The sequence below is a fragment of the Thunnus maccoyii genome, chromosome 2 (genome assembly GCF_910596095.1).
Source record: "Thunnus maccoyii chromosome 2, fThuMac1.1, whole genome shotgun sequence".
Taxonomy (NCBI): Eukaryota; Metazoa; Chordata; class Actinopteri; order Scombriformes; family Scombridae; genus Thunnus; species Thunnus maccoyii.
In genome coordinates this window covers 32,421,656-32,558,817 of record NC_056534.1, presented here as the reverse complement: position 1 = coordinate 32,558,817, position 137,162 = coordinate 32,421,656, and the positions used below count along the sequence as shown (strand labels likewise).

Here is a 137,162-nt window from a genome sequence, read left to right as displayed (position 1 = left end):
GGTGACGCTAACAAATCTTATTTGTGACTCCTAATACATTACATAATATAATTCAGAGTGAAGCTCAATAGAGGACTGTCAGATGATCCAATTCAATTTAAAAGTTAATTTCTCAAAGTTAACTGTGTGTGGTCTGTGTTAGTGCTATCAGTGCTTCTAGCTGCCATTTCTCACTGGAATATGTGTCATAGCTAGTCAGAGATGACAGATGTCTATCAAATGTAGGGTGATGAATGTTGCATACAAATTCACCTCTAAACAGTAGGCTACTTTTAATGGTTGCCAGCAAGTAGCAATATTCCTAAATGCTGAAAATTTCCATATGCAAAACACTGAAGAGGACTGTCATGTCAAAACGTTGGTAATTTTATAAACTATTATTGCATTGTGGCTACAAGTGTGCGACTACCTTCCTTCACGCACATACAGTATCATGACATTGTGGCCGCATATATTTCTGCCCCATTGCTGCGTTTGCATCCTTGATTGTTAGTAAATGAGAAATACTTCTATATTGCGGGTGACAGAGGGACAAGGAGAGGTGGGGTGAAATGGACCATTGGCAGATACCTTTTAAACCTCAGTAGATCTTCAGTAGGCCGGTGGTGGGCTGGGGACCCCCAGGGGTTCTTGAGGGGGTTCCAGGGGGTCCCCAGCAAAAAGGGGAATCATTTATTTTCACTCTAGTTCCATCCATACATAATACAATGAATGTATAACTGTTTTGGTCATGGGTTTCATACACTTTCTGTAATAAAACATCTAAAAGCCAAAATCTTATCAGATGTGGGTCTGTGGTCTAAGTTGTGTCAGTTAAGGGGTCCTTGTGAAAAAGTTTGAGAACCACTGCACTAAGCACATCAATAAATCAGCCAAACAGCTAATTTTTTAAGTTTGTATGTACCTTTATTCTAACACTACACTAACTAGGCAGCAATTGTGCTTTTTAACTTAATCACAGATTTCCTATTGAGGATTGCCAAAGCCATGGACACTTTGTACCAATAAGCAGATCCAAAGTCAGTACTGGCTACTATTTTAGGCACATTTTATAATCTGAGGCAAAGATCTGCCCTCTGGGGCTTAACATTCATAAATCTAATGGAAACTTGGTTTGGGAATCTGTTTATAGAAGCTGCTGAGCGAAGGAACAAAGACGGGGCAAGGGAAAGGTCCTTATGTCCTTTTGGACACTATTACGGAAATGATTCTCAGGGTTGGAAATACCTCTCCTATGACCTGCTTATGTTTTTCTTTTAATCTGCTAATGATAGTTGTCTGTCTTTTACAAGCAAACAGTTTGATTTATAGACAGCACAGTGTCATTAAGGTTACATTTTTCTTCAAAAATTGGCACTGCACATCTTTTATCAGCATGCCAGCTACTAAATCCTAAATCTTCTAACAGATGTACAGAATCTGCTGCAAAACATTGTCACTCATAAGAAAAACACATACTTTTGTGGAGTAACAGCTGCAGATAATCAATTAAATGTAAAACGTTTGTGTGTGTGTGTGTGTGTGTGTGTGTGTGTGGCTATTTCATATCTGAAAATATATTTATAAAAACATTATGTAATCTAAAATGTCAGTAGGTTTCAGTGGACAGTGGACAATGACCCATCTGGCCATCTGGACAACCCCCCACACACACTTCAAACACAACTCACCATGACCAGGCCATCGGCATCTTTCAAGACAGGTGTTAGGTGCATGGAGGGGTGAGAGGGCTGGTTGGAATTTATGTTTTGTGTGTGTTTGAGACTATGTTAAGCGTGTATTTGTCTGTATATGAGCCTTGTCTGCTCACATCAGTAAATCTAGCCATAATTTTTTCATACACAAGAGGATCAGGTCCTTAAAAGTGCAGGAAAGATGAGCAACTGATCAATATAAACAGTCTAAGACTAAGACTGTTAATGTCTGCTCATCTCCCCAAAGTAATTCTAGCCTTTACTCTCATTGATTTCTAAAAGAAAGATAATGATGGGCAGCTGAGCCGTAAAAGAAGAGATAGAAGAGACAAAAGCTGTTGCTCTGTGTTATTTCATGCATGTCATTTAACTTTGCATGTGTGGTGCACCAAAGGTGAGGAATAAAAAATTCACATTGTCAATATTAAGTCTGGAGCATTCTCTGGCTGTAAAATATACCCATGTATCCATATGGGTATATCTTACTATTAAAGTAGAATTACTGCACAGTGGATTTCAGATCCCCTAAAATATATTTGACTAAAAAAGGCAACAAACAACAAATTTGTTACATCATGCTGCCATCATTATGTGTACAATTCATGGTAGGACTCGATACATAATCAAGATCAACTACTTAATCACTACCCAAAGTAATCTCAAAGAACATTCACAGTTCCCTCAGATCACCCATGACCACCATAAATGCTGAACATTGAGATTCCTTATATCCTCTACATCTTATTTCTTTTAGGTAAGTGAAAAAATCTCCCAGTGTAATAAGAGTGTTGCATTAATCAATTTGGTAATAATTTCAATTTGTAAGATAATATCTCTTAATCTGCATTTGTTTTTTTTTACATGACGTAAGAACTTTTTACCAGTTTTATGGATTAAAACCTGACTGAAGTTTAAATATTATTCAGATCGCTTGAGACATTTTTTACAGTGTAATCATTTCAGAGCCTTTGAAAGCGACATTTCTCTGCACTCTGATGAACCACAGAGAGCAAAGTTCAGGCAAATCCGCCAACATTTCTCTTAAACACATCATAATTCACTTCCATGATTCTGCTTTCTCTCAGCTTCTTCATTGTTTACCATTACTCTGGGCGTATCATTGCATTCACTGTCTGTTGTGTCATGTGCTTGAGTTTTTTGACATATCTGTAACACTTTCCAGTGACAGAACAGATGGCATGAATTTTCTCCTTGGTGCTTTAGGATGTCCTCCATCACTGGGGTTTCTGTGGGAGAGCAGACAAGACAAGTCAATTCTACCAAAGTATTTAATCTTTCAGCAAGTTCGAGGAATTTTTTTAAAGAATTTAATTGCAGTGGAATTTTGAAACATTTGGCTTTCCCCTTTATATATAATATTCTGCATTCAAAACAGTATTTGCACAAGAAACTGCATCAGAAACATGTAATGTTTTCATTCTACAGGTGAATCATTTTTGTTCTTGTCCAAAACAGTGACCTCTGTTTACTGCAGCTCAAAGAAACAACCAAACACCTTTAGGATAAATGAAGACATTTATTAATAGCTAAACGTCTTGAGGATACATGATAAAGTAAAAGATAATGTACAGAAAATAATAAATAAAAAGAAAGTTAAATAAATAAATAAATAAATAAGGTCTATGAATGATAAAAATAATGAAAATTATTCAGCAAGAGTGGCTCGAAGTGCGTGACTCGAGGCTTAACGTATCAAATCGGGGAATGCTAAGGGGAAAGCTAATTCAACTTCTCTAAGTAAATCCTTTTAATTTTAGCGTTATTCGACATCAACCCTTGATCACAAAGCCATGTTATGCCTTACTGTTGAGGTGTGTCGTCGTGGTAGAGGCGTCATCTTGGCAGGTCCAGCGTTGTTTGACGCAGCATATCCAGCGGTGTTGCTGTGAAAGAGCCCGGATCAGCTGTGGCCGTTTCAGGCTCTGGGAGAGTCTTTAGGCTTATCAGCTGGTTTGAAATATTACTCTCAGGGAGCAGGTAGAGGTTCCGTTTCAAGCGTTCTTGTTGTTCTTGTAGTTCTTGTTCTTCTTGTTCTTCCTCTTCCTCTTCTTCTGGAGTTTAAGTTGCAGATTCAGGCTTTTGGTTGGCTTGTAGAAACTTAAGTTGAGTGCCGAATAAAGTTTAGTCTGACTACGCTCAAATCTTCAGCGGCATCTACTTCAAAATAAAATACGGTACGTGTTTACTTTAATTAAATTACTATACGTGGAAATAAGAGACTTAATGTTACTAATAAAACAAAAACAAATTAACTTGTTGCAATAAAAGATTAAATACGGATATATTTGATTGAAAAGCAAATAAAAGAGACGTCTTAAGAGCTTTCTCGAGTTCTTGGAGGCCAAAGAGGAATCTCTTTAAGGCTGTTTATTGATGAATTATTGATGAATATTCAATTTCTTTGTTCTAGGGGCTTTAGGTGTAGCTGGTGGTTTGCAGCCTGCGTCTCTTGGAGTAAAGGAATTTTGTGAAAGTCTAATTCTGAGTTTTACACGCAAAAATCACACTTCAGATTCACTGTGGCCTAATATTTCACATTAAAGTTGTAAATACATTCTTTTCATAATGTCCAAGCATTTCATGATATTTTCTGACTGATAACAGTTAAGCAGTTTACATATGTTTCATAATAAGTCCAGTTGACTCTTTAACTATCTATACAGTACTTTCAACAATACATGTTTACAACAAAGTACTTTTTTAGAGAACTCAGGACATAAACAGAACAATTATCGGACAATCGGATATTGAATAGACATGTGGGGAGGGAGTCTGCAGGGTAAGGATGGTCTAGAGGGGATCTCAGGAGGCCACAGGAGGCCACTAGATGTATAGATTAACAGAACAAAGCAATATAAACAGAGAGCCATGGGAGACATGCCATACAAAATATGACAGTGACATGTAAACCATACAGTTCTTGTGCATTGTCAGTTGATGACAGAGCAGGATATGTGTTTATGTCTTTGCATCTGTAGCATCATGCAGATGAAGAAATGAAAGACAAAAATGTGGTAACTCAACATCACAAACAATGATGAGGGGTGACAGTTATAGATAAGGATAGTTGCTGCAGATTTTAGTCAAGTTATATATCGCTATCACACATAATACTTATATATTAGTTAAAGGGAGCAAGGCAACAGTTACTGGCTGGAAAACAATCAGCAGTGTAGCTTATGAAGTAAGCCAACAGGCTACTGCTCCATCTGCATTGCTGATATGGGTTACTGACTTCTGCACTGAATGAAACTATCTCTATAGGCATTTAATACACAATTAAAGTACATTACATGGAGTTTAGCTCCACCTAGTGGTCTAAAGTGATACCAGAAATTGGATAAATTGAGCTCTTAGCAGACCTGTGAATGCAGGTATGGCCAGGAGTCTATGGTACGTTTTCAAATTGAAAATTACTACAGCAGTCAACTCTACTGACAACCACAACTCCAATCAGAGAGCAGGAACTAAGTGAAATAAGATGAATAAGAAAGATGTTGCATAAATAAGGTTAACATTACCAGCCCATATGTCAAAAATGTATAAAAATGCACTCTAAAATAATAATAATAATAATACGAAGAAGAAGAAGAAGAAGAAGAAGAAAGCTCTGAGTGTGTAATTTCCCGCAACACTATTCCAATTATATTTATCATCAAAACATGCTTCGAGTGAGGCCCGCCTCTTTTCTACGATGAGGACTATGATTGGCTTAGAGTCTCTGACTCATCCAATCAGCACGCCTCTTTTCTGTGGAAGGATTCTGATTGGCTTGTTGTCCCCCTGCACATAGTGTCCTTCTCTTTTGTAACGGGCTGTGACAACGTGTACTTTAACAAGGTAAATCAGCGTTTTACTCTCGTTTTCTGAAAATATGAGAATGATAAATAGTCTGTGCTTGTGTTTACACAGACGGACTGTGATTTGTCAAAATCTACGTGGTGTTCAAACAGCTGTATCTTGTAGCTACTTATATAATATTGAAGACGTGCAGTGTCAGTTTTGTAACTGTCCTCCGGTATTTGAACTCCTCTCTTCAACTTGTGTCAGTGCTGTTAAAAACTGATACACTCATTTTATTTAGATAATGTTTTAGAGCAGCAATACAGTAATTGTAACTGCCATCAGCTGTAGCTCACAAATAACTGCAATGTGCACCTGGCTTTGGGAATTTCAATGCATTGTGGCGAGTCTGTATTCACTCTTGTTGAGTCACTATAAAAATCTATATATAACAAATCTATTGAAAAAAAGTTACAAGTCTGTAACGTAACAAAACCAATGCTTGTATAGGAAACATTGGATTTCTAAGTTGTGCATCATATTGACATGTATTATGAAGAAGTGATTTATATTTCTTTAAATACTTTTCTCATCATATCAATATATCTGTATCACAGTTGATTGATATATCTTTATCTCCTGTTTATTTAAGGTGAAAACGTTGTGAAACAGCCAGGAAAATGGAAACCAAGGTGACATCCAACGGTGTGATGAACGGAGGTGCAAGGATTGTTGTGGATGATGATGATGAAGTTCTTAGGTAAGGAGAGACATTTTTGGCAGTGGCACTCTGCTACTGTTTGACTTATTGTAGGAAAAATTTAAACAACAGCCAGATGGCACAAGTGTTCATGCCTGTCCCCTTTTCCTCCTCACTCCTCCTCCTACTCTACTCCATTCCTCTTCCATCAAGTCCAACTGACCTGTCGGAGATGCTAGCTGAGGGGACAAAGGAATCCCACGACAAAGCAGAGAACTGCCAGTTTGTCAAAGATTTCCTCAGAGGCCGCATCAAAAGGGAGCTGTTTAAGGTTGGCTTCCAAGGCATCTTGCATTGTTGTTATACTTAATAATTATAACAATAAGTCCAGCTTCTAATGATGTTGGCAGAGTAGGGAACGCAGTGAAAACAACACCCTCAAAAACATCAAATGCACTTCCACAAACAAACACAGCAGCAACCCTTTATCTCACATCTTAAGCATGAACACATTATAGAAAAATGTAGTAAATGTCACTTTGTTTTTTAATAGAGAACCCACTCTGGGGGCCACAGCCCAAAGGTGTTGGGGTCCATAATTTGGAAGTACAGTATAAACCTTTTGGCTGGTGATATAGTGAAAGTAATAAGTACTTTAAGATATGAGGCTGTCAGAGTGATACAATTTAGATTTATGCATTGCCTTGGTTTCAACACTTGATTGTAAATAATGCTGCCAAAGAAATGTGCAAATTGTCAGTTGTAAAACCACAATTCACTAATCACCAGTATTTGATGTGTAACAATTCCAAAACTTATAATTGCATAAATCAAAAGTCAGAAAAGTTATATCAGTCAATGTAGTCACCATTTAATCTGTGTGTCTGTTCCACTTTTTCTCTCTCTCCACTTCGGCTGCCAGAGAGGTACTGCAGCTCTGTACTTCGTCTACTCGGCCATGGAGGAGGAGATCGAGAAGAACAAAGACCATCCTCAGATTGCTCCAATCTATTTCCCTGTAGAGCTGCACAGGTGCGAGGCCCTGGGCCGGGACCTCGAGTACTTCTATGGAGAGGACTGGCAGAGCCAGGTCAGCTGAAAGCACTCAGAGTCAATCTCATGACATGAGGGATGCAAAGTGGAGCCTCAAAAATGGCTGGCCCTCTCTAGATCATGAATCACTACACCAGTTACATCAGTTAAACTGAAATTCAGACATGAACTAGTGTGACTTTTTCAGTGCAATGTATTCAGTGTTATTTCACCAAGCATGAATATTCATTGTCTTTTAAATTAAAAAGATGCATCACTTAATTGCAACACAGTCTTGTAGATTTACATTTCAGCTTTATTTTAATGTTTGTCTTGTGGTGCCAGATCATTAGAGGAGCATAGTTGGCTTACCTCGACAGTTCCCCTGTCACAGAAACCAGCATTTGATCACAACTCTCCTGCAATAGATTTTTTCTTTTACTGATAGCAATATAAAATAGAATACAATCAAAGCAAACTTCTCCAGCAGACATCCATGATCACATTTAACATGACAGCAAGATTTGTGATGCTACTGCAAAGCCTCCTGACTTTCTTCCCTCTCACAGATCAGCCTCTCCGCAGGCGCCAAGCCTTATGTGGACCGCATCCATGAGGTGGGTGAGAAGGATCCAATGTTGTTGGTGGCCCACTCCTACACCCGCTACATGGGTGACCTCTCAGGCGGACAGATCCTCAAGAAAGTGGCCCAGAGGGCACTGAAGCTCCCCTCGACCGGCGAGGGTCTCAATTTCTACCAGTTTGAGGGCATCCACAGTCACAAGAGTTTCAAGCAGCTTTACAGAAGCAGGATGAACGAGCTGGAAATGGACACTGAGACCAAGGAGAAGATTGTAGAAGAGTCCAACAAGGCTTTTGGCTTTAACATGATGGTGAGGAATCCAACAGATATGCACAAAAATCATGATAATAAAGAAACGTGAAGAGGAAAACATAACTTTACTTTTGATCTGAAAACAGGTATTCTCAGAGCTTGAAGAGATTGGGACGACCATCAAAGAGGAAGTCCAAGATGCAGGTTTGGGACACAGTCATGCTGAAATTATGGAGGGAGGTGATATTAACAAGTGTCCCTACTATGCAGCAAAAATGGGTAAGACATCATTTTAAGAGTTTAAGTCTGAAAGAAGCACACATTCCTAAATAGAAGAAAAAAAACATTGTTTTCTGAACAATAAATAGGCAGCAGTCCCTGGTACAAATAAAACTTTTACCGACTGTATCACCTGCAATATATTTAATGTTTTACAAGATGTTTTTTTTTAAATTGAGATGTTTTTATCTTTTAGCACAAGTACAATGCATGAACTTCAAGGGTTTGGTTCTGAAATTAGAGATTGTCCAATAAAATGTAAATTACTTTTAGAGAGAGCAGATGAACCTTAAACTTTTGTTGTCAAGATAACAACAGTTTTACAGACAGATAGTCTAGTGATGGACAGAAGGTAAGAAGGCTGCTTGAATTACTGTATGGACCTGTGTCTTCCTGCCTTGTTTGTTCTGAACCCTTTATTCTTCCTTTCTTTTCTCTCCATCACTCCCATCCCCCATCTCCTCTCCACAGCCGCCAGTGGAAATCCCACCTTTGCATGCCAGTTAGCCATGACGCTTCTCCAACATCCACCGTGTCAATTAGCTCTGGCCGCCTGGTTTGCCGTCCTCGCTGGGTTCACTGCCTGGTACTTACTGTAAACTTCAACAGACGCTTGTTCTGCCGATCACCCATGAGCGAAGAGTGGAGGACACTGTTACATCCTGCCAGACTTATTCCAAACCTCATATACTATTTACTGTAACAAACAATAAAGCTGAAACTGCACATTTTAAAATAAGTGTGGAGCCAAACATTTGAGGCTTTTATTTATTGACATTTGTGTTTTAAGAGGTAAGAAACATTATTTATATCTTCATGCTTCCATTCTCTTGAACACGCAGTTTTATGCTTCTGAGACTGCTAATAGCAGTGAAACAGCTTTTTGTGATGCTTCAATTGTAGTGTAACCATGAAAAGTCTGCAGAGATTTAATGATGCATATGCTTTGTATGTTATATTCAGTGGTAATATGCATACAGGGATTAGAAACATCTCACCATGTAGACATATTAAATTCATACTTTTCTTCCATGTGATTATAAGATTATTAGTTGAATGTATTTAATATGAAAATGAATTACATGTGTTGAGAATGTGTTGCTGCCTAAAGATGCACTGGTGTACATGTTTGTGTACACTGTCATGCTTGACGTGTTTCTGATTCTCAATAAAATAACAGTCAAGTTTTATCAGTGAATGATGGTTGAATCTCACCACAAAATTACTTTTAAAACATTGCAACTAGTATCATTATAAATAACGGAAAACACTCATCCTCTGCTCATGTGCCTTCAGGAAGCAATAAAGGTTCATATAGAAGTGCTCATTTTGTAATGACAATTACAACCCTCACCAGTCAGGATCATTTTTGTATCACACATATATGTATCATACATTTACAACTTTTGTTAGTTACATTGCATAAAATGAAAATTGAAATGGATTTGCAATACTTCATAACAATAATACAACACTAACAAAAAATAAGTTCCACACTGAAATGAATAAAAACCAAAGGCTCAGAACAACTGTACAGTCTGCATATGAAAACTGTCAGCAAAATGCAAAAAAAAGCAAAATGTACAAGAAATGTAGTTTAGGAGATAAATGTGGTCCTTACCAGTATCCTGCTGAAGGTGGTGGTGTATCTGCGGTTTTTGTGTGCCAGTCACCATATTTATAATCTGTCTATCCTTGAGCCTTATCATCATAGGAAGCAGCCCATGATGATAATGGTGAGCCAATAACTGTATCATCATCAGGGGCTCTCCGTCAGTCTGTGTGCTCTGTTAATACCAAACAGCAGTAATCTGTCACCATCACTGTACTTCTGCAGTTTTGTCACAACACTAACAGATGTCACTCATAGCAGGAACTAAATAAGATAAACCTCCCTCAGTGTCCACAAAGATATATTTCAAAATGAAAATCTGATGTTAGTAAAGTGGTGTCAATAGCCCTAAAACTGTAGTTTACCTTTAACTTTTTTTTATTCTGCTCAACAAGTCATTTTAGCCAACTAATGTCATCACATCAGCGAGAGCCAAAAAAAAGATGAACCTTAATAATTTGACATCTGATCTACCTTCAATTCATGGTGCCAGATAGATACCAAATATTGCAGTTAAACAAGAAGTCCTACATAGATACAAAACAGTTTTTCTCTCTGTTTTTGCAGAATACACTACAGACATCACTCTGTGGCCTTCTTTGGGATTTTCTACAGGCCTGCAGAACAGTTTTGATGAGGATAAGGTGGCATCAGAGGAACAAAGTTTATAGCTGCAGGTTGTTTGTGGTTTCACCTGCTTCATTTGGTACAGTTGTTATGGACAATTTAATAATTTCTCATTGCAATGTCAATGAAATATGGGAGGATTAGGATTTCTTTTTCATTAACTTATTTCTATTTGTCACTTGTCACAAGTTTGAGTATCTTAAATAGCTTTACAAAATTAAAATACATTATTACTGTTAAAGGTGCAATAAACGTTCCGCCCCACTAAATGTCAGCAAACAACTATTTACTATGTAAAGATATAGTGGAGTAATGTTGACCTGAGCAGAGAATGAACTCACACTCCCTCTGTGTGTATTGTGATCTAAGGTTCTCTGTTCTTTGTTTTTGAAGCCGGTCCGGCCAGGTGTGCATGTGAGCGTGCATGTTAGTCCCTCCTCGTCCTCCCCATGTCTGTCTTCAACATGGCTGCTGGGTCACACAAACTTTCTTATATTACAGCTAAACAGTGCACTGCATTTGAGGTGAGAAATAGGCAATGCAGTAACAGAATCTTAATCCATATGTGATCAGCATGGCCTAGTTTGACAGTTTGACCTGAGTTTCGTGAGCTGTGTTTTCAGATGCCACTTTCTTTTTATGACATACACATTTGTTTCGGTCTGAGATGCTGGTGCTCTAGTGCGACATCTAGTGGAGCTGAGTGTCATAAATTGCTCCTTTAATATTACAATTATTGAAAGCTCCTGTATTACACTTTGCAAACATCTGTAAATATTTTTGTTCATAAAGATGCAAAGGATGTGATTTTTGTGAATCTGCTTCAGTGTCTCCAATAATTTTCATTATCAGACCTGTTGTCCCGCTGCTGACTTTGGCATCGTTTCTGTCTGCCATTTAACCCCTCAGACAGTTACCGTACACGATTATTTGAAGGAAGACGGGGTGAAAGTATTTATGTTGTACTGTATGACTGATTCCGATGCTGGCTGCCATGTCTCTCCAGGCGAGCAGGCAGCAGAAGTCAGGAAGCCAGGAGAACATTGAGCTTGATTATTTGGGCCATGGTGCATCCGGAGCTGAAGGTGGCCCATATGAAGAGGCAGGGGCCCGAGGAACAGATCTCTGAGGACCTCATCTTGTATCCAAATGGATCACTCAACTGTTACACAACTATTTTTCAAACCTTCAGTTACAAATATCAATGTTTCCTAATCGTTCTTTTAAAAGTCAAAGCAGGAAAAACAGAATTATCAAAGAACAGAACATTTCTCTGTAATGGATTTTCCCTGAAACTCCAAGCTTCAGTGATCATTCTAAGATGCATAATGCTCAAATTCAGCCAGTCAAAACAATCAGAGTTGTTAGAGCTTCAGAAGACAAAATGGAAACTGTGCTGTACATATCAACTATTTATTTTTTGTAAGAGACTGATGAGTAAATGTAAAAGCATGTATAAAAATATAAAGTACATTTCTTTAAATCCTATGAATTGTATGTTAATGAATCTCCCATTCTAAATGTAATATAGATCAGTCACTGTTCACAGATGAGTCACCAACTTGTTTTCTTTTAAATGTCCTTCTCTTCATTACTTACCTTTTTTTTCTGTGTCCTTTTGCTTACTCGATCATTTCATGCAGCCAACTGTGTTGTCTGTCATTGTTTTAAGATTCAACTCTTTTCACTTGTAAAACATTTGGACAATCTCACTTGTATCAAGAAGACTTATTTTATTTCAGTCACTGGTTACCAGACAAAGGTATTTTGAATTCTCTTTATATATTACTGCCGACACTGGTCATTCAGCATGTTGTTCCAAACTAGACGCCAAAGTCCTGCTGCGGCCATGAATCCTTATTTTTCAATCACGAGCTGAAACAATGTATTCACAGTGGACACATCATATCAACTGATAACAGCTATATTTACTGAAGAAATTATATTAACTACAGTCTGTGGATCACTGTAATATCTTTAACTCTGATTGATACCATCTTTCATGGAGAACAGGCCCATCTCATCATAGCAAGGCTGCATTTGGAACATAATAATTTGCACTTTTAACAATAATTCATCACCTTAAACTTCCAAACACCTTCTCAAAACCCTGTTTATCCACCACACGTCCAAAATGAGTAGAGAAATACAGTGTCTGGGGGCTGCTGTATCTCTTCAGTTTAAATATCGTCTCGTTTGGGGAGTCCCCTGTATCTCCAATGGTCATAACATCTGACACAGGGAGGTAGATATCATGCCGCCTGCCCCAGAAGGTAAGGTGGGACACTTTGAGTGTAGTCTGAGACGGGTCCAGGTACATCATCCCCACCACCCTCCTGAGGAAATGACTAGCAGTGTATAGCATGACGCCAGCGAACAGTGCTATTCCGGTTGTGTAGCCAACAAGAAAGAAAGGGATGTCTCCCTGGAGGTAGAAGACGTACACTGGGGGCAGGATGATCATAGTGATTCCAGTTTGGAGTAGTTTTAGCCTGGACAAGGCACTGAGGAGCTTAATGTGCGGAAGGGTATAAATCACATTGTACTTCTGCCTGGACAAGTCCGAGTACCTGACCAGGGCTGTGATTTTAGGTATAATGGGTTCATAAAGGCTCTGTTGGATGGGTGTGTGCCCCGGTGAGCGAGGCTGCACACCATGAGATATCCGACTTGTTAGTAGACATGATCCTCTGGTGCAGGACAGGATGTGTGAGGTTAGCCTGGGTAGCAACACTGACCTCATCTGTAAAAAAACATAACATCAAACAGATTAAATTAACACTAACCTTAACATAAATACCCACTTAGGTGGTGGACAAAATAACAACACTCAACTAGAGTTGATATAATTCGATTAAAAGAGTGATTGGTCGACAGAAATGTTTAATTTTTTTTTAGCAAAATGTCAATCATCTCAGGTATGGATATTTGCTTGTTTTCTTAAAATCAATGATAGTAAACTGAATATCTTTAGGATTTGGACTGCTGGTCAGACAAAACAAGCAATTTGCTTGGGCTCTGGGAAACTGCAATGCGAAATTTTCTCAATTTTCTGACATTTCTTAGATAAAACTATTAATCAAAAAAATAATCAGCAGATGAATCCATAATTATACTCATCTTAAGTTGCATCCTCAACCTTAATTATGCAAAGTAATGCAGTACAGCACTACTAAAATACTGTAACTCCCACTAGCTAGAAACTGAAAAATCTCAACAAAACTTAGTTGCAGGGCTACTGGACTGGACTGGACTGGACTGCAATGACACTGTACACATGTCCCTGTTTTTTTTGGACAACCTACTAAAATACCCATCATCATGGCTGCAGTATGATATGGTTGTATAACAGTTAGGCTACATTTAAATAAAAATGAGAAATAAAACATAACAGTGCGCGTTTTTTTTTGTTTGTTTTAACAAAATCTAAGTAAACAGATCTGACAATAAATATCTTAGTGTTTTATAATAAGAGACTGACTAAATCCTGACTGAGCTGAAAGCAGCAGTTAGCTTGTGTAGCCAATAATCCTTACAAATTATTTTCACAACACGTGCAAATCTTTGAGAGCAAGATATAGGCTCACCATAGCCGCATGGAGTGTTAAACACAGAGACAAAGGTCCTCTTTTGTCTCCTTATTTTTCTTCTTCTAGAATGACACAGAACACTTTGACCTGGATGAGTTTCACAAGTCTTCTTCTTCTTCTTCTTCTGTTGCTGCTGCTGCTTCTTCCGCATTCTCTTCTTCTTCTTCTCCTTCATGGTTTATTGGCGGTTGGCAAACAGCGAATTGGCGCGTTACCGCCACCAATCGGTATGGTGAGTTCTTTGAGTTATTTTGTATCTATTTGATTAAAGTGTACCTTTATCTTTCCGAGGTTTTGGATCATTCACAAAGTCATTCGTTTGCTTTTCTGTTTTTGTTCTTTTTTTGTTTGTTTGTTTTTTTTGCTCTTGTGCCCCCTTGTGGGAAACTTGGGAGCTATCATCACCTTTAGATACAACTTATTCGACATGTAATTAAACACTGACCTGCGGTAACCTTGCTAAAACCTTGTAAATTGTGCATTGACATTAACATTATACTAGACACTTGACACTTATGTTCCTGCTCGTGTTGGTGTGGAGGGAAATGAGCTGATGAATATTCTGGTCAAACAAACACTTAGAATTAAGCATGTAGACCTACAGGAAAAGTTGAAGCTAAGACATTCACTGGGACATATGCACAATCAGTATAACAGGAGTATTGGGATGATAATAAACTAGAAGACATCAATATTATATACAAAGACATGTGCTCAGAGGATGGTGGGCTGGAAACGAAAGGAAGAAAATGTCACCATCACTTGTCTGAGAATAGGTCACATAGGTCTCAACCATACATGATATAGATTAGGCAAGCACCCAACCAGCAAAAGGCACACAACCAGAATCAGTCGAACAAGTACTACTGCATTGTAGAAAATACAATATCAAGAGAAATCACTTTCCTCTGTCACTAAGGAAGGCGACACACAATGACTTTTCATTGTCAGGTCTCTTGGAGAAAACGGAAAGCAAGATGTACTGTGGCATTATTAAGTTTTTAAAAGAAACTGATTAAACTAAATAATCTAGAGGGGTTTTTTTCTGCATAATCTCTTCTTCCACACTCCATTCCAGTCGGTGGCGGTAATGCGCCTCTAAGCTGGTTTGCCAACCGCCAATAAACACCAAAGAAGAAGAAGAAATGACACTTGGGGCAAAGCAGTCACATCTGCCATAGACTGCAACCAGAAAACAAACATCTGCTGCATTATGCTACTCTCTGAAGCAGAGTAGTTTCATTTTTTTACACAGTCGAAAGTGTCATCGATTATTAGCTTATGTTAGTGAGCTGGGTGGAGCATGACCATATCTCAGATACGGCTTTTGAGGAAAGTAAACTTAGCGATAGCAGGTCGGGCTGGCAGCTAAAGGCGAGAGTGGACAACAATGCTGCAGCTGGGAGATGAAATCTCTCTCTACTCCCTCGTCTTCGTGGTGGTCCTGCTGGGGACCCGGAGCCCGGTGTGGACAACCGTCCTCACCGCCTCCCTCTACCTCTTTCTGGCCATGTTCCGGTTCCCCCAGGTACCAGCCAACCGAGCCCGGCAGGTGCTTCACCCAGCCAAGGGCGCGGCGGGCTCCGGTAAAGTGTCGGTGGTCGCCCACCGGGGCGGCGGGCACGACGCACCGGAGAACACGATAGCAGCCATACGGGAGGTGAGAAGGGGAGGTGGAGATGTTCGGGTCTGGTTCTCCTCTCATAGTGGGTGAGACCTGTGGTTATAAGGGAGCACATCACCACTGGAGGGTGACATATCTTCATCCATGCCGCAGTTCCGTAAACTGGACTTAAATTTGTATATTAACAAAGAAGAATATATTTACCCCTCCACCAGAGCATCAAGTCTTTTATTACCAAACCACAACATTACCATCACACATCCTCACTGTCATTCATTGCACTATTATAGTAATCCTGGCTTGCTAGTGGTGTATATAATGTGTCTGACTGGACAGTAAAAATCTTTGTGACACCACATAGCCTCTGTGGCCCAACCAGTCCTGGATGTTAGGCCAATACTCACTGATATTTGAAAGTTTAAAAAAACTGATAACAATATATAGTCCTTTTTTTTAATGCAAAGACATAACATAAAAAGGGTCCCAAATTTTTTTTTCTGAAGAATTGTGGTCACATTTTGCGTTTGAAAAATAAACTTTTCATTGCTCTTTTATGGACTGACTATATATGGAGACACTGTTTTTAAATTAAAACAATGTGTAATTTCTTGTTACTTGTTGGTTTACATACAACCGGGTTGATATAGGTGCAATATAGCTTATATGAAGTTTATAAGGTGCAGTATAGCCTCTCTTTTTAATCAATATGTCTTCAGAAAAAGATGATCACAACAGTTGTATAACATTAAAACCTTGTTTTTACTTTACTTTATTACTTTTATTACTTATTTGTCCCCAAGAGACAACTGGTTGTGCAGCAGTGTAACACAGGATCAAACACAAAGCACATGAAGATAGCATATAAAAACAGCAAATAAATACAAAAGAAAGCAGAGTATAAATTAAAAAAACAATTTAAAGAAAATGCTTTTAATATAAATATATAAATTATGTAATATTTCAAGGTGTCTCAGATTTGGATGTAGAAGATGGGAGCTGTCACCCTGAATGAATCTGCTTTCTTTAACAACTGTTTTTTAAACAGAACATACTTTTCTGTTCTAGTTTGGGTTGGAGTTCAAGTTTTTTAAGGTGAAAATGATGACAGATTTGACCAGAAATAAACCCTTCTGGAAGACTATTTGTTATTTGTCTGTCCTGCACTAGGCCAGTAAGAACGGGGCGACAGGTGTGGAGTTGGACCTGGAGTTCTCAGCAGATGGTGTCCCAATACTGATGCACGATGAGACCGTAGACCGGACCACCAACGGGTCGGGACCACTCAGCCAATTGAAATTTTCTGACTTGAGTAAATTGGACGCAGCAGCTAAACATCGACTCAGGTAAAAGAGACAGATAGAGTTAGATATGCAAACACAAGCACACATATAGACGTTTTTAGGCATTGATTGTTTATTTTATGTGATGCTTTAGGATGAGAGTTTTCAAAGTGACACTGTGGGCCCCCCCTCAGACAAAACTGAGACCCCGGTAACAACACTATTGAATTGATATGAGGCATCTGTATTTGTTTAGTTTTCACTTTTCAGACATTTCTGTATAATGAAGTGTCAAGTTGTAAACTTGTAATTATGATTACTCTGATTTGACATGAATGTGACATTATGCTGCGGCCTGCAACTCTCCATTCCTTACAACTTGAGCCCTAATACTTTGTTACTGAGAAAAACATAAAAACGTCACGATTTGCAGGCAAGATCTGGAGTTTTAAGGAGTGTCTTTTTTTCTGTGATTTCTAACCGTATTTACGGACGTTTATTTGTAATGGACATCAGAGACAATGATATCCTCAGAAAGTATAAGTCACACTGAATCTAAAAATATGTGTATCATGTCTCTGCGTGTGGATTTGACTGAGTTATGACTCAGAGAAGAAGGGATTAGATTTTTGACACACACAGTAGTATAGCCTGGGGCAAAATATTTTGTTGGTGACGCTGAATTCATCATTTTGCAGCTGCATGTGGAAATGTTTGATAGTGATTATCTGTGTCGATGTATAATGCTGCCTCCAAGACTTCTGTAAGAAAACATTAAAAGGGCTTGATAAAAACTTAATAAATGCAGTGCTAAAATTAGTCCAGAAAGGAAAGAGGCAAGTTGCTCAACTGTAATACAGCTGAGACAAATAAGCCAGGGGGGTTTCTAAACACAGCTCCCCTCAGAACAAACTAAAGAAGAAAGACATATTAGGATCCAGCTGGTTTGGACAGATATGTATGACAAACACAAACACTTATGTAGGAAACTGCCACAAAACAGGAAGATTTAATCTAGAAATACAACAGAAATGTTAATTTTCTTGATCACCAACATTATAAGACATCAAAAACACTCAAATAATAGTCACACTTGTACCCTGGTAATTATTATATTACCATGACAAGATATGTCAAATATACATACAACATATAGCCTTTATATACAGAGACTCAGGCAGATTATCACATGCATTTTATCATAATCCAGGTGCGGAAGAGTTATGTGCATCTCTGATCAAAGTTAAGCGTATTGTTTTCCAGGTAAAAGGAAAAAAAATGTTTAAAAATTTTGATAAATATGTGAGCCTGAGATCACACTGTAACATCTGCTTTCTGCATTACCAGGGAGAAGTTTGCTGGGGAGAAAATTCCAACTCTGGAGGAGGCAGTGGAGGAATGCATCAAACTGCAGCTCACCATTTACTTTGATGTCAAAGGTCATCCAGATGAGGTGCAGCCGACAAAACAAACAATCAAAACAAGGCTCGATAATGTGCAATTGATTTGTACCCAGACAACATAACATAACGAGGAGAAGATGATTTTGGGATATAATGGGCCACAGACAGATTGTACTGAGCACCAGTACAAAATGATCATTACATATCTGCAGGGGTTAAATAGAGTTGTTAAGATCGTCTCATGCTGAAACAACTACATGATTATTTTAATTAATGAAGTTGTAATTGCATGATCATTCCTAAGGGTGGAAAGTAATTCCCTATCTTATTATTTTAGTTTTGCATCACTCTCTAAAGGTCGCACCAATCCTGTCATTCATCTGTTGTTGGTGATTTTATTGCAGATTGCAGCATTTCCTCCACGATGCAACTCAACACTATCACATCTGAAAATCAAAACATAGCGCATTACACTACTGCATTACTGTATTTTTGTTCTGGTAACTTATTAGGAGCATAAATAAAAACTTTGGTAGATTAATTGATTGACATACTGTAAGGTGTACATTACATGTTCCAGTTTCTATTGTACTTTGGGACAAACCAAATCGCCAACAGAAACACACACACACGGTAACATATCGCATCATTACTAGTTATTTCTTGTGGTCAGTACTCTATCTGATGTGAAAATATGACTATGTTGTGTCAGTTACATACAAACTGAGCCAGAGACGGGTCAAAAGAAGCAGTGAGGTCACTTACTCTATGCCATTCAAACTGCAGTGTTTGTACCATTTAATTCTGCATATTAAACAACTAAATTAATGTTTGTATCAGTGTACTATTAGAATTCAAATGTTTTTTTCATTTTTAAATCAAAAGTGCACAAAGCAGCAAAAAAACAGCCTTTCATTACAATTCAAGTAGAGCTAAATAATAGAAAGTTCAAAATAAAGAACAACTAATCAATATAGCATCAGTGTACTTTTAACCACTCGATGAGTAATTGCTTACTCAGCACATTTTTACATCAATAAGGAATGCAGAGCTGCAGTGGTGATTGTTGTTTCAGGCAGTGACATTCTTGAGTTCAGGGCCCACAGCAGTGTCTCTGACACATACTCAGCTGCTAGTTATCACCAAGTGGTTGGACAAGAACACTCACATAAAGACACAAAGCCTCACACACACACTGTAAACAGTTAACTGACTTACAATAACCATGTGGTTGTTCTCCTCTTCCCAGGCAGCCGCAGCCCTTACAGACTTGTATGTGAAACATCCAGTCCTCTACAACAACAGCATCGTCTGTTCTTTCGAGCCCAAAGTCATCTACAGGGTAAGAGGGTGCTTTGAATTGTCTCAGGGTGTTAAGTAAGTAAACTCTACCTGAACAAATTCACATTTACTGTGTTTGACTGTCTAAGTAATGCAAAGTAATGCCTGTACACTAAGAACAACACCAAATGCATCTGTTTGTTTTAGTCACATGCATAAACACTGTATTACAGCAGGCTCCAGCACTTGGACCATAAACTAAAATTTCACATTGTTTATGCGTGAGTGTAAAGCCTGACCACTGTGGGAAAATGAACTTGCACCCCAGTCTGTTTTTTTCCGTTCACCAGCAGTAGAACAGAAAGGTGACGCCATTACAAAAAAAAAGGTTTGCATGTTTTCCGTAAGTCCAGAGATATGATTTTACCTGGCCTTGATATGAAAACCACAATACTCCCAGTGCTCAGCGCTGGAGCTCTGGCTTCTCATTTGCATTCACCACATCGATGATGTTAGCTATACAAGCTTGGATAACCTGACCGGTATTGAATTAACTTGATAACAACAGGTCAGTCTTTCAGGATGAAAGTCACACTTTTGAATTTAAGGTTCTGCACATGCAAAAATGAAAACTCCCCCGCTGTTAACATACTGGTACTGATTAAATAAGCTAAAATATTTGCTTACATTCCTATCATGTACTGTATTGCTGTTATTTCTATTGCATTGCTCACATTCACCATAACTTAATCTTTTTCTCTCCCCGGCCCAGATGAGGCAGAGTAACCCAGACGTGGTCACAGCATTGACCCACCGGCCCTGGAGCCTGAGTCGGTTTGGAGATGGTACCCCACGTTTCTCATCACCGTGGAAACACCACTGGATTACACTAATGGACATGGTGTTGGACTGGGCGCACCATCACGTACTGTGGAAGCTCTGTGGCATCTCAGCCTTCCTGATACAAAAGAATTTTGTCTCACCGTGAGTTTCCACAGCTGAGACCAAACAGTCACATATTCTCAGTGTAACTAGGTTTCTGTATTTAATCCATGAACTCACCACTTTGTCCTGTAATGTTACAAGAGACTAACACTGTTTTTCCTGTGTGCTGTCTGCAGGGACTATGTGCAGTACTGGGCCCAGAGAGGGGTGGAGGTGGTAGCCTGGACAGTCAACACAAACATGGAGAAAGTGTATTACCAGGAGCTGCTGCAAGTCAACTACATCACAGACAGCCTTGTGGAAGACTGTGACCCCCATTACTGACACTCACATGAACCCAGCATACGACATGTTCAAACACATACTCATTAAAAAAGATCAAATCAAAGGAGTTCTCATCACTCATACAGTGGCATCAGGTAAAAGAACATATGCCACTCATTGTTTTCCATACACACTTTGATTACTGTTTTTGTGTGTATGCGAGCTTGTATGTTTCTATGTGGATGTTTGCACAGAAGAAGAATCATCCTGACTAGACTGGGTGTCAAACTCAATAACAAGAGGCAAAGTAAGAGGTTTTATTCTGATTTAATCATTTTAATAATATCATGAATTCACTCAGACATGCTGAGGTACCTGATGTGCATTTATAAACATTTTAATACAATAATACGTGTCTATAATAGACCAGAATCAAATGTACTGTATTCACCAGCTCAGGACTGCTCTGGTTTTTTTTCCCTTCTGGTTATTGTGCATATCATACTGTCTTTCAAAACCTCTAAAGTCATGCACTGTCCTTTCTACCCAGAAAAGGTCTGAATGAAACTACCTAGAATAACACTCATTTAGAAATAATACAAGTAAACATGTAAAATTTTTGAGATATGCACATATGAAACCGAAATGTAGAAATACAGTAGGATTGGCATACAGATAGCAAGTTTTCAGGCTGGTGACAGATTTCAGATTAATGTTCATATATACATCATGCAATATAATTATAATAAATTTCAGCATCAGCGTTTTTGAAAAATAATGTGATCTTGTTTGAGAAACATCATTTGTTGTTCTTGGTAGTAGAGTCTAACCTTTGTACCCCACTGTATCTGTAGAGGGAAACCAGAGACGATCAAATGTCAAATGTGTCTCAAGAATTGTAATTACTCTCAAGTAGAAGACATAGACAAGATATGAAACACAGAAGGGCAGTACAGAGGAACAGTAAAAGACAAGTAATGATAAGAATAAGGAATTCAGGAGTGTGAGGTTATATGAGGCGTTAAAACTGCAGTAGATCTGCAGAAATTTGTCCTCAGAGATGACAGCTGATGTAAAATAACATACACTGTGTGGGAGGTGTAGTGTTGGATATCACCCGGGATAAGTCTGTCTGAGCTGCTTCTTGTCCCGGCTGATCAGACTGTCACCTCACACAGTATGGAGTCACTCAGGTGGTTTTCACCTGAATAAGACAGATTGGTGGTTTCTCTTTAACAAATCTTACATCTTACAAAGATGTTATGAAAGCATTCAGCAAAATAGGCGCTGTAATAGTAGATGATCATGTATTATAGTTTATTCTAAGCTCTTGTGTGACCTTGTGCATACAGTCAGTCTTTATACATGTACACACAAAAAAATGGTGGTTCTTCAGCGGTTCTTTGGGGTGGTTGAGGTGCTATATGGCACTACTGACGTACAAAGAACCTTTTAAGCCCAGTATGGTTCTTCAGCGGTTCTACAGCGGTTCTTTGGGGTGGTTGAGGTGCTATATAGTACTGCTGCTGTACAAAGAACATGTTAAGCCCCTGTATGGTTCTTAAGAGAAAAAAGAAGAATAAAAAAACACATTAAAGTACAGAGTATTTCCTGAGGATAACACATTAAACCAGTGGTTGTCAACCTTTTTGCCCCCCTGTGTCTGAGGAAATATTCCAGGCCCCCTCCCCCCCTTATTATTTTATACTCTGTTTATTTACCAATAACCTAACCCATATAATATCCGTGTTGGTGGGATGCAACAAGACAGTTTGGGTGCTGAGAGCTGTCAGTTGCAGTTTAAATTCTGTGGGAGGAGGAATACAATTGGAGGATTAGATAAAGCTGACTGTAGTCCATGAATGAATGTAAACTGATAAGCTCTTCTCCCCAAAATTATGTCACAAACTTCAATAAAAAGGCTGTCATTATATTCATATATTATCTGTTATGAGTTATTTATACAGTCAAATAATTAGGTTACTTATGTCTTGATGTTTTGTGATTAAAGCATTCCGTAAGTAAAGTTTTCATCTCAAGGCCTCCCTGGTTGGTCCCTGAGTTCCCCTTGTGGGCCTTGACCTTCCTTGTTGAGCGCTGCATTCAAATATTAACTACTTATTTCCAATGTGCACACAGATTGTATCAGTGTAGGCCTATTAATCAAATCCACACTTAAACCACGCTCTTTTCATTTTCCCCCTTGTTCTGCCATTTTTCGGAAAATCCCTGGCCCTTGCTTGTTTTACCCATTTTTAGGCCGACACCCAGTCTTACTAATTGTATCCATTTCTTCATTAACACCCACCTCGTATTCATTTTATCATGTTTTCAGGAAGATCTGACGCTCTTTTAATTTTCCCCCTTGTTTGGCAATTTTTCGGCAATTTTTCGGGTAACCCCCGGCCCTCACTCCATTACCCATTTTTTCGACCAAAACCCAATCTTACTAATTTTACCCATCTCTCGATTAACACCCACTCCATATTGATTTTATCAAGCTTTCGGGAAAATCAGATGCTCTTTTCATTTTACCCATTTTTCGAGTAACAACCCCCCCTTACACACTTTTCCCATTTTTCGACTAACACCCAATCTTACCAACTTTACCCATCTCTTGATTAACACCCACCCTGTACTCATATTGTCAAGTTGTCGGAAAAATCGGATGCTCTTTTCATTTTACCCAGTTTTTGAGTAACAACCCCCCCCCCCACACACACACACACACTTACTCATTTCACCCATTTTTCGGCTAACACCCAATCCTACTAATTTTACCCATTTTTCGATTAACACCCACCCTATATTCATTTTATCAAGTTTTTGCAAAAATCGTACACCATTTTTATTTTACCCATTTCTCAAGTAACATCTCCCCCGCTTACTCACTTAATCCATTTTTCAAGTTACACCCCCCCCCCCCCCCCCCCCCCCCCACTCATTTTACCCATGTGTCAATTAACACCAACCCCATATCAAAGGCCAAAGAGCAAAACTTCCTATCTGAAAAATGCAGTTTTTTGAGAAAACTAAAAACAAACTTGTTGCTTTGTTTCAGAATGGTATTTGTTGAGGATACTCAATACACAATATATTATGTGTTAACAATACCGACTAGGTATTAGTGCCTGACAAAGTGCAGATAGGAGGTTTTTCTCCACTTTTCCTGGATCATTTTGCAGATAGGAGCTTTTGCACAAAACTATGCTCTAAATTAAGTTAATAATTAAAATTAAATTCAAAATAAAATTAAGTTTATTTTCAGGGAAAAAGATGGGCCAGTGTAGTAAATGTAATAGTTACTACATTGTGGTATATTAGGGTCAGAATTGAGCTCGGTCTGGTGCCGATGCAGATAGGAGGTTTTGTGCCTCAACATGTTCCCAGCGAACCTGATCGGAGGTTTTTGGCAGGTGACTTTTCTGTCACAATGAAGGGCAGGATTATCTTGCAGACAGACTGAATATGAGCAGCCTTCCTTGTTCTCATCATCCAAAGTGAAATCCGCCAATCAGAAAATTCTGCAGATAGGAGGTTTTGCGCTTTGGCCATCGATATGGTACCTCTAATGGTTCTTTGTAGCACCATTTGACAAAGGTGCTGTATAGCACCAAAAAAGGTTCCCCTATGATTACAAGACATAGAACCACTTTTGGGTACTATTAAGTACCATTTTTGTTGAAGCAATATAGTGCTATATGACACCGCTAATGATTCTATGTAGCACCATTTGGCAAAAGTGCTATACAGTACCCTTAAAGATAGGAGCTATATAGCACCATAAACGGTTCCCCTATGATTACAAGCCAAAGAACCTGTTCAGCACCATGTTTTTAGTGTGATAAATTGTAAAATGTTAGTCATGCCTTCTTTGTTATCATTTAATAGGTAATTTGTTTATAAGCAAATCTACAAACTCTGCAGAAAAGGTCACTTTTATTTCAATTTTTCTTAATTACTCTAAATAGACTCAATCTGCGCGTGTGGTTTAATAGGTGAAAGGTGAGCCTTCCGCTCCTCCTCCAAAACCCCATTTGAGGGGCGTGCAGTGACGTCACTGAGGGGGGTTGCCCAAAGGTAAACAGAAACATCGAGAGCGGAAATGGAAAGACTTTAACTTCAAAATAAAAGCCACAAAAATGTAAGAGATTGTAGGTAAAATCCTGAAGAAATATTCAGAAATAGCTTAAGTTCAACATGAGAAATTTATTGAGAAATAGACACAAAATTATGGTTTGCTGTTGTGCAGGGTTAAATAATAACCACACCTTATAAATAAGTACATATTTTCTTATTGGCAATGGTTCCACTGCACATTAGCCCAAAACATGTTTACACCCATCAGGTGTATCCTGAGGTAACCACCATGCAGATAGCATTGATAGTATTCACCCAGGTTTTGCGACATCTGTACCTGAGATTTCTGCTGCAAACCTAATACCATGAAAATGAATGGAATTATGTTGATGCTAAAATCATGAAAATTATATTATTACTGTATATCATGAAAGAACTCAACAGCAGTGGGTTTATTCCAGAAACAGTCTCCCAGTTACTGTGAATAACCTCACTGTGTTTTGTTTGTAACTGCGATCTACAGAATAAATCAAAATTAATGGTGAAAACACATTTATTGAAATATTTAGAATGACAACCAAAACTGTTGGAGTGAAAGCAGAAACTTAAAACAATGCAACATATTTATATTGAACAGTAAACATTCCCCATCCCATTTAAAGAAGGTGCTACCCTCCTATTTCATGGGCAATGTGACTGCAATCACAGAATTTCTAACAGTACTTAATGGCATTATATGATTCCTGAGAATTGTATTAAATGATTCACCAGCATTGTGCTAGACAGCTTGTGAGGATGTGATGTCTGTTGCCTTGAAAAGTCCATCTAATCTAAGACAAGGATGATATTGCAGAAGCTTCCCATTTAAAACAATCAAATTATTCTCTCCCATTTATAAAGCTAAAGTCATCAAAATAATTTACAAGAATACAATCAGTTTACATTTACACTGTTCAGTTCATGATGACATGAAATTGCGTTTTCCGGCTTTGGTGATAAGGTAGCATAAATTTGTTGAGCAAATAACTTACATTGGTGCTAAGTGGTCATTTCAGTTAGCATTTCCTCCAAAATAGGGGTATGTTTTAAATCCAAAATAAAGAGCATCACATAGGATTTGTGTCCACATTATTTTGAAAATTCTGACCGGATGCCGCTCAGTTAGTTCCGGCTTGCTTGACGCTGGACCAGCATGACCGCTTTCTGTCCTGATGGAAACACAGTGTGCAGTGTCCTTGTATTCTGTCAGAGAGCAGCGCAGTTGCAGTCAGTACCGGAGCATCAGCGGGAGCATACAGGCCAGAGTGTCCGCCTGGAGTATCACTGTCCTCGGCCTTCAGGAACCACAGTGTCCCCCCCCCTCCTCCCTCCTCTGACTGACTGACTGACTGACCCCCGGCGTAAGGAGCCGCTTTCTCCTTGGATGACCTACACACCACCTCTGGCAAGAGCAGCGGACGGCGCTAAAGTGAACACCTGCTGGTTGAGAGGAGCAGCAGGGTGTGTATTAATACACAGCGGGCAACAAGTCAAAGCGAGGCTCCTGCAGGCTTCAGGCCGACTCTGGAGCAGCTGACTTGAGCAACAAAATAAACCACGTTGCGGTTCCCCCTCCACCCCCCATTGTGGCTGTGTGAGGAGGAGCGGGCAGAGGACGGGAAGTTGCAGAGTTGACAGCCAATGTTTCACCTGATAATAAACAAGACAGGTTTTTAAGCATAGACACTACTTGAATTTCTTCAGGTTACTGGCGCCCACATGATGTACACAATCACCAGAGGTCCCAGCAAACTTGTTACACAACGGAGGACAGGTGAGTGGATGTTATCTAAAGCATGATGCAATGTAACATCAGACTTTGGGATCACGAAGTGGAAAGATTTTGTGTTATTGCATCAATGAAATCGGCTCATTGTTTGCGAGAGGAGCATGTAGAAGGTGCAGCATGAAAACTCTAACTTTTAATTTTGTCTCTAAGGTCCCACACAACAGATCGAGAGCAAATTCAGCGACTTGAAGCTCAAGCCGACATCTTGGCTCACATCTAAGTAAGTAGCTGCACTTTGTCCTCCTCTGTCGTATGGTTTGTAGCGGTATGTGTGCGATTTACTTGAGCAGCGAGGGCCCAAAATACTCCACACGTGCGTCGCGATCATGTAACATGGAGTAGGTGTGACTTTTAGGTCGGTTAACTGCTTCCATTATCGGACAGAACTTTCCCCGCAGCCTCAGTCCGGCTCGTTATACCGTCGATAACTGTGGTTCTCTAACCAGTAGCCCTGTTTACCTTTGACCCCGCGTTTATAGTCTATGAAGCCAATCCGTTATTTGGATCTCACGCACCTGTCCGGTTCTGGCTTTGAAAGCAGCAGGAATCTCGTGCTCCCTTCAGGTGCTGCTCGGAAATACCAAAACCGCTTAACGATACACTCTGTTGCTAGTTTATTAGGCGCACTTCTTTAAAACCATTTCAACAAGAACAACAACTGGCAACTGAATTAAGTTCCAGTGCAATAACGGCTAATTAAAACTACAGCAGTAAAGTTAAAAATTGGGTTTTAGTTTTAGTTTGGATAGACTTTATATCTGCATCAACATTTAATATTTATACAAGGAGAAAATCATAGTAAAACAAGTAGAGATAATCGGTAATTTATACAGCAACAGCAAGCCTCAATTGACCAGAATGCATTGCAATGATAAGCTATGTTGCATTTTAAATAAAGGTTGCAAGCCTTGCTTTTTCTCCCCTGTTACAAACTCCTATGGTCTTACTATTGAAATACATTTATGCTTTTTCCTGGGAGCTGCTGAAAGGCATTCTGGGACACAGAAAGTAACATTCACTTCACTTAAGCACAGACCAAACAAATCACAAACACAGCAATGTCTTGGTGTATAAAAATAAATTTCTGTAAACCCCATCTGCTGATGAAGACTGTAAGCAGACCTTCAGTTATCTCCTGTTTCCAGGGTCAAGTCAACCGTCATGCTGAATTTCTCTAAAAGCTAAAGACCTTTGGCTTCAAGCATTGCTACATGGTGTTGAGTAAATTTACATGCTTGTCAGTCAACCATGAAGTTATCTGGCAACCTCCAACATTCTTGCCATCTAGAGTTTTGACTCATGTTTTGTTGTGATGCTGACTGCCCCAGCCTCCTTCAAGCTGACATTCTGTTATTAACTCTGTGTCTGATCTCTCCAGCTCTCCACCCCCAAAGATTGTGTTCAACCGTCTCAACGGGAAGCGCTACCACAACACTTCCACACAGAAGCCCGACAGCCCAGCAGAGGGATTCACTCCTGCACATGAGGAGAACGTCAGATTTGTGTTTGAAGGTGAGGGTCTGTGGATTAATAGATGGGTAGATGTGGGTTGTAGTGCAAGGTCTGACCTCCAGGGTCAATCCTGACACTGGTACAGATTGGAGAGCTTGCTCAAGGTCACTAGGTCATGAGGATCTTAACTGGGACATTGCAGTTAGAAGATAATATTATGCTTTCTCTCTTTGCTTTCTGCAATGCTTAACAAAAAAAGTGCTAAGCAAAGGATGCCTGAAAATGTGCTTTCCATTTTAAAAATTTCAGCAGTTGTATTTTGGTATATCAGCAATTGTTGTTTATGTACAACAAAACAAAAGTAATGATTTACAATATTTTCTACCAGAAACAATCAGAACTGGTAACACTTAATAATGACACAAAATTCTGTATATTTACCAGTACTCTAGTTAATAGTCTGTTTGCAAGTAACTCCTCCACTATACACTATATTTGTTTGTTGTGTATCATTATTTAGTAGTCAAGTCCTGTTTCTTACTCATTCCTTGGTTTGCACGTGTTTGTGCAGCTTTTTATGAAGTGTTGCAGTGCAGTGCTGTGCTGCAGATTTTAAAGTCCCCTTCCACTCAAAAATATTTTTTTCTTCTTGTTCCTTCAGTTGGATGTTTGAGCTTCACTGTGCAGAATGATGTTTGTGCAGAGTTTGACACTAGAAAACTGTTTTCACATTCATCTGCTGAAGGGAGAAAGTTTCTCTGAGCTCATAGAAAATCAGATTTTAAGGGCGGGGCCTACAAGCAGGATTTGTGACATCACAACTAGTTTGGAGCCAATCCTAGTCCAATACTCACTTTACACAAGTGTGATGTGGAAACTTGAAGCCTCCAGTGCACAAACACTGAGAATGAACTTTACAGTGAAGGAGGAAACATTTTATGTCCAGATGTTAAACTTTTAAATTTAAATATATTTGCATATTCATAGATTCTCTATTTTTAACGAGGGAGAAGGAGTAGATGTAAGTTTAAGGATTTTAAAGTGGTAATTATACTTTTTTTGTGCAGAAACACCATATCAGACACACATGAATGTTCCAAGCGGAGTATTTTTATACATCCTCATACATGTCTGAAGGGGATCTTTAAACAAACTGGTAACACAGGTTTTGTTCGTGTTGAAACTGCAGCCACATATTAACTCAAAGTTACAAACATGGTTCAGGAATTCTGAAAACTGTCCACAGGGAGTTTGTTACTTGTGGTAGAAAACCTAACAATTATTAAAAATCCTAAGTTTACCCAGCATGCCTTACCAATACTTCATGCCCTGATGGAAATGAATGACTTGTAGAGCTGAATCAGCTCGCACTAGTTATCTGTGTTACTGTTGGACCAATGCCAGTTAACACTTGGTCTGTGGTGTCCTTTTGTGACTATAAAGTTCATCTGGGGAAAGCCACAGTCTTCTTCACCGCTTTCACTAAAAGAAAAACCTCCATCACAGTCCGTCGAATTGCTTTCAGATAGAAAACCTGACGAGTATCTTTCCAGGGGAAAATATTCACTACAATAAAAAACAATATCATCTCCGGACATCCTCAAAATGTTTAGATAGTATTTTATTCACCCCCATGCATACTTACAACTATGTTATTTGTTCTTCGTGTGTGCCATCCTCAAGTTAGCTCAAGTCATACAAGCTGTACAAACTGTTAATAAGTAGTGTGTGGCTGAAGGTTAGTGTGCTCAAGAAGAGCTGAGAACTCTTCCACGGAGCCAAAACCTTGAGACTTATCAGGGGTTGAAGTGAGAAACCTTAACCCACAGCTGATAAATGCACCCAATAGGCCAGTCCAGCCCTCTTACAAGGGTGACACACTGCTTTACGTACATGGTAGTGCTTACAATAAATGATATATTCATTTTACCACACAAATGCACTGTGCTATGCAGATCTAGTCATATACCCTCAAAATGGTGGAGGTGGTTTTAAACATGTCTTGGAAATATTTTTAAGATAAAATATCATTCTCAGGTTGTATTTTATACTCCTGCAAAATATAAATCAGGTTCCTGTCGACTAAGTACTCATTTGTTGTCGTTTGTGTTTTGGTTTGCATGTAGCATGGCAGGAGGTGGAGCAGAAGCTGGGGAACGCGGACGTCGGGGAATCATCGACTGGCAGGCAGGGGCCCGTTCAGTACACTGAGAAGACCCCCAGTGCTGCGATGAAGAGTAAGCACCTGCGTCTCCTCTCTCCACTTTGACACAGTCAGCGATGTTTTTGACCAGTTCTCATTTGTTCACCTGCATGTTTTTGTGTGTGTGTATGTGCACATGCATCAGCATCCAGTCTGTTGAGCTAAAATCCTTCATCTAATCTTGCTACACTGTTTTATTACATCTTAAGATAACTCTCTTCCTGCACTGTAAACCCCTGAAATTTGAACCTTGCCTTGTTTTTATAACTAGTTGGCTACTGTTAACGCCAAAGGAAAGCTGAAAGGCCGCTCTCATCTCTCCGCAGGAATTACACACTGAGTGTCTTTTGGCTCATCTTTATCTGCAGCCAGAGGGCAACTGTTGTATAGTCTGCTTTAATTTTTAACTCTTATTTGGTGTGTAGGAAACTGGCTGTTCCAGATAAACCAGACGCGACTGCTGATTGTAGCTTGTACACACCTGTCTGCTCTGGTTCATCTTGTGGCTCGCTGCCCTGAAAAGTCATGAGGCAGCTGCTCAAGTCGGATTCACTCAGGAATCAAATTATTTTTCCAATATATATTTCATTAAAGGATCTGAGGTGCTCAGTTCTTATGAGCAGTAGTTAAAAGCAATATGAGTAGTGGAGCAGCTAAAATCTAGTGTGTTTCAGCCTTGATTTGCTGCTCAGTACTGTTTGTACTTTGGTTTATAACCGAATATCTGCCAAACTTATGACATTCCCATCAGCTTCAGCCATACTTTGTGAATAGTACTAATTAGCAAATATTAACATGTCTAAACTAAGATGGTTTGCTTAACATCAGCATATTAGCGTTGTCATTGTCATGCCTACAGTCTCACAGAGCTGCTGGTGGCTGCAGGCTCTAAATATAAGTTTTATATTATTGTAGTTCTCATTTCAAAGAGCATCTTTGGGCTGTTATAGTGCCAAGTATATTCCTAATCTTTGCCCCCCAACCCACGTTTTGAAATTCCTGCATGTAAAAGGAAAGCGAACATGACATCTGTACTTCTTTGACAAGATTCAACACAAAATTTGTAAAAAGTAAATTATTCAGTGACTACGTATAGAAACGTCTACACATTCTGTAACTCTACACCCTCTGTTCTTGTCCTTGTCTCCACAGACTTTGTGCCCATAGACCTGGAGGAGTGGTGGGCTCAGCGCTTCCTCGCCAACATTGCCAACCTGTCATGACTGTGCGAGGCTTTGAGCCGGGACAGGAAGCCCCGTGTCGATGCTCCACCAGTGAAGGCATCACAGGGGTAGAGAGGAGCTGAGCCAGTCTCCAGGATCTGCGGTGCGAAGGGTCGTACATAATTTGGAATCTGATTTGATGCCCCGTGCTTCACGCTGCTGTAGAGAAAACTGGGTGCACAATGCAAACCCGCCCCGATGCAACAGCAACCTGACTGTGAACTCTTGACAGTGCTGACCTGATGTGCTGCTGCGAAGGACCCGTCAGTCTCTACTTAAACGACGTATCGGATAGAAGTTGTGAGATTTTTCTTGTTTAAGAACCTGCCTCCTTTCTCAAGTGTGCTCAGCTCAGCTGTATGTACTCATTGTCTCATCTTTGGATATAAATCTATTGACGAGCAAAAAAGTAAAATGTTTTTCAAAAAATTTCTTGTGATGGAATTTCTTTGTATTTAGACCATATTTTTTTTGGTATTACTCCGATGCATGATGGTGGCAGCACTTGAGCTGGGTTGTAAATACATGCTAAAGATGATTTTTTTTTTTAAACCATCACACACAGAGGATGACAGATGGTTTGTAGAATCTATTTTATACATTGAAAGTGGCTTCACTGTTATAGCCTTTTAATCAGAGGAACCATTATGCCATAGCAACATTTACCATTTTTTTTATTTTCACAAACACAATACTTAAAATACAAAAACTGTCCTGATGAAACATTTTATGTAACATTCAACATTTCAAACAAAGCGGTAAAATCTGTTTTCACCAGTGAAGTCTACTCTTGAGGAATCAGCTGAGTGCTGGTTGTCATATTCTTTTTAAAATACTTCATAATTTAATTTTTTTCTTCTCTGCCTTAAGTTATTTTCAGATAAATGTCCCAAGTACCTTAATAAAACATGCTACATCTCACAGTTTCTACTTAAACCTTACAGTCACAGTTTTAAAGAGCAGCATTGACACCTCATTTCCTGTTTGCTCCACTTTCACCCCGCTGCCTTTGCCCCCTTGCCTGTCTTCTTGCCTCGCCTGCGGCTGGGTGCAGTGTGACCCGGTTTGGCCGTGGTGAAGGTGATGCACTGGGAGTCCAGGTAGTCCACCAGTTTGGCGGCTCCCAGGCGGATCCCTGCTGCTTTCAGTCGCTGCTGGAGCTGGGACAGGACCAGAGGCTGGTACTGGAGGATCTGGCTGTAAAGTCCTGAGTCAGACAGGATGAAGGAGCGCACCGCTCGGAGGCGATCCTGGAGGCGTGTGGCTGACTGGGACGCTGAGATGCCACCGTCGCTGTCTGAGTCGCCATCAGAGGAAAGACATATCTCTGGGTTTGACCTGCCGAGAGAGAGAGAGAGAGAGAGAGAGAGAGAGAGAGAGAGAGAGAGAGAGAGAGAGAGAGAGAGAGAGAGAGAGAGAGAGAGAGAGAGAGAGAGAGAGAGGGGAGTGGTTAAATAAACATACCAATGAAAGGGAAAGACATTTTTAAGCGGCTTATGAAACCATGAAATGAAATCATTCACCAAATCAAAGCCTGTACAGCTCTTTCCGCCCCAAAAGTTGTTCTTCTGACCATAAACGTGACACAAATTACAAACTCTTTCCTAAACATGACTGAATGCTTCATAGAAAGAAATAAACTCATGAACGTTAGATATTTTTCTCCCCCGTGTCCCTTTTAGTATTGAAGCACCACAGGTCAGATGGTCTGGTAAACCTAAGGACTTTCTATTGAACAAAATTTTAATGCTGCTCCAATCAATAATGTTATATTAACAATGGATGAAATTACAATATATAATGAGAAAGGTGTTACTCAAAGAATTATTACCCAACTCTGCAGTTCCCCTCAGCTCTACAGAGTGTTTTAGCATCTTTCAGCTCATTGTTTTGATTTTGTTGCTCCATTTCTACGAAACGTGTAAATGGGCGACTGTTTGCTAACACTTTTTCCATAAAAACTTTACAGGGTGATAATATGCTGGTGAAGTGTTCAGAGCTTGCTTTGCTGCCCCCAAGAGGTCAAAAATATAAATTATTGAATGATTAAGTTGCCTCATTTTGAGTATGACATCTTGAAAGTAAGTTGATTCACACTTAAACACACACTGTACCTTTCAGATTCTTCGCTGGCAGCAGTCGAGGAGGTGTTGGAGCCCTGTGAGGCGGACAGCGGCTCTGCCTCCTCCTCTCTATTGAGTTTCACAGGAGAAACGGTAGTGGGCTCTTTAAACTTCACCCTCTGGGCACAGGAGACCAGCCTGCTGCCAGCGGCCGCTAAACTGGTTGACGGGGGCTTTATTATCTGAGCAGTGCGCCCTACAGAGGGTGCCTCATCCTCAGAGTCAGAGCTGACCAGCTGGTGGGTGTACTGGTGGATCTCCTTCAGTTTGAGGATCATCTGGCGCTTGGGTAAAGGTCGGACACCAAACCTGTGCAGAGGAGAAAGTCAGTGGCATTTATGATGGAAAGAAGAACAAATAGATGGATGGGAGGAAAACAGCCTAAGACAGAGAGCAGAGCCAGACAGACTAAGCTGACAGTGACACCAGGAGAGGTTATCGGATAGGCTCCTCAGTTAATAGCCTTAATTAGAAAAAAACAAACAAACATGTGGCCCTGCTTTACCCTTTCTTTAATGTGAAGGCGGGGATGAGAGTGAACTGACTGACCTGTTCAGTTTGTTCTTGAGCTCCGGTGTATCCATGTCAGAGTAGTGGGGCATGGGAGTGATGGGCACCACAGAGCGACGCCTTTTATTGTGCAACGATACTACAGAGACACAAACAGGTAGAGATTCTTATGGACTGCCACTGATTTCTGCACCTAAGCTTAATAAATACAAATGTATGCAATGAAATTAAATGACTTAGATACTTATTACAAAACAACACATCTACTCTCTTACACTCAGATACAGTATCATTAACATGATGGTTTACTGAGTAAATATCTTCTTTAATGGAGTATTTGCTTTCCTTCAGCTTGCCTCATCTACTGCAGTTAGTCATTTGCTACTTATCCCAACAAGCTAAGTTTAGAGCACCGCCAGATAAGACACATGAACTAGTTGTTTTGAAAGAAAGGTGGGTATATGGAAAATAATGGAATATGGAAAATAAATAAAACTACTGAGCTAACTAGCATACAGTGCTGCTTGAAAGTGTGTGCACCCTTTAGAGTTTGCTCTATTTCTGCATAAATATGACCTAAAATGAGATCAGATATTTATACAAGTCCTAAAACTAGATAAAGGGAACCCAATTAAACAAATGAGACTAAGAAAAAAACAAAAACATATTAATTTATTTATTGAGGAAAATGATCTAATCTTACATATTTGTGTGAGGCAAAAATATATGAACCCTTGCTTTCAGTAACTGGTGTGACCCCCTTTTTGCAACAATAACTTCAACTAAACGTTTCCGGTAACTGTTTATCAGCCCTGCACATCGGCTTGAAGGAATTTTAGCCCATTCCTCCGAACAGAACAGTCTCAACTCAGGGATGTTGGTGGGCTTCTTTGCATTAACTGCCCGCTTCAGGTCCTTCCACAGCATTTCTATAGGATTAAGGTCAGGACTTTGACTCGGTCGTTCCAAAACATTAACCTTCTTCTGCTCTAACTATTCTTTGGTAGAGTGACTTGTGTGTTTAGGGTGGTTGTCTTACTGCATGACCCACTTTCTGTTGAGCTTCAGTTCTCAGACGGATACCGTGACATTTTCCTGTAGAATTGGCTGGTACAACTCAGAACTCATAGCTCCTTCAATGATTGCAAGCTGTCCTGGTTCAGAGGCAGCAAAGTAGGCCCAAACCATGATACTGCCACCACCATGTTTCACAGATAGGATAAGGTTCTTATGCTGGAATGCAGTGTTTGCTCATCAAAAGTTCGATTTTGGTCTCATCCGTCCACAGAACATTGTTCCAATCACTTTCTGGCTTATTCACATGGTCTTGAGCAAACTATAGACGGCAGCAATGTTCTGTTTGGAGAGAAGTGGCTTTTTTCCTTGCAACTCTGCCATGCACACCATTGATGTTCAATGTTCTCCTGATGGTGGAGTCCTTAACATCGACTGTAGCCACTGCGAGAGAGGCCTTTAGTTTCCTAGACGTTACCCTGGGGTCCCTTGTGGCTTCCCGGAGTATTACATGCCTTGCTCTTGGTGTGATCTTTGTTGTTCAACCACTCCTGGGGAGGGTAACAATGGTGTTGGATGTTTTCAGTTTGTACACAATCTGCCTGACACTCAACTGAGGGGTGTACTACGAAGCCAACATACCCAGGCTTTCTTTGTGTGAGCTGGCTCGACAAACCCTAACTAAGGATACCACTTAGGTATCACGACGGTGGTTATGAACTTTCTTTGTTAACTCAGGCTTTCTGCTTTGGGCTCTGTGCGCGTCCCCATAAAAGGGGCGTTTGGCGCGTCATTTGACTCTTTTTCTGCACAAAATGGACAGATCGCGTGTCGCCTATTTCAGCCAGGAGGAACAGATCATTATAACGGAGAGCATACCTACCTAGCAACATACCTCGCTAACCCACTATTTCTCGCTTTCTGGTACACCCCTCTGGTGGAGTCCAAACTCATTAAAAATGGTTTTGTAAACCTTTCCAGCCTGGTGAGCATCAGGAACTCTTCGTCTAAGGTCCTCAGAAATATCCTTTGTTTTAGCCATGACACACTTCCACAAACCTGTGTTGTGAAGCTCAGACTTTGATAGTGAAGATCCAGATTTCTCTTCTTTAAATATGGCAGGGCCTCCCAGACTTGATTGTCATCCCACTGAAACACCCAACTCTAATTTCCCCTTAAAATGAATTGATAATCCTAGAGGTTCTCATGCTTTTGCCATGCACAAATATGTAACATTGGATAATTTTCCTCAATAAATAAACAAACGAGTGTAGGGTTTTTGTCTCATTTGTTTAAGTGATGTCTATTTATCTAGTTTTAGGACTTGAATGGGAATCTGATCATATTTTAGGTCATATTTATTCAGAAATAAAGCAAATTCTAAAGGGTTTACAAACTTCCAAGCAGCACTGTATGAACGAAAGTGTAAACTGCAGCTACACTGCTTACTCAAAACACCACATCTTGGGGCTGCACTGAATTATGGTTTACTGAGACTGCTGTCAGTGAAAAATCTGTCTTTCGAACAATAGTATTCTCACCACATACTTGTCAAACATTTGTGAAAAATGAGTCTAGAGAGAGATTTAGAAAGCTGAAAGATTTCATAGGATACATTTCAAGGATACATCATGAAATGTGACTCTATTTAAATAGTTACTGTTTAATTCCTTAATGCTTTAAGATGTGGAAATAATTACCAATCTTTCACAAAGCCATGTCTGGATGATTTGGTTTAAAAAAAAGACGACGACTCTTGGTGTTGTATTTAGAGTAAGACTACTTACATGGGGTTTTGAGTGAGGCAGAGGGGTTCACCCTCTGAGAAAGAGGAAGAACCTCCTCCTCCTCCCAGCTGTCCCATATTTTTGAGTCCAGGAGGCTGTTAATGATCTCTGGTGTGGTATGGGTTGTGGGATCAGGTGGTGAGGGGGTGAAGGAGGGGCCTGTATGAGCCTGTTCACTCGTAGGTGGTTGTGAACTGAGGGCTTTGGATGGAGCGGAGGCAGTCACACCTCCCTGGCCGTTCAACGAGACATGATGACTAGACTTGGCTTTTTCTGAGCTGTGCTCCTGTAGGCTAGATGCTTCGCTGTCCTCCAGCCTCAGACTGAAGCAGCCCGGATTTTCCGCCAAGTCAACGCAGGCATTGAAGCCCCATGAGTCGTTGAACGCTATCGGGGGCTCGTCCATGGCCATGAAGCTCTGCTGGAAACTGGACTCTGCAGCTTCTGCCTCTCCACTTTCTCCTTTTGCTTCTTCCTGCTCTCCTTTATCATCTGTGCCTTTACTTTCATGCTCTATCTCTCTTCCTTCCTCTTTATTTCTTATTCCACTCCTCAGCTCAGATCCTGTGCCGTTGTGACTGCTATACTCGACAGAACGTTGACTCTGACTAGAGGATTTACTGCGTCTCTGTGAACTCTGAAGGCCTCTTTGAGAGGAAGAAGAGGGTAGGTCTGAAGGGTCGGACAAGGGGGAGAGATGAAAGCTCCCTAATTCTGTCTTCTCTGGGCTTTCAGAGGGCGCCCTATCCCTTTCTTTACTTGTTGGCCTTTGCTTATCAGGCTCAATGTGGAGCGGAGAAGCGCCAAGAGAGACAGGGGGCTGGTGGAGGTCTGTATGCAGGGGTGTGCTGCTGTAAGGCTGTGGCTGGAGGTGAAGAGAGTTATGCTGCTTTGAGGAAGCTTGAAGGAGACAGGGGAGGGTCGAGCTTGAGAGATGTGAGACCTGAGGTTCTTTAAAAACAGGAGAGTCCACTTCTCTGTCCTCACTCGTAATGCAGCTACTGGTTCTTTTAGGACAAAAGTTGAGATCCAAACTGGAGCTGCTGGGCACCGTCCTGTCCTGCTTGGAGACACTGTCATCTGCTGGGCCAACATGGGCTGAATCTCCGGTTGGATTGTTGGAGGTCGGTGATCTGTTATTAAACGGTAAAGCAGGGGAAGAGAAAACAGAGGACGAGGGTGATGAAGCTTCACCTTTAGGGAACAGCTGTGTCCTGCACATGCTGCTTCTGGTTTGAGTGGAGCTGGTTGTGGTGCTTCTTCGAGGCTGGACTGGTGTGGATGGGACCAGCCAGGAAACTTCTGGAGAACAGTCTACCACACTCTGGTCACAACCGGAGCCTGGTCGACTCGGAACTGTGACTGAAGATGGATCATTGGGACTAAAATGCAAACTACTGGGCTCTTTAGATTTTGGGATCATCTGGGGTTTGATGTGGGTAAAGCTCTGCAGGGTCTGGAGAGCACTGGGATAAGGTGGAGAAGGACTGCGGGAGCTAAGAACAGCAACATCTACTACCTCCATCTCGTCACTTGAGTCAGACAAAACTACCAGCTCTGGTGTCTTCTTTTTCTGGGGGGAATCAGGAGAAAGGGGTACACAAATACTGTGAGGACCTAGGCTTTCCTGTTTCAAAGGCAGAAATTCTTCCAGTTCAACAGCATCTCCACCACCGTCCCAGTCAGCCACTATCCCAGGAGACAGACCTGGGATAGGCAGGTTGGATGTACTGGGTGGAGGGCTGAGGGAAAGATCATTGACTACGCTTGCTGAGGACTGAAGCAAAGTTCTGCCAGAATATTCAGAAAAGGGTTTATGAGGGGATTGGTGTTGCTGTGATTGGAGGGTGTGTGTTTTTGGTGGTGGAGAGGTAGGATGTAAGGAGGAGGGGTCGTCTCCTTCTTTGTAGACCCCCCAAGAGTCTGAGAAGAGGCGGTTGTAGCTGCGATCTAGGCTGGAGTTCGGCTGCGAGCTTTTTTCACTGAATCCTCTTGAGCTTCTTTTGGGTTCTGTCAGTTTTGTGAACACTTCTCCATCTTCTTCCTCGTCTACCTTTTCCTCCACGCTTTCTTCCTCCTCCTCCCTCTTTCTCTGCGTGGCAGCAAACTCATAAATCTCCTCCATCTCCTCCTCGTTCACCTGTTCTTCTTGAAACTCTCCGTCGCCTGATATGACGTCAGCGGCTTGACATTGTTCTAGACCTCTCTCTTCATCTCTTCCTCCATTCGCATCTGTCCGCTCGTCGTCATCATCATCCTCTTCGTTCCACATGGAGTGGAGGAGCTCCATGAAGGCCAGATCTGTTTGGGATTTGTTGAGATGCTCCTCCTGGCTTGTGTAGTCTGCCTCGGCTCGCTGAAGCTCACAAAGCTGCTGCAGCTCCTGCAAATCAAACCTTAAAAACGTGCAAGAGAGGCCAGAGGAGTTGTGACAAAAGTGTTTCCAATCTTTATGATTGTTGAACAATGTAGGATTTTAGGACATGTTCATATATATCACTTGAATATAATTATTTCATCAAAAAAAGCAAGTCACTGGATACAGATGAGTAAAAGAGATTTTTTTTCCAATTTACAATTACAAAACTTGTGAAAAACACAAAAGGCCCTCTCTGGAGCAAGTGTTTGGTTTGTCTGTTCTGGGCTACTGTAGAAACATGGCGGTGCAACATGACGGGCTCCGTGCAAAGGGACCCGTTCCCTATTTAGGTGTAAAGGGTTCATTCTAAGGTAATGAAAACACAACAATTCTTAGTTTCAGGTGATATAACACTTTTTAAAACATACTTATGAATATAATATTGCATTTCTGCCGAGTTCGTTCCACTAGATGCCACTAAATTCTACACACTGCACCTTTAACTGAATACATGACAATAAAAACAGTGAAAACCAAGGAGGATCACCAAAGACATGACTAAAGCTGAAACAAAAAGGTTTGAATTTCACGGCACCCGCAGACAAACTTCTTTGTTTGGTTTAAGTTGCTCATTCATAACTCACTACACTAAAAAGTGTATGAATCACAAGGTGTTTGAACTCCACACTGACCTGGATGCCAGCTCCACTACATGAGGCTGCAGTGATGCTGGGATGGAGTATTGGGCGGTGTAAAGGTACTGCAGCAGAGCCAACACCGCCTGTCCCGGTACGTCACTCATCAACACCCTCTGTGCTGCAGGCATGCCTTCCTCCTTCACCCCAAAACCACTTTCGTGCACCTGAGAGCGGCGCAGAGGAGTGGAGTAAATAAAAAGTTGAAAAGAGAGCAGATATACAGATGACAAGCATGAAAGGGGACTGTGTTGTACAGTTCTGTACATTTCTAATCAAAGATGTTAAAGATGAAGATGATGGACCTGACATCCACTGGGAAGCCTCCAGGAGTAAGAGGAGCTGAAACTTTTGGCCATTACATGTCCAGTGTTGTGACAGTTAAAGATTTTTTCAATATTTCAATTACATTAACACTACATTCACTCACTAACAAAACATTATTAACTCTAACAGTCCTCTATGGTCTATTTAAAAAGGAAACAATGAAAACAGAAAAACATAGAATATAATATCCGTCCTTGCTCTTATATTAGCAAAAGTGCTAACAATGCAGCGATAACTTTTACCATCTCTGCCAGCAGGGGGCAGCGAGCATACACCATGAAGGAATGGGCAAAGTAGACCTCTCCACTGTCCACCTGGAGCTGCACATCACTGAGCTGAGGGTTGTTCACCATGCTGCTCAGCTCTGATGCTAGTCTGGACAGCGCCACCTACAGAGGAAACACCAACAGGAAACACTGTGTTTCAGAGCACTGCAGAACAAAAAGATAACAGCACAGACAAGAAATACTGATGTTCAGCCTGAAAATGTTCAGAGTTCTGATTTTATGTGATTACAAGTGGTCTTACTGATTGGTGCCCGCCCGCGCTCTCAGTCGTCCTTCTTGCTTGGCCGTGGGTTTTCTCTGCGTGTGCGTGCAAAGTTTCTGGTAGGAAACCGCTCACACAGAGGTCAGCATGCTCTTCTTCCTCCTCCAGGACGAAACCACTCAGCTGGAGGTTTGTGGACAGCTTGGCGCTCTTGTCTGTGGGGACATGGACAATCAGAGCCAGAATGCACGACCAGTTAAGTTTCTACTAACGTGTGTGAGTTGGCAAGTTGCTCAAACAGGTTAGAACATTGTAGCAGTATATAAAGCACATATGTAATTCAAAACTGAACTTTAGGGAATGTGTTTCTTTTTGGAGTAGTGTGTGAAGAAGGTGGTATATAAATCTATTTTCATAATTTTGCCCATTTTCCTAAAAGCAAAACACAGATTATTTTAACAGAAGCTGATCATATTAAACTGATTTTCACCTAGATTTTATGTCCCTCATGCATCCAAACATTTTTGTGTTTGACACTTTCCCTTTTGACAAGTTCAGCTTAGACAATGCTTTGATAATAATTAATAATAATTTTCTGATTTTAACCCCTTTTTAAATATTCAAAATAAACACTAAATAACAGCTACAATGAGTCCCAGATGTTCTGTATATACAAATAAATACTGTATGTAAAAAACTTTTTTTTTTTTAGTGGAACACGCACAAAATTATTTGAAACCTGATCTACTGTTCTCCTGGGAGACTACAGACAAAAATTTGGGGGCAAGCAGTTTATGTATAGGAACAACAACAACAAAAGGTCAAAACTTTCGTGAAAAGTAGTAAAATAACCAATCAGAGTATAATATATATTACCCATAAAGTATTCAGGAAATGTATTCACCATTATGATGAACAGACTTTGTTATTAAAAGTGTTCTTTTACTTATATATATATTTTAGAATACAGTCTGTGGCACTGTGTGTTACCTTTGGCAGGGCCTGGAGCAGCGTAGCCGCACTGGGTGAGCGTCATGCCGTCTTCAGCCAGCTCCATCAGGTCTCGGAGGGCCTCGCCGCCCATCGGGAGCTGCCTTGTCCCCGGGGTGGAGGAAGCTGGAGAGGAGGAGGCTGTCTGGGAGGTTGAGGGCATGATGGAAGGTCGGGTTTTTGTGACAGGAGTTCCTTCACTCACAGGTTGGAGAGATGTATGAGGTTTATAGCTAGTGCTGGAGGAGGCTACATCAGTCTAGAAGTGGAGGGTGAGAGAGAAAAGCAGGTGAGTATATATCATGACAGCAAACATTCTTGTTTCATTTTAAGTATAACAGATCTATAAATGAAAACTGTATTAACTCCAGCCTCACTTCTATGCATTGTAATGCATTTATGTTTTTTACTACCCCAGTTTTTGTAGTTACTGACCAAGACAGGTTTGCTTTACAGTAAGCATTTTAATACATTTACTAAATTCACCAGCAGCTGGCAACGTGACAGACATAACATGACACATTATGCAAACATGCCGTTGGTCTCTCTCACCGTTGCCAATTCCCTAGGCGTGATGAACTCCCTGAGCTCTGGGACATAGAAATCAGACAAACCAGTGGAGTCTTGGTTCAGCAGTGCACTCTTCTGCCAGAGGGGGGCAGCACCACTCCATCCGGGCAGGCTGCTGGGGCAGCGGGTTGGGGTGGGGGGAGATGGAGCCCGACTGCGTAGGAGGAGAGCAGAAATGCGTTCCTGCAGCCTCGTCAGGGCCGCCTCAGCATCCTGAACAAGGAGGAGCGGAGGAGGACGGGGGACGGCACCCTTTTTCCTCTTCCCATGCCCCTTACCTGCTCCAAGAAGAGAAGAGGGGTAGGATCGCATACTTTTTGCATCTGAAGGCCCGTAAACCTGCACAGAACTTGAGTATTTGAAGTACATTCTTTAAATCATCTCATCTATAACTTCAAGTACTACACTGAAAATAACACCACTGTTGTCTAAAACCAAGGATTCCCCACAGTTTGTGCCAAATGTTAGTGCTGTTAAATGTCCAAAAGACAGTAATGGAGGCCCTGGAGCACACACTTAAACACATGCAGACACACAACACACAGACTGTACCTTTAAATATTTGTTCCAGGATGACAAAGATAACATGAATCCCTGAAGGCATGAAAACTGCCTCCAGGGTGTTTCCCAAATTAAATACAACATATTTGTTACAGTTTATGTTTTCTCAACGCCCACATCATAAACACCAAATGTAAAACCCAGCCTGTCATAAACACATCAGAAATTGATTCCTTAACGGATCAACATTGCTAAAACTTGTTAAATGGTAGCGATTCAGTATCTTGCACAGGTACACTACAGTTGTACAGATACTTATTGTGACAGAGGTGTGAACCTGGTTGTGCAGCTGAAAAGTAGTGTCCCCTCTCCCTATAAGCCATTCACAAGCCATGTAAACATTCTGGTTACCAGGTGATACGAGAAACAAGTTTCACAGTTTCTACAACATATTTATTACATTTACTAAAGATTTTATATAAAAGCAGTCACATACTTGAGTTATACTCTGTGATACAACACTCCCTGTCATGTTAATGCTTTTATCGTAAAACTTTTCTGTCTTGACAAACACAGACAATGAAGTGATGTTACTGTACCTGTGTCTGGCCTCCACCTCAACATGGGAGTCATGGAGGCATGAGAGGCAGCGGTCTCTATATGTGACTCTCTCTCCTGCTCCAGCAGGGAGGACGACAGAGCCAAGGCCACCCTGGTGTCTTCGTCCAGGGGTTCAGTCTTCTTCCTGGGCTTCTTACTTGCTGGGAGACCCGGCTTGGACGGACCTTTCCTTTTTGTGCCTCCAGTCTGTGCGCTGAACGAGACAAATGCAAACATGAGAACCATAAGTCTATATATCGACATGTAGGTGCACTTCTGGGTGACCAACGTTAACACAGACCCAGCATACAAAGACTGGAAAGACATCTAAATGGTGGCTAGGAGTACATGTTTTTAGATTACAATAACTAAGTGAGGTAATTTAGCTGATGGACAAGCTGTCCCCAAGATCAGCATCCAAAGAAACATGACTGGTTTCAGTCTAACAAGAGCTTTCTGTTAATCAGTTTGACTGACATTATTGATTCTTTAGAGCCAGGTAATTAGAGAAAGTTAATTTTGGTGCTTTCCCATTTCCTCTAGATGTAATTTCTTTTCCTGAGTAACAGCTCTTACTTTTAAATGCAACATTTAAGCAATTATAACCATCTGTTTGAAAGTCTACAGGGTGAGCGGGTGTATTAAACGTTATGGCTGATCAGTGTATTATTCTCCTGCGCTGTGACCTGACTGATAGAGGTGCTGAAGCCGACTCACAGTGTGTTAGCAGCGGCGGTGCTCTGGCTCTCTTCAGTCTGTCTCTGCAGAGCCTGCAGCAGGACAGCCGGAGAGACACCCATGTCTGAGGAGCAGCGCTTCAGGTGGGAGGAGCGACTCCTTTGGGACTTGAATTTCTTGCCGCAGATGGGACAGTCGGGGACACCGGGAGGCGGAGGAGGAGCTGGGACGTGGGATTCACTTGCATCCAAACACCTGCGAAGAGGGATTATTTCTCAACATTTTAAAGGCAGAAAATGATGATTATTCTGCAGTTCAGACAAACCACATGCTGCATAGCACTTGATGTAAACATGGGATGTTGAGGACTGAACTTTTTGGAGCTTCTGTTTGTGGGTAATCTTCTATGACTTTTCAGGACAGCTTTATTATTTTAGATACATTTCATTACACTCTATCCATCATCAATTGCTTGCCTTGCCTCTCCCTGACAAGGCCTGGATAATTTCTCTTATCTTCCTTTAATAGTGGCAACTAAGAGGATTTACCAGCAGTCTGCGTAAACATTGAATCTGTGCCATTCGTTAGGAAGCCTTGCTGTTTTCAGTCAAGATGTGTAGTCTCATTTCCCTGTTGACAGTCACTCTGGATCAGAGATTCAGTCTGATGCCTAAAGTGTAAATATAAATGTTCAGACCTGTTGAGGTGCTGCGTGCGCCCCTCAGGTGTCATATGTGTCAGGTTTTTGTGACAGATCTGACAGAAGAAGAGGCCTCCATCCTCCAGGTCCACTGTCTGGGCCTCCGCTGCCTCCCTGTCCAGCTCCTGCTGCAGCTGCAGGGCCAGAGCCTCGTCACTGTCCAGGGGCTTCGAACAGAGGCCTGAGCTGGAGGATTCTGGTGTATCTGGGCACAGAGGGGAGGAGATGGCAGATACAGATACAGTTAAGACATTTACTGGTGTAAATATTTCATTTTCTCAACATTTTCTAGGTCTATTGTATACTGTGGCCCAGGAACAAAAGACCTATATTCCATAAACTTCTCATAGGTATATACTACCATGACAACTGTGAGTAATAGTTTGTTTCATGTCCTGCATGTAAAATTATGGTGCATTCAAGCCGAAGCTCAAACAAGATTAAAGCCCAGGAATAAACCCAATGAGACACAGAGAAAAACAGTCATATTATTTTAGCTAAACGTAATGAAAATCAGGGAAAGACACCACATTTTTATCCCTGCTGCATCTGCAAATCTTTGTGAAGCACATCATGTCATCTCACCTCGTTTTTCTGTCTGTGGAGGAGCAGGATCACGGTTGTTCTCCCTCTCTGTCGACTGGCTCCTGTCCCTGTGCAGCATCCTCTGAGGACTGGCTCTCCTGAACTGTTGCATTCTGTTGAGCACTACGTCTTTCGCTGCCAGACGTCTCTCAGCTCTCGGAACTGCTGCTGCAGAAGCAACTGAAACAGATGGCCCAGCATCCCCCCCTCCACTGACCACAAGCTGCTCTGCTTCAGTACAAACAGGCTGCGTCCCACCAACAGCTGCAACACACTTGGACCCAGAGCCATCATCTCTTCTGTTATTTCTTCTCCTCTTGCCTCCATCACTTGCCTGACTGGAGGGCGGATGTCCTGCTTTCCTTGGCTGTCTGGGTTTCTTGCAGACTCGTTTCAGTGGCTTTGAGCTGAGGTCTACAAAATCCTCGTCCGAGTCGTCCATGATAATCAGCTGTTTCTCACTTTAAAAGGTCATGCCAGCATGTCCCCTGTTGTAACACCCTGCAAAGGAGCAAACAGGTTGCACCAGTTAGTGTCTGCAGTTTGTTTCAGGGAGCTACAGGAGCTCGCAGGGGAAATATTATCTCAATAACTAACATTAAAACCTTAGAAAGATGACAGACGTAAGTGTTGCACTGCTACTGCAAAATACAAAGCAGACAGCTATATTATCATTTAATACGAGACCGAGTCAGGCAAATGCTCTACAGAAAGAGTCTGACAGCAAAAGTTTGTGGTGGAAATATTATACCTAACGTTAACGTCAGTGGACAGGAAGCAGTTAGCTCATCATGCTAACACTTTATTCTCACCCGGGTTTGATGAATTTGCTCTTCATCTTCAGCATTTCCGCTTCATCATATGTAACTCTGTCTAATGTTTTTTTAATCACATGTATTTATTAATTATACGGTAAATAAAGCGGACAGAAGATCTCTGGGGTTTGTTTTCATTTCAAAATTACTCATTCAACCGCTTCAGTTTTAACTTCCGGTCATGTGACCGTGAAAGGGGCCACGTGACAGTATCGCGCTGACGCGGACCAGCAGCGTTTCTTGTATTTATAGAACAAGACATGTTTTAACATCTTTTACGTTTGTAAAACGTTTTAAAAATATATATTTTCTTTTCCTTCATGATTTCACATATTTTTCGTACTTTCTAAAATCACAAAGACTTTATGTGCGATTATAATTACATTTTTTGAAACATATAGAATAGCCTTTATTTTAATGTATTTTAGTGTATTTTTGTATTATTGTTATTGTTATTGTCCTTCTTTTTTGTATTCTCTGTCAGAAGACTTGATTATAATTTCAATTCACAATGTTTAACATTTGGACTGTGAAATGGAATGGGTTATGATAAATAAAATCTTTAAAAAACACATTATACAGTATTTATAAGCCTTTATGACTCTATATTTGTTACATTACCTGATATAATACCCAAAAAGTGAAAAACAAGACTATAAGTCTGTATCGTAGACACCTGTAATTTTTATATGCAATGCATATCTATCCAAATTGTTCTATATTTTCTCATGTACCTTTAGATTCAGAGTTTGTCTATTATTGGGTCCTCTGTCCAGCTGAAAGAGAATCCAATCTGTTGTTACTCTGAGAAATAAGACTGTCTTACACAGAAACTGCCAAAAAAAAAAAAAAAACTTTAAGCAGTCTGTCAGACCATCACAACATGTACAGAAACTGGGAGGATCTAAAAAAGCATCTTTTTTTTTTTTATCTTGTTTGGACTGTAACATCCAATAAAATCACTTAGACCACTTCAGCCTATTCCTTATATTCTGATTTTACTATGTTGACAATGAGTGCAAAGCACAAAATTCTGTTTACACCTTGTATCTTGTCTGTGCTATTTTCTCTTTATTCTGATTAACTTCTTACTCACACATGAAATACCTGCACACTGCAAAATACTGAAACAAATACATCAGGCACTTACAAGTGCTGAAAAACTTACCATCATTGTAAATTGAGTATTAATTAGTCTGCAAGTACAGTGAATAATTAGAACTCACTGTGCTGGGCCATAAGCGGAATCAGCAAGATTTGCCTTACACCGACGATAACTTGAAAGGTTGTTTTTTTTTGGAAATTGTTTATTATTGATGGAAGTGGATGAACTCCATCAAATAAGGTTGTGGGAACAGATCTGATGTTTACCCTCAACCCCATCCTGCAAAACTATTCAACATGCAAACATTCACTTTGATCTGAAACTCCCAAACACACCTTTGTTTTCAATTTGCAGAATTTCAGGGAGAGAATACTGTTACTTTAAGTGGTAATCTAAAAAGAAATCTAGAAATAAATGATATTTCAGGGAGGATATGTGCAGACACAGAGTTTCAATCCCGATGGACATCTCTCTGAACACCATCGCTAATTTGTCCATCCGCTGACTGGAAGATAAAACACCGCTGAGCTCAAACAAACACAAACCAACAGGAGGAGTGATGCATCATTATTTAGTCAACAGAGTACTAGAATTCTTCTGTTGCACACAGTTTATTTAACAATATGGTATATAAGTAAGAAATGAGTCTTTTACCAGTTTATACAGTGATTTCTTTCTTTCTTCCTTATATTTATAGTATTTTGCTTAATAACTTGATTTACAATAGGAGAAAAAGTAAATCCCCCCTAATTCAAGTTTTTGTGAGAGAGGAATGAGCGTTGATAACATTTAGTTTTCCTCAGGGGGAATCTCCAATGTGCCCTTCATCCCTAGATCGCACACACAGCTTAGTGTAAAATTTAGAGGATGGGGCGTCATCCGAGATGTGGCCCAACCGGTGATCATTCCACCTCAGCTTAGGGGGCTGGTCTTTTTCTCACATTCTCTTTACACTTTACAACATCTGTATGACAAAAAAGTATGACAAATTCTTTTTTTTTTAATGTCAAAGCAACAATTTTCTACACCTGCAAGACAGATTTTTCCAAATTCCAGGCCACTGAGATGTAGGTTGCAGTCCGTGTGTTTCTTTTAGTGACTGTGAGGGTTTGTGTCAGTGTCTTCATGTGCGCCTGCATACATGCCCGTGTATACACAACCTGCTGCAGTCCGTTTCCTATTTTAATACAACTGAGTGCTCTTCATACACACAAAGAGGAAGGGAGCCGTCTCTGTCCCTGAACGCATCGTCTTGGAGTAATGGTACAACGTATGATTACAATTGCCAGGAATGACAGCTTGATAAGAGAACAAAAACCTGGCCCAATTCCCAGACAAATTATTTTACAGTTTAAACACAAAAAAAAAATGCTTTGTTTTTTTTTTTTCAAAGGTACAAAATAAAAAGATATGAATAATATAATGCAATTGTACATTTTCTTTAAAAAAAAGAAACGAGAAAGGCATGAAACCATACCAAAACAAACCAAAAATAAATTGAGTATTGAGCACATTTGGTCTCAACCAAAAAATATATTCTTTTTGATTTAAATTTCATTTAAGAAGCAACTTGCAAATCCCTCAACATCTTAAGGAAGAAACACCCATTACTCGGGTTTAGGAAACAATTACATTCCCTAGAAGTGTTGACTTATTTTTTTTTTTTCCCCCTTGACCAAATTTTTTTTTCTTTTTACAACAGTTGAAACTTTTTACATGTCAGTACAAAAAAACTTTCTCAGCCTTAGAAAGAACAAACAAAGCCCTCTAACGGGATAAAGAGTCTGGGGGGAACTTGGAAGAGGTGTGGGAGGATGGGTCCCTGGGAGAGAGATTGTGTTCTTTAGTTCCCAGCAGAAATGCTACAATCCCTCCACAAACTTCTCCAGAGTGTCTCCTGTAGCATCTCCCACCATCCCCAAGTCACTGTTCAGCCCCCCTCTGTTGGGTGTATTAAGCTGCGGCAGCATGGCGCTCTGTTCTGGTGTCCCCAAGTGGTGGGGGGAACCCGAGTGGGGTGGAGGTGGGTGCTGCGGCGAGGGCTGTGGCTGGTTCTGGACCTGCGGTGAGGGACTGGAATGTGGCGTCTGCTGTGGCTGCTGCGAGGGTGGACAAGGGGACTGAACTGGTGCGGGGGAACGGACCTGGTTGCTGAGGGTGTTGGCTAGTGCAGGCTGGCCAGGGAGGTGGGCTCCACCCTGGGGCTGGCCGGCCAGCAGGTGGGTCTGGGGGCTCATGGGGCTGGGCTGGGCAGGAGAGCCCATTTGCTGCTTGAGGACGGCCTGCTGCTGCTGCTGGGGAAGTTGCTGCTGTTGCTGTTGTAGCATTCGTTGGTGCAGTAAGTTCTGGGTTGAGTCCATCCCCATGCCAGGCTGGGCCATCTGAGCCATGGGTGCCTGCATGGCTATCTGCTGCTGCTGTTGCTGCATGCGGAGCTGGGAGTACGAAGCTGCTGTTCCCTGCGCCTGAGCAGGGAACTGGCCTGGGTGGCCCTGAGGCATCACTCCCTGTTGTTGCTGCTGCTGTTGCTGCTGCTGTTGTTGTCTTAAGAGCTGCCGACGGTAGAGCTCCTGGATCTGTTGGCTGGGGTTGTGTGCTGCGTTCATCAGCTGCCCTTGAGCCCCTAATGCGGCCATGCCCTGAGCAGGAGGCTGCTGGGGCTGTTGAGGGGGCATCCCCGGCCTCTGCACCGCCCCTCCTGGCATGGCCATGGCCTGCATTGTTTGCATACCAGGTGGCTGTTGCTGACCTGCCTGCTGCTGCTGCTGTTGTGGCTGGTTGGCATGGTACTTGGCTGTTCGCTGTTTGATAAAAGCAGCCATTAGCTGAGGGTTTGATTTGAGGATGTTGAGGACTTGCTGCTGCTGCTGGGGCGAGCTGGGAGACTTGAGGGTACGCAGAAGGTCCTGGAGGGCGTTGGGTGCTATAGCACCGGGTCTCTGTGGTGTCTGTGGACGCGCACCAGGCTGCTGTGGTATCAGCATCCTCTGGGCCGGCTGAGGTTGCTGCCCCGGGGGCATCATGGCTCGCTGCATGGTCATGGCCTGCTGTGAGGTCTGGCCTGGGACGAGGCCTGGTTGTTGAGTCTGAGCTGCCTGCATTGGCCCTGCAGCTCCAGGCCACTGTCCTGGGGCCATACCAGGTTGCAAGACCTGTGGTCCCCGTGGCCCTGGCACCATCTGCATGGGTGGCTGCATTGGTCCGGTCATGCGCGGCTGTGGCTGCTGGGGGTTCATGGGCAAGCCATTCATGTTGACCCGGTAGTTCTGCTGGTTCTGCTGGGCCTGTGCCATCATCTCGATGTGCCGTGCCATCTTGACAGCAGCAGGAGGAGGCTGCTGCGGTAGCTGCTGAAGTTGCTGGGGTGGCTGGGGAAGAGGGGACTGCTGCTGGTGTAGAGGGGAGGCCTGGGGCCCAGGTTTGCCCTGGGACACCGCTGCTTGAGGCTGGCCATTGCGAGGGGCATTGGGAAAAGTCGGGGACATAACGCCTGCTGAGTTGGGGGTCTGTGGCTGGTTGGAGAGCGGCTGCTGAGGCGTCTGGGGAGTGTTGGGCTGGGCATGGGAATTGGGAGTGCTGGGGGCAGCTGAAGCCGGTGGGGACGGTAGCGGCATGGTTCTGCCTTGCATGGTAGCCATTCTTCTCCTCATCAGCTGAGCCTGTTGGAGCCTGTGCTGCAGCTGCTGCTGGCGTAGCTTGTGCTTGATGTTCAGGCAGAATGGGACGGGACACTTGTTCTCCTGACAGTGCTTTGCATGGTAACAGCATAAAGCAATAAGTTGCTTGCATACAGGGCAACCACCGTTGGTTTTGCGTTTGCAGCCCTTGGTGTGCTGTACCACTCGCTTCATCTTCTGGCAGGACGGCAGAGAGCAGTTGGCATTGCGACACTGACAAGCGTGGACCAGGGACTGGATGCAGCGTTGGATACTCAAGCGCCGGCTCTCCTGTGGGCTCTTGGAGGCTTCTCCACTCTGGCTGTTGTTGTCGTCGTCCAGGCCGAGGCCCCATTTGACCATCTGGTGCTCGTGGCCCTTCGTGTTGTAACAGTTGATGCAAAGATCAAAGTCCTAATAAAAGGGAGAACGACAGGGACACGATGATTAACATGTTTCGAACCAAGTCTGATAAATAGATTTATCAAAAGTTCATCAATATCATTCCAAACAACAATTTAAACACTGACAGATTTCCACTTACGATTATTTTTTTAGCCCAGTTTCAAAAAAAACAACACAGTACAATAGTAGTAACTCACCTCGCACACTGTGCAGTGCCAGCGTGTCTCCACATGGTGCTTACACTCGTTACAAGTGTAGACGAAGCGATCTTGTCCCTGGTTGTGCAGCTCGACCAGCATGCACATGGTGCTCCACTTGCACCTCCTGAGGGAGCTGAACTCCCAGTGTTTATCCCTGGCCAGAGTCAGGAAGGCGTCGCGTCCATCCATCAGGTCACAGGAGAGCATGGGGTCAGGGTCGATGATGGGTGGCAGGGTGTTGACCATTGGAGCCGAGTGGAGGTGGATCACAAAGAACACCTTCAGCAGACCAAGAAAGAAACACAGGAATAATTAGAGAAACGAGTGTGCAAACTGATTCAATGGTGTACTTTCTAGAACACCACAAGTAGTGCAGGATGTATCATTTACTCAACTAGGGGCTTAAAAATGAAACAATACTGTTCAACTTGATTTTGTGGAATCTTTGTGATCATTTTCTTTTTCAAAATTTGTTGTTTTAGAAGAAATGTTGCTATACTTGAAACTATTGCCCATTATCCTCCATTTAACACACACACACACACACACACATACATTCATTAAATAACTGTTCACAAAAAAACTTTATAAAAACAAAACAAGTCTGACCTCTTTGTGCTTCTCCATGGTGGCATAAAGCTTCTGGGACAGATCATTAGCTACATTCGGCATCCCAGGCTTCTTCTTATTGGCTCGGCTCACGCTGCTCTTGTTTTTATTGGTCTTCTTGTTGTTCTTCTTCTTAGCATTTTTACTGTCACTTGGCGTACCCTGAGGGTGTAATGCAACGGCAGACATTAAAAAAAAAAAACTTGTTTATTTGAGGATTACACAACAATATTAAATAATTAAATTGACTCAAATACCACGTTATCAAACAGGCACAAGAGGTTTTTACCTCAGGAGTTTCAGAGGCAGCCGTGTTCTCCTCTTTCTTCCTTTCCTCCTCCTCTTGCTCCAGCTCCTTGATGCTCTCCTCCAGCACGTTGGGCCAGAAGTCGCCTTCAAAGTAGGGCAGCTCATTGGCGCTGGTCAGGCGGTCCTCTGTTGCCTGTTTAAAGATGTCCTAAGAGGAAGGCAAAAAAACATCTCCCTTTACAAATTAATCAACATTCTGTATGTAATTTTTTCCATTTTTTGTTCTGAATATCAAACCATTCATCCAGAAATGGAGAAAATTTTCCTTTACCTTGTAGTCATGCAGGATCCTCTCTGCAAAGGCCTTGTCTAGCATCTTCCTGTACCACTCCTGCAGCCTCTTTGGCTTGGGGATCTTCTGGTCAGGAGGATGGCAGTGGAAGATGTAGTCGTCCCCTTCGCTGGGCGGACACGCCCAGATGTGGCCCTGGGCATACCTGCCGACACACACATACGCCCAAAGTCACACCAGAGAAATGGTGTAGAGTTGAAAGCCATTACAAAGCTCTGTGCCGAGACTATTCCCTCGTGTTGTAATTGTCGGCTTACCCGAGTTTCTTGACATATTCTAGATAGCCAATGAGGATCTCGTGGTACACTGCTGTTCGTAAAATCCGAGGTTTGAAGAAGTGAATACTGTCAAGGTATGATATGTAGACCCGTCTGCAAAGGTAGAGAGAGGGAATAAGGTCAGTTTCACCCATAAAAAAAAAAAAGCAGCTAAAGTGCTACACGCGATAATTAGTTATTATCATGAAGTTATTAATAGAGGTACAGACCTAGTGTTGGGGAATGGGCACTCGGAGCCGTACTCCTGCACATGCATGCCAAAGAAGCACACATCTACACCGTCAATCTCCTCAAAGGCGAAAAGTGCTTTGGTTCTGTAGGGAAAGGTCTCAGGCATTTCACCCGTGTCCACGAACCTGTCGTCATAAAAGAGAAAACAAATATTAAAAACGTGTCAACAGCATAATGGTGATCTCTAACTCTAATGGGGAAACTACAACATTAATATCATACTCAGACTTAGTGCCACATGTTGGGAGGATCTGCTCTGAATCCCAAAATACTCTTTACTGTTTTGCTTGTAATTACTGGCCTATTAAATCCTGGATATGAAACCTGACCACTGCACACGTTTAACTCTCAACACAGTTGTGGACTGTGCAAAGTTGAAGATTATACGTAATAGTTTCCCTTACTGTATTTGGACAAGGAGTATGCTACCACAAAATTATCTTAAAAATCTAAGAGAAAATGTTCCGTGGGTGTATAATACAGTATATAAAACTAGTTTTAAAAAGCATTTTTACCCTGTTTCATTGACTTCCAGGAAACAAGACCAGCCAGGAGAAGCTGTCTATGTGTCGCTGCCTTTAGCGACAGTCAAAGAGCATAATGGGACTATTCAAGTCAAGTGTCCTCCAGTCAATAAAAAGGAAACAACCTTGAATCGGTCAACCTGAAGATAACAGGTTCTTCTCTAAGGGGCCTCCTCCCTGCAAAGATGGGACGAGGAGCATCGCAGACTTTGATCTTGTGTGATGAACGCGACAAGAACGCTCAACACTCCCCTCTGAGGTACTCAGGGAGGGTGTGCACACCATCTTGTTAAACATGTAGGTCCTACAATCATTCTGAGTGGATATAAAAGCTTCATAGAGGGCGTTCAGCTTCGTAAGGCAGGGACAATAAAAAATAAGCTCAGAACAAGCTGTGCGCGTAGATTTACGAGTCAAAGAGGGCGAGACAGGTATAACACATCTATAACATTATGAACTCCCCGTCTCAGTGGTTGGCTATCTGGTTGCTTGGTTGCTTTGGTCATGAAAAAACATTCGATCAAAAGGTCATTATAAATATTGTCTTTAAGTCCTCCTGTCCTCGGTGACGCTCTCACCTGGCTTTCATGCCTGGTTTGACCTCCACCGTTTTGTCGGAGCTCGCCACCACTCGCACAAACACCTCTCCAGCCTCCGGGTGGTTCTGTCTCTTCAAGTATTTATTCACACGATCCTCTATGTACATTCCCAAACGTGTTGACTGCAGCCCTACAGTGAGCACAAACACACAGGAGACATTTTAGAAAACAGTTAATTCTGTGAACTTTCCAGGATGAAAGAAAAGCAGGGGGGTTACATTAGGTCTCAAACAACCCACAGTAGCCTTCAATCGAAGCAAAAAAAAAAAAGAAAGAAAGAGAAAACCGCTAGATCTGGTGATTTTGACGAAAGCGGAGAGTTTCTCGTGAGACAGAGAGAGCTCGAATCTGTTAGCGCCACATGTCATAAAGGTCACAGGGCAACAAACACCAGAGAAGAATGCCAGTGAAACCACAAGGCAAACAACAAAAAAAAAAAACACACAAGGCCATCACTGCAGGAAAGCCACTGGGAGAGACATATGCAGCCCACATGCAGATGGAGGTGGTTCATATTATTCAATGCTCTTGAGACAAAATTTTGAACACAGTATGAAACACAATCGCGAGAGCTGATTCAAGGACCTGAGATTTAAAAGTGTATGAATAGAGAAGAAGAGTACGAACGTTTTGCAGAAAACTTGTTTTCCTTCCGTGTTTTTCCGCTCTTCTTCAAACAGTTGTCACAGATGAATCTGGAAAGGGAAACAGAAAAGTTACACATTAATATGATATGCATATTCAATTATGCGTATTCACCAATTAAATTATTAGTCAAGCTAGGAAAAGTAGGGGTTAACTTCTTACCCGGATGGCCAAATGACCTCGTAGTGTAAGACGCATATCTGATGCATCTTTCGTCCACAATCTTTACATTCAACGAACCTGAAGGAAAGCAAACATGTACATGAGACTTGAAGACACATTTTAAACATATTAAAAAGTCACAGATCTCTGCAGCGATTTCTGGACACTTTCTTTTGGTTTGCCACTTCTACTGCATCGTCTATCTCCTGTATCCTCTGACCTAGGTGACTTGGCAACATCAAATACTGTCCCTGTTCTCAAAACAGTTGTGCTTGTTTGTATGAATGTTGATATCTTTAACTGCTGAGGCAGCAAACGACACAAACATCTTCATTCCACTTTGTGTTCCTCCGGTCGTTACGCACTTGCAAACCAGCCGATGTAAGTGCGCCTTTGTAGGAGGTTTAAAAAGTAAATCAAGCATTTTTTTTTTTCCACTTCTTTATGACAGTATGAAAGGCATTCACTGTATGTCAAAAGTAGTCAGGGCCTGTGTTCTCTGATGGTTAAAAACTCATTGGACGGAGTTTTAACAGAGTTCCACTCAGCAGGTGGCGCTGCTGAGTTGCCCTGGGGCTTCACTGAAAACCAAGTGATTGATCTGAGAAATCCAGAGAGAAAATATGCGGACTGTGCACCAAAAGCACAAAAACAAAGCCAGATGTGGGTGGCAGAAAAAGAACTTTAAAAGATGTGATCCTGAACACATAAGTAGGAAAAGCAGTAAAATAATTAGAAACAGAAAGGCCATGTATCTCAGTCAGTGTTAGGCTGTCTCGCTTGAACGGGAGCGAGGGTTTGTGTCTACTTACGGTTCAGGGTCGAGTACGTCGTTCTTCTTCCTTTCAAACTGGTCTTTCGATATCATTCTGAAGTGTCCGGGGAAACAAAGGGGAGATGAGAGAAAGGAGTGAGGTAATGAGAAAAATAAAGACACAAAGACAGAGAATGATCCAAATCTAAAAAAAAAAAAAAAAAAAAAAAAAACACACACAGATGCTTTCTTTCTATCTTCAGACCTGGGCTCTGTGTGCTTGTCATTGCTGGTTAAGTCTGTGTGGGAGCCTTGAAGACAATTTACACAATAGATTGCCTTGAAGGTGAATGTGTGAGCATGTGGACTGTTGTTCTGAAGCGCTTCAATAACACATTCATAAAAAGCATTGTGATTCTGACAATTGATTACTCATTCAAGTAATACTTGGTTTGCAACTTTTTTATTTATGTTAATAACTATGTTCTGACGTTTTTGCCATTTTCTGACATTGTATAGGCCAAACAATTAAAGTCCAATACAGCGAAAAGTAGAGAAAACCCTTCCAATGTTCTTCAGCAACACACTAAATGTCTATAAGTGTCTGTTTTGAATCCGACCTAATGGAGATTAAGTGAGAGGGACGTTTGCCTTTGCTGTTCAAAAACTTTATGTACCGGATTTATCAACAGCAGGTTTACTTACGTCTGTGGCTGTGCAGGATCGTCTCCTAGCGTCACGCTCTCCCCCTGGATCTCATTGAAGCACTTCTCACAGAAATGGTACCTACAGGGATACACGATCAACGTTCAGCACATGTAACGCTACACATGCAGCTGATCAAACGACGGTTAAGTGGAGCTCCGTGTGTTCCTTTTCACTGAACTACTACAAACGTGGAATATTGTAATGTTCAGTATTAAGTTACTTGTTTATGTGTGTACGATACAACTTATGGGTTAGTGAAAAAAAAACTGATTCACATAAGAATCATAATTCTGATCATCTAAGAATCTGAATTGATTTAAGAAATATTAAAACATTTTTCTAAATGTTAATTTATAACATGTTGACAGAAAGAAAAAGCTGAAACTCAACTGTGAGGGCAGTGCAGCACCTGGACAGTTTACAGCTCACACATGCTGGAGTTATCTTGTAGCTCATCTCCAAAAAAGTCAAGCAGTTGGGTACATTTGTTTTTAATTAAATTTAATGACTCAATAATAACCTTTGCAAGACGAACGTGAAGTATACTGTGAATACTTTCTATGCCGTCACCCAGAGATTAACATTAGCTAAGTGACAAACTAGACCCACTGCGCGACGCATACAGAGCTTAAACAACGTCAACCAACTCTGGTGAGACCAAGAAAATAACTCAGTTGTGTTTCATCAAAGATTCAGCAGCGTGGACGCTGACGGCTTTCCCCCTGGAGTCAACGGTGCAGCAGAGAGGCTGCTCTCCGCTGCTGGAGACGTGATGTCAATAACAACATGGCAGAGCATCCCCCCCCTCTAATTAATTCATTAATTATTAATGCTGTCAACTATTTAAAATTTAAAAAAAAAGCTGCTGACTGTTAATAACTGCCAGTTATGTTTCATATTACATTGAAGTGAATGCTTTGGCACATATTGTACTGGAGTAAGACTAACAATAGTGCCCCCTTTTCTATTCATTCAATCAAGAATCCCTTTTGGATCGAGAATCAATCCTAAATCGAACTGAACACCAAGAATCAGAACTGAATCTCGAGATTCCCAAAGATTCCCACCCCTGATACGACTGTGCACAAAACAGTGGCTGCCTTTTATGTTTTATAATAGACAGGGAATCCCTGAGCTCCTATTGAGAGTGTAAATGGACTGCACTGCATGAGCCTCACGCTGTCTGTCAGGCTCTGCTGTATCACTACTGCTGCTGCTCTTCCAAGTGCCCAAAGTGTGAGAAAATAGCTGCAGCTACACGGTTCATGCAGGAGGGGGCGCAAGGGAACGTGGTGCAAGCAGTCGTCTGCTGGCTTTCAACAGAGAGGAAAAGGCAATGATGAAAGCTGTTTGTGGCCTTCACCAAAGCGTTATATTTTCATCTGTCGTACAAGAGAGGGGGGGCAGCAACACTGAATTCACTCTGGATAGATGCTGAGTGACAAAAAATAAATAAATCCAACAAACTCATTTGCTGTTTTAAACTGTCTGACGCTCTGTCGGGTTTAACGTCTTTGGAGTGTTTCCCTTTATGTGCCATGCTGGAACCTGGCTGTTAACAAATGTTGTGCCAGGACTGGGAGGCAGAGCTGTTAAATCTTTAGCTGTCAGGATGACACTAGTGCCTGGATCACTGTGGTCCCTGTAGAGCTACAGAGGAACAAATCGCAGGTTGCAGGGAATGGGTAATACACTTCAAATGGCTGCATTTATAGCCCATCAAAAAAGCTTGATAAGCGACTATATGCGTGCAAATGTGTGACTCGTATGAGATGATTCAGTGAGATCAAAATTCCAGCTGGTGCGTTATTTTACACCCGACACACAGTTGAGTTCACGGCAACCCATAATAGATATACACCGACAAACACACACACACACACACACACCTGTTCTGATAACTGTAGTATGTGCCTCCAGTGGGTATGGTGCAGAGCTGCTTGCCATAGCAACAGAGGGTTTGAGGAGAGAACTCGTACTGCAGAAACAAATGAGGTTGGTCAAAACTTTTCAATCATTACAAAAAATTCTTCCTTTCCAGAAAAGAGTGAAACTGTTTTTCTTGAATGTCAGCAGAAGTTAGCGATGTGTCATGGTAACTTTGCAGCCAAAATACACAGTTATTCATCTGAGAGCTAACAGTAATTTATGCTTTTTAATATTCTATAATTCCCAGTTGTCTGCTTGCTCCATCTCACCTTCCTCCCGCAGCAGTAACCCAGGCCCTGCATGACGGGGTCGATCTCTGACTCAAACACCTCGGCCAGCTTGGAGCAGTACTTGTAGACGCGGGAAGTCTTGCGGTTGTACAGCCAGGCGTTGTTGAACATCAGCCAGACGTCGTCGACGTATTGCCAGGGCTCTTGATACTGGCCCGTGTCAAGTTTACGCTTTATTGTGGACAGGTCGATTGGGTTCTTAACGATGTCAAAGTAGTCCTGGAAAGAGATAAGGGTGTTAGTGTCGCAGACTAAATTGCTGATACGGTGCCGCTGAATTATGATAATCAACATTTAACATCTCGCTACTAATACTTGCCAACATATCGATTCAAAGGTTTTGTTTTTAAGAGAAAACATCAGGTGTGCATGTGCATGTGTGCTGCCTACCGGGATGCCCAGAAGCATGGGGTCTACTGGCTGTCTGAAGGGCAGCGACTCAGGATCCTGCCTGTAGAGAGACTCCAGAGTTGGCATCAGAGCCTGGCGCAACTCCTCTGGCTTAAAGACTGGAACGAGGAAAAAGCAAGTTTTAACACATATACAGTAAGAGTAGAGGTAAAATGTTTACTATACATGAAAAAACGGAAGGAAAGACTATTGTGACACATATTCTGCCTCTTCTCTCTATAGTTTTTTCTGTGTTCACCATCAAACGCTACACATTTCTCTTGGAATCTGTCAAATGTATTTATGACAAAATTCAAAACTGGCTTCAAGAAGACTCTGCGTTTTCAGATCTGGATTATGTCACCTGTTTCTAATCATCAAACAGCCAAACAACAAACACAACAACTCGTCAACACCGACACTCATGTTACACGACTGTAATCTCAGTGTCTGACTAATGCTAGCGACATGATGGTGTCTGTTGCGTGCTTGTGCAAGGAGTTTTGATTACTTCTCACTTCAACACACGTTGCTCCTTGTAAATCAGTTTTAACTGACTATCATGATTTGTTGAGGATGTTCTACCAGCCATCGAAGAAGGCTTACGAGAGTCTGGATGTTGTTCAGAGTCGGTGCCAGACTAATAATGTTTTGATAGTAAGTTTTACTGAAACTCAAAATAAGTCATAAGTCACAGTTGGCAAAGCGCGGGTGTATTAACATTACTGGCGATGATGAAAATCGTCTCTGTTTACTGAGCGGATCTTGTTTCTGTCAGTCGCAGATTTCATTCATCCCTTGGCATCAGACTCACTTTTCCTCCGTGACTGAGAGGGAGATGAGGAGGTCGTGCTGTTGGCTCCGCCCTCCTCCTCTTCTTTGGGTTCTGTCTTCATTTCCGGCTTTTTCTCCTCCACTTCCATAGGCTCCGGCTTTTCCTCTGGCTCCTCCTTCTTCACCAAAGTCGAACCAGAGTCGTCTTCAGTCTACAGACAGACAGCAAAAAACTCATTATACCGTGGTCGTGTTTTTTGAACGTAACGCTCAGATGGGTCGGATGACAGTGTGGGGTTTTTTTCCCGTTAAATAAGACTCATAAGGTGAAAAATGTTTTTCCTTCTCATTTAGCTCTGTGTGCTTCTGAGTCATGGTGGGAAGATTGTGTTCTCGTTCTCTTGAACACATCATAAGTTAACAAAATACTAAAATCTGTCTTTAGAAAAGAGCAAGATTTGTTCAGCTGTAACTCTGCCTACTTTACATTCAATCAACAAGAGTCCTGATTGTTTAGAATTACTGAAATGTTTGGTGCTAATGGCAGCTAAGGAACACTGAGCTTACTAGCCAGAAGTAACAATTATACTGTTTACTTTAATTGTTGTTTACATTGTTTAATATAAACAGAATCATGACCGAGGAACACTAATATCAAACATGTTAGTCCAACACTATCAAATACATGGATGGATTATTCAAAATGAAGATGCAAACTTGAGCTACTCAAGCTACACGGGCTTTATTTTATTTAAAAATGTTGGGAGGATGACTCAGCGGAGAGAGAATGCACAAATGAGTTCAAAGCAGCATGAATTAATGAATAAACAGATGAATCAGTTTAAGTGTACTCGAACACATCTCACAGCTTTTCAACCCACCTCCATCTTGGGCTCAGTTTTGCCGCCAGCGGCCTCAAAGTCCTGTTGGTCGTGGTGTGCCTCTGTTTTCACCTCCTGGGCAGGCAGATCGGCGCTGGCGGCTGAGGCCGGTGTGGGCACCCGGTTTTCCAGACTGGCCCCTGGTTGAGCCGACAGCTGAAACACAAGAGGAGGACAGAAGCGGAGAGAGAAAAGATGATACATGAGGTATTTGCAACAGCTTCACTGCCTTTTTTTTTGCATGCAGAGTTGAAAGCTACGACACAGATGAACACCTCCTATATTCATGTCATTCCTCCCTTAAGTTGAAAAGAGATGCAACATTCCCGTTGTGATGGAAACAGTGGTGAAGATGCAGTTATCAGACATAGGGGTGAATGTGGATGGGACGGGTTGGTACATGGCAGTCAGAGGGATGGGAGTTTAACAAGGGGAGGAGTGGTCAGAGTGGAGGACATGCGGAGGGGGCTCAGTCTCACCGGCGTGGTAGGGGGCTGAGGTGGGGGCTGCGTCTGCGCTGCCGCGGGGAGCTCCGCCTGGGTTTGGGGCTGGGTGGGGCAGGGCGGGGTGGCACCCTGGGCCGGGGCGGGGCCAGGGAGGGTAGGGGTGGAGCTGCGACTGGAGGGCTGGGGGTGCGGCAGGTTAGTGACCCCCCCAGCCGTGGAGGCGGAGGAGGCAGCAGGAGGAGGCGTGGAGTGCAAGGGGGTTTGGGAGGAGGCTAGCTGAGGGCCCAGCGAGGGGCCAAGTGCATTCATGGGGAGGTTAGCGCTCTGCTGCTGCTGCTGTTGCTGCTGCTGCTGCTGCTGCTGCTGCTGGAGAGAAGGATACACACAAAGGGAAGGCGAAAACACACACAGACACACACGCACGTGCACACACACAGACACACAGACAGACACACACACACATAAGATAAACAGACAAACATACAGTCATAAGGTCAAACAGACAAACACCACACAGAATTTGGGGTTTACAGAGCACCTTGTGATTGGTATGAGAACAATTTAAGACCAATTAGTGCATCGTATGATTGGTTAAAGTAGAGTTTAGGTCCCCAGCAGCTAGTTGGAATTAGCACAACTTTATTGAACTCTAGGGATAGTATCATCCAAGCTCACTACATCTTCATGTCTCACCTGGGTGACGGCAGCCTGTGCGGGTGGCTGGCCCATGCCGGGCCCCACAGTGACATTCATGGCACCCGTTGCAGCGACGGCAGCAGATCCTGGAGGGAACTGAGTTTGAGCCACAAACTGTCCTTGGCTGGCCGTCTGACCCACCATGTTGCCGCCGCCGTGACCGGCCATCATACCCTGGGCTTGGGGCATCCTGGAGGGTGACATGCCCATCTACAAGGCAAGGAAAAGAAAGTGTTACTGTGAAGCATAGCAACAGTTTCCACTGACGAACCAGAAACATCAGCCACAGCAAAAAGATTTATCACATTAAAGGCAGCAGAATAATAATACAGTGACGGTGTAGGATGAGTTTCTTTCCTCTGAAATAGGCATTTTAAGTCTGTGTGTGTGTGTGATAGTGGGTGGAGAGCTGTGACAAAGTGTTTGTTTTTGTGTGTATGTCAACAATAAGTTCTTGTTTTAGTGGAAAACAAATGGTTCATGGGGATTTCTTTCTTTTCTTTAGGGCCCTGCGTGTTTGGTCTCTTCTAATCTATGTCCTCAAGAAAAAAAGAATGTACATGAATGAAAAAGAAATCAACTTTATTCCTCTGAATCTTGTCCAGTTTTAACTAATGACAGGCCAAGCAGAACAGAATTTCTGAGTGACAGCACAGTTTAGCTTTATTTAATTTGTGATTACAATAATTAACTTTTTTTATTTAATTAATGAATCTGACACATAATCTATTGACTTGTACTGTGAAAATGGCCCATGCCAATGTGAACTATATAGTTTTTATAATCTTTTAATCATTAATCAGACAATTAATCTGAAGATTGATTAACAAAATGTGCCTATATTTCCCAACAAGATCCTAATCAACACACCAGCATGGCTTTTTATTGACCGTTTTTGGCTTATCAAGGGTACGTATGACACAGTTAAAACAATGTAACCATCACAGTCTGTCCACCAGACCACTGATAAGTTACTGGGTTCTTGTAATTCTTAAGTATTTATATCACTTGAAAAATGTAATATCAGTTGCACAAATTAGTGAGGCCGTTATTAACACACATGGAAACAGACCACAATTGGATGTGAGCTCAGTACTTTATATGCCTGAATGTGTGTGTCTCTGTGTGTTTGTGTGGGTTGCCCTCTGCCCTCCTCACCGCTGGGACGGAGCTCATGTTCACTTGCTGTGGGTGGTTCATGGGTGAAGCAGCTCGGGCTCCCATGGGTGTCTGGGATATCTGGGCGTTGGGCAGAGCCATGTGGTTGAACTGGTTGATTCCTGTACAGAAGAGCGGACCACAATGTCCATTAATGGAGACACACACACACGGAGTAGAAGCATGACATCATGCCAAGATAATGATGAGAGTTTACACTTTTTCTCCCCCCCCCCCCAGACCTCCACATAGACTTTCAGTACAAGTAAAAGCTTTACATGTTTCAATTCTCAGTGATGTTGACCTACTGTATAGTTCTGCTTCACCAGATGCACGTAGCAGCAGGTAGCATCTCTCAGCATTGCAAAAACCTTTGTTTCTTCCCTGTACTTGTTTCTTTTATGTCATCTTAGGTGTATGCGTGGGAATAAGTTCTGCTTTTAAAGTTGTTCCTCTTTATTGGTTCATCTTCCACATCTGTATTTCACACAACTTCCGTTATCCTTTTTTCTTATTTCTTTTAGAACTCTTGCTCATCACACTGCTCCTCTTTTGCTTTGTAATGTGAGTTTACCATAAAATGTTTTCTGCATTATGAAATGCAGTTTCATGTTTTGCTCTCTCAGTTGTTTATATTGAATCTCACTACATGATCTGAATCTGGAAATATCATGCGTACCTTGTGAAACCTGCATGCGATTCATGATCTGATTTGGCATGTTGGGCAGAGGAACAGGTCCATCTATACAAAAAAAAGACAGAAAATGAACCAAAAGACATAATTAAGAACCACATAACCAGCTGTAATGAAAAAAACACAAGATTCACTCAAGGCTTCCCCTGCTACTGCTCAGGAGTATTCTCAGCTTCTCACACAACAATACAAAAGATTGAATGAAGCTATTGAATACACAATAAATGCCAGCAGTGGCTGGATATACTGTATGGATAGACAATATAGATAAAATCTTCTTTCATGGCAACTCATTTTATATTATGATGACGACATATAGTGTAATTTAGTAAATTTCCTGGAAATTTAATCGAGAAATCTGTAGATCTTGGTTATAGGCTACAGCTAATCTTTTAAGGGAGACGAATCTTTATCATCTCATATTGGTATAGCATCCAAATCTAACTGGGCAATATGTCAACTCACATAGCTTTACAGCCAAGGATTATTCTTTTCAAAAACCAAGATGTTAATACGTGATACTGCATAAAATATCACTTTATGTGTATCAGAGATATAAAAAATGCTTTTTCCTAGAGTCCAAGATTTTCAAAACTTGTCCTGAATCAAAAACATTCAGAAAAACATTCTTCATTTTTTAAGATTCTTTGACCATTTTTGGGCAGCTGTAAGTGTAGCAGTAGACAGGAAACAAGGGGAGAGAGATGGGTATGACAAGCTGCTGGGCTGGAATTGAACCAGGGACGTTAAGGCATGCGCTACACTCTCGTGAACATTTAGACTCACTCTGTGGCCTGGGGCCTAGGGCACTGGGCTGGGGGAGGCTGGGCTGCTGGGTCCCCTGTGCGGCCATAGGTGCCTGGTTGATGATCTGCTTCTGTAGCCTTGAGCGCCTCTTCTCCTCCAGCTCCTTTTGGATTTTGTAGATTTTTTCAGCCAGGAAGTGATAATACTCATCCTGTACAGAGGGAAGAAGACAGTAAAGTTGATGACAGCAACCAATCTCATCATAAAGGGCATATTTACTGCATGTGGCCCTGATGACATGAGTAATTCAAGTTGGAACACCTACCCGGCTGTTAGCTGACTCGTACATGTCCCCCTCCACTTTTCTGGCGTAGGCCACCAGGTTCTCCATTCGTCTGTCCTTCAAAGCTGCCGGGTCGGGGGTAGGGAATATGGCTTGTACTCTGCCGTGGAAGAAAACGGATTTGCACCCATGAATATCTCACTGGCAACTTCTACTTCTCCAAAACTTCCCTTTAAAAAATCAGGCATTTCAACAAGGCAGGATTATGCGCTTACAGTTTGTGTACGAGGTGATTGCGCAGGTCCTGAGTGACGTGCTCGTGCCAGGATTTCCTGGTGCCTGTGGCAGAGATGGGTGCTGCTGTGGGTAGGTTGCCCATCGAGCCCACAGCTGACCCGTCTGACAGCAGCTGACTGGAGGTGGAAGAGCATGAGGGGGAACAAACAAGGTGAGAGGCTGCATACAGATTTCATATCTCAGTCTTTGACTAGTGTTAAGTTTTATCAGCGACTGCACAAAATCCATAAAAACATAACCATTCAAAATGACTACTTAAGGTCAGTTAATACAAGCCAGAAGTTATCGGTGGAGACTGACTTGTTAGTGTTGAGTGTGTTGGGAAGGGAGTCTGTGTGCAGGTTGGTCTGTTCTGAAGTGGTCACGCCCATTGTCGCACCTCCAAGAGCCATCTGGTTACCTGTAAATACAAAACGCTGTGAGCAAACAGCACCGCCTCGATTTCATAACCAAGCACAGTACATACAACCTGGCTTTGATTGGCTGCCATGGCTACAAGAGCAATCTACACAACAAAAACCATAAAATGGCAGCTTGATAAACTTAACAGAGAAGTTTTCTAAAAGTGCTCAGAAAATACAGGAAGAAAATCAGCCCGTCTGACTTTACCAAGTGCATTGATGGGTCTCATCTGCTGCGGAAGCTGCTGGGCCTGGGCGTTCTGTGCGCCTGCTGTGTTTCCTGGGCCCGGGGCCTGCTGGGTCTGGGCCTGCCCAGTGGCCTGGCTGCTGTAAGGCAGCCCAAGTGCCGCATAAGCTCTCTGCATGGAGCTGGGGTCTATGGGGGCTGAGGTATTGATGGTGGGAGCGCTGGGCTGACCCACACCAACTGAGGACATGGGGTTCTGGAGGCCCGTATTGGGGGAGCTTAGCATGGCTGGGGAGAGAGATGGAGCAGTCGGTCAAAAACACCCAAATACAGTCATACTGAGGATACTGTTAGCAGCTTGTAATGTTGACCATCTTGAAGTACATGCTTACTTTACTGCTGCAGTACATAAACAAAATGCAAACACTGATACTGTGTGCCGAGCCTGATAAATATAAAAAGATCCTGTTTTGGTGAGAACATGGCAAAGACATGGAGTACTTTGACAGGTGATACAAAATACACATGAATTTGCACACTGAGCTCTGGTGAGATGAAGTCATAACATGTCAGCATGACACAGTGGGAACATTAATGTAAGGCTAAACGCTTTAAAAAGTGGGGGCCTGAATACATGCATAAATCCCTTTAGGGGACAAAGCATAAGCTTATTTTTCTGGGTTCAGGCATTGGTCCGGCTAAAAAAAAAAAAAAAAAAAAAAAAACTCTCAGTTTGTGCAAAGACAAAAATCGGAGGAGGCAGAACAAAGAACTACTGGGCTCTGTTTGCGTTGGCAGGAGAGAGCACGAGCCCCGGCGTCATGTTCTTTAACATGAGAGCCAAACAGGGACAGACCAACACTGGAATGCTCTAAGTGATGAAAGCTGCTGAGCAGAGTGGCGAAATAAAGAAAAATATCATAGAAGAAACTAAAAAGGGGAGTTCAAAAGTAACGAAGTAATCCAGAGAAATACCAGAAACTACTGTAAGTAATGGAGAGAAGGATTAAAAAAAAAAAAAAGGTAGGCCATAAAAGAAAACAAACTGTGAACCCATGACAACCATTACATGGAGAGAGAAACAAACAGAACATTAAGAAAAGCAGTTTCAGTATGAGGCAGCGAGAGTGTCAAACTCAGCTCTGTTCTAGTGGGGAGTAGCGGTAAACAGCCCAACAGCCAATAGCTCAGCGGGACATCTCTAGCACACGCTCTGTGTTTCCTCCCTCTCTGCCTCCATCACACTCTTATCCCTCCTGTGTGTCAGATTACAAGCCCAGCAGGACCACACTCTTACTCATCGAGTGCTTTTAGTCATTGTGGAGGAGCAAAATACACACACTTTCTACACACTAACATCTTTGGATGGTTTTTAGAAAAACAACAAGCGGGTGTAATTCTTTCTTAAGACGTCACTATAGACTATTAGTCCATGTGGTATATTACTCAATATACTACAATAAAGACTAAATAACAAGTGAGGTAAAGATCGAGGCTACGGTAAAACGAACCCTAAACCTTGATGTCCTGCTTATTCAATACAGTCAATGGAAGTTTTTCAGCCTTGTGCTGTTATGTGGGGTTAAGCTGAGCAATTTGACAGTGGTTAAGCGACAGCAGGTCAGAGTTTGCTACTTGTACTTACGCTGCTGGGTGCGCTTGTCGCTGGCGTTTTTCAGCGGCAGGCAGACGGGACAGTCGTGTCGTGTGCAATTTTTCCAGTGGGAGATGATCTGTCTGGACGACGCACAGTGAGCCACTGCACAGAGAAGAGACAGAGAGAGCAACAGGGTTTAGTTTCTTCCTGTTGACAGTAGAGCCGTTTTCAGGTACTAAAACTTGCATTTCCACCAGACAAACCAGGGACTTCATTTAGTTACTGTAGGATTATTACACATGTAACAAAGTCCCTGCTCTGCGGTTGTACCTTCGGATGATACAGAAACATTAGTGTAAGTTTGGTTTGGCTGAATGTTGCTGATTGGTCAAACTCACTGACCCAGCTGCGTCTTTTCTACAACATTTCTTGTTGTTTACTGACGTCAAAAACAAAGTTAAGCTTTGTTGTCAGTTTCCAGATTAGGAAAAAAAGAAGAGCCAAAGAGAGAGTGTGTGTGAGATGAGATGAGAGAACAAAGTGAGTGAAGGAGAGAAATAAAGTTTCATTTGTTTTCAGTCTCCTTTTCACTTTCTGCACATCTTTTTATTCATTCTTTACATCCAACTCAAACATCATAGTCACGCACCAGTAAGTATAAAGATCATGACAACTTCTCGCATTGTAATCATGATTTCTCATTATATGAGAACAAGGAAAAAAAAAAAAAACTTAAATGTACATTAGCAAAATGTACAGAGAGTGAGCCAGAAGGACAGTCAGAGAAAGTGAGAGAGACTAGAGAGAAAAAAAAAAAAGAAACTGTCCGCCCAAAACTCAAGATCAGGTTCACCTCGCTGCACTGATTTTCACTCTTGGAAAGCTGTGCATGTGGCTCAGTGGAAAGAGAACCTAGACCCATATTTCCTGCGGTGTGTCTGAACAAACTGAGTCGCTTCATTTCATCTGTGGCCAGGCTAATGTGCTAGCAGCTAATCTGACAAGAAAATCACATGCAGGCTAAAATGAGCTTTGCTAGCTGCCTGGGACTTCCAAGTTCTGCAGCAAACACAGTTACTACATGGCCTCTAGCTTCAAGGGCTATGCACAAATAAACACAATTAAACTTTATTATCTTTGTAACAACGCCAACACTGCTGGCAAAGACTCAAACATAGCAGAGCTATCATTATTGGTGGGTTTTTGTAGATTCAGTATGCAGTGATAAACAAAGATAAGGCCTAAGATTTAGATCCGGAGCCAATCTAAGCAATAGTTTTACCACAGACTCCAGGGTCCCTCAGGTGAAAATAAACGAAGCCAACAGACATCAGTTAAATCTAAAATCTTACGGATGATAACTGTGTGTTGGGGAACAAAATCTCTCTCCTCAGTTATTTTAGTGGCAGTGAGAAGCAGAGGTCCTGAGCGAGAGGAAATGAGCTGGCATGCGGGGAGCAGAGACACAGACTCCTTCACACTTAACACACCTTGGCCTCGGAGCATGTTTGGCTTGAAATTTTGCTTTAAGCATTCAAAGTCCAAAAGCAGTGCAAAAGGACACGGAGCCAAATTTAATTGAGAGTGGCTTGAGGGTCGTTTTTCATAAAAAGCAATGCTGGTGTTGACAGAGGAGAGAAAGGAGCAGGGGGTCTTGGTGTTCAAGAGCAAACAGAAACAGAAAACATCACCGGTCCAGACAAAGAACTGGTGAATGGAGGAGTAGCGGACCGGGCCACAAAGGCGAGTGAGCGAGCGAGCGAGTGAGTGAGCGAGCAGGTAGGAGGTGAATGTTGTGTTTTCTGAACGGATGAATGAATGGAAATCCCCCCCCCGTGCTGTGGATTACACAGGGACACATGGTGTGACCAATGAGGAGTGAAGGGAAACATATGTCCGGCCCTGGTTGTGCTACTGACCTCCCTAGGAGATGAGCGAGGGGATGTACAGAGGAGAGTTTCCTAAGCTGGACACAAGGCTGCACGTTTAATTGGATAAAACTTATATGACGAAACTAAACCTCGCATCCGGCCGTGCTCAGTTCTTTTCTGATGTCATATAGTTGTATTTACGCCCTTTAAAATCATCTATCAATGACAATGCTCTCTATCACACACAACCAATGTGATATTAAATGTGATAAAAAAACACTTCACTGAGATTACATTGCAAGCAAGACGATTTCTCTCTCTATAGTAGATGTTGACTGAACTTTTCATCAGCCGTTTACCCAATTTTTCCAACTTGAAACATTAGAATATTCTGTGTATGTGTGTTACATTCATTAACATCTTCTCTTCCCACTCTCAACACCCACTGCACGCCTGAGTTTCCCATTAGGGGAATCCCTATCTGTGTTGCCATTTTCAAAGTACTTTCTTTGTAATTTCCTAATGAGGTTACAGTGTGTTTTTCATTCCTTGCTTGTCTTAAAAAAAAATGGTCTCACTTCCACATACCGTTTTTCTAAATGTGGCAACTATGAAACCCATCCAAAACTGCGACTAAAAAAAGGTTATATAAACATCAGGGATTCAATGGCAAATTATATTTGTGTTTTCAGTTTGGGTTCATGTTCTAATCATATGTTCCACGTAGTTCTCCAAATCCGTATTTATACTGCACAGCTTTGTTCAGAAAAAACACAACTTTTAAATTTTTAAACACCAAGCACAACATTTGCTTAGACTTTTTTTTTTTTTTAAAGTAGGAAAACTACGTGCCCATTCTTCAGAACAATGTTACTTCTCTTTGAGAAGACATTTACCAGGTGCTTGAACCTCATGTCTCTCTATTACTAAAATGGTCGGTGAAGGAGCTGGGAGCGTGTGTACACTCGACTGAGGTCAATTTATGATTTCTCAGTCAGATTGATAGAATGGTTGCTTTGTTTCTGGCTGTGTGAGATGGAGCATGTGCAACTGCGAACCGTCATATTTTGTCAACACACAGTTTAGAGTCGTACGTGATTGGGAAAGAAAAATATTGGCATAGCACAGCTTGTTGGCCGCTTCATGTTTATTCAATTTTCATGTTTTTTTTTCTTCAGATTTCATCAATTAATTCCTCAATAAATTAAACAATCCAAGACTCAACAGCTTGTGTGCCATGCGAAATAAGCATAACAAGCTTCTGTCCAAAGACAGAACAGTTCTGCCAGTCACAACCACTTCTAGCCTTCATCCAATTACTGTCAATTTTGAAAAATTCAAAGGGGGGTGATTGTGGTAACAGAGTGACATCCGCAATGCTGAAAGGCCGTCACTATTTAAACAAAGCTGGGATTTTCACACCAGATTGACATCCAGAAATCAAGCAGGCCAGGATATATTTGTTTACCCTGTCAAGAGGTTCCAGACAGAATTGTTAAGGCGATGACCTCTGCAGACTTTTAAAACAACTGGACATTATCAATTAGATTTTATTATCTGATTGTTTCAAATGCTACAACTTACCCTGGCAGGACTTGCCGGCCTGGCAGTGGGTCATGTGGTTGAGGACGTTCTTCATGGTGCGGCAGTGGGGCAGGGCGCAGGCCTTCAACTCCCCGTTGGCCTGCTCCCGTCGCTGGCACTTGTGTGCGTGAAGCAGCAGGACCAGCTGCTGCTGGATCAGCTTGCGCTTCTCAGGGTCGGCTGTGGGACCTGCTGAAGGCACTGCCACACCTCCACCGCCGGCCAGGGGCAGCATCGCCTGCTGCTGGGGCTGCTGCTGGAGCTGCTGTATGGGTGATTAAGAAAAAAAGACAGACAAATGTCAGTGTTGTGATGAGTTAAAATAAGGCCTTCAATCTCTTTTTGCTTATGGTGCTGTAACCACAGCAACATATGTAGAGAGGGAAATTCTTGTAAGTGATTTAAAGGACAACTTCACCGATTTTCAAGTTGATTCCTATTGTTTTAATGTGGGAGGTAACTATATATGAACTAGGGCTGTAGTCTGCTGGTCGACTGGTCGATTAGTTGGTCGATATGCTCTCGTCCGACTAAATTCTCATTGGTTGAATAATCTCCGTGTTATTTTCATAAGGAGAAAAGTGCTACATCAATAGCTTTCCAGGATTAATCCATTATTTCCTGCGGCGGGAGGGACAGACTAACAAATTACCTGTCAAAATGGGGGTGTATTCAAAACACCCCCGTTGTTTTCACAACTTTGAACTCGCCCAACCTAATGGAGACTGCTGGGTCTAACTGTACTCAACGTTTACTGAACGTTTACTGAATCTGTGTTTCTCTATAACAATAACAACGAGAACCCCCGCCAGGCCAAAAAAATATTTTTTAATATTTGATATCCGAAATAATATTATATAATATCATCCGAAATAATATTTTAAATCGACAGTGTTTGGGAGTCTTTGTGCAGCGCTGTTCTGGTACGTGAGTCAACCTCTGTCGTTGCCTGGGAAACCACTGGTAGAGTGGCTCTGTTAAGGAGTATGTTTGCGTATCGAGCAGGAAAGAGCGAGGGGCAGAGAAGTGACGGTGGATTCGAGCGGGGCAGAGGAAAAGGGTGGTAATAAGTTGTCAGTCTGGCAGTAAATGTACAGTACAGACTACAGTGTGTCAGTTAATAAATTCTAAAAAGTCACGTCTGTTGTTTCCCCAAATGCTGGAAAAGTAAAGGAGGTTAGCTCCAAAGTTAGCAACAACAGGTTAGCATAACCCGAAGACACAAAACAGAGAAATGTGTGGCTGCCGAGTTTACTGTGCACTCTGTCCCGTCACACCCCCCGCGACTAATCGATTAGTCAAAGATTATGTACGATTTTAGTCCAAGCCAAGATTTTCTTTGGTTGACTGCAGCACTAATATGAACGACATATAACTTTCCTCTATTAAAACATCCCTCTTCATCAAGCTGCATAAAGTCTGCCAGATGATGTGCTGAAGATCAGCCTTGGACTACAAACTACTTTTCATCATTCTTTTGTAGTGGTGCCTTCAAAGACTGTCAAAGTGGGGTCTCCCAAAACACTCTTTCCGCCATGTTGTTTTCTCACTAGCGCTAGGAAAAAGCAGACACTAAAATATCAGCATATTTGGAAGACAACTAGTTCCATGATATGATTTTAGAGACTGCAGACTCAGGTTCTCAGGTTCTTTTTTGTTTTTTTGCCTGTCCATCGGCACCGATGTGCTCTGGCAGCCTTCTGGTTCGTGTGCAGCTGTTGGTAAGTTTGCAATGATCCGCATAACTAACTCCAGTGCACCACTTGTTTTGTGATCCTTGCACACTGGTACGATATAATAAGACTTGATTAGGAAAAACGTTTTCTCAATTAAATTAAGCCTCAGTAAAGAGATACAATGCTGATCACTACTAACTTTGTCTCTGCTAACCAGCCGCTCTCCTGCGTTCTGTAAACACACCATCAGTAGCTTTAGACGGGACTGTGCGCAGTGCATACTGGTTGTTGTAGGATTTACTCCACAGTCTTTTTCTCAGTTTTCTCTAGTCATAGCGCACCAATTTCGAAAATAACTGCATATTTCTACTACATAGCTGTCCTAGTTTCAAGAAATTATCATATTTACAGCGGTGAAATTCCTCTCTAAGATTAGATGATTCTCTACACATATGTAGTAGGCACCAAACGTGCACTAAAACATTATTATATAAATCAACATAAAATACATCAATGACAATCTTGATAAATTAATCTGTTGGATCTGGTCTTTCCTGAAGAGTAAAAAACTAATTAACTGATAAACAGAAGAGAGCATAATTTCTCCGGTCCTAAGAGAATGTCATGTTAAGCTCATATGATCACCAATTAGCCTTATTTGCCATCACACATTTATCATTTATAACTCTATCTGAAGTGGGAAATCAAATGTTCCTGTTCAAATTCTAGGCACTTCCTCAACACCGCATGGTAAAATCAGTTGATTTGTTCAGTGGCCTTTAGTGCTGCCCTTCTATCACTATATGAAGAATCAAACAGAAAAGGTTTTTTTTTTAGTTCTTCTTTGATTGTCCAACCTCTCAACAAAGTTACATCTCATAGAGTAGACTTGTCACCCAATTATAGGGTCTGTCAACGACTGATTATCATGAAGCATTTCACACACCAATCAAGGCAAGATTTAAAACATTCCCCAAGTTCTGATAGACGGCAATTTAAGCTTCTATAGTTATTAATTGTAGAATATGGACAATATTGTAAGACTGATTACAGACATGATTACAGATAGACAGAAACAGATTGGCATACCCGCTGAAGTTGAAGTGTTGGAAACAGATTTGCAAATCAAGACAGTTATTACTAACGTTTGGCCCTGACATTCTGGGCTTCAACTAACACAATGCAGTAGTGGAACTACGGCTGGGCAATATGGCCAAAAAAAATTAAATCTCAATTTTTCACAATTCAGTCCAGGGTCAGTTCACGATTTTAATACATATTTTGAAACATCATATTTCTTAGAACATCATGTTCAGGACAGTTGAGCGAGAATAATAAATGACCAGCACCACCTGCATCCCACCTGTTATCCGACACAGCTATGGACTGTCAGTACCAGATGCTTCAAATGCTCCAAGTAGAACACAGGCATCCAGTGAAATAATCAGCTTCAGCACAGACGGAGCAGAAAGGTCTTTTCACTAATTCATCTGCTCCTGCCGTTTGTGTTTCTTGACAAAACATCAGCCTGATATCTGCAGGACTGCTGGCTAGCTAGCATTAACTACTCAACAGGCAGGGACAGACTGTAGAATCTGCAGTGTTCGGTCAACTTTCAGCCTTTTAACTCTGACATGACGTCTCGTCAACAAACACAGACCGCGTGGATAAAGACCAGTGTGCGGACACCAGTCCCGTGAACTGTGGCAGGTGTGCATCTAGTCTAACTATTCATGTCACATTTTACAGGACTGTTGTGACTCCAGACAGCTCATGTAGCAGCTATCATCTATGTTACTTTCTGACTAAAAGTAAGTCTTTGTACATGTTGTAAAAACCTTTACGATTTAGACATTTTACATATTGTGCAAAAACAAAAATTGTACTTAATCTGATATATTGCCGAGCCCTGTGTGGAACACTGACTTATTTTGTCAATAATAAATTCTGATAACTTTAAAATATGATACTCAAATAGTACAATATACAGTTCAAAGCTCCATGAGTGGTACTGCCATTCATATGACTAAAACATCTAGAGAGAAATGCTGTGTTATTGTGTGTATGGTAATGTCTGAATATGTGTGACAAGCACTAACCATGTTTGGCACACTCGTGACAGCGGCCCCTTTGAGCTCATTGGGGAAGGGTGGCAGACTGTTGGCGAGGGCAGCCTTGTTCTGGAGCTGCTGCTGACCGGGCGCTGTGGCGCCCTGACCGTAGGACTGGGCTGCAAACGGACCCCCATTGCTGCCCAGGCCCATCTGGAAAGACAGACAGATGACATAGAAGTTAATACAATATTTAGCCGCATTAGCTTCACACACTGACAGAATATCATTATACAGCCTTGAAACCTGTACGGCCTGATTCAGAGTTTGGTCAGAGATTTCACAAGTTTAAAATATTTTAAAAAATTTAAAATTTTACCTAGGGGGGATTATAACTTTGTACTACTACTAGCTAGCTGCCAATATCGGTCTGAAAAGGATGTGCCGCTATTAGCTAGATTGTTTCCATAAACAACAGTAAACAGGCACAGCTAACTATTTCTTGAGATGTGTGGATGTTGGGAGTGTAACATTTACACAAAATTCATAGTTCAGTATGTAACTCAGTTTCATGGTCACGGCTCAGTATAATTTCAGTACAGCAGAAAAAAAAAAAGAAAAGGTAGAAAATAAAACAACATAAAATTTTAGTCTTTTATTTTGAAAAATGTCAACATCCAACTATGGCCCATTGGTCAAAACTATCACTGAAACAGTTTAGTTGTGCTGCAGTGGAAAAGAAAAACAACCTTTCTGTTTCCTGCAGGACACCTGCTGACAGCTGTTTTATGCTGATTTATGGTCTAACTGTATATAAAGTAGTTGAAACTAGCTCCACCTCCAGCAGCTACAACAGTAAAACGCTGCTCTAACACTGATGCTTCAGTATTAATAACGTAATGATGTCATATATAATAATATGTCAGTCAGAGGGACCAAACCACTACTTTTACTGCAATACTTTTTAAATACATTTTTCTCTCTCAGAACTGGTTCTTAAGACGTGCTGTCTGACCAAGTGAAAAGTGAAAAGCTGACCATCACAGAGACGGGAGGGGGACAGGGGGGCATGGCATTGTTTCACTACGGAGATAACATAGCATATTTTAATAATAAAGTGTTGCACTCGGTCAACTGTTATGAGTCTCTAGTTTGTCGTTCTGATGGCAGTGACACCACAGGGTAACCAGGCTACCTTGGGTAAGTCAGCTAGCATACACCCGTGAGCGTGCTACACCAAGGGGTGCGCTGCCAAAACTTTCAGGGTGGAACTCTCGCTCTAGAATTATTGTTTTAGTATTGGATTAGTTGAACTGAGCTAGCTCTGCCTTTAAATAACAACAAGACCAGGTCAAAACCTAGTGTATTGCTGGACCGACCTTGTATGGTCAATGTGTGAAATTGTGGCCAATTTGTTACAGGTATAGTCAGTGGTAGTGTCTATAAAAGTGAATTCCTGGATATTAAATGTTCAGCTGCAATTTTCTGTAGTGGTCCCAGTAATATTAGCGGGTAAAGTGTACTGAAGTGGCAATAGTAGCAATACTTTCCACTCATATCTTGTGATGTTTGATTTGAAAGAGAACTTATTTTAATTGGAACTATTCTAATTACCTGTTAACTCCCTATGCTCTTTCATCTGTTCTTATCTGCAGATGTCTGTGAACTTATGGTCTCATCCATATGTTTATTGGCATGCTAAGCTGACAGCCTGTCAGCTGTGTGACTTAATATCTGCGCCGCGACAACAAACCGACCGACAAACACCATAAACACATCTGACACCTGCCAAGCATGGTGCTGTTCAACCCGGAAACCCCGCAGCTCCACCTTATTTTTATACAGTATATGGGCTGCACACAGCACGCCACGGCTATGCTAACAATGCTATCCATACTAACTAGCTGCTAGCCGCCGTGCAGGCTGGTAAAATGGATCCGTCGCGTCTCTTCGTATCAGTGGGTTGGTGCTCCTGTCAGTGTCAGATGCTTCCATAGGTAAATGTGTGTTTTTCTTATTTATTTCGGGACTGTGCTCACTCTCAGTCCTGAGGAGAATGAGGTGCACTTGGGGCTCCACTGTAAATGCCCCCTAAGGATGTAATAGAAACTGTTTGTGCCGATTCATTTTAAAAGAGCAGCGGCCAATGGGGAACCTCCAACACTGGGCCAGTTGACCAACGGTGTAACTTCATCACTCAGTGAGTCAGTGACGGATGGACATTTGAGGTTATAGGGCTGGTCTGTGGCTGGTCCAGCCAAAAATAAAATAAAATAAAATAAAATAAATAAAACAAAAACAGGACATTTAATTAAGGGATCATCTGGTTATCTACACCAAATATCTATAGTTTCTCAGTTGAATTTCTGGAAAATATACAATCGCAATATATATTAAGTTCAAAATATAATTTTGAATATATCTTGACAATAATAACACATTTTATTCATAGAACATTTTTCAAGATACTCAAAGACGTGACAGAAGAGTTTACCCATGTCGTCCACCCTCAACAAGAACCATGACTGCATAAATAAAGATGTGAGGCACCAGGGGGAATAAATCCCTGTTAGTGCCATGCTTTACACACTGATCAACTCGCTGCTGCTCTCTCATCCAAGGAGCTGCTGGGAGACCCGACCAGACTCCGCCATGCCAGGCCAGGCTGTATCCCCCTCAGGCTGTTGACACCGCTCCAACAGACCAGATAAAAAAAGACCCAGCTGAGACGACCAGACACTGGCAGCCTTTCAACACAGCTGAGCAGGCGGTCACACACTGTCGCACACACACGCACACAAATGAACACCCCCTCCGCTTCACTCTTCCCATTCAGTGCCCCACTCTCTGACACACTCCACACATCGGCAGGCAGGACAGTTGCCAGCTATCATCTCACCGCTCTGCTGCCAGTACAGACTATTCAGCTGAGCTGCTCTCACTCCTTCTTCCTCATTGCACCCGCCCTCTGTCGTTCTAACTGATTAAGTGGTTTACAATACCTGTCTTCCTCTACGTGACTGACAGGGCAAGTAGCCATATAATAAGCCAGAGAAAGAGGGGGAGGGTTCTCGCTCAAACAATTAAAAAAAAAGGAGTGCGGGGGCGGGAGTGAGTGACAGCAGCCTCTCACCAACACAAATACCCAGAAAGAGATTTACAACCTGCGATTAAAGCACAATAGCGGAAACCACACACAAAGACTGGGCCTAGTGGTTTTCTCCTCTAGAGCTGTTAGTGCCATGATAATCACAGGAGACCAGCTGAGCTTACACACACACACACACACACACACACACACAAGGCCTTCCCCATGCTGAGAGTCTCTGCGCTGATATTTTTTACATCAGCTTTTAATCTTTCTTGTGGTTAAAGCATGTGTGTGTAAACTATATTTGAGAATCAATCTCACACACATTCACTATCTCTCAAAGTCTCTTCTCAGCGGCTACTAGTAGCATCTGTCTGTGTGTTGTGGTTACTTACAGCTTCGGTGGCTTAGCTCTGACACGCAGCCAGTAAAATAGATGGCTTCCTACCAACTTCCTGTGAAACCACACTGGTGGCAATCTTACCTTAACAGCCAGTAACACCATGCATACACACATTCTCACATACATGTATAAATTAGTGTCCCAGCACTAATCTTGACACTGACTGAGCAGTTGACAGCAGTGTCAACATCAGCTTCTTGCCAAAAGTTGAAGTAGAGCTTCCAAGTGTGGAGTGCATATTTAATTTCTTAACAATCTGAGTGCTGAAAATGATAGGGGAGCAAGAGAAGACTGAGTAAATCTACAAATGGAGTTTATTGATGAATACACCATATAAATAAAAAGGAGTAATTTGGAGAGTGGGTGGCTTCAAACTAGTTCCTTATCGATGATCTCAAAAGCTTTAGTGTGTTGCTGTAGAGAATGCATTAAGCCGTTTGAAACAATGCATGTGTGGTGTGTTATGGTAGTTAGTGCATCTCCATTCTCATTAAAGAGTAAGCAAAATACACATATATACATACATACATATACAGATACACACACACACACACACACACACATAGTATATTATATATATATATATATATATATATATATATATATATATATATATATATATATATATATATATATAAATATATATATAAACCAAAGAGACGAACCAATGAGGGCAACCAATTATGAGGGGGTTGGAGGCAAAGTTAGCTTGTTAGCCTGGATGCTAGCTGCAGGAGGCTCGTGCGAGGCTCTACGGAGCCCCACGAGCAAGAACTCAGTGTGAGACACTGTGCGTGGGGGGTGGGATCCTCCCGAGCCAACAGACCGAGGAGCCACCAAACATTCAATACACACACATTGAAGTGTAAAACAAGAAGGGTCTGGCCTCATGAAAATAAGGAAAACAAACAAAACAAAAAAAAATGTTAACATCAACAGCAGTTGCTTGCCATCCACTGAGGCTGGCTTGTCTATAGCACGGTATTGCAATATTGCAGCCCTAACTGTCTGCACACTACACAGTTTAGTCTGGAGTTTCTGTGTGGGTACCTGTGTTGTAGCTGGGCAAGTGGCTCAGCCATGAGATGCTCTCCCTGTGTGTGTGTGTGTGTGTGTGTGTGCGTCTTTGTAAAAGTGCCAGTACATAGTCGTAGCGCTGCTGTTAATTGTGGTTAAGTTAACAGCCCTGAATATCTTGTTAAGCACTGAATTCAGCACAGTTATTGGCAGGCCCACGTGTTGTGTTTACTCCAGAAGAGGAATACATCTCGCATTCATGTATGATGTCATCTCTCCGTTACAAGCAGCTATGTGTGAGAGCCACAACCTGGGCTACAGTCAGCCAGTGTTTCACTATAAACAGGGAACTAGGGCTGTAGTCTGCTGGTCGACCGGTCGATTAGTTGTTCAATATGCTCTCGTCCAACTAAATTCTCATTGGTTGAATAATCTCGGTGTTATTTTCATAAGAAGAAAAGTGCTACATCGATAGCTTTGCGGCGGGAGGGACAGACTAACAAATTGCCTGTGAAAACAGGGGTGTATTCAAAACCCCCCTGTTGTTTTCACAAATTTGATATCCAAATGAACATCTATTCATTTGGAAATCGATAACGTTTGTGTGTCTCTGTGCAACAATGTTCCGGTACGTGAGTCAACCTCTGTCGTTGCCTGGGAAACCACTGGCAGCGTGGCTCCGTTAAGGAGTATGTTTACGTAGCGAGCGGGAAAGAGCGAGAGGCAGAGAAGTGATGGTGGATGCGAGCGGGACAGAGGAAAAGGTTAGTAGTAAGTTGTCGGTCTGGCAGTAAATGTACAGTACAGACTACAGTGTGTCAGTTAATAAATGCTAAAAAGTCACGTCTGTTGTTTCCCCAAATGCTGGAAAAGTAAAGGGGGTTAGCACCAAAGTTAGCAAAAATGGGCTAGCTAACTTGAAGACACAAAACAAAGAAATACAGAACAGAGAAATGTGTGGCTGCTGAGTTTACTGTGCACTCTGTCGCGCGCGCGATTAATCGATTAGTTGAAGATTATGTACGATTTTAGTCGACTAAGATTTTCTTTCTAAGATAATCAATCAGATCTGCCATATTTAAAGTTATGTACACCTCAATACATTTATGCCTCAAAATGCACATGCATAGAGACTACACTTAAAGAATGTTGGGAAATAGGGGTGACTCACCTTGCTCATGTTGCCTGCTTGCTGGGCTGCACTGAGGGTGGCGTGAGCGCCCATCTGCTGTCCTCCCTGGGTGAGAGTCTCTGCCAACGCACTCCCTGCTCCTCCTGGTCCTGGTGCTGCTCCCTGCATTGTCGGTCCCTGGTACTGCATGCCTGCCACCCCTGCTCCCCGTCCTCTCCCAGCTCCAGGTCCAAGACCACCATTCATCACTTGCCCAGGTTGGGGCTGCCCTCCCTGGGCCAAGAGCCCAGCATGGCCTTGGCTATTATTCATCATGGCCTGATTGAAGCCTGTTGTGTTCAAGCCCATTGTTGCAGTATTATTGTTGTTGTTCTGCCCTGCTACCCCAGTTGGTGTTCCTGCTTTTTGGGCCTGGGGGGACGGGTGGTTGTTGGGGGAGCCCTGGCCAAGGGGGCTCTTACCCAGTGATGTGCCCAGCTGAGACCCCATACTGCCTGGCTGAGGGCTTGCTGAGTTCAGCCCTGCACCTGCAATACTAGAGGTGCTACCGGCTCGAAGGAGCTCTGAGAGCTGCTTGTGCTTGGCGGCTGCATCTGGGACGACGGTGGCCCCACCACCGCCGCCAAGGCCTGCCGGTGTGCCACCTGGCCCACCAGCTCCAGGTGCTGTTCCACCATTTGAAGGCATCCCGCCCATCAGATTCAGATCTCCTCCATTAGGGATCAACTCATCTGGAAGGTCATTCTCCAAATCATCCCAGGACAGTGAGCCCAGATCTAGAATAGAGGCAAAAGGAGAGAAAAATATGAATTTGAGTTGAATTTTAGAGAAGTTAACAGTGTCAGTGGTGATGCACTGGATTATCTTGACATTGTCTCAAAGTGTTTCAACAAAGCGCAGCAGTCAGTAAGAAACATTCACTCTCCTAGGCCTCATTGCCTTCGTGGTCCTGCACATAAGACTGCAGAAGAACCAATGCCAAATATTGATATTTTCTCCATTTGTCACTGGTATCAAAAACCCTCAATTCCACACAAGACAGAAGGTGTCAAAAAACAAAAAAAAAGATATACTCTTTCTCCTCAGCTAATTCTTTGTCTCAGTAACATTCCCAGTAAGGATACACAGTACATTAGTGGCCAATAAATGAGAAAATTTAATTCATGTTATTCTTCCAATAATAATTTCAGTCACTAATCCGATAATGCAGAAGCTTTTTTACATTGGCTGCAGACTAAGGATGCTGTTCGAAACCCAGATCTGAATGAGATCAGATCAGGTCGTTTCACGGTACTGAAAGAACTCAGAGGAGAGTAGCTGAGCAGGAAACATGATTTTAGTTAAGTTTATGGTAGTCCGTTCAGTCTTGCCTCTGCCTTTTTCTCCTCTTGTCTGTGTCAGTGCCTGCTTTTGCACAAGAGTAGGGCTGGGCTCCACACACACACACACACACACACACACACACACACACACACACACACACACACACACACACAACAGCAGTTAAACTTCAGGCCACGGTGGAGAGAGTCAAACAGACTTGAGGTTATATTTTAACTCAAGTGTACAGCAACAATGCTCGTTGCCGTATAATGGATGAATGATAGCACAGAGACCAGTTTATTGTAAGACCTGCACCCTTTTGAATGTCAACACAATTAGTGATCCATTAATAAGTAAATGCAGTCTTTACTTGATGGTGGATGGTGGAGGCTCTCATTGGTTTTACATTAGAAAAAAAACTTGCCAGTCTCAGTTATCACCACACCAAACAGATCATTATTGGTTATCGTTATTGGCTCTGAAATTCCACATCTGTGCATTTTCAATTCCCAGTTATGGGATAGTAATGAGCCAGCATGCTAACTGGTGATGCACTGCGGCCATGTCCCTGCAGCACAGGACAGAAACAAGACGCAGTGTGATAATAAGAGCGTTGCTACTGGCTGACAAACACAGTGTGACAGGATAGAGAATCCAGCAGCACTTGGAGCTCCTGCTGGGCGGTGGAGGAATATTTGTGTCACACCATCCAGAGGTGTGAGCATAATGCAGAGAGCCTAGGGAGTCATGATTTGTTTGAGATGGAGTGATTAAGACAGCAAGAAGAGATGGGAGGTGTGTGCGCATTAGGTCTGTTGAAATAAAAGATCCAAATTTTTACCAGCACGGACACTACGTCATTGAAATTTACTTTTTATTGTACTGGGGGAACATTTTGCATGGGAAAGACACACAGGCGGGGAATAAAAACACTTTTTGCTTCCAACAAATAAGTCAGCCAACAGTGTCCTTGTGTTTCTGAACTGCCAGCCTTACATAATGTTAGGAGGCTAAAATTATTGTCTTAAAGGCCTTAAACACCAATGGTCCAACCACAGGTGTTTTTGCTTATTTTGCATGAACAGACCCCTTCTCAAGATTGTGTGGATGTATACAAACTGGACAGATTGACATCTCCCCTCTCTCTCCTGTTGTCCTTGTAAAAATTGGACAGACTACACCTTTATCACTCCAGTTGGTGCATTGAGTTTGGTGACCCTCAACTAATTCCCAGTTTAGCTCTGCCTACCTTCAACCTGAGCAGAGGTCTAATCAGTCAGAATAACTGAAAATACCTGTGTAGCTGTGCAAGGCCTTTAATTATCTAACATCCAACTCAGTTCTTCACAAGTGGTGAATGGATTTGATAACCTTGGATGAAATTATTTTACCACAGCAACACAGTTGCACTGGCGTGAGTAGCTGGCTGGCGACACCACGGCTATGAGTGGTAGTGAGAGCTGAGGAATGTCACTTCATCTAAACCATACCCTTATAAAATTAAGCTTATCAGTTATCCACATACGATCATCAGGGCCCTAGTCTTACACTACATGATGGGAGAGGACGGACCAGAGCAGACAGAGTGAAGCAGTCCTCCTCCCATCTGCTGCTGCTGGATGTCTTCATTGAGATTCAGTCAGGATCCAGCCTTTAATGAGAGCACTTGGCCTACGCACTTCCCTGAGTAAACACAGCCTTCCAGATCTGCTGTGCTAGCCCGCTGTTGGTCCCTGGCATCAGGCAAGCAGGTGCTCCATGTGGAGAAAGCTTGTTTAAGGCTGACGGGACCATCCGTCTTTGCCTCACTCGCAGCCCCTCCTCTCAAACCAGCAGCCACATGGATGCTCTCAGAGCAGCATTCAATTCCACCGCATGTGCTCAGGCCTGGCCCTGCATTAATTTCTGAACGGGGACACACACACACTGTGCGACCTTGCCCCCAGGCTCCTTGGCTGGGGACCAAAAATGCAAAGCAATGTTTTGGTTAGGTAGCACCACATGCAGTCAGGGGAGCCCCTACCATGGATGGAGGGGGAGGGGACGCAGAAATGGAGTACTTCTCATCTCTTGCTGGGGCCTTCTTTCTATACTTTCCCTGCTTCCATTTATTTCCTAATTATCCTTCCCTCCTATGCTCTTTTACCCGTTTTCTCTCCTTCCTTAAACTTCCTACTTGCCACACAGCTCTCTGCTTTTCCTGTTATATCCCCTGTGGCTCCCGTCTGGGAATTGGTGGCTATAAATACCCACAAAAGCAGCCCCAGCAGTGGTCCAGTCTGGGGTTGTCTGTCATCTTCCCCAAGGGCCGAGTGTCTGGCCTTAGAGGGACAGGTGCAGTATGGTGCTGCCTGGCATTTCACTTGCTGTTCAGTATCACAGCAGGGAGAGCAAGAAAGCCATTTGGTGCTGCCAACGGAAATTTAAATAAATTTAACAAATTATGGAGGCTTACACAGAATTAGTGGTATAATGGTACGTGTATTTGTCCCGAACTGTCATGGTACTGACGTTACTGTTCGGTGCATACAGTCATATGAAGAAGACGCTCTGTGACCCAAACAACTGCTGTCAAAATAGTTTCATAATCCACATAGTCTGATGTGCAGAACATTGATTCTAGAGCGCGAGTTCCATCCAAATGTTCTGGCAGTGCACCACCTAGCTATTAGCAAGCTCATGGGTGTATGCCAGGCGGCATATTCCGGGGCGGAAAAATTAAGCCAAACACTGCAGTTCCTCGAATGGCCACTTGAGGCTGACACCAAAAGTGAGTCAATCCCAAGCGAGTAGCGCCAGGTCTGAAAAGTGTTGTCAATGCAGAAGTGCCTTAAATCTGCATTCTGGATTTTCTCACTTGATTTTTACCTCGGTGAGTTTATGGACTCAATCGCTAGTTTCAATTATTCAATACAGCATGACATTCATTTTGTAAATTATGGCCCCATTTAAAGTAAAATACATGAACATGTTTGCAGCTTGGTACAAAAAAAACTGTTAACTGTAGCATTTTGGTCACCTAAAAGAGTCTTGTTCAGTGTTTGGTTGTACGAAAAAGCCTCTAAGGAGTGGAATGTAATTTTTTTTCCCGGTGAGTACATTTTGTTTTAATGGGTTTAAGTCTGTTTTCTGCTAGTTAAAATTAGCATTAGCATTATCACAGTTAATCACAGACTGTAAATGCACCATGCTAACCAACCTAGCAGCTAGCGTTAGGGTCAGCTCCACCCTCTCGTCCAAATATGGTCACTTCTGGCTCCAAAAATCCAAGATGGAGACAGTCAAAATGCAGATTTGAGGCTTCAAAACAGGAGTCCACAAACCAATGGGTGACGTCACGACGGCTAAGTCCATTATTTATTATTGTTTACAGTCTATGGTGTGTGCTAGCTGGCTTAGCCAAGGTAGCCTGGTTACCCTGTAACGTTGCTGTCGTCAGAATGAAAAACTAGAGGCCCATAACACTAACCGAGTGCAACACTATTATTAAAATATGCTCCATTATCTTCCTTGTGAAACAATACCGCGTCTCCCCGTCCCACAGGGCTTTGAGTGAAGCCATTCAGAACAACTATAAAAACATTTGATTTCTGACGTGGTCAGACAGCACGTCTTAAAAACCAGTTCTGAGAGAGAAAAATGTATTTAAAAAGTATTGCAGTAAAAGTAGTGGTTTGGTCCCTCTGACTGATATATTATTATATATGACATCATTAGATTATTAATATTGAAGCATCAGTGCGTAAGCAGCATTTTACTGTTGTAGCTGCTGGAAGTGGAGTTAGTTTCAACTACTTTATATATAGTTGAACAATAAATCAGCATAAAACAGCTGTCAGCAGGTGTCCTAACTCCTTGTAAAAAACAAAAAGGTTGTTTTCTTTTCCACTGCAGCACAACTGAAATGTTTCAGTAATAGTTTTGACAAATATTGGCAAAATTATTAGACGGGCTACTTTGGAAAACATTTGTGGCAGCAACTTGACGATCGCACAGGAAGTATTAAAAAGTCCACTGACAGTGCTGCATTTTCCATATAGGCCACGTTTATGGACTCAATGAATGAATGATCTTTATTTACATTACATTTTTTATGGCAGAGCCATCTTTAAGATGCATTTCAAACACATACTAAAACAGGCAATGTTGTCAAAGTAACAGGTCAGTATGGTATGTCATGAGAAAAATGTTGGCTATGCCTCAACCTCATACTGTAATTTTATGGTTTAAAATGTCCTAGAACGCTTTTATATTTTTTGCCATTGACCAATTATGCAAACTAATGTCAGATGCCCCAAATCATGTTTTAAAAATAAAATATGATATAATGGAATTTCCTGCAGTAATATATGGTCAAATACATATGTTCTCAATGCGTTTAGTCACACTCGATGGAAAAACGTACTTGGGCATGAGGTACTGAATTAGCTCTTTCAATCCCTTGCCGTCTACCACACATATTGGCAGCATATCGGTCTCAATCATTCGGCACACCAACTGGGTTATGGCCTAATAACAAAGTAACACTTACGTTGTTATTACAGATAGACTATAAGATTAGAATGCTAGGCTAACAGTCCGTCAGCTGTTTGACTTTATATCCACACCTTGAAGTCTTTCTGAGAACACAAACACCATAAACACACCAGTCTCCTGCCGAGGACAGTGCTATAAAACCGGAGACACCTCAGCTACACTTTAGTTTTATAGTCTATGGGCTACACACAGTACAGCACAGCTATGCTAACAATACCAGCCATGCTAACTAGCTGCTAGCCGCCGTGAGGGTTGGTGAAATGGATCCGTCACATCTCTTTGTATCTGCGGGCTGGTGCTCCATGTGACGCTTCAGTTAGTAAACGTGTGTTTTAAAACTTGTTTCGGGGCTGCACTCACTCTCTGTCCCACAAGATACCAAAATTTGGCACTGGCGATTTAACGTAAAGAACATGAAGTAACGAGTTCAGTACCAAACCTTGGTACGCAAATTAATAAATAGGCCGACATGCGTAACTGGTCAAAAATATTCTCAGTGGTTAACAGTTAACATCCCTAGTGTATAACAAAGTCAATGTTCATTCTTAAACCATACCTGCTTACTGCTCATAGGTGTGGAGTATATCAACAGAGAAGACAAGGGGGAGGAAAGATGCCACCCATAAGGAAGCTAGAGTGTAGAAGACATCAACAGACTGATGGGCTTCTTAAAGAAGAAAACTGTTGGTCACAGATCATCAGTATATTAGAATGAATACACTATTGTGTTGCAAGCACCAAGGAGCAGCTCAGCAGGGCACTTTGTGAGCTGAGCATGGACTCGTGAAGTGAAGATGAAAACAGAAAAGATGAAGACGACTACAAGTTGAGTTGATTCAGTAGATTCACGTGATTTGAGTCAAGTCATTCACATGTTTTGTTATTTTAGAGTTACTTTTGACATAGGTTTACTTTATAAATAATTTAATTTAAAACCAATACATAGGCTAGGTAAAACATATGATTAAAAACATGTTCTCCCTTAAAATAACCTTGTTTATTTTCGTTGAATAAGTGCATTTATGTTTATGTTTCTAGTAAAACAATACATTTACCATCATTGTGGCATGTCTTAATGAACTTCACAGTGACGGTGTCAATAATAAAAAAAATAATAACGTCTAAGGATTCTTAATTACAAGAGTTCTGTTCAGTCAGAATAGGTGTCGTTTTAAATATTAATAGCCATTTATAGACTGTGTGGGCTAAAACACACAAGAAGCCTAATTCTCCTTTACAACAATTCACTACATTTTTAAAGTCAGGTAGGCAAACTCATTCAAATATGCAATAAATAATATCAGTGTGCATGATGAAACAGTGGCATAAGCATGGACCTGAATAGCTGACTACTCCACCCACTGGCTGGCCACTCTACCAGGCTGGTAAGCCCTGTGAACACAGACTTACAAAGAACAAGGCCCTCGACTCAAATGTCAATATTACAGACCAGATGAAACACGATTTGAGAGCATCTAAATTCCGTATCTTGAAATATTCCCAAGTGAATCAGGATAGACACATGGGACATACCACTGGGAGGACTTTGATTTGAACGTTGCAAAGTGGGCGTGGCATAATGAATCTTAGCTCTGTGCTGCTAAAAGTTAAAGATTGATTCATGGGTGGATATTATGATGTTATTGGTTGACATTGGTTGGTTCAAACACATAAGCACACATCATATTTTGTTTTATGATTTTGATGTAAGAATACAAAGAAACTGATTGTTTTGTATTTCTATGACATTTATTGTTACAATAGATATGACCGGAGATGTGATCTTAAAGGGTTAGAAAAGGCATTTTTCATTTCATCCCTACTTTCACTGCCTAATCATTTTCAACCTTCTGGTTTAAGCATCTTACATTAATCAGCCTTCATCAGGTCATGCAAGACTAAACAGATAAATGCGTCAGCCACTCAGCATGCAAACCGCAACAGCTTTATTTGCATTGCAGTTAACAAACCAAGTCTTGCCATGTCAGTTCAAATAATCATATAAAATTACTCATCATCAGCTGATTAATACCTTAATGACAATTATGAATTAAATGATATTCTGTAAGGTCTGCTAACAAATCAGTGACTTGACCTGAAAGGACACTTAAAATTAGGGCTACCCCCTGACAGTCGACCAAACCGTTCATTGATGACAAGAGTCTTAGTCAACCAAGTTTTTATTAGTCTGTTAGTCGCGGGGGGAAAAACTCTCCAACTTTATTCAGGAGCTGCGACTTGTCGTAAACTAAACTAGGTCAAAACCTAATATATGACTGGACCATGTATAAAATGCTAGAGGGCTTTTAATTTGAAACAACGGATACAGGAAGTGGTGACGCCCAGCCAAGACGAGTGATGATGTAACATCACTTAGCCGATCAATGGCGTAACTTCATCACTCAGTCAGTGACTCTCTCGGTCAGTCAGTCAGTCAGTCAGGGATAGACATTCGTGTTTATAGAGCTGCTCCCTGTAGTCCAGCCAAAAAGTTATTAAACTATGTCGGGCAGGAAATCATCCAAAGTGTGGGATCATTTCTAGTGTGTAAAGAACGACCCCTGGAGCCCTCAATCACTGCTACTTCCTGTAGAGGATTAAATCAATGAAGCGTAATGTCTTCAGCTCCCGAGTTTTGCCATTTTTATCGGTTTCATTTTTTCCCCTCAAATTCCTATTTTCCCGTCACTCTCTTGCACTTCTGCCACAATCTTCTGTTTTCAACTTTTTTGTCTTGACAACTGATCAACAAATTTACCTCGTGAACTTCTTGAGACTCTAATTTTATGTCCATTCTTGCTTCTCATCCTCTCCAGACTATACACCTCACATAACCACTAACCGCTCAGCAACTACTAAGTCAACATTTGTTATAAATGAAAGGCCATTTCTCGCAGTACAAACATGAGGATGTCCAATCAGATGCAGATGCCGGAGATTTAATTGATTATACATTGCTTGATTTTAAGTGGGCCTAAAGCAGTGCTGTGTTTTCTTGCCAAGTGCTTTAGGACAAATCTGAATTACTAAATGATGTATGGTAGTTTTCGTATATTAACAAAATTTGTGGTGAAAAATATTTGGAAAAGGTACCTTTTATCATGTTTGCAAAAACAAGAAAGCTGAACTGAACTTTGTCTACAAACACTAAAATGCACTGTTCTCAGCAATCTTCTTTGCCTCTTTCCTCTTATCCACTATGTTACACACAGATGCAAGCAGCGTGGAATCAGCAAAAATGGCTGTACTGGCTAATGGAAACAGAGTGTATTATAACAAGGGGAAACAAGCTTAAATACAAGCTCAGATACTTGCGACGAACAGCATTACAAAAAAAGAAGAAAAAAAAAGAAAAAAAAAAACATCAATCAGTCCACGCTGCAAACTAAGTCAGCTAAAAAAAAAAAAAAAAGAACAGGATGACGTTGTTACAAACACTTTACATGGGAGGGGTAGGCGGTAGTGACACACCAACACCCTCCATCCCCCCTCGTCTGCTCTGCTGCTCACTCTTCATTTTTCTCAGGGTTTTTCTGGTTGCTTGCAGGCACAAGCATAAATGGCTCCATTAGCGGCTGCGTCATGAGCCTACTGTCTGCCTGCTAGACATTAAAGGGTGCCACTTACACCGTAGTAAGTAAATATTTGGGTGTTTGGGGTGAAGGAGTTCACTGACTTGGCCATGACTGAGCTGAACTACTAGATCTCAGTAAGATATGTATCAAAATTCACCGATTACGTTTTAGCGTTCGTGACTTTGATGAACACTGAGAGAAACATAAGAGTATGCTGAGACTCTTCCCACACATACACACCCTTCCTTTGCCAGAGAAAAGTGGTATATTAGCTTAAGACCATCAGCAGCTATTTACAGACTATGATTAAAATGCAATCAATCAAAGTACAGCAACTCTGGACGTGCAGTAGCAGCCGCTATCCCAAGTTGAAATATGTCACTACGATGGCATAACATCTTAATAAAACCTATGCACACAGCCAATGGGTTTTTTTTTATGAACAGAGGGGAAAGGGGAGTCGAGGGACCCTGCAGGGTGACAGATGGCTTGAATAGAGAGACAGGGGGCACGTGTTTGCTCTCTGCCACGACAATAAAAAGGAACCTCCCCAAACGCACACAAAACTTGACTGCATAAAAACATCACAAGTGCACAGACACCGCATGTATAGGTTTTCTCACACACATAATTAGGTAAACATTCCCCATAAACATGTGCTACCCTACACCCCATGTGCAATTCAAGCCTCAAGGCTCTACTGCAAAAGACAAAGGCCAAATGTCAGGACAGAGGGGCGCTGCTCACAAAGCGAGTCAACCCTTCATCCGCTGTAATTTACAGCTGATGATAGTGTTGCCCAGTACAGTCCCACAGGGTCCGTTAGGTCCCAATTGTAACTGGCGAAAACTATAAAGAGAAGGCGGGGAAGGTTTAATGATTGATCACTGCAGACATGTTGTGCCTCTGCCATGTGTGATGGGCGTTGTAATTCATTGGTGTTGTGACTGCTGTTTTTGTTGAGGGCTGTCCAACAATTCTTTTTCTTGCAGAAAAAAAAATCACTCAATGAAGAGCACGTGCCAGATGATAGACAGGATTAATACTCTTGAGAGAGTAACTTACTTAGCTACAAGAACAAACATTAAACCAGCAGATCAAAAACGCTCTTGGGTTCCAGAGTTAACCAGTTGCACTGATCCAACTTTTTCTCTCCCGATATTGACTCAGATACCTCAACTCACCGGGTACCAATTAGATACCAGTGTTCAGTGAATTTAAAAATCTGTATACTTAACTGCGTGGAAGTAATCAGAATCATTTATATGAAAAGCAGCATGAGGCCAGGGATTGCTGTCACACTAAAAAAGTGAATGAATGTAACCTATAACAGAAACACTGATGCATTGTATTCACTGTGGATTGATCACACCCTAGCTGATATCAGTCAATGTGCTCAATAAGGTCAGTATCTGCAGCGATACTGATCCGCTGCATTAACTGATTTATGGCCACTCAGTGGCAGAACCTTTTCAAACCAAGTTGACAGATACACATCCATTACATAATACTGGCTTATAAAGTTGTTATGGCTCATGGTAACTTTGTCAGTATGACGTTTGGTGCTGGGTAAAAACTGAGACCAGTTCACACTCAACCATACAGTATATGTGCAGGCAGTAAAACTGAAACAATTAGCTAAAAGCGGCTGAAAATCCCAGCAGAGCTGCAGAGTTGAGTGTTAACTCTCTGTCATTGCATTCAAATTCAATATCAATAACATTGATGCAGGTTTGATAAAGTGTTGTATTATGGATTGCTCAGACCTTAATTATGCAAGGCTTTGTCTGCTGGAGTAAATCAGTCTAGTAAGCGCAGATCAGCTCATAGGGGTTGTCTGCTGGCTAATGTTACATGTTTATTTACCACTGAAGAAATAAATTCCTAATGACTTCTGTTCCTCAGAAATGCATCAGAGAATCATCTGACCAAGACCAAAAAATGCAGTATCACAGAGTATCATGTCAAAAAATGACAGCCTAAAAGATAAGCTAGAGAAGGGATAAGAGAGAGGGTTGAGGGATGGGGATTCCCAAACAACTCTGACAGGAAAGACTGTGCAGTTTGTGGTGTTTACTTTCAACACCAGAAACTAACTCAAACAGCATTATCGTTGGCTTATATATTGGACATTTCGTTTGTACAGATTTACCCTTTTCTTATACAAATGCGCAATACAAGTAACAAGTGTTACATACCTTGTTGTATTCCTAATCTTTGTCTTATAATTTGGCTCATCCTTTATTGGGGCTGAGGCAGTAAGTCATAATTCCTATATTTCCTTTCAAACACGCACATGTGCAAGTTGAGATACCACAGAGGCATTCACAAACCCCAATTAATGTTAGAGAGCATGCATGATGACTTCTGCCATGTACTGCTACATATTTCATGTCAAGAGCGTCCATGGAGGGAAACGTCAAAGAAAAACCTTGGCATAAAATATAACGTAATCAGCAAATAGAATATTTACTGTGTAATCAATGGCAGTCCAGTCCCATCCAGCTTGGTCATGGGTTCATATGCTTTCTTAGGGGTGCTGTGGCCAAGCAAAGATGTTTTTTTTTTCTCTGTTAATTCCTGTTTTTTAGAAATTGGTAACTGAATGGGGCATCAGTATCAACACTGCTTATTAGTAACCGTTTTATTCCCTGGCCAGCAACTACCGCCTGACCCCACTCACTACCTGAACACATATTGCAATAAATTGGATGTAATCGCTCTTCAAATGAATGAAAATGCTTTACTACGACCAGCCTGGCAATTTGATTGGATGTGTTACATTTCTGATGCATATGATGAGTTGAAGGGACATCTGATTTTAGAATAGGTGCATTTTTTTGGAGCAGACTCTGCATCATTTGATTATGGAAGATCAGTTTCATTGTGTTTCTCATTATACCATCTTTACCTGCTGTTACTCCTGAGCCTGTCCAACGTTGTGAACAATTATCTTAAACAACACAGCCTCCTACACAGTACTGCTCTGCTTTCAGAGTCAGGTGTGTATAACAAATGCTATTTGCTAACACAAACATTCAAACATTCAGTTGCCAATGTTTTAGTTACACCTAGTTAAAACTAATGAAACAGCCCTGCATCAAGTGACAGGAAGATTATACTGTACAGGTTTTGTTGAAGCTGTTTGATGGTGTTGATTCAACCTCATGACCATTTATGAGGTAGTACTGTTGAACCGTATTGTGTTATGTTTCATGGGATATATTGCATATTCTTGTATTAGACTGCATTAACACTAGGTGTGTGTGTCTAACAGACTAGCTGCTGTGCATATACACAGTACACAGGGTGGACCCTGCAATGACATGCTCACCAAAGACCCAACCATAACACTGCAGTAAAACCAGAGCAGCAACTACTACAGATGCACAGCTCCGCACACCTTGCCGACCTGATAACTTTTAACCATGCTGCATGTCGCACATGAGTGTTGTTAAGTGTACATCTTAATGATCTCGGTGTTTCATGTGCAGACAGTACGGAGGCCTTTACCTGGTCCATCAGTCGCTGACAGGGCAGGTGAATTCAGCTTCGGCCGCTTAGAGTTGGGAGGTCCGACGTCCAGCAGGTTTTCAGCCATAGTTGTTAACTTCTCCGGCTGGTTGCTCAAGTGGATAATAATCGTTAACCTTAACGACAGGGAAGTTGTTTTATCAACCCGAACCTTCCCGGTTAGCACATTAGCAAGCTGGCAGCCTGCTAACGTGAGCTAACTGGCTAATAGCTAGCTAATTGCCTGCTACCAGCTAAGTTAACTGTTAGCTACTACTTGATGTGAGTCGGTGTCTTTCAAAAGAGATGCAATAGCGCCCCGCTTCGCCACCGCCATTCACCCCATGATAATCCAACACCCAACACCCACATTATTATCGTTAAATAACCCAGAATAAAATATTCCCCATGTAAAAATCGAGCTTCAAACTGTCAATCCAATAAAATTAGGTGGATTGCTGCATTCCGGGGAAAACGTCGTAATTTCTAGATGTTCAAAGTACCCATTTTGCGTGACGTCAAATTTCTTCATGCAAAAATCGCGCGAAGCTCCACAAAAATGCACAATTGCATAAAAATGCCGAGTTTCTGCAAATCACTTCGAAAGTCACGATCTGGTCTCCGCCTGCCCACGGTAAACAATACTGCTACCGGACGGCGACAGGGCTGAATCGCCGCACTCCGAAGGGGAAATCAGATATACGGAGCTTTTCTGTCCGACGACCACCGAGTCAAATCCCGTTTTTTCGCACAAAATGTCTCCGAGGCGGTGTTAAGATTTCGTTTTCGGGGGGAAGGACGCTGTCATATCGCGGTAAGGATGCTCGATTTCTACGTAAAAACCAGTGTTGGACCGAAATCCTAATTCCGAGCCACGACAAGATGGCGGCTGTTGATTCCTTCGATACAAAAAAGTTTTTTTTTCTTTTCCAGATCGGCTGTGGAGGGGGAGGGGCCGCAATATCACGCCCTACGTGAAAACACTGCTCCTATTGACCGCGGGGGGCGCTGCAGCACCACCAGAGATACACACAAGCAATTTACATGCCAGTTAATACATGCATAAATCAGTTTAATAATTTCATATACGTTTTAGTTAAATTACACTTAAAACTGGTAGTCAGTTATAAAATATCATTATTTATAATAAATATAAAAAAATATTTTCGAAATAAATGTGAATTATAGCTCAATGCTGCACTGTACTTTTTGTAATAAAACTGTCAACATAATTATAACATTCAATTAGATATTGAATTCAATACACTTTTTATTTTACAATCGGGGGGTAAAGGTTTATCTGGACTCACATCATTTTATCTTTAAGTCAGAGATCAACATTAACACAAGTGATTTTTTTTAAAATAATGATTTTTCTGCATCACAAGAGTAAAGAAGTTTTTGTGCATGTTAGCCCTTACTGCAGACAAGTACAGCTACAGAAAAAAATACACAAAAGTTGTCAACAGTTAGCTTATCGATCTCTTCTGTATTGTTTGTTCCCCACTTCATGGCCGGTTTTTACATTTTTATTCTTATTTCCCTTTTTATTTGGTGCTAAAAGTGAGTAATTACAGACATCAAAAGCAAATCATTAACTTATCTAGTTTCTGGCAGTGAATATTTGGCAAAATATACAGGTATACAGGATACACACTATGGCCACATATTAGTCAGATCATAAAGATCTCCACCCTGCTGACAGTGTTGGAACAACGTGGACATTGGTAAGCCTTTCTAAAAACCCACCTGCAATGTGCGTATAGTGTATGGTTTGACAAGAACCCATCTTACTTTATACTTCACAGTGCACTCAACTATTTTTCTGCTTTGAGATTTATTTCAATCATACTGGAAAAAAAAGGGTAATAAAATCATAACACTCACACTTACTCAAATAGACACACAATGAATCAATTTGATAGTACATGTCTCTTTTTCATTGTTTTCTGGCAAAATCTGACACATGCACATGTATAAAAAAAAATCATATGTGACATAAAATAACTGCATATGTACAAACACTGAGTGCTTTGTGCAAATGTGTACAGATTACGATCATGTGTTGATAAATGATACATGGGTAATGTGCACAAAACATACATAATACATTTCATTCATGAACATAAAACAAATACACAAAGATTTTTAAATCAAACAATTCTGTCTAATTTTTTGTCCCAGTGTAATTAAAAACACATATGGGTTGAATTTATTTTCAAATTTATAATGAAAAGATGGAGTTAACACCATTTAAATGACTGATTAGGCAGTGCTATTCCACACTGCAATGACTTTAACAAGTGCTAATAAAACACTTTATTCCTTTATGCTTGTCCCTCATTCTTCTGTCACAAAGCAGAATCACATTTCTACAAGGATGTAGAACAGGGATGATTTAATCCCTTCAACGTCTGCTCAATGCACTTAGCTGTTTTTTTTTGGGGGGGGGGGGGGGGTTTGACTGTATTTTCTTAACTGGAGCGCTGGACTTGTAGGGCCACTTCTTTTCCCTCTGCAAAAACAAAATCTTGTAATACACACATCATCTATCAATACACTGTCAGAAAAGGACAAAATCCTTAAATGAGCAAAGCCTAGTGATTTGAAGAATCCCACGTGTTGCATTACTTGCAGAGTCATGTAATACATGCTTAATGCTCAACATAATTGTAGAAAGTATGATATTGAAATGACATTTAAGAGTGATAGTACGGTGCAGAATCAAACTAAAAATGTAGTGTGTCTAACAAAGAAGAAAACCTCTCATTCGTTCAAAAAAAAAACACCACACATACTTCTCCCCCGTCTTCATCACAGATCACAGAGTCGGCAGTGTTCACTTTAATATTTAGTTTTATTTATACGTGTGTACAGATGTGCGCTATTGGAGAGATGGTGTGCCCATCAACCTGTGTAATCTCACACCTCACATTTACTATGGATTTTTTTTTTTTTATCCTGCTGCTGCTCGCTATAGCCAGGACGACATGGCCTGAAAATCACAGATGATCTAACTATGTAAGGCAGAGGAGTGATCTGGAAAATGTGGGGGGAAAAAAACAGGAACTCCCCTTAAAAATTGATACCTGGTATTGTCATCTGTTTTTTTTGTGTGTGTGTGTGTTTGTGTGTGTGTGTGTGTGTGCTACAGCTTACTAGGTTTGGAAAACGTGAGCGTGTTGAGAGTACAACAGTAAGATTAAAGCCTGATAGAAAGTATTTTAAAACCAATGAAGAAGACTTTAACCAACAAAGCAGATCTTGTGTAGCTTTTTTTTTTGTGTGTCAATCTAGAGCGACAGCTTCTGGAGAAACCTCTTTGGATTTTGATTGTATGTATACTACAAGTGCTATAGCGATTATTTGATACAAATAACCACACACTGATTAAAAATGTTCCTAATTCAGAAGGCACTGGTTGTGTATGTTTGGAGTGCACAATGGCAGAGGTAAAACAGAGAGATTTTTTAATGCTACAGATGGAGACGGCTACATAAATAGAGATGGTTCCTCCATTTTCTTGTCATTTCTGTTTCTGTGTGCGGCCATAGCAAGGTAAGACGTCTCTAAAATATGTAGTGATGATATGTTTTTTGCAGGATAACTGTACAGATTCCAACCTCTTCGTCTTTTTTTCTTCCCATTTCAAAGAATGTAGCTTTGTGTATGTAATTCCTCTCTACAGGTGAAGGCAGCTATAGCTAAACTAACTGCTATCAGTGGCCATGTAGTTGATTGATTTCTTTTTGCATCACATTACGGTGATCTTATCTGTGTTATTGACTTTCTCACACTCATACACACATACGCACACAAAGTGTAAGGAGGAAACAAGTGCTTTCAGGAGTCAAGACAAAGCATGTAGTGAGTAAAGAGCAAAGAGAACTACATAGGTGACCATTATTCAATAGGTACACCACCACACTATTCGAGGCAACCAGTTAATGACAAATAAAAAAAAAAAAAATAGATGGAATTTGTCCAAAAAAAATGCAGCAAAACCTGCATAACGAGCATAATTTCCTCAAACATACAATCATCTATCCTCATTATGACAACAGCATGATACAAAACTTTCTGAAAACCAAAATACTCAAAAATACAGTCATACTTTTTAGGCACCACAAAACAATCAGCTAGTTTAGGTTGCACTGCACCTATAGATCACTCAATTAAAGTGGCACAATTTAAGTATATTGATACAGTAGAGGGCCCCCTCAATATAGAGGCTGTGACGGGATAAAGTTAAAAGTCCCACCCCTTCAACAGCAAATCACACAGCTAAAGGCAGACAATACTTAACTACTGAATAAATATATAGTGATGGACTGACAAGTGTTTGTTTTTTCTTCTGGCAGTGAAGGCAACGAATGGAACGTCACAAAATGTGAGTCTGAGGTTTTACACACAGTACTGTAGCTGATCTATGATTTGACACTTTAACCGACAGCAATGTGGACCACCCTTTCATCTAATCAAGAACTACACAGTGATTGTCCCTCACAGTCCCACTTAAAGTAATACTCCACCCAAAACGTTCTGAATATCAAACTCTGACCTTGGCTTGAAAAGACGGCTTTAAAAAAGTTTGTGGTTGAGAATTGAGACTGTTGTATTTAGTCGTACTTTGGTGCAACTATGCTGCAGGGCCGGTTTGAGAAGTTTCCTTGGAACCAAGCATCACTTTGATCTAATCACAGTTGAAACTAACCTTAACCTTTTTATAGCCACCTTTCAGGTCAACAGGGGTGAGTGTTTCATACTCATGAGACAGTTTTTGGGCCACAGTATCACTTTAATTCTATTTAAAGTGCCTTCCTGCTTTTGTGAAGATCTCACTTTTTAAAACCACCTTCTTCCATTTTCTTTTTTATTCCCTTATCTGATTTGATTTTGTGCTTTTGATTGTACTTGTTGTGACAGACAGGAATTCCGTTTAAACTCTTAAAAGCTATCTCACGGTAAATAACTACCAAATACAAGTGGTCTAGAAAACACTGTGCAAGACCTGTGCTTAAATGTGCATTTAGCTGCTACACAAACTAAAATCTATGCAGCCTGCTTTGTAGCACGCCCCCTTTTAACTGAGACGTTAGCACAAATGAATACTGTATTAAGCCCTCGTGTCAAAGCAGAATACATAAATTAACACTGCTTCATGTGATTCCCTCATTCTTCCCATAGTTCCCTGCTCAGCCTATCACGCTGCACTGGCACTTATATAGAATTGCAAATGATTTTCCCTTAAGTAAGGTCAAGACTTTGATCAAGTTAAAACAAATGATATGGCACAATAATAATGATTTTTTTTAAAAAGAAATACTTGCATTGAAGATAAAAGCATGGAGTAAGAAACCACAGCATGTTCCGCAGTCTACATGTTATGGGGAAAAACCCATGCAATGATTGTTAAAACTTTGTTCAGTATTCATATTTGTTCGTTCACTGTTCTAGTCCTGAAGGCACTTAATAACAAAAACGAATAAGAAAAATCATCAACAATAACACGAACATAACTTCCTTTCCCTCTCATCCCTGTCAGCCTTCTCCCCTAAGTACTGCTGTGCTCAACACAGGTTCAACCCACCCCAGCACTCAGGCAACATCCCCATGAAAGAAGTTAGTAGCCATTTTTATAGACACTGTATGTGTTATAATGACTAACTCCCTCTTCTTCATCCATGCCAAAGACACTTGCCTAAAGGAAGGGACATCCTGCCCACACCTGCAAAACAGTCCTGGAGAGACAGCAGCTGGGGGCAGCAGGAGGATAAAAGACAGGGGAAGGGGAAAGGATGGATCAGAGACGAGCATAAAACTCCTCGTTGAGTTTCGTTAGCTCGTCGGCCTCTTCATCCTCCTCCTCTTGAAGTGCGAGAGGAGCGGGCTGCACCTGGGGGGGCGCTTGTGCAGCACTAGGTTCTGGGCCTAGTTCAGAGCGGGAGGGGAGGTGAAGGTCTGTGGCAGAGGACTGCCCAGAGAGGTGCGAAGCGTCCCTATATCCTTCCTCCCTCACCTCTGTGGACTTAGCTGGGACAGGCTCAGGCCCTGCTTCTGAAGGCCTTACAGCGCTTTTTGGTTGAGGAGGGAGTGTGGAAAGAGAGGAGGAAGGAGGATTGGAAGAGGAGGGAAGAAGAGCTGCTGCCTGGGCAACAGGTTCTGAAGTCTTTGTCGGCGATGCCACAGTCGAGGGTCCGACTCCGATGCTCAACTCCGCTCGATCTTGGCATATACTTTCCCCACTTTTGGGGTACAGAAAGGTCCTCATTTGACCTTTGCCCTTAACATTCACGGTACCTCTATAGTCAAACTCTAAGCCCATGGCACTGAGCACAGCGTGGCTCTCCTCGCTCACCTGCACCCGACACTCCACACCGGTGGAGTCCATGCGGCTGGCAATGTTGACCGTGTCTCCCCAGATGTCATAGAGCAGCTTAGTAGTGCCAATCACCCCCGCTGTCAGTGGCCCGTGGTTAAATCCAATGCGAAGCTTAAAACCAAAACCCAGCATGTTTTTGTTGAAGTCGTCCAGGACGCCCATCATCTCCAGGGCAAAGTTGAAAAGTGCCCTCAGGTGAGCGTGTGGAGAGTCATCATCGTTCTCAGCCAGCTGCCGGACATTCAGTCCTGACGCCGCCATGTAGGTGGCACCGATTGTTTTGATTTTTTCCACGCTTTTGAATTCAGGTTTGCGAAGGAGCTCATCAAAGTCTCCAATAAGCTCATTGAGGACACGGTAGCACTCTTTTCCACCCTCATAGCTCTCTTCATAGAACTCACTGAAGTTTACAATACTCGCAAAAATCACACCCACACTGTCGTGGTTTTTGGAGTAGCTCTGGGTCACCTGAGGAAACAATGAGACACAGATGACATGCGTTACAATAAGCTCATATTACAAGAGAAATGTGTTCAATATATATGACAATTATTTTCTGCTTTCTCATCAAAACTAGATGGTTGTATCGAGTGATGATAAAGACTCATCTTTCATCTCCTTCATTCAAGAAAAAAAGCACTAGGAATGTAATTGGTTGAATTGGATTTCCTTAAAAAAATTCTTAAAAACGTTCTGGATTATAATACATGAAAAAAGTATATATATTAATCATCGTTTGGATAAGCTTCCTAATTATGATAAGTCTGATATTTTAGATTCAACAGCAACAAAAACCTTGAGCTGGTCAGCGACATGGATGGGGATGATGTTGCCCAGTAACCACTCAGCCTGGTCACGCATCGTCTGGATCTTGGAGCGGTGCTTGTCAGCCTCCACGTTGCCGTGGTAATGGAGACGGTAGCTGACCTCAAACTCACGGTTGAGGAACCAGACGAGGAGAAGAAGAAGAAAGAAGGCCAGGACAGCCTCTGGGACCAGAAGGTCAAGAGGTCGCGGGGGAGGATCAGGGCCTGATTCTGGAGTGGTAAACGCTGAGCCGACATCACTTGATGTGGAGAGGTTCAGTCTGAGGGAGAAAATGAGAGGAGAAATGTGAAGCAGGTGAAGCAAAACAGGTAAATGATGAACAGGATTAAAAGGAGAAAGATGGAATGAGAATCCACCACATAACACCTGACACATTTAAAAAAAAAAAACAGCTAAAAACCATGTAAATGTAGATGAAATTACATCATAACATATTTCCAGTGCAGCCTTGATTAAGTTTCATAGCAGGTTTTTGGGGTCAGCGACTCAAATTCAATGATCAAGGGCATATTTCTAGACCCACAATTTTACAGTTTCTCAACTGGCCTCAATACATCACATCTGATGTTCAAAAATAATTGACTACCTAGCTACACTTTACACGCCTTATAATTATGTCCATTTTTAACTGAAAACAACATGTCTATCCCTCATCTCTGGGGTGGTTGTCAAAAAGCATTCTGGTAAATGATGGAACATGTTAACAATCAATTCCTGATCTGAACTTTGAAAAAATCTAAATATGGCCAATTACTTTAGTATTTGCAATTAGCAAAGGTGTACATATAGAGTCATCACATTCAGTGTTAGAATGTTTGAGGGGTTTTTGGGGTCCTTAAAAACCCACAAACTGCTGAATAAATAGAGGAGCTGACAAAACTGATGAATATATGAAATGTTGGCTCATAAGTAAAATAACAGTGTGCTCAAGTATGGCTTTTTATCATTTTAACACAGCTACATTCCAAGAGTATGGAGTACGTACTGTATCGGTGTGTGGACCGTGTCATAAACTCTAGGAACTGAGGATGTGGCCTCACTGATCCATCTCTGAATGGAAAACATTTCATGGAGAATGTGGCTGTCTCAGTATGTTTTTTGAATTCTTTTGATACCAATAAAATAAATTGACAATCGGGAAGTATAAACAGCTGATTGCACCTGTTGTCAGGTGTTGTATAACCCTGAGAAGGATCAGCAAATCAAAATGTTAACTGACTAAGGAAGGAGAGTAGTGCGGTAGAGTAGTTAACTGACTTGTGGCTCTAAAACACAATTCAAGCCAGCACAGGCTGCGCAGTATGAGTCATTTCCACCGCTAGTGACATTTAGCAGCCATTACTACTGGTGCACACTTACAGAGAGACAGAGGAAGAGGAAGAGGAAGAGAAAGAGAAAGAGAAAGAGAAGGATAGGACAATAAAGAGCCAGAAAGCATGAGATTGAGTAAAAGCCAGAGAGAGCTGTAGTTATGACAAATATAAAAGGGAGCCGTTGCTCCTGTTGACCCTTCAAATGTCACTCATCCATCAAACCCCTCTGTTCCCACGGAGACACTCACCCATGAACTGGCAAGCTGTTATTACCGGAGCTGAAAGAGACGATATGGTGTCAGTCAGGAGTAGAAACTGGTCATGTACACACATGCACAGACACACGCAGACACAAATGTACACGCATGAACAGACACAGATGACACAGAGCAGATTAAATTGTCTTTGCTGGCTGAAAAACAGGAAGATGGAGTTAATGCAGAATTATGAATCCATGCTTGTATTTATGATGAATTAATATTTGGTGTAGATCTAAGGTAGAACACTGTATATGGGAAAATAAAATGAGGATTTTGTAGTACTGCATGATGATCAGGTCTTGCATACTAAATGGTGCAAACTCAGTTGAGCTCAGTCTGGATTAAGAATCTTATAATCAAAATGTCAAATGTTATATTAAGAAGATGTTGTGGATAGAATAACTTGCCTATGTGTTGGTGTGTGTCTTGTAAATACACATGTGTATGAGTGTTTGTTTGCTCCTGCATGTGTATCTCTGCACTGTATATTTACATTTGGTATTTATGCATGTCTGCAGATAACAAACGCTCACCTGTACCTGTGCAAGGGGCTGTACAGCAGCAGCAGCAGGGCGACCCCTGTAGCTGTGGCTAGGACTGAGCGCATCCAAAAACTCAGCTGACAGAAGTTACAATACTGAATGATGGCGAGGATGGTGGCACAGCACAAGAACATGGTCACCTGGAGGAAAGGATTTAGTGTTTGAAGTGATTTAAACCAACGCAGAACATGATTAATATACTGTAAGAGCAAAACATAACAAACAAAATGCAATTCAGCTCATCAGGTCCAATGGAATAAAGACCCAAGAAAACTGCTTGATAGGTAGTAAGGGTGTGCTCAAATACAAATACTTAATGCGGTAAAGCACAAATAATACATTAATATTTGTTTCATACAAATATTTTAAAAATTATTTGTTTTCAGGAAGAAAAAAAAACATCTCAGGTCTCTCTCCTCTGCTCCGCTGTTAAGTCTATCAGCAGGTCTCTCTCCACTTTTATTTGAATACAAATACAAATAATTTTGCTGCCTCGACAAATACAGATACAAATACAAATACTGGGCTCTCTGCACATGTCTAATAGGTAGTGGCGAGCATATTTGTGAGCATCGTGCTGTGTGAGTAAAGTAATACTGATACACTGTTACAACTTCAGCTGTAAAATGAGCGCGTGCTGTCAACAATGACTATCGAACAAACACATAAAATTACTTTCCATGCCACTGCAGACTTCTTTGAATGTAACCTTTGGCAGCCTTTGGCAGCTATATCATGTTCACCTTTTCCTACAATATCTTTACCTCTAATAAAATTTTAAAACACCTTCTGGAAATTCGATGAGTTCTAGTTGTCAATTCAGGGAACATCTCCCTTTATTCCACTGCAAATGTTTCTGCATTTCTCAATGACTTTTCCTCTGTGCTTCACTAGCTAGTGGTGCTAACAATATCACACAATGTTACTGTAACAACTAGCTATGTTACAAGCAAGGCACATGTAGTTTTCAAATTACTTTTACTTTTATTTTCAGGCTTTGAATCTCAAGTTTTGATTCCACTTTCATTTTAGTTACTTACATGAGTATATTTACACTTTTAGTTTTTGTTTCCATTTAAGTTTCAGTTTTTTTTTCTTTTGTATCATCAGAAGGATTTTTTGAGAGGGATTAAAGATGATTAAAATGTGGATGTTTTATGAAGACTGTGTTCTTCTTAAGGCACACAGCTGATCATAAACTCTGAAGAACCAACTTCAAAGTAGGGTTTTACTAAATGTATCAGTCAGTTTCTAGGAATACTTAATTTTTCCACATTTTAACTTAAACTATTCAAACTTGAGATTAACCAGAAATATTATGGATGAAATACTGAATTGAATGAAATATTATATTATGGAGCAGAAGAGGCCATAAAAAGCAGTAATAACAAAATAAATGTTCATCATCTAATCATCTAATAAAATGAAAAGTATTATCAAAAATACATTAATCAGTACTGAGCTAAATTTTAGTGAATTATTTTATGTTTTATGTTGTTGTTCAGGGCCTTCGTGGTCTTGGTGGTCATGTCTTGACTTGACCTGAATGTTTTTAACCTTGGCCACTGTGGTTTAGCATCATAGAATCAACAACCCAGGATAACATAATACTAGCGTTAAAAGACATGTTTCATCTTAGTTTTTGACTAACTCTCATTCTGATTATGATTTCATTGTACCATATGTTTTTACCAACAGCTTTACTTTTGTGTTCAGTTTTGTTACTGATTCTAACACTAGTTACACTGAAGATAAATATCTTTAATTAGTGCTTTCTTGCCCACTTTTGCAATGCCTTTTCTTAGTGTGCAGTTTATCTGTTATCCAACATTTGGAAGTGAAATGCGATCTAAACCAACTGTGGAATAAAGACCACACTCCCTTGCAAAATATAATCTTCATAAAACAAATGCAGGGGAAAAAAAATTTAAGGTTCACGAATGGGAGGAAATACCTTAATTCTGAGATATATGTGATGTAAAAACGTTAATTTGGGCTCTCAAACATATGCATGGATCAAGCAAACGCACATGCAGACAGCAGTAGTCATTTGGGGACATTCGTAGGTTATTAATGATTACATTGACAGGATAACATCTTTTCCCCTCTCACTCCTACACATGTCCTCCCTCGCTCCCAGTCATGTCCCCTTCTAAGCACTGTTATTGGGTCTTAATATCTTCAAAGGCATTAAAGTCCAGAAAACTGCATATCTAATTAACAACTCTCCCTGAGACTACCACTTTGATCTTCAAGCCCCGAAGAGATGGAGAGAGTGGAGGGGAGACACAGAGGGGAGACGGGTGGGGGAGAAATTGGGTGTTGAAAATCCTTGAAAAACAAGATATCAAAACACTGCACACATCTTGCGAGCAGCCGTTGGCTCAGTGCTGGAGGGGGAGAGTCAAACTTTTACAGAGCTAGATGTGGCCTTGACTCAAAACAGCACAAAAGCGCTGCAAAGTATAGCCGCTCTCAATCTTCTCACATACAGAATTCAGAAAAGAAGAAATGTCAACATTTCTGGTGCCAAGGTCCACAGGCGAAGCCTCCTGAAGCCTCCTAGCTGTTTTCCTTCTACAGTTCCTATCAGTACTAATGCCAGCTAACAGCTCTGCTGGTCTCCGAGGATCTCTGGCTTCAGACCACCATGAGCAAAGTTTCAACCCACCCAACTCTTCTCTGCTTACTTTGGCTTAGAGATATCAATGATGGCAAACCATTATAGCTTGGAAATCACAAGTCCTACCACTACCACAGTTGGCACAAGTTCCCATAACAGGAGAGGTAGCGTAGTTGTACCGAAAGTGGCAGCAGAAGTTAAATCAGTCGCAGTACTACTACTGGTGGTGTGTCTTTAACTGATCACCAGCCAAAAAAAGCCCCCAAATGATTCAATTTGTGGTGTGTTTGATATTTTTAGGAAGCAGGAATGATGAGACCCAGAGCACATGGTTATAGTAGGAGCTTTTGACTTTGATGAAAACAGGCTTTATGTCCAAATGGTAGTTGCTGTACCTTATTAAAAGACTCCTATTACAATTATAGCAGATGTCTCATCACTCATCAGATCCTGCCTCGGTTGTCTGTTGAGGTGCCAGTTTCAGCTGATGCAGAGATTCCTTCATTCATTTGATATTTTTATTCAAAAATTAAAATATTCCTATAATTATTGATAATTCTCCTAATTGACTAATCTAATGTTTGACTAATTGTTTCAGGACTGCATAAGACACCAAACCAGTCATCAACCAAGCTGCAGTCAGTGTGATATGAAGGCTAATTGTCCAGAGGAGGATTTCTAGACAGTGATGCCCACTTACAGCACAATCTTTCCCTTGTATTCATTCACCCACACAGTGCTTTCCAGCTTTTACCCCCCCCCCCCACAACCACCCACCAACCCAGGTTTACCTGGAGAGGCAGGTGAACGCTGACGGTGAGGTGGGACAAGACGGAGATGGCAGGGAGGGACACCAACACGGCCCCAATCACATGACGGGGGACCCAGCCAGAGACCACCAGGAGCAGGGAGCGGGTACAGTTCATTACCTCATCCAGGTAGAAGGCCATACTGCAGGAGAGGAGAGGAGAGGAGAGGAGAGGAGAGGAGAGGAGAGGAGAGGAGAGGAGAGGAGAGGATAGATGAGGGGGGAGGAGAGGAGAGGAGAGGAGAGGAGAGGAGAGGAGAGGAGAGGAGAGGAAAGGAGAGGAGAGGAGATCAATATCATTCCATTCTTTAACTCATGATCTGAGTCAGACTGAGAATCAACAAAGACTTAAAAATAAATATAATTTAAAAAATAAATGAAAAGGCTTAAAAATAGAACATATACAGAAAACAGAGTAAAGAAAAACATATTTTCTTTCCACCTATTATTCTCACTCCACCCACAGTCCTCTTCCTACTCAGTCAGAGGAAAAAACTAAAGCAGACTCTTCGTCAGTATTTAATTAAGACACATTATTAAAACACAACTACGCTGTCCAATTCCCAGCTAGAAGATGAAGATTTATTGCCCATTTACACATTGCACTAAGTGAAAATTAATTCACTTTGAAATACTCTCCACTGAAACGCATGCACACACATAGAAAAACACATCTTTAGCACTTACTGAATACTGGAAACTCCCAGCAGAAAGGGGATTTTTAGATTTGGAATGACACATCCAGGCAAATCATTCAGGTGCAATTTTTTTCATTGCAGGGTACAAAAGAGTGAGGTCTGCACACTGTTAAGCTAACAATAGATCATTTTATTCTCTTTTTTTGAGGCAACATTTCGATCTGTAAGAGCTTCCTCAGGCTTTGGTTTGGAACTATACCTGCTACCAGTATATCATTGTGCCAATTTCTGAGCCAATACTGGTCTTTCACAAAACTGGACATGAGCCAGTTGTATCTGACCAGGGAAATTAATCTATTGTGGTGAGGGAGCCAACCAACACATAAAATAATTTGTGTTGGTTTCAGTGGAGAGTTGTAATGCTACATGATGGTCTATCAGTGGTTTTGAATACTGTGCCACTGAGGCGCAAGAGATACAGGCTTTTATTCCCACTAAACACTACAGCAGCCAATTTGGAACAAACACTTGCATATTCTTGGGCTCTGATGGCACAGCACTAACAACAACCTAAATGACATTTTAGAGGCTTTTCTATCCTGCCAGGAAAAAATAAATCTGGGGAAAACATTGAGTCCTTGTCATTTTGTTACATAAAAACGGTCAAAGTTTGAGACAATGAGTATGTTATATAAATATGTTTTAATTGTCCTTAAAACCCATATTGGTCAAATCTCTTTTGCTACCAAACATATGCGCCCACTCCCACATACACATCCTCAAACACTCAGTCCATCTGCATGTCATCTGCCTAAGGATCCTCACCGTATGGAGAGCACCAGGGAGGCCAGCTCCAACAGGCCAGCCAGGGGGGCCAGGGCCAGAGCAGCGGGAGCTGGAGGGCCCACGGTGGCCGGGCTCACCAGAGGTGGAAGGAAGCAGGCCAGGGTCAGGGCCAGGAAGACAAAACAGCTGAGTAGAACATCCAGGAAGGAGCTGAAGGTGGAGCTTGCAAAGGTCTGCACCTGGACCTCGTTTTTCACCTGAAGGGGAAGAGTGATGAAGCAGTAGCTGAATTTTCTCTGAAACCATCTCTGCACCTTACAATGCACATACATACATGTTTTACTATTATTTCTGTGCTTAGAGAGATAAATACAGTTTCTATAAAGGCTTAATTCATTTTTTCATTTTGTTCATCTATAAAATATAGAATATTATGAATGTCCAATGCACTATAAACAGAAAAAGGCAGGCATAAACAATCAACAAACCCCCAAAACATAATTCTGTTGAGCTTGTTTGAAAGGTAGGCAGTGATTATAAAGTTTAATACAGTAAACTGATAAAAAGGTGGGTGTATAAAACAACGTCTAAAAATGAAACAAAAAACTAAAATAGGGCAAATAATGTTGTTTACAAGTAAATAGAACTTATATACCTATTTATATTGTAAATGCCTCTATGTTTATGCACACATAAACAAAAAACTAGTGTACTTTGTAAAATTTTACTGAATGTAATTTCAAATTATTGTATGACATATATTCATATAAATATGAATTATTGTGTGCATTACAAAATACCTATCTTAAAAGTGTAATACACACCCACACATATATATAGACCTAAAAATAAAACTGAAACCGAAATTAAAAACTAAAAACAAATAATTTACCAAATACAACCCAATATAGCAACAAAAATACAGAAGTAGAATAAAACAATTGTATCCACAGTCACAGCTATTCTCTATCTACACTTGAATATATATAAAATATATAAAAAATGAAAAATGTATTAAAATAGAAACAAATTGAACATTTGAAAGTATAATGATTCTGGTGTAAATGATATCAGGAGTTTTAACTTTGCAGTTTAGCCAGAAAGTCACAACCACACAAAATACACAAAAAAATTGGCAATGTCTCCATATTGTAGAGATTTTTGCATGAGATGAACTGAGAGGCTGAATGTTGGGAGTTTTTTCTAGCTCTGTAGTAACACTGGTGTAACAGCAGGGGGCTGCAAGGCTGTGAGGTCAATGCAGGCCAACTGGAACTAGTCCTGGGTGTGTGAGTGCGCTGCCACTAATGTGGCATAAAATTTGGGAAACGGGGAATACAAGGAAAAAGTTGTGGCAACCCCTCCCCCAAAATTCACTCACATACATTCGTACATGCACGCACAGACAGACACACACGCAAAGACACAAAGCACACTGTCCAGAAGCCCTCGATGTATTATAACAATGGTGTTGGTCTGTAATCCATGACTGTCAATCCACAATTCCCTTGGGATATATTTTTCACACATGAGACTTGTTCTTTGACAAATCTCCTCACAAGGTTAGGAAAATTAGGTGGCTAATCAAAAGTAATTAGAATGTTCTTGAAGGTATAATAACACAGAAGTAGGAGTGTGTGTGTATGTGTGTGTGTACCTCCTCCTTGTAGCTACTGCGATAGGCTTTTTCCAAAGGTCTCTCTAGGAAGTTGAGGCTGATCTTGTTGATGGGTGGCTTGAAGAAGTAGTCCTTCATCAGACTAGAAAGCACAGAGATTTTTATTTTTAGATTTCTCAATTCTGTCACCTCAGCTATTAAAGTTGTCAAGTAATCATATAAAAATGGAGTATGGTAGACTGCTGCAGCCTCTTTGTTAAGAGTTTGCATGTTTGCCTCTGTGTTCTTATACTGTACGTTCCCTGCCACACTCCGGAGAGAGTGAGCGTGAATGTATCTGTCTAACAATATGTGTTGCCTCTGTTGCAGACTGGCAACGCTTCACCCACTGCATGCTGGGATACCCCCCAGCCCTACAACCTTGAACATGATAAGGAGCTTAAAATTGATCAGTGGATACTAGTAGAAAAGTGTATATAATTCATATAACTGGTGTTGAACTGTTCTTTTAGTCTATTAAAATGTGTACAAAATTGTACTGTCTACTTGAGTGGAATCATCAGTTCATGAATTCCACCTTTAACACCGTACTCACCTGTCCTCCCTGATAACATCCACAAAGTGGGCGTCACTCTTTTCTCTGAAACTTTTGGCACGCAGCTGCATAAGGGCGGAGTGGTCCATGCCCGTACCCGCTGCTCCTGTGCCACCAGCCATGCCTAGACTGGTGCCGGTCCCTGTACTAGTGCTAGTTTTCTTCTCTTTCTCCTGGAGCATGTCGCACAGGGAGCTCTGGCTTGCTCGCACTGGGTCCTCCAGTGGGGGGCTCAGAAGACCGTTGGCTGCCCTGGGGCTGTGACCTGGGATGAACTGGAGGTAGAGGAGAAGGTGAAGAGGAAGAGGAAGAGCAAAGAGAAAAGACACAAAAATGGAGGGACACAGGACATGATTATTGAGTAGCTTAAATTAATCATGCTTAAAAGGAGCGGTTGACAAATACACTGGTACTGTTACTGTGCACACTTGTGCGTGTTGTACCTTGGCACTGCTAGTCTTGTGCTCTTCCTGGCAGCCATTGAGCACAGCCACCTCATCACCCAGCTCTGCCCCGGAAGACAGGACCACACTACGGGGCATACAGGGAGGCTGGAGAGAGAAACGAACAGCCGAAAGAGTGGTTGAAAAATAAAAACACATCACACAGAAGCAGTTTGAGATATAACATCACATTACAGAGTGAATAGCAGAGGATTGACTTACCCCACTCCTGTCTGGTGGTTGGTGGGGCAGCAAGGGCTCAGCAGCCTGCGCTCCCCCAGGGATGAGGTCTGGGGTGTGGGGCTGAGGACAGGAGGCCAGGCTGATCCCAACAAAATCTCCATCTGGCAGTCCCAGCTGAGAACAGCCACACTGTACGTCGTGCTCCCACTTCCTCCCTGAGATAAGGTAGGTTTTCAGCCCTGAGGAGAGGCACAAACAGAAAAGCCCTTCTGTTTAGAACTTCATGAGCACAACCTTCATAATAATCTTCATAATATTCTTGGTTTGACTCAAAAGTGACAGGAAAAACAGAAAACAACTGCACCACACAGGAATATTAAGTGATTATAACTTTGATAACTGATTAATTATTGAAGTAAATTGTCAATTACAAATGCCAAACAATTGCTGGTTATAGCTTCAAAGATGCTAAAAAAAATGTTGTTGTTGTGGATCAGATTAAATCCCACAAAAAAACTTTGGGCTCTGATAATTTTGAGTGATGTGCATTTGTGATTTTTAATATTTTGTGAAATTCCAACTATTAAAACACTGGTTAGTTGCAGACATACTCTCATCAACCAATCACAAGCTACTCTTTGTTGATACACACACACTAACAAGCAGGTAGTAATGCAATACTGGGTGTTTCACCAACTATGTTTGCACATCAGCCCAGAGCGCTGGCCATGTTCACACTGCTGTGGGGCCAACAAGGAAATACACAAACAGTGGATTAGAGTGGTGGCCCACAGCCAGCCGCTATCAGCCTGTTCAAACACACAGTAACCTGGCTAGCCAGCCTCTTTGTTCAAAGAGCTAAAGGTGCTGAACTTATTAGTATGGTGATGACTGGAGGAGTAAGTGTATGCTGATCTTGTCCAGGAGTCTTTATGGGCTCTCTGCCTCAAACTAATTGCTGATGTTACATTTCATTGTTATCCACACTATTTACTCTAAGAGGAGCCCCTCATTTGGCATCCCTGCTCCATGGACGTGAGTCATGGAGTTGTACCAATAGCACAAACTGAAGCCAATTTTCAACTCCTCATCTGTGTTTTTGCGGCAACCGTGCTGCAGCCCTTTCCTGCATTAGAGCTGATAGAGCATTAGAGTCAGATGAAGGCCTCCTGTAGTGATATACTGCATTACCCTACACTATTAATGTATGCTTAGCTCAGCTTTGTCAGTGTTACTTTTTTTATTGGATTATCACTGCAGATAGAAAAGTATTACATGTTTGCAATTTATGTTATAGAAACTTATGGTATAGAAGACAGTCACAGCTGAAGGCCTAACTGTGTAAAATGCAGCTTTCATTCAGTTCCATTTTATGAACAATAGTTTCAATGCAAGCTACGTGCCCTGGATATATTTTCTGTTTAGTCTGGAAATGATTTGGAGTAGTGGAGCTCCAGGAGCTGGGCAAAACGTATTTAAAAATATATGAATATAAAAAGACAAATTAAATACAAAGACCAAATAAGCGAAACCGACTTTGAAAAGTTGATGCTGCCTCTTTCTCACACAAGAATATTTCACTTTTGAGCTATGTTCCCTTTGATGCGTGACATGAAGAATTGCTTTTAAGTAAATAGAACAAGTCTTCTTTGCCAGAGTAGCTTAAATCTCACCCCTGTTGCAATGGACAATCAATTGATCTCCTAAGGAGGCAAAACAGAATAACTCAAGAGATCTACAGGAAAAACTATTGAATGTTCCCAAAATGTAAGGAAGGATCCACTCAGTGAAACTCTTCATGACCCGACTACATCTCAGGCCACCCAATATGTAGGGTTTTTATCAACAGAGGCAGAGAAAATATGTGATGATGTGTCAGCATGTCTAAGTGTGAGCAATGAGCTCCGGACTCACACGTGAAAGTACGTACGTCAGTCTGATGCTGAGTGAGTGTGTTCATTAATCGGTTTGTGTACTACAATATATTTGCAACATTTTTAGTGAATCAAACACTCACCCACCCACACACACACACACACACACACACACACACACACACACACACACACACACACACACAGCCCATTCACTCATGCTGGTCTGTCTTTCCTCTCACTGGATGCATCTACAGTTTTAATCATCTTTCATCTCTTTGCTGAAGCCTTGTACAGGTTACTCCTGTTCTCCTACTCTCACCATCGTTTACAGCTGATATCTCATTTCCTTTCTGTAACAGTTTTATCATGTCTCTCCGCCAATGTCTGTCATCACATTAAGGTTATACAGCTAAAACACATGCTAGCTTTTATCTTAAATGTACAACAAATCACGAGTCTTATAGATTTCTTTATCTTTGTTACTTATTTTCAAATCCAGTGAACAAGTATGACTGCCTTAAAAACTCAAATGATCATGGTATGATTGTCTCATTAATACTGGGTTAATTTGCCACAATCTGCAAACATAAAAATATACTCCAGTGGTTATTTGGCCACAGTGGAAACAATGGGTATGGCTGAGTTTCACCACAGCTTTTTGTCCTGCTTCCCTGTCTGCATAAATAAAATTTGTTATGAATGTGTAACTAACATTGAACTTATCATGGGAGTCTGGAAGCACTGTGTGTCTTGTTGGCCCTGGGACACTGTAGACTTGGCAGATGTCCTCAGCCTTTAGGCCAACAGCAACCCTAACTTAGGGTTTGAGTCCTTTGTCAAATAGGTGACAAAAGCCATTCATGAGACACACACACACGCACACATCCACTCTCATAAAAAGTTCTTAGCCGCCTATTAGCTCTTGGGCAAAAGTTGTGTTCTCTGTCAGATTCTTAATGGATGTTAACGGGGGCCTTGCGTACGACAAGTGAAGCATACAGCTCTGTGAACTGCCTCACGATGGCTTGTCTGTCTCTTTCTATTTGCTTTTGATCTCCAGTTTCAGTCCGTCTGTGTCTGAGAATGATATGACACTCTCACTGACTCTCACACAGAGACTGACACGCACACAGTGAGCAGGTCATTAGATGGGGACAAGAGGTCAATGGGCAAGTGAATGTGGGCTGATATTCCTCTTTTGTATTGCTATCACTTCCTCTTCAGTGTGCTGAATTTGCCCTTTGAGAAGTCATCTTTCTTTCAGAAGAAAAGATTAAACCCAGCCACGTTCCTGTCTGCCTAAAAAACTGTCATGTAAATTCAACACATGACTCAGGACTTAAACTAAGCTTAAGCAGACCTGGCATTGGCCCTCACAGGAGAAACCGGCATAAACACCGTTTTAATGCGCAGGCTCACCGGGGGCTCAAGCCCTGGGCCCAACGACGTATGTGTACGCTTTTTTGTCCGTTTGTGGTGTCTGGATTTAGAGCGAAGCCAGACATGACCTTGTGTTTAGTATCTCTGCTGCTCCTGTCGTATTTTCACTTTTAGTTTTCCTCTTTTTTTAATCTTTTGGTTTTCCCTTTCTGTTTCCAAGAAGTTAGATTAACCCTCTGAACTTCAGTTAGTAGCGGTTACTGTTATTCAGAGTTTTTGTCAGTGTGTGACACAGGAGCGGGAAGTTAAAACAGCTAGCGGAGGTTAGCATGCCGGCCGGCGTTTCAGTTTAACCAGTGACCATGTTATCTGGTGACTTTCAGGGGAATGTGTCATGGTTGTCGTGATGGCAGCTGCTAAAAACACAAACAGAACATGCAGATGTCAAGCCCCAAGGAAGTCACGTGATGCTATTGTGCCCAAAAAGACTTAAATTGTGAAAGAGACGTCTGTAAATCAACAGATACATTTTTTTGAGCATTACAACCCCCACAAAATGACTCATTTCACTATCAGAATTTGATCCATTCAGTCCGATCACATTTCAGAACTCTAGAGGAGCCTCACTATTGAATCGTTTTAAGTTAAGTTAGCTGTAGTGCTAAACCAGAAGCTAGGTGTCTCGGCCGGCAGAAGTCTCTAGTGAGCATGCTCCATGGGCCCATTGGTATATATTCGTCTGGTCCTTTTTGTATTATGTAAATTAAATGATGTCACCAACAGGGAAAATATACTGTATTAATTGTATAAACCCCAGATTCTTGGGACTCTTTTAATTATATTTTTTACTTAAAATCTGTGTACCAGATGTGCGTTAGAATATAAAAACTCTGGAATAACATTTTCTAATTGCAAAAGTTGATTATATGTGTGTAGCGTATACAGCCTGCAGACTTGGTTGTAGAACAGTTACCAACAGAGACTTATGCCTGTATTCATTTGATAACAATGGTGTCTGACTAGGTCCATAATTTGGATCAGAGAATAAATCTTCTACATAGAACAAATATGTATATATCAATTCAAAACATCAAAGGATCCTCAATAACTTAACAAACCAAAATCTAGTGTTAGATGACAGCTTATGTCGAGTTATATCATAGTCTTCGTCTGCACAGCCATCACCTTCTAGTGACAGTGAATAATTTAAAAGACTCTCTAACATCTATTAAAGTTTTACATAAAAAACGCTTTGCAAATACTGCATATATGTAGTTGTGTTCACTTCCAGTTTGGTGTTTGCTGAGATCAACAGAAGACCCTCAAACGAATGAAATGTAAAAATGTTACTCAGTCAGTTATTCAACTTTCATGTCAGTAACGGCTTGGAAAGTATTCTGAATAGATACATAGAGGCCGGCGACGAGGAGACACTTATCCTCCGTCTTGCTCCCAAGTGCATGCGCCTGCATAAAATGCTGACGATTTAAAGACACAGACACGGAGGAGATAACGAAAGTGGAGTAAATGGCGGAGAGATGGCGAGGGGGAGGACGACACCGAGAGTACTTTGAAGGTCACTGAGTTTAACATGCCTCGCATAACCCACATTCCTTGTCTACTTCCATTTCAGCTTCCTAACTTTATCAACAGACTCCTCTAAACTCTAAAACAGGCCTTGAATTGTGAGGGCATTTCAAAACTTGACAAAATAGACACTGAAAAATTGTAGTTTTCCGACAGTCAAGTGCACACTAGGTTAATGTGTGAGTGTTAACTACATTCTAGATAAAGTTAAGTACCACGTGCGCGGTATCTTCTGTGCAGCTCTCTGGCATTACTAGCATTTTTGCAGCCAAACTCATGGAAACACACTGTAGAGCTTTCTTACGTGTGTGTTTAACTGTGTGTGTGTTTGTGTATTGATCTTCTCCAGGCTCTGTAAAGGCCGCACTCTGTGAAAGAAACTGACACCGGCACTCTAAAGTCTCAGTGCAGCTCAATGCTTTTTATTGATTTATTCAGACCAGCTGGCTGGAGCAGGGAGGGTTCAGCTAAGGACAGCTACTACTACTACTACAATACACGCAGACACACACACACAGATAAAAATGCCCATTCTGTATATACTGTACGTACAACTAGACATGTACACACAAGAGTTCTGGAAGACCTGGGAACGAAGCACAACCAAAACTGGTTTATAGTCCAGCTTGATGTCAGGTCATAACTTAATTACTATATGGTCACCAGACTGTGCAAACTTTTGATTTTGAGTCTGATAATGTGAGAAACACATGGAAATTACTGACTTCAGTTTGGCTTCATCTTCTTAAGAGTTTGTGCCTGTTGCATGCTTGCCATTTAATTTTTCCAGAGTTAGCATGCCCCAAAGAATTTAATTATAGACTTTTTATACTTTTACACTCTTAACATGCATTGCTGCCACAAAAAACACCAACGTTCCATGTCCAAATTACAGGAAGGCTCCTGTAATGCTGACATCTATAAAACTACTGAAGATTTGAATATACAGAACCGGTTAAGAGCCAATTCATTTTTAATGAGATGTTGTTTCGACTGGTTCACAGCCAGATTAGGTAACAGATGCTAACACTGAGTGGGAAAACAGTGCATTGAGTGTTATATTATTATTCTGACGTTGGATCCATTCAAGTCAAATTTCTTTAGGGTCATAAAATTCACATAATTTTCACACTCATAAAACCCTTCAATAATCCCTCACGTCCTGTGTGAAACCATCATTATGTCAACTCATGTATTCACACATTTCCTTTAAATTGTCACCTGCGTGTGTTTGCATCATTTACAGTAACTTATAGTACAATAAAAATGTGTTTCCATTGTTATTGTCTATTAACCTATTTGCTTTTGGGTGCACAAATATGGCCAGAAAATAGAAACATATGCACAATATTGAACGCAAAAACCATTGAACACAACCTTAATATGTCCAGCACATACACCCCCCCCACCCATAGAAGTCATAACCCTTTACACACAAGACTCCCTTTCCAAAAAATATGCAGTATCTGCCTGTTTCATATTGAATGGATGATACATCCTAACACACACACACACACACACACACACAGATACACACATTTGTCATTTCCTGCATGTATGACTCATCCGAGGAAGTGCTTTGCCTTTGCCCCTCATATCCTTATATATTAGAAAACTCCCCCAACGTGCTTATACACACACAGACATGACACACCACACGCACGGTCATCTTCACAGGACAAAATGTGAACACTTGAAAGAATGAATAAATGAATAAACAGAAGGATGAATGGAGAGGAAGCATAGCTATGCCGTCACATTCCACATATACACCCTAAGACCATAAACACTGCGGACGAACACATCAGAAACACACACTCCTGAACACATTGCACTTGTCCTGAAATTAACGCTAAACGAAATGATCGACAGAACGTTAATCTTTATGAACTGTTTTGATAATTGATTACCATAAAAATGTAAATGTGATCATTCTGTTGCTTTTCTCTACTTCACATTGTAAAATTAATGTTTTTGGGGTTGGCATTGGACAAAACTGTCAATTTGACACATGACCTGCTGCAAGACAATAATGCTCAATAATGACTGTGCTTAAACTCATAGTCAAACATGAATTAACACACCCACACACCCACACACACACACAGAGATCCTGCTCAGCAATCCTCCTGTGAGCGTCTGAGTAAATGTTTTAGACTGAAACTGACATTTCAGACAATCCCCAGAGGGCCATCCCAATCTGGACTCTGCACTTCCTGACACATGACCTTTAACCTTATGGCGGCTTCCAACCCCATGATCAAAACCATCCCCAGTGACCCAAAGGTCGCCGGCTCGCCTCTGGTCCCACACAGAGAAAAGCGAACATGTGTGTGAATATAAGGGACAAAGAAAGACACTTCACAAAAAAATTATGCAACAAAGCAACTTAAGTCAACCTCGAAACTGAAGCAGCGTGGACAAATTCAGGCAGGTAGCGACTGAACATCCCCCTTCTCTCTTTGAGCTTCACCTAACTTTTTTCTCTCATTCTTCACTTTCATCTTGCTGCTTGGAACAGTCAGAAAATAAACAACTCTGGCACTAAAAATAGACTTCAACTTGTTTTCCCTTTTCGCAGACTTGGCCTTCCAACTGTCCAACTTTACTCAACTATCACTCTAACCTTCACCTTCAACTTTTTCTCTTTTGTCTTGCCAAACCTTACATCTCTCACCACCTCACGCTACTTATCTTTATATCTAGCCACTCTGTCTTGGCTGTACACTCGTTTTTCAGCTGTCTTCCTTTCACTTAAACTTTCTCCCACTGGTCTCTATTTTTTTTTCTATCCCCCTCCCTTTCCTACCCTCCAGTTTTCTCCCTGGTCGGTGGCGGGTCTTGAGAACAGGCCTCGTGCAATAGCAGATGCCTCCATATTTGGACACGCTGATGGAACCGAGGGATGAGGCTCTCACACGGTCCTCCTTCAAATGCCGTCTCATTCCTCCCTCCCATCCATCCATCCCTCCTCCCTTCCCTCTTTTGTGCCATCATTTTAGTCCAGGGAGTTCCTCACTCTCTCTCCCTCTCTTTCCTTTTTCTCCTTTATCTCTTTTTTGCAAATCATCCTACACAGATTTAACAAAGCATCTATGGGCAGCCTGGTGGATCAGTGGGCATGTGGACTTTTGTCACAGCATCTCCAGTAGGAAAAGGTATCAAGAACTGGTTCTAACTGGAACCAGTTCCAAATAAACAATACTGCTTACTAATTTATATCAAAGTAAAGGTGTTTTTTTTTTTACTTCATGCATATTTTTTCTTACATGAACCAAGATTCAACAACAGGTTGATAAGCACAGCTGGAATTTGGAATCAATAAAATCTAAATGATACCCAAACCTTAGTCACTGCGCTCTCTCTTCCACTGACATCTGTCTAATGAAGGCAAAATGCTTACCTCCTTTTTACCATCTCACTGTTTATTAATGACTCTTCCTTCAGTGGAACCTACAAGTGTGTGAGTATGTGTGTGTGTGACATATAGTGCAGTGGGTTGACGGGAACAGTGACGCACTCCGACTGTCACTGCGTCACTCTGATAAACACACACGCACACAGCTGTTAAAAGGCATTTTAGTGTCTCTCTTCAAAGGGGCTCTCGGTTTCTCTCAGGGAGGCCTGTCGCTCAGCAGCAGAGGACAGTCCTTGAGCAAGAAATGACCAACCTTGGTCCCACTGCAAAGAGGACACTGATGACGACTGGCACATCACTTTGTTTCATGCATGTGCACACATTTTGGCCACAAATGAACTCGAAACACACTGGCAGGTTAACTGTAAACAATATTAAAATATGCACATGCAGCAGGGTGACGGGAAATAAAGTAAACATCCAGCCAGGTATCATTATTAGATGATAATTTGAAGAAAACACCAATTTATGGTTTCCCTTTATGGGTTTATCTTCATATAACATATGAAGCAAACATGCACTAAATTTGCATGCTCTCATTTGAGTCATACAGTCATTGCATGGGGTGATTCACTCTAGATTCACAATGCCCTCGTCATCCACACACATACATATACACACACACACACACACACACACACACACACACCTCCCCCACTGCCCTGAGCCAGACTGTGGGAAATCCTTGGGAAAGGGTCATGACCAGAAAATATGCATCTTCTTTTTCTCTCTTTCCCTCCTTCTTTTCTTCTTCCCTCTGTTGTCACACAGCTCTGTCTTTCCACAGACCACCAGGGAACAGTGCTTTGCAAGCTGTTCATGGTAAGGCTTGACCGATACAGGTTTTTGAAGGCCATTACTTACATTTTTAGAGAGATATCTCAGGTATTTTGTGGTGATGTCATGCATCTGAAAATATGTCAATTTGTATGCTATAGACATTATTCATATGCAGTGTTTTATCAGCTCATTTAAGTAGAAAACACCTGAAATTCACAATGTTTGCAAAAGTTCTATTGTCATTTTTGTAGACATGAGTTTGAAAACAATTTTTTAGCGACCTAAAACACATATTCAAGCTGTGAAAAAGGTTTTTTTTTTCTAGTCTCACCATTTTACATCAAAATCTGACCATCACTAAGGGATAAATCCATTTAAGTAGAAGCAGATATGCTATTATATCCCCTGAAAGTAGTTTCAATAGACAAGCATACAGTGCTACTGAATATATACTGAATGAAAGAACTTCACATCTTTCATCTGAGGCCATAAGACATTCTGGGAGACAGACAATATCACTGAGTGGGCAGGTAAAGGGAAAGAAGGTACACCTAGCAAGTAAAGCTGAATTTATAGTTTATAGCATCAAGGGGTTATGGTGTAGCTACAGAGCCTACACACGTATCCACCAGAGGCTACACCATAGGTTAACTTGACGTGAGCCTTCTAAAAAAATGTAATGACACAGACGGCTACACAGACACTGTAAGAACTGTATTTTGGGCTGCTTGTGTTTTCCTCTACAAGTTTCCCATGGCAGTAGAGATCGTTGAGAGTGAAGACAACATTAAGAAAAAAGAAGAAACACTCATTTATCTTCTCCTTTTCAGTAACACAGCCAGCAAAGACATCTTCACGGCGGAACTTCTGCTTACCATAATCACTTCTCTAAATCACTGCAAGAGAACAAGGACAGGGACAATATCTGTGCCAAAAATTACACCTCTACCTAACAGCTTGTCTTGAAATGAGCCAGCAAAGATTTGAGCAAAGTAATTCATCTGAAAGTGTCTTTGTTTGTCTGGCTTTCTCTGCTTATACCTTGAAATATCGTCTTTGTGAAATCTCCTTGCCCAAACCTTACTTCTCCCCACACAAGCGATAAAATCTCTTTCTCTTTATCTCTCTCGTAGGCAGCTCAGCTATATAAACCCGTGCAAAGGAAGCTCATGGATTTTTTAACAGGCTTGAGGCCGCGCTCCGTATCCATTATTCAGAACTGCCGTTTAACACAGCACCACTCCAGCATACTGTAGTTGGTGCACACACACACACACACACACACACACACACACACTTGCCAGTAGAATTAGTAGGTAAATGGAAGATATTAATATGGAAAACATGTGGCCTGAATGTGGGCAAACCCAAAATGAAAGTTAACAGAAAGACATTGACACACACACACACACCCAGGCACACACAAATCCTTGACCCCTGCCGTTCTGACAGTCATACATTCTGTATGAGCTGGTCAATTAGTAACAGTATGACAGGTGTGTCAGGTAGGCCTTTGTCCCCGGGAAGTGAATTATCTGGGCTATCTAGCTTTTGATGGCCAGCAACCTGCTTGACAAGGCAGAGTTCAATGTTTCCACCATTTTCTCAAAGTGACAGCATTGCAAAAGACTAAAAAACACACATTGGGATGTCATGGTGGTCTGGCGGTATTAGATGTGTACTACACAACCGCAGTCCCTCTGGTCTGAATCTGTCTAGGGACCTTTGTTGCATGTCAACCCCCCTGCCTCTCTCTCCTACATTTCCTTTCTGCCTCTGTACTATAGCTGTGATATAAAAAGTGAATACAAAGGAAAGCCACACTGATAAACTGTCATTGTATTTAATGTTCATGCAAGCTGGCTTTATAAATATCTACTTAATGCTGCCTATTTTATGTTACACATTCCCCTGCTAGGGCCAAAACCACTAGGATTGTAGCTGGGAAGAAACTGCAAGTCACACTGTGTGTCATAAAACAACAAATGAAACCAGATAGTGAGTGCATCCACCTCTAACATCCCAGTAATTCATTACATGGTTTTATCTGGCTGTGGTGCAGGCTATGAGATAATATTTCAGCGTCTGCTAAATACTGCATAGGTAAACATACACATGTAAAGACAATGCCTCGCTGAATGAATGACAACTCAGATACAAACATAAGTATGTGCAACCTTTAGCCTCTATCACGTACGCACACATACACACACACACAGAAAACGCTAGAGGGACTGGATAGACCTGTCACAAAGATAAAATAACACTTTGAGTAGGTGACTCATCTGTTTGGGATTCAGCTAATTACAGAAATGAATTCAGACATCTACCAAAAATAGTAAGGTGTATTTCATGCATTGCAAACTGCCGGGAAGGACTAGTCAAAGATTAAGCGTGCGTGTGTGTGTGCATGTGCGTGTGTGTGTGTGTATGTGTGTGTGTGTGTGTGTACTACACATCTGTAATCAGGCTAGGACAGGGTTGGGCACGCTTATCAACACTGAACACACACACAAACACATTTGACTCAACGCATTCTTGAGCAACAGGAATGACAAACTTCTAGTTAAATATGTGGGGTGGGTGAATAGTAGAGGCTCGATTAGACGACAGTGTGGGAGAGAAAATGAATGAGTGTTACTACAGATCTATTAAGAGGGGGAGCTGCAGTGAAAGACAGAGTGTTTTAAGTGTCTATTAGGACAGAGTGTGACAGACACAGAGGACAATAGAGGGTGACTGGGTTTCTATTAGGAGAAAGAGAAGAAGGAAGACTGGCCTCTCCTTATACCATCCCCTTTCTCTCCTTCTCTGGAGCACACACACACACTGAACAATGAATAATATGTGTCCAAAGTGTTTTGATAGTGATATGTTAGCACCATCAAGTCACATTAAGGATGAGGGTTGCATGAGAAAGAGGGTGATAAAACATGAACCACGGTCCTCTCTTTAATTGCAACTCACCACTCCTTCCATAGAGATGACTGACACACCTATAGGGGAGAGACCTGTGTATGATCCCATATCAAAAAACTCAGCCTGGAACACTAAAATACCCACTGTACCTACAAATATATACTGTGCATAACTACCTACTATATATAAAGTAATGTGTCATTTTTTTTACCATTTAATATTTATCTCAGCACTCCTCGCACTCTTCACTTCTTTGCACTATTTGTATCCTGTTTACAGTCCACGGAAACGGTTTCACCTGTATCTAGTCATTCCTTGTGTATATTTCTGAAGATTGTTGTGTTTTTATTCTGTACATTGAGAGCCACTAAACCGGAGTAAAATTCCTTGCATGCATAAACACACTTGGCCAATAAAGATGATTCTGATTCTGAAAAGTCATTTTTTATTTTTCATTTCAAGCTGCTTCACCAGTAAATTCCTGCTTGGTTTCTGTCTCTCCTCTACTTTCACATGTTCAGCTCTACTGCTACTGGAAAGCATTTTTCTTTTTATTCTGTCATCATACACGCCAACAGCCAGACGCAGACAGACGCACACAGACACGCTTGTAAGACCACCTAGTCAAGCGATAACAGTTGACCTTTGAACCTTGTAGTGACTGCGTTGCTGAGGACCAATCAGATACAGGTAGCGGGGATGAAAAAACACCATGTTGGGTCACAGGCCTCAGGGCAACTGTCTCCTCTCAACTTTACACACATCATTGCTTTCACACAAATGCACATATAACAGACACATGGGGCAGGAGACATGTGCTGTACGCATACAAAGAAACAGAGGACATGTTTAGCTAACGTACCCTAAGTTTTCTGACCTCTGGTAGCATTATGGAGCAGTTTTTGTATGAGCTTGTATGCGTGTGCAAAAGGACACACATGGATACATGTGTGCACAATGCAGTGAATAACTCAGAGGGCATCTTTAAGGTACAGGCGGAGGGCATTGCAAATTCAGAAGAGAGAGAGAGAGAGAGAAAGACATGCATACACATAGTTTACTGTGTAAAGACAACACTAAATTAGTTTCCTGGCTCTATCCTCACCTCTCAGTGGTAAATCCCACTGTGTATATATGTGTGACTCTTTCTAACTCACAAAGACTTTTAGCCGTTTTCACATAAGGTCTGACTGATTCAGACATTTGCATTCACACATAGAGCTTCTCTGGGTAATGTCTGGAAAATCTCAGGGTTGCAATGCATGTGCAAAAGGGGCTTTAGTTTATGTCCTGGGTGTCTTGTCTTTATTCTAAAACATACCTTTAATTGATTAATAAATTTAAAGTAAGAACGTGGAACCAGTTAGTATTTAACATGTTTGCTGAATATGATTAAATTAACAAAAATTGTTATCGAAGAATTTTCTTTTGATCAGATGATCCACAAACTACTTCAGAATATATGGACGAGGCCTTTTCCGCAGGAGATCCTTTAACTTGTTAAAGCAAAGGTGTCACTGATAACATTAACAAGGGCTCCACTCTATTCCGGTTTCCCAGAAAGCCATGACAGTGTGACAGTAAGCTATCATGCATAATACCAGGATCCTGAAACTGACGCAGCCAAATGGAATTCAATCATCATTAATTTTATTATTTACACCTGTCCTTTTATACTGTGAACCTTCCCCTATAGAGCCTGAATAAAACAAACTCATGAATGTATTTTCATGAAATTTGGCTCTTAGGGTCAGTGAACTACACACATTTTTCACTGCAAAATGATTCAGCTAGCCAGCGAGAGCTGAGAACTAACAATATCTATGAAGGTGTTTGGAAAGAAAGATACCTCACTATGAGATTGTTAAAATTGTACCTTTACAAGAAAACAATAGATGAAGCCAAATAAAGAAATGGAATAGCAAAGCTCATGACCCACTGGGGCTGGCCTGGTTATGGTTAAGGCTCTGCCGTTTGCTGCTGCATATTTAGGTGACACGTTTGATTTAGCACAGACTAACCAGCCGGAGGGCATGGACTTCCCACTGCAACAGACTGTATGGGAAGGATGGGTTTGTTTGTACACACATACACACACACACGGGTGCATATGTGCACAGACACACAAAAAGAAAAAGACATATGCAGGCACATTATTTATATGTGCAAACACATCAAGATGCACACACACACACACAGTCAGTACTTCCAAATGCACACAGATTGAAACTGACAAGTTGCCACCTTATGGTACCATGAGAATAGTTGGAGGTCCAAACCTTGAGTCTGCAGATGCACATCATGCTGCTATACCGCACTGTAAACTAAAAGAACAGGCACACACAACAAACACACACATGCCTGAGAAACCTCATTTCCCCAAGCAACAACACTCAACAAAGGAAGCCTAAAAAGGCATTAACACAGCAGATACGGGCAGGATATAATGACCAGCTAAACAAAAACCCAGCACAGAAAACTGCATTCCTCACCACCTGCAGTGAAATACGAGTGTGTTTGTGTGTTTGAAAACAGAAAGACACATGGCAGGAGTGGATTGGAAAGGACGGAGGAGATACGAGCAGTTGAGCAGGGGAACTGGGAGCAACCGATGACATTGAGTGACATTCAGGTACGAGCCAAAGCAAGAAAAATGGAGGATGTAAAAATCATAGGCGCTCCGTGAAATAAATGGGGAAAGGAAGTGTGAAAGTGAAAGCTGAAAGTGGTATTCAACAGGGTCAGAAATTCTGTGCATAGAATAGAGTTAGTCACCGACACAAATTGATGAAACGCATGTTTAACAGTTTCAAAATGACCCAATGAGTCACTCCTTGTATATCTGGAGACTTTTAAGACCCTTTTAGTGAAAATATTCAATCAGATGTGCTATTTTGATTTCACAAAGCTCTGCAAGATGTAATCATTTAATCAAATTGTGCACAGGTCCATGTTTGAAAGCAAGATTAAGGCACTGTAAGCTCAGTTATATTTTCCCCCACAAATTTCAAATTGTTATTTTACCTTTTACCATGACGTTCCCTTACAAAAACTGCATTATATAATATACTAATTCACTACACTTGCACACTTTTCACAAGTTTGCACAGTACAGGATTTAACTAATTGAAATCTCTAGTCGTCAAGTACTGGAAAGCATGGACTCATCCTGTCATCTTTCAGTAAAAGCAGATTTTACATGAAATACATAAGCAGATGTATGACGACTGGCGGTTAGTGTACTTGACAAGATGTACGGTTCCATATACTGTAAAATGTGCAGTGTTAGGAGGTTTGTCGCCATCTCATCATCCCTCGGTATCCCATTAGTTAACTGAGATAAAGTCCATTTCTGATGTGACTGCTAACAAACTACTGTATGTTACCAACTGGCTGCAGTCATAGTTTTTTTGTAAATGAGAGCAGTGATGGGTGTTTAGGGACTAACAGATAGAGAATGGTTGAAAGCACATCATCTGAGGCGAATCATTCGGCCTGCTGGGGGATCTATAGCAAAACCTTGACTAAAGACAGACAGGCAGCACTAAAGCAGCGTTACACAACAGACCACATGTACAGGCGTGGGTGACAGGTGAGAGACTGAGGCAATGAATGCAATGACACAACGAGGATGAGGAAAAGCAGAGGAAGAGACATGGGACGTGAAATGGGAGGAGATGGAGAAAGATGGGGGGGAGGAGGACAGAGAGACAGAGGAGCTGGCAGGCAGATAGAAAAGGGGAGTTAAAGAAATACAACGAATTATTCTGTTATTAATACTTCGGCTTAAAAGATGCTGTGAAGAATGAACTAATGTAGAAAGATGCAGAGGTGTCAGACATGAAAGAGACACAGCAAATCATATACAGGGAGTTAATATCTACAGTATAACTTGTTTTAAACCAATTAATTGACAATTAATGGTAAGAAACAGAATGATAAACAGGGTTAGCTTGATGGTTATGTGGGAGAGTATTCATCATTAAGGGTCATGAAAGAAAATTACATATACAGTAGGTGAGAAATGACACTAGGGGCCAAGGTTATACAAATGAGAGGAGTTAATATCCTCAAAAAGTACCAAAATGGCCAAATGGCAACACTTGATTACAAACATTTACAAACTGCAAAGCGAGTGAATTTTTTTGTCACAGAGAATAATGTCTTAAAACACAAGGTATTCTGGCGGTGTGATGAATCCCTGGAAAATGGATCAATTTAAGATGAGCAAACTGACATCTTTAACACCTACAAAAAGTGATTTGTCCATTGATTTCTCCCCGCCTCTCATTTCTCTCCCTGTGTCCCTGCACTCAGTATGTGATTCTTACAATTTATTTTTGTCACCAAGATGTGGTATGTTGATTCCTCTAAAAATGAAACTATGTCTGTTCCTCAAAAAAAAAAAAAAAAACTGTGTCAAGCCCTCTTTCTCTCTGCCACAGAGACAAACTGTTAAGGTCATCTCTTTCTCTGAGCAGGAAACTGTGGGTCTCTGTTTCAATGGGAAACTAGATGCCATTCAGCCCCTTTTCTCTCCCTCAACAAAAGCTGCATGTCAATATCTCACTCTGTCACTGTTTGCCAGTCTGGAAATAGAGAGTGATGGCGGCACCATTTAGAGCCAAGTGTGAATACACTCTGACATAAGGTCTGACAATAGAACAGACAGTCTCTGTTCGCAAGAGACCTAAGATTAGACGGCCCACGAGGAAACCCTGCTGAAGAGATTAGTTCCATTGATGCTTTCCACAGAGTATTGAAACAGACTGTGTTTGTGTGTGTGTGTGTTTGTGTGTGTGTGTGTCTGTGTGTGTGTGTGAGCACCCGCATTTACGGACAAACATAAATCAATTGATTATTAATCATTTAGTCATAATTTATAACTTAAAGTATCAAACAGATGACATCATGTTACCAGAGCCCTAACTGACGTCTTACAACATAACTTAATCTGAGCAGTTTTAATGGAAACAGAAAAGCAAGCAAATCTTGGCATTTGAGAAGCTGTAACCAGCAAAATGTTTTTTACCTGATAAATAACCAAGTAATCTATTATCTGTCCTTGAACTAAGTACTGTTAATGCCATCTAAGTCCACTGTCAAGTATGTTAGTTGCTAATAGATTCCTGAACCATCAAACATCACTGAAATGTCTACATATTTATCTCACTAATCCATTTCATTGTGCTCGGAGTCATTATGAGCAGTGGATGTTTGACGTGTTGCAGACAGCCAAGTCATTTTTTCCCCCCACTTCTTTTATCATCTGTCTGGTGTCTGTCTAGTCTCTGCACCCTTCCACCTCTATTCCCATCTTACAAGTGGTGGGCACAATATGATGAACACCTGTTCAATCTAATGGAATCCAATACCTGCTTCAGAACACAAAAGCCGGTCAGCCCTCCTCTTATCGACTGCAATCTCTAGCTCAAATATTCTGGCAGACCACAACAACAAGCCGCAAACATAGTCACAGAGGTATGAACCAAACCTTGTACTGATTCTCTAAGATAAGATAAAAAGTCATTGGAGGTTATGCACTTTGAACTGGACTAAATTGATTTCTGTGTGGTTCGAAAACTGTGCTTAATCCAAGAGAAGGCATTTACTGACCTCTGACTTCATCTAAACTACTTGTTCAAATGATCAACTATAACAGCTTTATGTATAAAGCCACAGTCACATAACTCAGCCATTTCTGATGTATATGCTGTATGTAAACTTATCCTTCTGTTGTAAGTATCATTTCGCAGTGTTACTATACAAGTCATCAATATTTGCCTGTGGCAAGGATTCAAAATCTATTTGCATTTGGAGATTAAAGGTTCTGATCTCAATAAAACAACCCTTTATCATTCAAATACAGTCCAGAAATAGATCTGTCATTTTGCTCCAAAATAACAATTCAATTGATGAACATTAAAATAAAAGGACTGAAACAAAATTAAAGAAATCATACTCCTTTGTAAAATATAGAGTAAATGAAAGCCTAACAGAGAGGTGAATGTTTGTCCTTGATAAACAAAATGGCATTAAATTATTGTCATTTCATAGATTTTAAATGCCTTAAATTGGTTAAGTAGTTTTTAGAAAAAAGTCCTACAAGTAATGATGGCATTTGGTATTAATGTACTGCTACTGAATGTTGAATGATATCCAATTGATATAAACCAAAACATGTCTCTCTTCTTGGAGCTCTTATCTGTTGATCTTGTAGCCTGATCTCCTGCTTCTGTTGATAGACTGTTTCAACAGGACTAACTGGTCAGATAACATATTTTAGTGTTGTCTAGGCACGCAGTGACCACACTGAACCCTAATGACCAAGTGCTTAAGTGCACATGTTCAGAGAATGTAGGCTTTCAACCTTTATCCTATCTGTGTATGGTTTTATTGAATGCAATGTCCTCCTCTTCTTGTTATCATATATTTTTAGCCTTTGCAGCATTGTTAGGCTTTTTATCACAAGGTCAACGGTCAACATTTTATCACATGTTCAATGGACTTTTAAGATAAACTTATAGGTAAATTTATTCATTGCACATGTATCTCTAAAAATAAACTAATCAGTGGAGACTGTTCAATACCAGTGACCCTCTGTTTGTGATTGCCTTGAATTCCTGTAATACAGTATCTGATATATTGACACTGAACTTCAGTTCATGTGGAGAAGTCACAAGGAAGTATAAAGATGTGAATAACCACTTACCCTTGAGTTTCTCCACCACATTCTGCCCGGCTCTCTCCGCCACCCGCCCATCCTCCCTTTGGTAACGGTCATCCAGGAACCGGGCAGTGGCTTCTGACAGGTGGACCTTGCCGGCCATGCCCAGCTGCTCCATCAAGTTAGCCAGGTTAACGTCATTTGACCATACATCAAACTTGAAACGCTTCATTCCCAGAATCCCACAGAGGACGGTGCCTGTGTGGACACCAACGCGCATGCTCACTGTCTCACATGTCTCCTGGCAGAACTGTTCGATGGCCTGGATCATGCCCAGGCCCATCTCTACACAGCAGTAGGCATGGTCCGGTCTGGGCTCAGGGCAGCCTGCTACACAGTAGTAGCAATCTCCCAGTGTGCTGATCTTCTCACAACAGGTTAGTTCACAGAGGTGGTCGAAACGTCCAAACAGATCATTGAGAAGTCCCACCAAGGCTGGTGCTGACTTATTGGCAGACATTTTGGTGAAGCCTACAATATCTGCAAAGAGGATGCTGACAGGCTCCATGCGTTTCATGTTGAAGGGCCTAAATATTATCTGGCCCCGGGGGATGGAGGTCTTCTTGCGTTTGTGATTGTTGTGAGGGTGGTTCTTGGGGCTTGTGGTACTTTGAGATTGTGAAGCTCCACCACCTCCTCCACCACCAACTGAGATGGCTGAGGCAGAGCAGGCACCAGAGGAATAACGCTTGCCAGAGTTCTCACCGCTGCCGCCCTCGTCATCACCCTGCTTCATCAGCTCGTCTGCGACTCTCCGAGGCATGACTGAGTGGATCATACGTTCCTTCAGGGCCTTCTCCACCTCTAAGTCCTTACCATGCATGATAGCCTGGCCGACTTTGAGGAAGGTGCTGCGGGATCGCACCTCCGACATAATGAATAAGTGGATGCCAATGACGTGGGCACACAAGTGGAGAAGGGCTTTGGCTGGGCCCAACCAGCGGAGAGTGTCTCCTTCCCAATCAGAACCTGAACCCACTGACCCTGTCCCTAATCCGTTAGTGTCATAACTTCTTTGAAGCAATGGTAGCCATCCTAATGCCTCAAATAATATAGAGTACAGGAACCCCAGCATCACTGAGGCGTACAGACGGACATGGAGGACACTGTACAACAATAAAAGAACCTCCATACACAGGGAAAATGTGCCTACAGGAGAGATACAAGGGGTTGGGGGTGATGCTACATTGTCTGGTAAGAGATATGAGGCATTCCCACCGCCAGCCCACTCCAGCTCAGTGTAGCCAGCAGTCTGTATTTGTGGAGCTAAGGTGATGGCGAAGGTGACTGCGATCAGGAGCAAGGAGGTTTGGTTGTACAACCGTGTGTAGGCCTGGGTTAAGGTGAACAAAAAGAGGAGCACTAGGAGGACCAAAAAGGAGGCTGTGGGAGCTAGGAAAGTCATGGGGTGGCAGCGTTCACTGTTGACCCCAAAGTACACTCCCCAGAGTAGAGCCGCAACTGCCAGGTAGAACAGGACATAACGAAAGCGCAGCTGTGTCTGAGGAAAGCACCTCTCTTGGCACGCCTCTTCCAGGATGGGGGAGTCAAACTTGGGGTCCCAGCACTGGGCGGCAGAGCGTTCAAACAGTGGTGGCGCCTTCCTATGCGTCCTGGAAGTGGAGGTCATGGCCGGTCTAGAGTCTGCCGAGCTGCAGCTGGAGGAGATACTGTATTTGTGGAGGTTGGGGTTCGTTTTACTCACAGCTCCATAGCCTCCAGCTCCTCCTCCACTGTTGGCTGCTTTCAGTGGCTCATGTTGATGCACGTGTGGCGCGCTGTTGGTAATCCGCACGGTCACGGCGCCATCCCCGCTGGAGTCGCAGCTCACTTCCGTGCCATGCATGAGAAGCTGCCGGTGATGTTGCAGAGTGGCCATATTGACTGGTGTGACGCGGAAACGAGGAGGTGCGGGAGAGGTGTTAAATATTAATAATATCTTCTGATGGCGCTCAGGCAATTAGACGCGGTGCGTGGGCGCCTTGTGTGCACATGTGGCACGGTGAGGAGGGAGGAGGCGGCGGTGTGAGAGTGACAGGCAGGCAGACAGAGAGGGAGAGAGAGAGAGAGAGAAAGAGCAAAGGTGTTTGTTGGAATAATCACACTGCATGAATGGTGAGCACGGCACAGACGTCTTTGCTACGCACACAGCAGCCTGCACACTCACTCACACAAGACGCACCGTTCCAGTTTCTTGAGCAGTTCATTATCCGACCCCGGGTTTGCGTCAGTACTCACATTACATGAATCCTTCTCCAAAGAGGCTCTGGGTTTGAGCCCGGCTTTCTCTCCAACTGCGGTAAAAATACTGTCATCACTCTTCCTGCCTCCCAAATTGAGCATCCTTCTCGGAAAGGACTGGTTAGTGATGCAACGGTTTTTTTTTCTTTTTTTTGTGCCTTTATCAAGTCGGTTCTGACGTTACATGACTGGAAATGACCTCCTCTGAAAATGCGCAGTATTTCGATACTGCTGACATTACAAAGCCTCAGAGAGAATGCCTATTTTTTTTTTCTTTATTGCCGAAATAAGGTGTGCGTGGAACAGCGTTCAGGTCCAGGGCTTCATTGTGTGAGCAGATACAGATGTAGGCTGTCAACAGTTGGTGTTGTGCACAGCAAGTGGCTACAGAAGTTAAACTGCCCCTCTTATCTCCACAGCATTCGCTACAAATGGCCCATTTACACTTCCTTTCCCCTTTTAAAAACACTACACAATCGTTTTGTTCTGAACAACTACACGGTCCTAAAATAAAAAATGTGTGGACATTAGGAATTCCATCATTTTAAAGCATCAAAACTATAAAATTAAAAAAAAAAAATCAGAGAAGTAATAAATTATCAGTCCATTCTCGTTTCACATAATGTAGTTGACTGTATGCTGTTGATGTTTACTTTAAAATAAAACCAATCTAAAAATGTGGGAAAACTGTTAAATCCGTTAATTAAAAACGTGGGTGATCTGTAATTAAGGCGGATTTACCTTCCACTACATCCCTTCTCATGCATGGCTCAATGTGCTAAGGATTTGCATTTCTTATTTCCATACATTCTCCTTCCATCTTTATTCCACCGGGCGCTTGCAAATATTCCAGACGTAGTTATTTTGGAGTCCTGTCCAGTCCAAGATCCAGATCATAAGAGGCCTGACAGGCAGGCCTATTCCCACGAATCCAGCCCCGTCCTTTCCTGAACTCCCTCTCCGGATCTCCACCGTTTATTCCCCCTCTGCCTCGGGGAGGGGTATGCGCTATTCAAAGACGCGTAATCCGAAAAGAGAAGCGCACAAAATACCATCCGCTGGCCCAAATTAGTGTAGCTTTGCCTCTGCTGGGAGTGTCTGCAACTTGTTGCGCGCAGTTGGCAAAACATACAGCTATGAGGAACAGCCTCGGTCGGAACAGGCTGGTCTATAAATAGTGATGATCAAAACTCTTGCAATAACAACACCAACGGCGTGTAACATTTGAATGCTTTTCTTCAACTTATTCTGTGCCACCAAAGTGGAATATCAGGAACGTCTGATAGAGAAAGACGTAGTACTTTAAAACCAAGAACGCGTGCAAAACGTCAGCGATAGCCCCCCTCTCGTTTCCAAACGCTCCCAAACTTTTTTTTTCCCAGGCCGTATTTCCTGCGTTTGGAGAGGAGACCCAGTTAGGACTCTGGTTATTTGGAGCTGAGGCTGGATTTCCTCCCCTCGCATTCCCCCCTAAGAGCAAAGAAGTAGAAAATCCCCAGAGCAACAAAGGAAACCAGTTGGATATGTCCTCAGTTAGATTATCAAAACCCGCCTCTTAAATAGCGCTGACTTCTTATCTCAACCAATTCCTTAGGTCTGGATAGCACTAGTTTTCGCTGGCATGCATGTGTCCAACAAACACAACACTGTGCGCTCTGGCTGTGGTGCGTCCTCTTCCGTCCGCCGCTGGTTGCCTCCCTTTCCCCCCCTGATATAGCTCTCTGCTGGAGTTGGGGGGCTAAATAAAAACAGACCTGCTCCGAGAATTCTGTGGCAGTTTTTCCGTCTTATCCGGGCGAACGTAATATCTGTGCTCCTGTAGCTGCCACCATCTTCACTGTGACTGGGTCGGAAATCCTCCCCCAGCTGTTGTGGCGGTGCGGGTTACTGGGACCAGCCTGTCAAGCACACTGCAGTTTTAAAAGACACGGTTTCCGGTCTTGCTTTTGACAAGACAAGTAAAACACTATTCAAAAACTCCAATCAAACTGGCTTACACGGTAAAGTGAAGCCGAAAAGTCACAGAGAAGCTTTCAATGGCGATGAACTGTATTGTGTGCATTGAATTTGACCTATAGCTCATCACAATGTGACTAAAATATATGAATAAATAGCCTATAACAACAACCACAAGAATAATAGCCAATGACAACCAGCGTTATAAGTGCCACTTATAGCAGCACATTGGCCAGAGTATTATTTACATTTATTTTATCTTGTTGCTTTACTTGATAGGGACAAAGCTCACTTATTAACTGCTGGTGTTAGAGTATGTTTTTTGTTTGTTTGTTTTAGAACAAATTGTCATCTGTAGCCCCAGGCCAGATGTTAAAAAGTCACTTTAAAAATGAAAAACAAATGGAACAAGATGTCTTATAGAATCAAGACATACAACATAATAAATAAACATAGATTATAGATTGAACTATGGTTGTATCTGGGCATTTATCATCAAAAAATATCAGAGAAGGCTAATTTTAACATTTATTTTACAACCTATCCTGACCCTAAAAGTGACACAAAGCCTGCAGCCTGTTTAACAAAGAACTAGTACACAAGTAAAACAATTTAGCGCCTTTAATTTGAAGTCAAACTGTGACCTCCGGTATCAGCCTGTTGGTGTTTGTGTGCCTTGACACAGCTGCTGATGGGTGGGTGTCTAAAGTGAAGTGGAGCAACGTTCAGGTCACATGTGAATAACCGCAGACCTGGCCAGTGAAGTTTTCTGTCAAACGTGTGTTGCTACTGTTAGTGATAATCACCCAGTAAGCATTAGTGATCCTGCTTATGCTAACTAACTTTAGCCTGTCAACCACAGGCTAAAGTTAGTTAGTGGTGTCCTGCTAGGACAGTGACAGAAATTCTTCAACATGTTTTTTTGTTTTGTTTTGTTTTGTTTTTTTAAATTGGAAAAGATTAATTTACAAACATCAAGGCAGAGAAAAACAGACACATTCGATTAAATAAGATGACTTAGGATAACAAAGAGAAGAAATTATACTATTTTTTTAATTTAAAAAAATGAATAAAATAAGTAAATAAAAATTATAAATACATTATAAAAAATCAGTGTTTAGTTGCTCTGAGGAGACACTTTTCATCAGTGTCAAAGCACTGAGAGCACTGTGTTTGTCCACAAGGTCCCCTTTAAAAATAGAAGGTTTCGTTTTCCTCCATTTGGATAGGATAGATGAAAAACTTAGCCAGAAGTGTCAGGTTGTTCAATACCAACTCTTAATGTCCTCCAAGATTATACCAAACACAATATTTTCTCTTGTGAGAGCAGCAAATAGTTGGATATTGGTGGACATTCAGTCCTGCAAATCCACCCAGAACGTCACAGAAGACAAACAATAAAAAAAATAAATTATCTGTTGTTTTAATTTCAGTATCACAAAAGCTGCAGTTATTGTAATTAACATTCAGTTTAATTCTTAGCAAGTCATTGGATGGATAAATACTATTAAGAAATTTGAAATAGACATATTTTGTCTCAGGGCTTACAGGATAAGTAAGATAACTACTTCTCCATTTAATAACACCTGACTCTGAAAAGAGCTGGATGATGGTGGTGATTACAAACCGATTTCTGTGAGTTTCTCTCAGCCTAAAAAAGTCATGACCATTAAACTGAAGCACCGGCAAATTTATTACACACCAATGTTTGGTTCTTGTAGACATGCTTTGATTGAAATGTAACTCCTTGAACCTGTATCTATTACACTCTACAGCACTAGTCTACTGCCTGAAACTTAAGATGAACATTAGATACCAGTTTTTCCTATTTATTGTAATGCAGCATTATAGCACATTGGAAGGGGATGTGTTAATAAGTTTTGACTAACCCAAACCAGAATTTTAAGCAGAATGGACCAGTTAGCTTGATATAACTGCCTTCAATTAATGCAGATTTGCTCTAAAGCAGTGAATTAGGGCACAATATAGTATTTGAGACATGAATAAGGATTTTCAAAATATTATGTTATTAATGAGAGCACGCCCATCACTCTACTTGTTGTATCACCTTTGCATGATTACACCTCCACCTTATATTGGTAGTATGATAGAATAACTCAACTAGCCTTTTTCTGACCGACCAAGGGAGTCAACTGTTACCTACATCTGTCTTGTACTGAAACGTCAGCAAAATATCAAGACTGCAGCTGAGTTGAATTTTGTGTGGGCCATTTTTTTTTTCCTGTGGGTCATTTGAGAGATAATCTTGATTTTTCCTAACGCTGTTTTGAGTGCTTCAGCTGTGCATGCTACTCATATCTACATCTGTGAAATGCAGTTAAGTCAGATATGTAGGAAAAATGTGAAATTTAATCCTTCCTTTTCATTTGTATATCTAATAAATGCACAAAATGTTGTTTGTTGCCAATAAAAGTAATATTGCTCTGATTAGCAGTGGGGTCAGATTTGGTGGAAAATCTGCAGGAGAAACAGGTAACAGATGTCAAGGAGCAATTTTGTTTTTGTGACAAGAAGAAAAAAATTCACACTGTATCTTAGAGTAGGGGAATAGCACTCCCTCGATTTTTGAAGGGGCTCAAAACTGCACAGACGTTTTCCACAATGCAAATGACTACAGAATATAGAAAATGAAGAGGAATTTGTCATTTTGGCTAAAGTTTAATCTTCAAGGCCAAGTACACCAAAGACGGAAAAAAACATGAGGAAGAAAGGAGGATGATTTACTGTGCAATGACACATTATCCCTGGCAAATCTTACGGAGGAAACACAGAAGGAATGTTATTTATAGTATTTTGATAGCCAACATAGAATGGTGGTATGTGTTTCATTAGCATGAATGGACTAGTGTCTCTATGGACCACACTGTATTTCTAGCAGGAGACAGTGAAGTGATGAGATTGAGAACAGCAGGTGAATAGCAAGAAGATAAACACAGTATTACAGGGTTACAGTTCTGGGTGTGTCTCTGTTTCCTCCTCCTTTGAAGAAGCAATAATGTTTAAACTTTGATTCCAATAAAGCAAGTAACCCTGTGTGCATTACTCAAGTGCATGTGTGTGTATATGTACATGTCATGTGGGTGGCGTGTGCTTTAGTTCAAGAGCCTACAAGAGAGGCCTGTTTGCAGAGTTTGATAAGGCTGCACTGGTAAGTCTGTGTTCACACTTGACCTAAGACCTGGAAGTCCTGCCTTGCGGCTCTGCAAACACAGATTATACACAGAATATGAGCTCAAATACATATTTATTTAAGTATAGTGTGATTACATACACACAGATGTGTTGATACCTTGTTGTATGTGTTTGTGTCATCCTGGTGTGGTTGGCGTGGTATTTTATTGACCTCTGTGGGGAAGTTGACCTCTTGAGTCCAGGTCTGGCCGCATGTTTTATTACAGGTAGATTTAAGAGAACCATTTTTTAGTGTTTTGTTAAACAAGCTTCCGAAGATAAGGCAAATTGGCAAAATCCACTGGTGAGGGTTTTTTTTTTCTAAATGCAGCCTATCTTTAAAAAGGCCATGTGCTATATTGGCATTGTCTATTTTGACAGTGGTGTACAGTAGCATGACTAAACTATTGGCTGTATACTTTGATTAGTTGGCCGTACAGTATGTGACTTTTAGCCATGCCTTCAGCGTATCGTTATAAGGATTTTCAATTCAAGCATACAAGTTCATTCTTGACCTTGGAAATAGTAATTTGACAAAACAAGCCCAA

The 137,162-nt window shown here is 41.5% G+C and overlaps 7 protein-coding genes across 15 annotated transcripts; 3 read left to right on the top strand and 4 right to left on the bottom strand.

The window, feature by feature from the left end:
* The first annotated feature begins 5,452 nt into the window (after window positions 1-5,452).
* hmox2a (heme oxygenase 2a) lies at window positions 5,453-9,098 on the top strand. Of its 3 annotated transcripts, none has more exons than XM_042436115.1 (7): window positions 5,453-5,555; window positions 6,151-6,258; window positions 6,412-6,529; window positions 7,121-7,288; window positions 7,800-8,123; window positions 8,212-8,344; window positions 8,816-9,098. In XM_042436115.1, the coding sequence occupies exons 2-7, from the start codon at window positions 6,179-6,181 to the stop codon at window positions 8,941-8,943; spliced, it is 951 nt and encodes a 316-aa protein (XP_042292049.1). In that variant the 5' UTR covers window positions 5,453-5,555; window positions 6,151-6,178; the 3' UTR covers window positions 8,944-9,098. The 3 variants fall into 3 exon arrangements, with proteins under 3 accessions (XP_042292049.1, XP_042292054.1, XP_042292051.1); XM_042436120.1 differs by lacking the exon at window positions 5,453-5,555 and adding an exon at window positions 5,626-5,733; XM_042436117.1 differs by lacking the exon at window positions 5,453-5,555 and adding an exon at window positions 5,626-5,760.
* A 3,248-nt stretch (window positions 9,099-12,346) lies between these two features.
* tmem186 (transmembrane protein 186) lies at window positions 12,347-14,254 on the bottom strand. Its single transcript, XM_042396439.1, has 2 exons — window positions 14,171-14,254; window positions 12,347-13,326 (listed from the first exon to the last, which is right to left on the bottom strand). The coding sequence occupies exons 1-2, from the start codon at window positions 14,171-14,173 to the stop codon at window positions 12,661-12,663; spliced, it is 669 nt and encodes a 222-aa protein (XP_042252373.1). The 5' UTR covers window positions 14,174-14,254; the 3' UTR covers window positions 12,347-12,660.
* Window positions 14,172-22,907, top strand: gde1 (glycerophosphodiester phosphodiesterase 1). Of its 2 annotated transcripts, none has more exons than XM_042396429.1 (6): window positions 14,172-14,405; window positions 16,965-17,140; window positions 18,425-18,530; window positions 19,730-19,822; window positions 20,534-20,745; window positions 20,883-22,907. In XM_042396429.1, exons 1-6 carry the CDS (start codon window positions 14,241-14,243, stop codon window positions 21,028-21,030), a joined length of 900 nt encoding a protein of 299 aa, XP_042252363.1. In that variant the 5' UTR covers window positions 14,172-14,240; the 3' UTR covers window positions 21,031-22,907. The 2 variants fall into 2 exon arrangements, with proteins under 2 accessions (XP_042252363.1, XP_042252360.1); XM_042396426.1 differs by lacking the exon at window positions 14,172-14,405 and adding an exon at window positions 14,540-15,833.
* Window positions 22,908-26,174: 3,267 nt separating this feature from the next.
* On the top strand, window positions 26,175-32,179 carry mcrip2 (MAPK regulated corepressor interacting protein 2). The gene is made up of 5 exons (XM_042432372.1): window positions 26,175-26,863; window positions 27,029-27,098; window positions 28,257-28,390; window positions 30,457-30,567; window positions 31,686-32,179. Exons 1-5 carry the CDS (start codon window positions 26,809-26,811, stop codon window positions 31,754-31,756), a joined length of 441 nt encoding a protein of 146 aa, XP_042288306.1. The 5' UTR covers window positions 26,175-26,808; the 3' UTR covers window positions 31,757-32,179.
* An 86-nt stretch (window positions 32,180-32,265) lies between these two features.
* Window positions 32,266-46,695, bottom strand: slx4 (SLX4 structure-specific endonuclease subunit homolog (S. cerevisiae)). The gene is made up of 14 exons (XM_042432359.1): window positions 46,497-46,695; window positions 45,685-46,185; window positions 45,097-45,304; window positions 44,439-44,654; window positions 43,721-43,935; window positions 42,603-42,898; window positions 42,051-42,309; window positions 41,100-41,275; window positions 40,814-40,960; window positions 40,242-40,411; window positions 37,191-39,586; window positions 34,429-34,528; window positions 33,871-34,188; window positions 32,266-33,094 (listed from the first exon to the last, which is right to left on the bottom strand). Exons 2-14 carry the CDS (start codon window positions 46,124-46,126, stop codon window positions 32,752-32,754), a joined length of 5,286 nt encoding a protein of 1,761 aa, XP_042288293.1. The 5' UTR covers window positions 46,127-46,185; window positions 46,497-46,695; the 3' UTR covers window positions 32,266-32,751.
* Window positions 46,696-49,271: 2,576 nt separating this feature from the next.
* crebbpa (CREB binding protein a) lies at window positions 49,272-94,569 on the bottom strand. 5 transcript variants are annotated; one of them, XM_042390724.1, is made up of 31 exons: window positions 93,519-94,569; window positions 80,611-81,347; window positions 74,977-75,141; window positions 71,202-71,466; window positions 67,795-67,908; window positions 66,171-66,437; window positions 65,862-65,961; window positions 65,540-65,677; window positions 65,307-65,424; window positions 65,021-65,192; window positions 64,220-64,282; window positions 63,541-63,662; window positions 62,380-62,592; window positions 61,720-62,052; window positions 61,241-61,396; window positions 60,400-60,571; window positions 59,586-59,704; window positions 59,175-59,414; window positions 58,866-58,954; window positions 56,974-57,054; window positions 56,327-56,383; window positions 55,515-55,592; window positions 55,335-55,402; window positions 54,687-54,837; window positions 53,563-53,709; window positions 53,333-53,446; window positions 53,055-53,220; window positions 52,764-52,931; window positions 52,475-52,636; window positions 51,863-52,144; window positions 49,272-51,674 (listed from the first exon to the last, which is right to left on the bottom strand). In XM_042390724.1, the coding sequence occupies exons 1-31, from the start codon at window positions 93,604-93,606 to the stop codon at window positions 49,467-49,469; spliced, it is 7,353 nt and encodes a 2,450-aa protein (XP_042246658.1). In that variant the 5' UTR covers window positions 93,607-94,569; the 3' UTR covers window positions 49,272-49,466. The 5 variants fall into 5 exon arrangements, with proteins under 5 accessions (XP_042246658.1, XP_042246662.1, XP_042246669.1 ...); XM_042390728.1 differs by having other exon boundaries at window positions 61,720-62,049; XM_042390735.1 differs by having other exon boundaries at window positions 61,720-62,046.
* A 1,395-nt stretch (window positions 94,570-95,964) lies between these two features.
* On the bottom strand, window positions 95,965-133,342 carry adcy9 (adenylate cyclase 9). Of its 2 annotated transcripts, none has more exons than XM_042390764.1 (11): window positions 129,211-133,342; window positions 110,577-110,776; window positions 110,355-110,462; window positions 109,912-110,186; window positions 109,356-109,458; window positions 107,738-107,955; window positions 106,258-106,417; window positions 102,835-102,983; window positions 102,290-102,319; window positions 100,696-100,987; window positions 95,965-100,368 (listed from the first exon to the last, which is right to left on the bottom strand). In XM_042390764.1, exons 1-11 carry the CDS (start codon window positions 131,102-131,104, stop codon window positions 99,322-99,324), a joined length of 4,476 nt encoding a protein of 1,491 aa, XP_042246698.1. In that variant the 5' UTR covers window positions 131,105-133,342; the 3' UTR covers window positions 95,965-99,321. The 2 variants fall into 2 exon arrangements, with proteins under 2 accessions (XP_042246698.1, XP_042246705.1); XM_042390771.1 differs by having other exon boundaries at window positions 102,841-102,983.
* Window positions 133,343-137,162: the final 3,820 nt, after the last annotated feature.

Excerpts from the sequence above, each read along its gene's own strand:
- hmox2a (XM_042436115.1), top strand. The coding sequence starts at position 6,179 with ATGGAAACCAAGGTGACATCCAACGGTGTGATGAACGGAGGTGCAAGG. Across the intron at positions 6,530-7,120 it reads TCAAAAGGGAGCTGTTTAAG|AGAGGTACTGCAGCTCTGTA; the intron begins GTTGGCTTCCAA and ends TTCGGCTGCCAG. Across the intron at positions 8,124-8,211 it reads CTTTTGGCTTTAACATGATG|GTATTCTCAGAGCTTGAAGA; the intron begins GTGAGGAATCCA and ends ATCTGAAAACAG.
- adcy9 (XM_042390764.1), bottom strand. The coding sequence starts at position 131,104 with ATGGCCACTCTGCAACATCACCGGCAGCTTCTCATGCATGGCACGGAA. Across the intron at positions 107,956-109,355 it reads GCAGTAGCTACAAGGAGGAG|GTGAAAAACGAGGTCCAGGT; the intron begins GTACACACACAC and ends CTTCCCCTTCAG. Across the intron at positions 100,369-100,695 it reads ATGTCGCTGACCAGCTCAAG|GTGACCCAGAGCTACTCCAA; the intron begins GTTTTTGTTGCT and ends TTGTTTCCTCAG.
- slx4 (XM_042432359.1), bottom strand. The coding sequence starts at position 46,126 with ATGGACGACTCGGACGAGGATTTTGTAGACCTCAGCTCAAAGCCACTG. Across the intron at positions 45,305-45,684 it reads TCCACAGACAGAAAAACGAG|ATACACCAGAATCCTCCAGC; the intron begins GTGAGATGACAT and ends CTCTGTGCCCAG. Across the intron at positions 40,412-40,813 it reads GCCCCCTGCTGGCAGAGATG|GTGCACGAAAGTGGTTTTGG; the intron begins GTAAAAGTTATC and ends CGCCGCTCTCAG.
- crebbpa (XM_042390724.1), bottom strand. The coding sequence starts at position 93,606 with ATGGCTGAAAACCTGCTGGACGTCGGACCTCCCAACTCTAAGCGGCCG. Across the intron at positions 65,678-65,861 it reads AACACACTCAACACTAACAA|TCAGCTGCTGTCAGACGGGT; the intron begins GTCAGTCTCCAC and ends TTCCACCTCCAG. Across the intron at positions 63,663-64,219 it reads TCGCATGCAGGTTTCACAAG|GAATCAACCAGTTCAACCAC; the intron begins GTACGCATGATA and ends TCTTCTGTACAG.
- gde1 (XM_042396426.1), top strand. The coding sequence starts at position 15,564 with ATGCTGCAGCTGGGAGATGAAATCTCTCTCTACTCCCTCGTCTTCGTG. Across the intron at positions 18,531-19,729 it reads TCAAAGGTCATCCAGATGAG|GCAGCCGCAGCCCTTACAGA; the intron begins GTGCAGCCGACA and ends TCCTCTTCCCAG. Across the intron at positions 19,823-20,533 it reads AGCCCAAAGTCATCTACAGG|ATGAGGCAGAGTAACCCAGA; the intron begins GTAAGAGGGTGC and ends TCCCCGGCCCAG.
- mcrip2 (XM_042432372.1), top strand. The coding sequence starts at position 26,809 with ATGATGTACACAATCACCAGAGGTCCCAGCAAACTTGTTACACAACGG. Across the intron at positions 27,099-28,256 it reads ACATCTTGGCTCACATCTAA|CTCTCCACCCCCAAAGATTG; the intron begins GTAAGTAGCTGC and ends TGATCTCTCCAG. Across the intron at positions 30,568-31,685 it reads CCCCAGTGCTGCGATGAAGA|ACTTTGTGCCCATAGACCTG; the intron begins GTAAGCACCTGC and ends TTGTCTCCACAG.